Source organism: Salvelinus sp. IW2-2015, linkage group LG18 (assembly GCF_002910315.2).
Source record: "Salvelinus sp. IW2-2015 linkage group LG18, ASM291031v2, whole genome shotgun sequence".
Classification (NCBI taxonomy): Eukaryota; Metazoa; Chordata; class Actinopteri; order Salmoniformes; family Salmonidae; genus Salvelinus; species Salvelinus sp. IW2-2015.
In genome coordinates, this window is record NC_036858.1 from 50,698,514 (window position 1) to 50,842,692 (window position 144,179).

The 144,179-nt window shown below is 42.6% G+C and overlaps 2 protein-coding genes across 2 annotated transcripts in view; both read left to right on the top strand.

Annotated features, from left to right (window-relative positions):
- Positions 1-9,249: 9,249 nt before the first annotated feature.
- On the top strand, positions 9,250-73,476 carry loxl4 (lysyl oxidase-like 4). Its single transcript, XM_024008701.2, is given in 16 exon segments — positions 9,250-9,335; positions 10,653-11,000; positions 12,539-12,846; positions 13,340-13,554; positions 45,997-46,035; positions 46,314-46,527; positions 46,829-47,006; positions 53,982-54,136; positions 54,768-54,935; positions 57,244-57,406; positions 57,726-57,969; positions 62,678-62,793; positions 63,015-63,071; positions 63,074-63,144; positions 71,504-71,615; positions 71,756-73,476. Coding segments are annotated over 15 exon segments (2,439 nt in total). The 5' UTR covers positions 9,250-9,335; positions 10,653-10,672; the 3' UTR covers positions 71,827-73,476.
- A 53,237-nt stretch (positions 73,477-126,713) lies between these two features.
- Positions 126,714-144,179, top strand: part of crtac1b (cartilage acidic protein 1b) — a 62,210-nt gene continuing 44,744 nt past the window's right edge. Inside the window, 5 exon segments of the mRNA XM_024007072.2 lie at positions 126,714-126,826; positions 136,301-136,491; positions 142,289-142,485; positions 142,956-143,051; positions 143,054-143,091. Of these exon segments, the coding sequence (XP_023862840.1) occupies positions 136,304-136,491; positions 142,289-142,485; positions 142,956-143,051; positions 143,054-143,091 (519 nt within the window). The 5' untranslated portion in view covers positions 126,714-126,826; positions 136,301-136,303.

A 144,179-nucleotide genomic window follows, 5' to 3' on the forward strand; every position in this document is an offset into this window, starting at 1 on the left:
ACAAGATTGGAGATGTTGGTTAGAGCTGTCCTGCCCTATAAAAAAAAATGTGTTTGCTATTTACAAGAATCATTGCCTGATGTGAACCATGCCTCGGACAAAAAAGATCTCAGAAGACCTACGATTAAGAATTGTTGACTTGCATAAAGCTGGAAAGGGTTACAAAAATATCTCTAAAAGCCTTGATGTTCATCAGTCCACGGTAAGACAAATTGTCTATAAATGAGAAAGTTCAGCACTGTTGCTACTATCAATAAGAGTGGCCGTCCTGCAAAAGCGATTGCAAGAGCTCAGTGCAGAATGCTCAATGAGGTTAAGAAGAATCCTAGAGTGTCAGCTAAAGACTTACAGAAATCTCTGGAACATGCTAACATCTCTGTTGACGAGTCTACAATATGTAAAACCCTAAACAAGAATGGTGTTCATGGGAGGACACAACGGAAGAAGCCATTGCTGTCAAAAAAAAACATTGCTGCACATCTGAAGTTTGCAAAAGAACACCTGGATGTTCCAGAGCGCTACTGGCAAAATATTCTGTGGACAGATGAAACTAACACTATTTGGAGAAAAAAAGACACAGCACACCAACATCAAAACCTCATCCCAACTGTAAAGTATGGTGGAGGAAGCATCATGGTTCCTCCAAGATGGCGTAGCAGTAGGACGTGTGTATTTTGTCTTTGTCTTGTCCCTTGTAAATAGCCGGCCTTTTTCGTATATATCTTAATCTCACTTTCTATTTACGAACTAAATATACTTTCCTGCAACACGCCTCACCCAATGTAGTACGGATCTGCTATTTTATTCCTTATCACTGGAACTTCCATCAGAACTTCCATCAGGAGCTAGCTAGCTAGCCAGCTAACTAGCTACTAGTCTTTGTTAGCCACGGCTAGCGGTCTTCACCTTTTTCTCGGTCACCAGCCAGCCTTAGCTCGGACAACACCCGCCAGTCTGCACAGCGCGATATCAAACCAGAGCATATCGGACTGCTTCTCTCTACCATATCACTGGATTCCTGCCACTCTGGATTATTACATCGGATCATCACAGATAGCTAGTTACAAACAAGTGGCTACTGTTAGCTAACGCCTCTGTCCCGAAGCAAGCACCAGCTAGCCTCAAGCTAGGCCCATATACCAGCTAATTCTAGGGCTACAATTCCTCCTTTGCCAATTGGCCTGGACCCTTTATTGTCGACATGGAGTCCCGCCGATCCATCACGACTGGACTGCCGACGTGATCGACCGATGTGGTCTCAACAGTCTATTCTGTTACGATGTCGTCGAAGAACCATCTACAAGCCCCGGCCTGCTAGCTTTTCTGAACGCTGTATCCCCTGCTCGACTAGCATAGTAGTGACTACCGAACGGCACCCTGACTCACGTATTGCTGCTCTTTTGACCCTATGATCACTCGGCTACACAGCTGATGCCCCCTGGACTGTTTCAATAACACGGCCCCTCATTTTGTTTACCTGTCGGCCCCAGCCTCGAACTCAGGTCCTGTATGTACCTAACTGGCCCGCTCTGCCCATTCATCGCCATTTACCCGTTGATGTCTTATTTCCTCTGATCAACACCTGTGATTGCTTTATGCCTCTCTCTAATGTCAATATCTCTGTCGGCGCCGGAAGTATGTAATGTCATGACAGAGATGGCCGCGTCGCTTCGCGTTTTTAGGAAACTATGCAGTATTTCGTTTTTTTATGTATTATTTCTTACACTGTTACCCCAGAAAATCTTAAGTCTCATTACATACAGCCGGGAGGAACTATTGGATATAAGAGCAACGTCAACATACCAACATTACGACTAGGAGTATGACTTTCTTGAAGCGAATCCTCTGTTTGGTCCACCACCCAGGACAATGGATCGGATCCCAGCAGGTAACCCAAAACAACGGCGCCGCAGAAGGGGCAGATGGAGCGGTCTTCTGGTCAGGCTCCGTAGACGGGCACATCGCCCACCGCTCCCGAGTATACTACTAGCTAACTTCCAGTCTCTTCACAACAAGGTAGACGAAATCCGAGCAAGGGTTGCCTTCCAGAGAGACAGAAATTGTAACATTCTCTATTTCACGGAAACATGGCTCACTCGGGATACGTTATCAGAGTCGGTACAGCCACCTGGTTTCTTCATGCATCGCGCCGACAAATCTCTATCAACATCTCTCTGGTAAGAAGAAGGGCAGGGGTGTATGCCTTATGATTAACAAGTTGTGGTGTAATCATAACAGCATACAGGAACTCAAGTCCCTTTGTTCACCTGACCTAGAATTCCTTACAATCAAATGCCGACTGCATTATCTACCAAGAGAATTCTCTTCGATTATAATCACAGTCGTGTACACCCCCCCCCCAAGCAGACACTTTGATGGCCCTGAAAGAACCTCATTAGGCTCTATATAAACTGGAAACCACATATCTTGAGACTGCATTTATTGTAGCTGGGGATTTTAACAAGGCTAATCTGAAAACAAGGCTCCCTAAATTCTGTATCATTGTTACTCTAACTTCCGCGACGCATACAAAGTCACCCCTCGCCTTCCTTTCGGCAAATCTGACCCAGCCTGCTCCCAGCCTATAGAAAGAAACTAAAACAGGAAACGCCCGTGCTCAGGTTTGTTCAACGCTGGTCCGACCAATCTGATTCCACGCTTCAAGATTGCTTCGATCACGTGGACTGGGATATGTTCCGGATAGCGTCGAACAACAACATTCGGTGAGCGAGTTTATTAGCAAATGCATCGGTGATGCTGTACCAACAGYGACTATTAAAACCTTCCCCAACCAGAAACCGTGGATTGATGGCAGCATTCGCACAAAACTGAAAGCGCGAACCACTGCTTTTAATCAGGGCAATCCCCTCCGCAAGGCAATCAAACAAGCTAAGCGTCAGTATAGAGACAAAGTAGAGTCACAATTCAATGGCTCAGACACGAGAGGAATGTGGCAGGGTCTACAGTCAATCACGGACTACAAAAAGAAAACCAGCCCTGTCGCGGACCCCGGTGTCTTGCTCCCAGACAAACGAAATAACTTCTTCGCTTGCTTTGAGGACAACACAGTGCCACCGATGCGGCCCGCTACCAAAACCTGCGGACTCTCCTTCACCACAGCCAACCTGAGTAAAACATTTAAACGTGTTAACCCTCGCAAGGCTGCCGGCCCAGACGGCATCCCTAGCCGCGTCCTTAGAGCATGCGCAGACCAGCTGGCTGGTGTGTTTACAGACATTTTCAATCAATCCCTATCCCAGTCTGCTGTTCCCACATGCTTTAAGATGGCCACCATTGTTCCTGTTCCCAAGAAAGCTAAGGTAACTGAGCTAAACACTATTGCCCCGTAGCACTCACTTCCGTCATCTTGAAGTGCTTTGAGAGACTAGTCAAGGATCATATCACCTCCACCCTACCTGACACCCTAGACCCACTCCAATTTGCTTACCGCCCCAATAGGTCCACAGAAGACGCAATCACACTGCACACTGCCCTAACCCATCTGGACAAGAGGAATACCTATGTAAGAATGCTGTTCATTGACTACAGCTCAGCATTTAACACCATAGTACCCTCCAAACTCGTCATTAAGCTCGACACCCTGGGTCTCGATCCCGCCCTGTGTAACTGGGGTCCTGGACTTTCTGACGGGCCACCCCCAGGTGGTGAGGGTAGGAAACAACATCTCCACCCCGCTGATTCTCAACACTGGGGCCCCACAAGGGTGCATTCTCAGCCCTCTCCTGTACTCCCTGTTCACCCATGACTGCGTGGCCATGCACGCCTCTAACTCAATCATCAAGTTTGCAGACGACACTACAGTGGTAGGCTTGATTACCAACAACAACAAGACGGCCTACAGGGAGGATGTGAGGGCCCTCGGAGTGTGGTGTCAGGAAAACAACCTCACACTCAATGACAACAAAACAAAGGAGAGGATCGTGGACTTCAGGAAACAGCAGAGGGAGCACTCCCCTATCCACATCGACGGGACAGTAGTAGAGAAGTTGGAAAGTTTTAAGTTCCTCGGCGTACACATCACAGACGAACTGAAATGGTCCACCCACACAGACAGCGTGGTGAAGAAGGCGCAACAGCGCCTCTTCAACCTCAGGAGGCAGAAGAAATTTGGTTTGTCACCAAAAACACTTTTACAGATGCACAATCGAGAGCTGTATCACCGCCTGGTACGGCAACTGCTCCGCCCACAACCGCAAGGCTCTCCAGAGGGTAGTGAGGTCTGCACAACGCATCACCCGGGGCATACTACCTGCCCTCCAAGACACCTACACCCCCCGATGTCACAGGAAGACCAAAAAGATCATCAAGGACAACAACCACCCGAGCCACTGCCTGTTCACCCCGCTATCATCCAGAAGGCGAGGCCAGTACAGGTGCATCAAAGCTGKGACCGAGAGACTGAAAAACAGCTTCTTTCTCAAGGCCATCAGACTGTTAAACAGTTGTCCCTAACATTGAGTGGCTGCTGCCAACATACTGAYTCAAATCTCTAGCAACTTTAATAATTAAAAATGGGATGTAATAAATGTATCACTAGTCAATTTAAACAATGCCACATGATATAATGTTTACATACCCTACATTATTCATATCATATGTATACACTGTACACTATACAATCTACTGCATCTTGCCTATGCCGTTCGGCTATCGCTCATCCATATATTTATATGTACATATTCTTATTCATTCATTTACACATTAACATCTGCTAACCATGTGTATGTGACCAATACAATTTGATTTGATTTGATATGCCTTATCTACTGATGTCTTGGCTAGTTCTTATTGTTTTATTTCACAGTAGAGCCCTCATTCCCGCTCAAAATGCCTTAGATAATTATTTTGTCCCACCCCACACACATGCGGAGACCTCACCTGGCTTAAATTGTGCCTCCAGAGATGAAACCTCTCTCATCGTCACTCAATGCCTAGGTTTACCTCCACTATACTCACATCCTACCATACCATTGTCTGTACATTATGCTCTGAATCTATTCTACCACGCCCAGAAATCTGCTCCTTTGATTCTCTGTCCCCAATGCACAAGATGACCAGTTCTTATAGCCTTTAGCCGGACCCTTATCCAACTCCTCCTCTGTTCCTCTGGTGATGTAGAGGTTAACCCAGGCCCTGTAGCCCCCACTTCCACTCCTATTCCCCAGGCGCTATCATTTGTTGACTTCTGTAACCGTAAAAAGCCTTGGTTTCATGCATGTTAACATCAGAATCCTCCTCCCTAAGTTTGTTTTATTCACTGCTTTAGCACACTCCAACAACCCTGATGTCCTAGCCATGTCTGAATCCTGGCTTAAGAAGGCCACCAAAAATTCTGAAATGTCCATCCCCCAAATACAACATTTTCCACCAAGATAGAACTGCCAAAGGGGGTTGCAATCTACTGCAGAGATAGCCTGCAGAGCTGTGTCATGCAATCCAGGTCTGTGCACAAACAGTTCGAGCTTCTACTTAAAAAAATCCATCTTTCCTGAAATGTCTCTCACCGTTGCCACTTGTTATAGACCCCCCTCAGCCCCCAACTGTGCCCTGGACACCATATGTGAATTAATTGCCACCCATCTATCTTCAGAGTTTGTACTGTTAGGTGACCTAAACTGGGATATGCTTAATGCCCAGGCCGTCTTACAATCTAAGCTAGATGCCCGCAATCTCACACAAATTATCAAGGAACCTACCAGGTACAACCCTAAATCCGTAAACACGGGCAACCTCATAGATATCGTCTTGACCAAACTGCCCTCTAAATACACCTCTGCTGTCTTCAACCAGGTTCTCAGTGATCACTGCATCATTGCCTGCATCCGTAATGGGTCCACGGTCAAACGAACACCCCTCATCACTGTCAAATGCTCCCTAAAACACTTCAGCGAGCAGGCCTTTCTAATTGACCTGGCCCGGGTATTCTGGAAGGATATTGACCTCATTCCGTCAGTGGAGGATGCCTGGTAATTCTTTAAAAGTGCTTTCCTCACCATCTTAAATAAGCATGCCTCATTCAAAAATGTAGAACTAAGAACAGATATAGCCCTTGGTTCACTCCAGACTTGACTGCCCTTGACCAGCACAAAAGCATCCTGTGGCATACTGCGTTAGCAGCAAATGCTTTTCATGGAAGTTAGGAACCAATATACACAGGCAGTTAGGAAAGCAAAGGCTAGCTTTTTCAAACAGAAATTTGCACCTTGTAGCACAAACTCCAAAAGGTTCTGGGACACTGTAAAGTCCATGGAGAATAAGAGCACATCCTCCCAGCTGCTCACTGCACTGAGGCTAGGAAACACTGTCACCACCGATAAATCTACGATAATCGAGAATTTCAATAAGCAGTTTTCTAAGGCTGGCCATGCTTTCCACCTGGCTACCCTTACCCCGGTCAACAGCTCTGCACCCCCCACATCAACTTGCCCAAGCCTCCCCCATTTCTCCTTCACCCAAATCCAGATAGCTGATGTTCTGAAAGAGCTGCAAAATCTGGACCCCTGCAAATCAGCTGGGCTAGCCAATCTGGACCCTCTCTTTATATAATTATCCACTGCAATTGTTGCAACCCCAAATACTAGCCTGTTCAATCTTTCATATTGTCTGAGATCCCTAAAGATTGGAAAGCTGCCGCAGTCATCCCCCTCTTCAAAGGGGGTGATACTCTAGACCCAACCTGTTACAGACCTATATCCATCCTGCCCTGCCCTGCCTTTCTAAAGTCTTCGAAAGCCAAGTTAACAAACAGATCACCGACCATTTCGAATCCCATCTCCGCTGTGCAATCTGGTTTCCGAGCTGGTCATGGTTGCACCTCAGCCACGCTCAAGGTCCTAAAAAATATCATAACCACCATCGATAAAAGACAATACTGAGCAGCCGTCTTCATCAACCTGGCCAAGGCTTTCGACTCTGTCAATCACTGCATTCTTATCGGCAGACTCAACAGCCTTGGTTTCTCAAATGACTGCCTCGCCTGGTTCACCAACTACTTCTCAGATAGAGTTCAGTGTGTCAAATCGGAGGGCCTGTTGTCGGGACCTCTGGCAGTCTCTATGGGGGTGCCACAGGGTTCAATTCTCGGGCCGACTCTTTTCTCTGTATACGTCAATGATGTCGCTCTCGCTGCTGGTGATTCTTTGATCCACCTCTACGCAGACGACACCATTCTGTATTCTTCTTTGGACACTTTGTTAACAAACCTCTAGATGAGCTTCAATGCCATACAACACTCCTTCCATGGCCTCCAACTGCTCTTAAATGCAAGTAAAACTAAATGCATGCTCTTCAACCGATCGCTGCCTGCACCCGCCTGCCCGTCTAGCATCACTACTCTGGACGGTTCTGACTTAGAATATGTGGACAACTACAAACACCTAGGTGTCTGGTTAGACTGTAAACTCTTCTTCCAGACTCACAATAAGCATCTCCAATCCAAAATTAAATCTAGAATAGGCTTCCTATTTCGCAACAAAGCATCCTTCACTCATGCTGCCAAACATACCCTCGTAAAATTGACTATCCTACCGATCCTTGACTTTGGCGAGGTCATTTACAAAATAGCCTCCAACACTCGACTTAGCAAATTGGATGTAGTCTATCACAGTGCCATCCGTTTTGTCACCAAAGCCCCATATACTACCCACCACTGCGACCTGTATGCTCTCGTTGGCCGGCACTCGCTTCATATTCGTCGCCAAACCCACTGGCTCCAGGTTATCTACAGTTGAAGTCAGAAGTTTACATACACTTATGTTGGAGTCATTAAAAATTGCTTTTCAACCGCTCCACAAATTTCTTGTTAGCAAACTATAGCTTTGGAAAGTCGGTTAGGACCCCTACTTTGTGCATGACACAAGTCATTTTTCCAACAATTGTTTACAGACAGATTATTTCACTTATAATTCACTGTATCACTTCTGATCCACTGGGAATGTGATGAAATAAATAAAATCTGAAAGAAATAATTCTCTCTACAATTTTTCTGACATTTCACATTCTTAAAATAAAGTGGTGATCCTAACTGACCTAAAACAGGGAATTTTTATTACGATTAAATGTCAGGAATTGTGAAAAACTGAGTTTAAATGTATTTGGCTAAGATGTATGTAAACTTCCGACTTCAACTGTATATGTACATATTCTTATTCATCCCTTTACATATGTGTGTATTTGTGTGTATAAGGTAGTTGTTGTGAATTTGTTAGATTACTTCTTAGATTTTACTACAAAGTCGGAACTAGAAGCACAAGCATTTCACTACACTCACATTAACATCTGCTAACCATGTGTATGTGATCAATACCGTTTGATTTGATTTGAGTTGCTGTGGCATGACCTCGAGAGCGGTTCACCAGACATCCCAAGAATATTGCTGAACTGGAACAGTTTTGTAAAGAGGAATGGTCCAAAATTCCTCCCGACCGTTGTGCAGGTCTGATCCGCAACTACAGAAAATGTTTGGTTGAGGTTATTGCTGCCAAAGAAGGGTCAACCAGTTATTTAATCCAAGGGTTCACATACTTTTCCCACCCAGGACTGTGAATGTTTACACGGTGTGTTCAATAAAGACATGAAAATGTATACTTGTTTGTGTGTTATTAGTTTAAGCAGACTGTGTTTGTCTATTGTTGTGACCTAGATTTTTTTGACCAATGTATGTAGAAATCCAGGTAATTCCAAAGGGTTCACATACTTTTTCTTGACACTGTATTTATATATACAGGGGCACAACTTTCACTGGGGACGGGGGGGACATGTCCYCTTCACATTCTGAAATTGCATTTTTGTCCCCCCCAGTTTTATCATTAGAATGTGATATAAAATGAGGCAATGTTGTGCTTTAGGACCATGCCGACGCCTCCGAGTGGTCGTTTAGGCTGTTTAGAGTGAAGGATTCAAACTGAACTGTTCCATCACTTCACCCTTTTAACTGTTGAAATTTGGCTCCCTGTGAGTGTATAGGATATATAGTGGGTTGTGAGAAGAGACTTTCTTTGTTACGTGTGACTACACTTCAGCTCTAATCGTACAGATATTTGTGGGACTATGTACAACAGTGAAATTATATACAAATGAGAGAGAGAGACACAGAAAGAGAGAGACACAGAGATAGAGAGGTACACGGAGAGAGAGACAGAGAAATGTGGGAGGGAAGGAAAGTGATGAATGGAGGAAGGGAATGAGAGGAAGGGAGGGAGGAGCAGAGGGATTGACCAGGGACCCCATCTAGTAGGCACACTCATTCACTCAGTCACTCTCTTCTCTCCCAGTCTGGGACGTCTAGGACTGCTGTGCATGTAGCTTTCTAACAGGTTAGTCCACTTTACTCTTATTTTAGGCTGGTTTTATTTAATGACTTTTTATTAACCTTATTGCAGTGCTTTGGTTTTGATTTATAATACGAATTGTAATTGAAGTATATTAGTCTACGTAATTTTTGTTAAGTTTACATGTTGGCTCTTGGCTGATTATTTTGCCTACTCATACAAGGATTATCTCAGATGGTTCAACATGAGTGGTTGCTTCATTCTAGATTAGTTAGGCAAGGATTAAAACATGTGATTTGATGAACATCAACCATGTCTGTGACTCAACCTTTTTAAATTAAGATTTAACATAGTCCAGGTATCATTTAGGTTATGCCTATGAAGCCACATTGATTAATACCTGCAAATACCCACCTGACAAAATGGAATCCAGGAGTAGGATGTATCTGGGTCTGTGAAACTGACATCATTGATGTTGGATGTTACAGGTGTTTCATTAAAATGTGGAATTGTTATGCCAAACTCACCAATTTCTGATAATGGTTGTATTCTGATTCAAATAACTTTCTGGGTTATTTACATGTAATTACAGTAAGAAAGTGAAATTATTATAATGTCTTCTGTGCAACTCAATGTAAAATGTGATCAAAGTGTATACTCGTGTTTCAGTGGATACAGTGAATGTCTATTTAGTAAGGTTATAGTGTTGTGCAATGTTAAGTATGACATTTATATAACATGCATGTCTGTCTGATTGTCTGTGTCTGTCTGGGGTGAAATTTGTTTCAGTAGCCCCAAGGTGATAGTTTGTACATATGGGAGGTTAGATTTTGAAAACTGAAATATTTATAGACTAATTATACCTCTAAGTTTGTGTGAAATTAAATTATAGTTCTGTGGTTGAACAGAATGTGTGAAATGTAGTGTTGGAAATATAATAGTTTATTCATATTCTGCCCATATTAGACTGGTTTCTATCAAGTCCTCTTCATTGTATCTCTAAACTCTGTCCAGATGATGTCAGTGTTTGCCTATTTGAGGATAGCCATGGCTTTCTCTCTCTTCTCATTAACAATTCCATGCTGGCTGAGCCCATATAGGGCCTCTTATTTTTCAAGTGACTATCAGTGCAGCATTATGGAGCTAAATATCTAATTGGAAATAATCACCTCTGAATACAATACTATTGAACACTATAAAATCCAATCGAGTAATACAATTATTATTACTTACAGTCAATAACCCAATATTCAAAACAAAATTATGTTGATGACTCTCTCTCTCTCTTCTCTCTCTCTCTTCTCTCCTCTCTCTCCTTCTCTACTCTCTCTCTTCTCTCTCTCTCTCTCTCCCCCCTCCCAGACGCTTCTCCTTACTCAGACATGATGCCTCGCATCTTCCCTACCTGCTTGAGTTCTTTGCTCCTCCTCTTCCTCTCCTCCCCAACGCATTCGGAACCCCGCCGACCGTCGTCATCATCACCACGCAGCAGGACCGCGCGCGCTCAGGCTCCCGCGGGCAAGGTGCGCCTGGCGGGAAACTATGCCCAGGGACATAACGAGGGTCGCGTAGAGGTGTTCTATAACGGGGCGTGGGGGACGGTGTGTGATGACGAAGTGGACATCAAACTGGCCAATGTCGTCTGCCGGGAGCTGGGCTTCCAGACCGGCATGACATGGGCACACAGTGCCAAATATGGAGAGGGTGATGGTAAATGTTCCAGAACAGGTGTTGCATTTTGCAACGATCAAATGTAATCTTTATTTCTATAACATAAGACAGATAATATACTCTTTACAATTGAAAGGTAAATTAAACAAACACAGTCACCTGTTGATTTCCAATATTTTCCATCTGTCAAATGACAATGCATATGCCTATCTTTCTGTAAAGAGTGCATCTGCTTTCTAACTTAAATAACTTTCTTCAAACCCTCCATTTCCTAAATACCTTGCACTTGACTTTTACTGCCGGGCCTGATGTACCATATTGCATTGGCTGCACATTAAGTAATTTCACAACAGCAGTAGCCTATCCCAGGCTGCAACCTGGTCTCAGAGCATTTTGTATTATTCTGTACATAAATCCAAGACACTCTATTTACTACGATATGTTACACATTGCAAAACGTACTATATGTAACGAATTTGCAAAAACGTATGATATGTTATGAATTCTAGCTAGGTGGCTAACTATAGCTAGCTGGCTAACGTATGCTAGGCTAGTGGTTAGGGATTAGCGTTAAGTTTAGGAGTTAGGATAAAGGGTTAGGGGAAGGGTTATCTAAAAGGGTTAAGGAAGGGGATTGGTTTGCTAAAAGGGTCAAGGTTAAAGGGTTAGCTAACATGCAAGTAGTTGAAAAGTAGCTAAAAAGTAATATGTCGTAGAAAAGTTGCTAAAATGCTAAAGTTGTCCACGATGAGATTCGAACTCGCAGCCTTTGGGTTGATAGACGTTTGCGTTATACGCCAACCAATCCACTCCGACCAACCACCCTATTTTCATTTTTGCCATAAGTAACCATCATTCTTATGTAACAATACCCAGGTAGCATATCCTATTAATTTCAGTGTCCCAGGTTTACTATGTTACATCTAGTCTATGAGACCAGGCTGCAGGATAAGGTGGTGGTGCTAGACAGCCTAGCCTAGCTACTGCTCTGTCGGTTCACTCGCTCTTCCATTTTAATTGGAATTTAAAGGGGGCAATAAAGAATGTCCATAAACCAAGGCAAGTGTAGCACGTCGCTGGCAGGGCAAGGCTGTCATTACTGTAAAACAAATGCTCCTCTCAGGCCGTATATCGCCAGGCTGCCAGGCAGTGGCTGTAATAAGCAGTGCAGTGAAGTCCCATAAGTTATCTTTGTATCTTTATGACGGTGGCGAACTCGGCTCAGTCACTGCAGGGTTATTTTGATGATATTAATTGGTGGTATTTACTGTGTTTACTCTAAGGGTGTTGGAGGCCTACAGAGGCTGATGAGCCATAGGCTAGCACATCTTTTATAAAAAATATATATATCAGTGAATTAATGAATGAGGGAATGGATAGATGATTCAGTCAGTCATTTAAATTCATCCATCCACGGATCCATCCATCTATCCACCCACCCACTCATAAATCCATCCACCCATCCACCCACAAACCCACCCACCCACCCAGCCATTTATCCCTCCCTGCCTCCTTACTTCCATCAATGACAAGTTGATGTCCATATCCGATAATAACCTTGTTTCCGTCGTCCCCAGGTCCTATCTGGATGGACAACGTGCGTTGTGACGGCACAGAGAAGACTCTGAAAGACTGTAAACATAACGGCTGGGGCGTCAATGATTGTAAGCACTCTGAGGACCTTGGCGTGGTCTGCAGTCCGGAGCGACGACTGGACCAGGTCACAGGTTCGCGTAATGGTCAGTCGGTTGCCCTGCGTCCGGATGTCAGTCCCTCGCCCCAGTGGCAGAGCATTCTGGCCAGCCGCAGTAACCCCCGACAGGCCCATCAGGGAAACGGACACCTCCCGGAGAGCCCCAGGCTGAGACAGCACCTCTACAACCCGGTAGGTAGCATTAGACCTTATACTCTCTATCCCTGCTACCTCTAGTAGTAAAGTAGGTACTGTAGACTACAACAGCATACAACTTGGTAAGCAGCTACAGTGGGCACCACCAACTCCATTATTATTTTTTTTACCTTTATTTAACTAGGCAAGTCAGTTAAGAACAAATTCTTATTTTACAAAAACAGCCTACAGGGGAACAGTGGGTTAACTGCCTTGTTCAGAACTACAGATTTTTACTTTGTCAGCTCGGGGATTTGATCCAGCAACCTTTCGGTTACTGGCCCAACGCTCTAACCACTAGGCTACTTGTTGCCGCTCTATAACTTTGGCACTTGCTGATCAACCACCGATACTGCCAATGCCAATAGTCAATCAATCTCTACTGTCACAGTTGGTAAATTCATTGTGTAGGTCAACTGAATTTGAAAGTGTCCTTGATCAAACTATTCTACAGTGAAGCCTTAAGAAACCCCTCCCCCTTCTCTCTCAGTATTCCAGCAAGGTGCGTATTCAGGAGGTGCGTCTGCGACCCATCCTGATGCACACTAAGAAGCGGGCCCTGATCACTGAGGGTGTAGTGCAAGTGAAGCATGCTGGGAGATGGAGGCAGGTGTGTGACCTGGGCTGGAACCTCAACAGCAGCAAAGTGGTGTGTGGAATGCTGGGGTTCCCTGAGGCAGAACTACACAACGAAAGAACATACAAGTAAGTCAACCCCTCCATTTTGCCCACAGATCTGCAAATAGTTGGAAAGGGTAGTTTTCAGACAGGGCTACGATTTGTTTCCTGATGTACTCATGTCCTCATGTCTCATGTCCTCATGACTTCATATTAAGAAGTCCCTCAGTTGTCAGGCTTAACTTTCTCAGTTGTCAGTCAAAGTGTCCTAGATTGTCAGTTCTCAGTTAAAGGATTAAAAAAAATATGTGATGGACTTTTCTTGTCTAACATCTCCAGGAGTTCCTAATATGGAGGGCTTACATTTGTTAAGTACTGCGCTATTGGAGCTGACTCCTGGACTGTGGCAGCATTGACATTAATCCCATTGTGAAATGATAAAAAAATACATAAATTTAATAAATGCATAGAGAAGAGAATGTAAAAACAGAGACATCAATTTGAATACTCATTTAAGTCACTGGTGTTCAGACTGGAGTGAAAGCCTGTTGTCTGCCTTATCTCCCTCCTCCAGCCTCCAGCCTCCCCTCTCTCTTTTCTCTTTTTCTCATTCTCTCCCCCTTCTTTCCCTCCTCCAAGGCACCCTGCCCAGAATAAGGACAGGGAAGATGATAAAGATAACTTGTCTCCCTCTTTCTCCCTCTTTCTCTCTCTCTACCTCTCTCCACCTCATCTCCCCCCTCTTTCTACCTCATCTCCCTCTCTCCCTCTCTCTCTTCCCCTCCTCTCTCTCTGATGCCATCTCCCTCTCCCTGCCCTCTCAGCCCAGACAAACAGCTCCACTCAAACTTATAGATCCCAGTGATGAGCTCTAATATCTATACTGATTGTTATTTAACTGGCCCATCAATACAGAGGCATATAGGGAACTGGAGAGAGACAGGGCTTTTTGTGGAGGGACTGGTGGTATTGGCAGTTCCCTCATAGGGAGTTTAACTCAACCATTCATCTCCTCACCTTCACCTGATGTTCCCTCTGAGGACACTGCTGATGTTCTGCCAGCCCAGGCATATTGTAGAGAGCAGTGTGTGTGTGTGTGTGTGTGTGTGTGTGTGTGTGTGTGTGTGTGTGTGTGTGTGTGTGTGTGTGTGTGTGTGTGTGTGTGTGTGTGTGTGTGTGTGTGGTGTGCGTGCGTGCGCCGTGCGTGCCGTTGCGTGCGCGTGCGTGCGTGCGTGCGTGCGTGCGTGCGTGCGTGCGTGCGTGGTCCGTGCGTGCGTGCGTGTGTGTGCGAGAGAGAGAGAGAGACTTAGTGTGTGTGTGTGGGTTAGGGTCCTTGGGATGTCCCTACCCCATTGAAGTGTACATTTAAAATGGTTAAAGTAAGGGTTAGGGTTAGTTAAGGATTATGGTTATGGTTAAGGTTAGGGTTAGGGTGAAGGGTAGGGACATCCCAAGGATCCCGGATAGCACTAACCTTGCTCACGCACTCAACTGCACATCCTCTGACCCTGTGGAATACAGTGCTTCCAGGATGGTTTGGTTCATAACCGAGGGAGGACCACACATTAGCATGACTATTTTTGTCCCATTATGAAGGAAAGTCCTCTGTCCAGACCTACTTGGACATCTTACTGTAATTATTTCCTGAAAGTTTTGTCCTGTGTGACTCAAAGTTGAGACATTCATTCTCCGTATGGGCTGCAGCTACTGTGGCGAGCCGTGTGTGTCAGTGTGTGTTCGTGTGTGTGCTTGTGTGTATGTGCGTGTGACTGAGCTGACCATAACATCTGTTCTATACTCCAGGTGTTAGATTCCTGTAACTGTTTATAGAGAGCTACTGTTTTAGCCAGTTCATTTCCTCACTAGACATTTTCCTGTCATGGTACGTGAAAGTGAGGGGAGTTTCAAGACCGGACTGGTCAATTTTCATGTTGTAAAAGACTTGATTGGTCTGTTTGCGTGTCAACCAGTTTTCTTGTGCCAGATGTTTAAATTACATCATTATATCGTTAGCTTGTGTTTGTATAGGGGGTGGGAAAGGGTGGCGTCTAAAAAATTACTACACCAGCTTTTAGAATGAAGGGAGATGCTCATATAAATATAACACTGGCTGTTTTATGACTGCAAAGCCTCACCATGTTACACCTGGTACGGCTCCTCTAACTCATGTGGTAACCTAACCCTATAGGTCCAAGTAGACTACGCCACCTTCTGTTTAATGAGGGGAAGGACATCAACCTTAACGAATGGCCTATTGGTCAACTAAATTGATGTGAGGACAATATTAGCATTACATGTAAGTCAGTTTTTACCATCTCCTCTATGGTCACTGTGAGAGTTCCACATGTTGTATCTGAATGTGCTAACTGGAGAAATGTAATTGCTATTCCTACTTTGTTTTATTTGTTTTTTGAGAGTCTCCTCTCAAAGTAATCTGACTCGTATTGAAACTCCGTGTGATTTTAAATGCAGAAAAGGCTTGACATTTTTACATCTTAACATTCGTAGTTTATTACCTAAAATGGATAATGTCAAGATCTGAGCCTCTCAGGCAAACCCTGATATTTTTTTTTCTTTCTGATATTTGGTTAACTGATAAAACCTGGACTCTGAGGATGCTATGGATGGTTACAATGTGTTTAGGGCTGATAGGAAAGGCAAAGGTGGTGGTGTTACTATTTACACAAATAATCTTTGTCTCTGTTAAAGGCTACCTCTAGTCCTAAACACTTTTAATTGTTGGCTTTAAGTCTTCCGATGGGTTCAAACAAAAAAATACCAGTTATAGGAATCTATCGTCCACCCTCCACCAAGAAGTGTGCACTAAACGAACTCACTGATTGAATTGCCATTTTTACTACCCAAGAGGTGTTGATCGCTGGAGAGTTTAATCTTGCATGGGGAACGCAGGACACAGGATTGTAAAGGATTTTTGATCTAAATTTGTCCCAGCTGATTACAAAGCCTACTCGTCCTTTACTCGTCCAAACTTAAAGGACCCTACGAAATCGACTTTGATTGACCCCATATTTACAAATACTCCAGATAAATATGCTGGGAGTGGGGTTTTTGCTTTGGATATTAGTGACCACTCTCCCACTGTATGTGTCAGGGATATACGGATGCTTAGATCCAACCCTTCTGAGTATAAACTAGTATAAAACTAGTTAAAAAAGCTAAATCTGATGATTATATTAATACACTATGTGAATGTACAGGGAACCCAGGTACATTTTGGACAGCTGTAACGTCACTGAAGGGTTGTGTCTCCTTTTCTCTACCCCAATGCATTCATTTAGATTCTGGCCCTATTAATGACAAAATGTATCATTAATGCATTTAGTCACCGCTTTATCTCTGCGGGCTATACATTCGAATGTATTTCAAGCCAGCTCTTGAAAAGAGTAGTTTGGATGTTGATGGTGAAAATCTATTGAATGATACTGAAAATGCTGGTCAGGAGTTTTCTTTTCGGAAATTCACTGATAAAGATGCGCTGGATGCTTTGCTAACATTAGACAACAACAAAAAACCACAGGGGCTGATCATTTGGAACCTGTTCTGTTTAAGCATGCAGCTCCCTTTATTGCTGGCTCTGTAGCCCACATTTTTTATTTAACATTGTTATCAGGAAGTATTCCAAAAGCATGGAAATCGGCATATGTGCTGCCACTTCATAAGGGTGGGGATACAAATGATCTTGACAACTATCGCCCCATTTCAAGACTACCTTCTTTAGCTAAGATTCTTGAATCATTGGTTAATGTACAACTTTGTTTATTTTTTATTTTATAATTGTATTTTTAATATAAACCAATCAGGGTTTAGGCCTGGGCATAGTACTACCACAGCAAACACGCTAGTTGTTAATGATCTTGTCAATGCCTTGGATGCTAAAAAGAGCTGTTCTGCCTTGTTTATTGACCTGTCAAAGGCATTCAACACTGTTGATCATTCTGTTTTGCTGAAGAAGTTATCAAAAAGAAGCCTGGGATATACAGCCTGTTTATGGTTTCAGAATTATTTTAGTGACAGAACTCAGGCCATGTTAAATCTGAATTTCTTGAGATTCAAAAAGGTGTTCCTCAGGGTTTGATTTTGGGTCCATTATTGTTCACCTTGTATATTAATGACATAGGAAACACTGKTAATACTTGTAACATTTATCTCTATGCAGATGACACAGTTTTGTATTCCTGTGCCAACTCGGTGTAGCAGGCCATTCGTGAACTTCAGCATGACTTTGATTCAATTCAGAAATCACTTACAGTTCTTAAATTTGTGTTAAATACAAGTAAAACCAAGCTCATGCTGTTCTCTAGGTCACAAAATGTTGATCCTGAGGACCTGCATATTTGCGCTACAAATGGAGCCTAAACTGAGCTTGTTTCTCAATATAGGTACCTGGGTGTCTGGATTGATGACAAGTTGTCCTACGTAACGCTGATAGAAAATCTGACTAAGAAACTAAGATTGTTTTTTATATCGAAATAAATCAAGCCTCAATATTGAAAATAGGAGAAAGATTGTTCAAACAACGCTTCTCCCTGTATTGGATTTTGGTGATATTTTTTGACATGCATGCAGCAACCTCTGTTTTGAAACCCTAGGACGCAGTCTACCATTCCACAATACATTTTTATCACAGGTGACAATTTTAGGACCCATTGTAGTCTGTTTAAAAATGTGGGATGGACCTCTCTGTCTGTAAGAAAAGAGCTGCATTCTCTTTTAGTTATTTACAAAGCAGTCTTACAGAAACTGCCTCCATATGTAACTTCATTAATGAAGTTAAGAATCATAAGTTACCTAACCCGTTCTCAGGAATGGATAACACTAGAGATCCCTTCAGTCTCCACAGATTTGGGAAAATCTGTGTTTTGTTTTTTTGCTCCTAATTTGTGGAACAATCTGCAGAGTTCACTGCAGTTACATGTGCTGGTGCCACTCAGGCAGTTTACGTTATTGATTGAGGACCTCGATGTAGTTTAATGTGATTGCTTTTATTAAATATTTTGTTATTGTGTGCTGAATTTTATTGTTTTATGCACATACATGTGTTTGTTTTATTATTCTATTTTTATTGTAATTTATACAGGGCTCTCTTGTAAAATATATTTTTAATCTCAAAGTGACTCCCGGTATAAATAAAGGTTAAATAAATTGTTTTCCCTGCACAGTTCAGTTACAGATCACCAGACGAGACAGTTTAGAAAATGCAAAAATACAATTTTATTACAGAGTTCAATATTTTCACAAAAGTTGGAGAATGAATGACTTGAATGACTGATATTTAAAATACTCCTGTCTAGCCGACCATCAGACACTGTCTCAGAGCCACCAGAAAACGTGTGGTGAGACCGCATTTCCCCCAGTACTTTTAAAGCAGCAGCACTGACCGGGCCAATCAATTCTCAATGTATTTTTGCATTCCAGTTCAACATTTACCTGCTCTGTCGCTGTCTACCATTGAAAACCATTGAAGACTACATGCAAATAAAGTTGTGCCATTTGTATTTGAGCAATATGATTGGCCATTCATTCAAGCACCACTACGCTCCCGCAAGTCACAACTTCTCGAGCGCTCAAGCGGTACAGAAGTTGATAGCTACGTTCACACAGCACACACAAGCTGTCCTGAGGAAAAATAAGCGCCTTTCAATCTACTCACTGAGCACATTTATTTTAAAGTGATTTACAAAAGTAAACCTTCAATAGTAAACATGCTGGCTACTGTTAATAGTGTGCTTAAAGAAAGCTACAAAAAAACACTTTAGCATTTGTCTTGGCTAGCCTACTGTAGCCATGTGATCTCTTTTGGAAAACAATTGTCTTAAAGGGRCAGCATCCTCTTTTGAAATGTGAAAACAAATCTTCTCAAAATGACATACTTTAGGAAAAAATTATAATGCAATTAATACAATGCAATTCTAAAGAATAGAGTAATGACTTACATTGCTGAATTATCTTAAATAACTGCTTAATACATATCATAATAACCTATATAGCCTATTAATAGCTGCATATAGAGAGAACCATGCCAACCTATAGCCCCTGTATGACCTCAATGTGTTTAAAAACTACATAATGTCCGAGCTAGTAGAAATTATGTTCGGGCAAGTAGATTCTTTGCCAACTGGCACGGTTGGGCCGGGTCAGTGAGAAAATAACAACATTGGATCCTGCCCTCCTGTAAGATGGCATCGGAGATGAAGGCAGACGTTTTACGTGCCCCCAAGCGATTGTGTTTTTTGTTTGTTCATTTGAATTGTAACTTATTTTTGTTCAACTTATTTTGTATATAATGTTGCAGCTACCGTCTCTTATGACCGAAAATAACTTCTGGACATCAGGACTGTGATTACTCACCATGGACTGACAGAATCATTTTTTTCCTTTAACTAGTCTGATGAGGCCGACACAAACGATATACTGCTTTCTCGGTAACAGGCCCAGATCCCCGTGATTTGCATGAAGATGAGGCGGAGAAAAAGGGGCCGTAGGGCGGGCTGCCTTCTGAGAATTCTTAGGCGATCGAATAAACCCCCACTTCCTTCCATTCTGCTAGCAAACGTGCAATCTTTGGACAATAAAATAGATGACCTACGCGGTAGATTAAACTACCAACGGGACATCCAAAACTGTAATATCTCATGATTCACGGAAACGTGGCTGAACGACGACACTATAAACATACAGCTGGCTGGTTATACGCTGCACCGGCAGGATAGAACAGTGGCGTCTGGTAAGACAAGGGGCGGCGGACTATGCATTTTTGTAAATAACAGCTCGTGCACGATATCTAAGGAGGTCTCGAACTATTGCTCATCTGAGGTAGAGTATCTCATGATAAACTACAGATCACATTACCTACCTAGAGAGTTTTAATCTGTATTTTTCACAGCTGTTTACATACCAACACAGTCAGAAGCTGGCACTAAGACAGCGTTGAATGAGCTGTATTCTGTCATAGGCAAACAAGAAAACGCTCACCCAGAGGTGGCTCCTCGTAGCCAGGTACTTTAATGCAGGGAAACTTAAATCCGTTTGACCAATTTTCGATCTGGACCACCTTTACTCCACACACAGAGATGCATACAAAGCTCTCCCTCGCCCTCCATTTGGCAAATCTGACCATAATTCCATCCTCCTGGTTCCTGCTTACAAGCAAAAATGTATTAAGCAGGATGCACCAGTGATTCTGTCTATAAAAAAGTGGTCAGATGAAGCAGATGCTAAACTACAGGACTGCTTTGCTAGCACAGACTGGAATACGTTCTGTGATTCTTCCGATGGCATTGAGGAGTACACGACATCAGTCATTGGCTTCATCAATAAGTGCATCGATGACGTCGTCCCCACAGAGACCATGCGTATATACCCCAACCAGAAGCCATGGATTACAGGCAACATCCGCACTGAGCTAAAGGGTAGAGCTGCCGCTTTCAAGGAGCGGGACTCTAACCCGGAAGCTTATAAGAAATCCCGTTATGCCCTCCGACGAACCATCAAACAGGCAAAGCATCAATACAGGACCAAGATCGAATCGTACTACACTGGCTCTAACGCTCGTCGGATGTGGCAGGGCTTGCAAACCATTACAGACTGAAAGGGAAGCACAGCCGAGAGCTGCCCAGTGACACGAGCCTACCAGACGAGCTAAACTACTTCTATGCTCGCTTCGAGGCAAATAACACTGAAACATGCATGAGAGCACCAGCTGTTCTGGAACACTGTGTTATCACGCTCTCCGCAGCCGACGTGAGTAAGACCTTTAAACAGGTCAACATTCACAAGGCCGCAGGGCCAGACGGATTACCAGGACGTGTACTGCGAGCATGCGCTGACCAACTGGCAAGTGTCTTCACTGACATTTGCATTGCCACCCCCTCTTTTACACCGTTGCTACTCTCTGTTGTTGTCATCTATGCATAGTCACTTTAATAACTCTACCTACATGTACATATTACCTCAACTAACCGGTACCCCCCTGTATTTAGCCTCACTATTGTTATTTTACTGCTGCTCTTTAATTACTTGTTACTTTTATTTCTTATTCTTATCCGTATTTTATTTTTTATTTTTTTTATTTGTTTTGTCATAGCCAACGAATATAGGACCCAGAGTTTTACCTGACCAGGTCATGAGATCAGGAAAATCTTCAGGACCCACTGCATCCCCAGGGAGTTGGAATTGACTCCCTAATGCGCCATCCACACCCCCACCACGAGAACCTGCAGTAGAGATAGTGATGTGTAAAGAAAGAGACAAGATAAGCACAGCAAACCACACAGAATACCAAAAATAGGAGGAAGCATGCGAATTCCTGAAACAAACCACTTCAAGCTAGGAATATATATTTTGTGCACATTCTAATATATATATATATATTTAAAAAAAWATATATATATATACATATCTAAAAATATATATATTTTTATATTTTATATATATATATATATATATACAGTGGGGCAAAAAAGTATTTAGTCAGCCACCAATTGTGCAAGTTCTCCCACTTAAAAAGATGAGAGAGGCCTGTAATTTTCATCATAGGTACACTTCAACTATGACAGACAAAATGAGAAAAGAAATCCAGAAAATCACATTGTAGGATTTTAATGAATTTATTAGCAAATTATGGTGGAAAATAAGTTTTGTCCACTTACAAACAAGCAAGATTTCTGGCTCTCACAGACCTGTAACTTCTTCTTTAAGAGGCTCCTCTGTCCTCCACTCAATACCTGTATTAATGGCACCTGTTTGAACTTGTTATCAGTATAAAAGACACCTGTCCACAACCTCAAACAGTCACACTCCAAACTCCACTATGGCCAAGACCAAAGAGCTGTCAAGGACACCAGAAACAAAATTGTAGACCTGCACCAGGCTGGGAAACTGAATCTGCAATAGGTAAGCAGCTTGGGTTTGAAGAAATCAACTGTGGGAGCAATTATTAGGAAATGGAAGACATACAAGACCACTGATAATCTCCCTCGATCTGGGGCTCCACGCAAGATCTCACCCCGTGGGGTCAAAATGATCACAAGAACGGTGAGCAAAATCCCGGAACCACACGGGGGGACTAGTGAAATGACCTGCAGAGAGCTGGGACCAAAGTAACAAAGCCTACCATCAGTAACACACTTACGCCGCCAGGGACTCAAATCCTGCAGTGCCAGACGTGTCCCCCTGCTTAAGCCAGTACATGTCCAGGCCCGTCTGAAGTTTGCTAGAGAGCATTTGGATGATCCAGAAGAAGATTGGGAGAATGTCATATATGGTCAGATGAAACCAAAATAACTTTTTGGTAAAAACTCAACTCGTCGTGTTTGGAGGACAAAGAATGCTGAGTTGCATCCAAAGAACACCATACCTACAGTGAAGCATGGGGGTGGAAACATCATGCTTTGGGGCTGCTTTTCTGCAAAGGGACCAGGACGACTGATCCATGTAAAGGAAAGAATGAATGGGCCATGTATCGTGAGATTTTGAGTGAAAACCTCCTTCACATCAGCAAGGGCATTGAAGGTGAAACGTTGGCTTGGGTCTTTCAGCATGACAATGATCCCAAACACACCCGCTCGGGCAACGAAGGAGTGGCTTCGTAAGAAGCATTTCAAGGTCCTGGAGTGGCCTAGCCAGTCTCCAGATCTCAACCCCATAGAAAATCTTGGAGGGAGTGAAAGTCCGTTGTTGCCACGCAACAGCCCCAAAACATCACTGCTCTAGAGGAGATCTGCATAGAGGAATGGGCCAAAAATACCAGCAACAGTGTTGAAAACCTTGTGAAGACTTATAGAAAACATTTGACCTCTGTCATTGCAACAAAGGGTATATAACAAAGTATTGAGATAAACTTTGTTATTGACCAAATACTTATTTTCCACCATAATTTGCAAATAAATTCATGAAAAATCCTACAATGTGATTTTCTGGATTTTTTTCCCTCATTTTGTCTGTCATAGTTGAAGTGTACTATGATGAAAATTACAAGCCTCTCTCATCTTTTAAGTGAGAGAACTTGCACAATTGGTGGCTGACTAAATACTTTTTTGCCCCACTGTATATATATATATATATATATATATATATATATATATATATATATATATATATATATATAAAATTAAATTAAAAAAAATATATTAGAATGTGCACAAAATTCATTCCAAAAATACCTCGTGAGAAAATCCCCCCCACCAACACACCGAAATGGAAGCTTGCCCACACAGGACACAGTGCACTCCAGATCAACTGCGGCTGGGATGGTGGCCGACTAGAGGGGGAGACACAAAGACACCACCACAAGATCGGAGCGAGAGCTCTGACAGAGGGAATTATTTTGTTGCCGCTCCCTACCCAATCTAGGAAGTGCCGTTAATACTCTTACACAGTATAGGCTACAATAGTATGGAAGCACACCAGGGGTGTCAAGCACCCCAAAAATCTGAGGGGGCATAAAGTATGGATGGTTGGGGAATGTTTATGCATATCTAAGCACTCCCCTTGTCTGGTCTTTATCTTCATGACTGGCGGTAATTTTTTAAAATAAAGTAAATATGCTTCTCTGTATCTCTGCTAAAATCTGGGTAAAAGATTGAAGGTATGTGAGTCTTATTCAGTACATTTAGTAGTTGCTAGATTTTTCAAAGTCTACCAACCTTGCCAGCAGGCCTGCCAGCTAATATAGTTAGACAAGCTAGCTACTCTAACTTGATTGATAGCCTGAAAGAGGTTCTTGGTAGCTAGTTATTTATATATATAATAAATACAAATTACAGGATAAATATGAGGAGGCACAGTGATTGGTATGAGCTTTTTTTAAGCGCTGGCTACATGCGCCTGGACTGGCTCCCTTTTCCCTCCTATCCGGCTTCTGAATTGCAGAGCTCCACTCACAACCCCAGAACAGCAGTGCGTGTTACTTCTCTCGAATACTCCATGCTGCTCAATGACTCACTCACTCCTTCACCCCTATAGGCAATTATGACTGAATGGTCTTGAGAATGTCAGCTGTGTGGGGACTGTAGGTGTTGTCAGCCAGGTCAACACTGCATCAGGCCTGGATACCACACTAAAGTTTCATGTTTTTTTTGTCACCAGTGGTGGAAAAAGTACCCAAATGTCATACTTGAGTAAAATTAAAGACACCTTAATAGAAAAGTGTGAAAGTCACCCAGTAAAATACTACTTGAGTAAAAGTCTAAAAGTATTTTGTTCTAAATATACTTAAGTATCCAAAGTAAATGTAATTGCTCAAATATACTTAAGTATCGAAAGAAAGACCATACCAGACCAGAGCATATGGCTACTGTCCCCTCCTGGCTTCAAATTCCTTATATTAAGCAAACCAGGTGGCACCATTTTCTCGTTTTTTAAATTTACGGATAACCAGTGGCACACTCCAGCACTCAGACATCATTTACAAACGAAGCATGTGCGTTTAGTGAGTCTGTCAGATCAGACGCAGTAGGGGTGACCAGGGATGTTCTCTTGAGAAGTAGGTGAATTAGACAATTTTCCTGTCCTGCTTAGCATTCAAAATATAAAGAATACTTATAGGTGTCAGGGAAAATGTATAGATAAAAAGTACATTATTTATTTTGGAATGTACTGAAGTAAAAGTTATCAAAAATATAAATTGTGAAGTACAGATACAAAAAAAACTACTTAAGTAGTACATTAAAGTATACTGAACAAAAATATAAATGCAACATGCAACATTTTCATTGATTTTACTGAGTTACAGATCATATGAGGAAATCAGTTAATTGAAATAAATTCAATAGTACCTCATCTATAGATTTCACATGACTGGGAATACAGATATGTATTTGTTGGTCACAGATACTGCTCGCCCACACGACACCATACACGTGGTCTGCGGTTGTGAGGCCGGTTGGACGTACTGCCACATTCTCTAAAACGATGTTGGCGGCGGCTTATGCTAAAGAAATTAACATTAAATTCTCTAGTAACAGCTTTGGTCGACATTCTTGTAGTCAGCATGCCAATTGCATGTTCCCTCGAAACTTGAGACATCTGTGGCATTGTGTTGTGTGACAACTGCACATTCTAGAGTGTATTTTTATTATCCCCAGCAGAAGGTGCACCTGTGTAATGATCATGCTAATTAGTCAGCTTCTTGATATGCCACACCTGTCAGGAGAATGGATTATCTTGGAAAATTAGAAATGCTCACTAACAGTGATGTAAACAAATGTGTGCACAAAATTTGAAAGAAATAAGGTTTTTGTGCTTATGGAACATTTCTGGGGTCTTTTATTTCAGCTCATGAAACATGGGACCAACACTTTACATGTTGCGTTTATATTTGTGTTCAGTGTATTTTTACTTAAGTACTTCACACCACGGATTGTCAGGTGCACAAGTACAGTGAAATGCATTTCTTCATTTCTGCATAAACAGAACAGCAGATGAAAGATAGAGAAGAGGATAGATGGGGTAGTTATAGCTTTCACAGTATTCCTTGAATGGAGTTGTGTCTGACTACTCATCAAGGAGAGGGAGGAAGGGGGAGAGGGAGTGGTGAGTGAAGAGGACAAGATTGGTGTAGCCTGAAGGACTTGGCCTGAAGCCTTCACAGGCAGCTGACTTCTGTTGGCATCTTGTTTTATAACCTCTGAGGTCAAGGGAACAGAAACACCAAGGCTATCAAGAAAAGAAAGAGAAAGTAAGGAATAAAGAAGAAAAAGACTAAGAGAGGTGGATATATTCAGGAGCATTTCTTTGTCCGGTTTTGACAAGTGCATGCTAGTCCAATGGCCTTGTCTGAAATCTGTCTTGCCTATTACTTAATAAAACTGCATTCTGTGTATCATAGGCTACTACATACTATTTAGAACATACGGTTTAGTTAAAATGTATGCAGTTAGCAACAAATATTAACATACTAGACTCACCCATAGTGAGAATGCGTCATCTAATGCTTAATTGTGTTGTTTCCCGCCATTCATTCATTAAGGTACAGTGTGTCCCCTTATCTCATTATGAGCTGACAACAGTTGTTGTCAAACACAGGTGGATCTGAAAAGATGACTCTCTTCCTCAATAGTGTGCAGTGAATTCTACCAGAGAGGAAGAGATGAAGCAAGAGGATTTACTCCGCCCAAAATCTGTCAGCGTGAGATAAGCCCTTTTTTGTATGGAGGTCTATGAGAGAGCGTCGAATTATGTGAGGCTTAGTTGATCAAATGTAAGTTCCGTAAGGTTTAAAGTGTTACAAATGATATAAGTACTGATACAAGTGGATGCACATGGCATTCCGGCAACTTTTAGAAAAACGAGTTAGCTATGCCTGTGTATCTGCCCTCTCATTGGCTATAATAGTCCCACCTGATCTCGCCTGCCTTCAATCATTGAGGACATGTATTTCCATTGTTAGAGTGCTCACTCGGCTATCTTATCAATATAATAGATAATCTTTGAATCTACTGCATGAAAAGTCAAAGAGAGTATGACAACCTGGCATTTAAAGCATGCACATTTTTCGAAATGTCACAGTCTACTATAAAACATTTTATTTCGCATACCAAAAATGCCTACTTGTACGGGTATTCGGACACGGCCATTGTCTTTTCAAAATTCAAACCATCGGTTTGTTTTTCCATCAGTAGTCCTCTGTTGCATACTTAGTTTACTAAATTAAATGGCATTTTTGATGGCATTTGGTGGCTTTCTGTTTTGATTCAGTTCTGTCTTTGTGTCCTAGGGTTGACCTGATGTTGTGTTCACAAGGGACAAATGGGAGAAAACTTCTGGAAACTGACAACAAAAAGGGACATTCTCATTGGCAAAACTTCATCTGTTTCAAAGCATTTTCTTTCATTTCGTGCCTACTGAACAGTACCCAAGTGTTTGTATGCCTTCTGGTCCAGCTGATGAAAGCTTTAGACCTGTCATCACATTACTCTGATATGACCTAGAATGGCCAGATCGTTTTCACCTCATTACAGTTATACATGTTTAAAGTCTGTATAGTTATTAAGGCCAGTTTTGCTCTTTTATAGTTTTTTTCTCATGGATTCTATTAGTGTTTTAGTCCTGGTTGGTTGATAATTGTAAGACATAACAGTTTTTTATGAATAGCCCAATATCCCACATCCTAAGATTGTGTGATTGAGTGACTGATGGTTGGTTGACTGAAATGGCTTAAAAGTGCAGTCTGCAACTTTCATTATTTTCTTTCTTCAAACACTGTTGTCCAAGAAGCTAAATAAAAATAGCACTTATTTAACTCGAAATGAAAGTTATAGACTGTACCTTTAATGTAGGCCTGACCGAGTAGAGCCCAGTATGGACTGGCATGACATATATACCAGACAGTCTCTGGTCCATTCTTAGAAAGCCCAGACCAGACCAGAGCATATGGCTCCTGTCCCCTCCTGGCTCCTGTCCCGTCCTGGCTTCTGTCCGTCTGTACTGGTCTGGATGAGACTCTGAAGATGTTGTAATTATAGGTTGGGCAGGAGTAAGGCTCTTCAGGATTTCTGCCTGGCCTGCCGCCAGAGAAAAAACGTCCCAATTATAGCTGTGTGTGTGTCCGTTGATATATGTGTGTGTGTGTGTGTTTGTGTATGTGTGTGTATAGTGTATATACATGCATCCTTTGTGTGTGTGTCCGTTGATATACAGTATGTGTGTGTGTGTTAGTGTATGTGTGCGTATATACATGCATCCTTTGTGTGTGTGTGTGTGTGTGTGTGTGTTTGTGTATGCACAGTATGTATGTGTGCATCATTTGTGTGTCTATGTAAGTATGTTTGCATGCGTGCATCGTAAATGTGTGAGTAAAGAAGAGTGTGTAGGGCAGGTACTGAGCCACTGAGGCTATCCAATTATAGTTTGGGCCCTACTTTGGCCCGCTGTGTCAGCAACGTCTGTTTCTCTCTGTCACCCTGGAGATTTGAGGACCTACAACCACCATTTTGTTTAATTGCACTTCAGCCCAGCTCTCCCTAAGATGGGGGGTATTATTTTCCTTAGGGTGACATTCTGTGTGTCCGATTCAGTCTGGGTTGTGTCTCAGATCTAAGCAATCTGAGTGATCCTAAGTGAGCTTGTCTCTAATTTATATGGACGTCTTTTCATTTATGTAGGCCTATGTATTGCGGCTGTGCTTTATGTGGTTGTGGAGAAGCGATGAACCCTGGTGCTCAGCCCAAGTTGTAACTTAAATAGCTTTTTGTTTTGATGGATATGTCATACTGCATTCGTTGTGTAAGATATCATCCTAGCCAAGGAGGAGCTCATAGGCTATCATCTCTGATTCCATGGGAAAAGTTTATCCTGATATGATAGGAGGACAAAGACTATGCAACTCTGTAACTTCACCTTCGCATCTGAAAACTGTGCTTAGATCGGTGGTTCCCAACAACCACTACCCTGACAAAGCCTTTGGTGGTTAAAGTGGTTGTTGTTAATATTCAGGGTTCAAACAGTACTCCTTCTTTTGGCACTGTATGGTAAGGGAGGGAGATAATGTACAGCTTCCTAGGAGTACGAGGAGAGAGAGAGAGATAAAGAGAGAGGGATGAAGTGAGAGAGAGAAAGAGAGAGAGAGAGAGCGAGAGAGAGAGGGAGAGAGAGAGAGAGAAAGTAGCAAAGCAGTAAGGCAGTCAGGAAAGTAAGGGAGTGTGACGGTGCTGAAAACAGAAACAGCAGGGTGACTGTTGCCATTTAGCAATTTAGCAACAGGGGTAGGTCCCCCTATCGTTAGCCTCTCTCTCTCTCTTGCTCTCCCTCTCCCTGTGGGTTGGTAAATGAGGGGTGGAGGCCTCGAACACACTGATTATTCAGGCAGACTGGGGCTCTTGAGAGGTTAAACACATTTAAACACACACCATTACTGAGTCAGAGGTGTAGTCTAGGAACAGTAAATCTGTTTTCTCAACCTGATTCGACCTGTTCATAATGTGTGTTCATACAAGTGTTCATAATATACACACTAGTTAGCTGGCTAACATCTGTGCAATCATTACAGAGAAAGAGGGATTTGTGCAATCGTTTGTGTACTGTAGAGAGAGCTCACCATAAATACCTACAAAGACAAAAGAAGTTGCATGAATAAAGTTAGAATAGTAGTAATTATACATGGGTTTTATGTAGTGCTTTTTAATGTCCTAAAGCCACTTTAAAGTTAGGTTGAATTTAAGTGAACTTAGGTCAAGTTCAACCAAAGTTCAATGAAATATACCATAATTGAATCAAATGTAGAGTCTAGTATAGGGTCGAAACGTGTTTTTCTTTCCTCAGTGCTCAATTTACTCATTGTCAGTGTGGTTTTCTGGTGAGAGAAAACAGTTGGTTTGATTGTTGTGTGGTGGGGTCACACTTATGTCACAGACAATCTCTTCCCCGGGGAGGGGGGGGTGTGTGTGTGTGTGCTGTGTGTGGTGTGTGTGTGGTGTGTGTGTGTGTGTGTGGTGTGTGTGTGTGTGTGTGTGTGTGGTGTGGTGTGTGTGTGTGTGTGTGTGTGTGTTTGTGTGTGTGTGTGTGTGTTGTGGTGTGCGGGCGTGCCTATGAATATGTGTGTCGATTATCTGGGTTACGAACGTGTAACAACGGAGACACATGGAAGACCTGTCCAAGTTATTTTATGTGTGTAATTTAAGAATAAGTGTTCAATTCGCAGCGTGTGTCTGTTTCAATCAACAACAAGCCCTTTATTATGACCTTACTGCTACAGTATATGTCTGCCTGAACATTACTCACACATTTAATTCAACTTTTGTGGCCTTAATTTAAAGCACGTGTCAAACTCATTCCACGGAGGGCTGAGTGTCTCCGGGTTTTCACTCCTCCCTTGTACTTGACTGATGAACTAAGGCCACTAATTAGTAAAGAACTCCCCTCACCTGGTTGTCTAGGTCTTAATTAAAAGGAAAACCCTGCGGACACTAGGCCTTCCATGGAATGAGTTTGACACCACTGCCTTAAAGGGATAGTTCAACCATTGATGCTTTAAGTTTCATGACAAGCTAGCTATGTTTGTCACAAGTGTCTGAAGGTAAAAAAAAAGATTGTGACTAAGGACAAAAAATATAACTTTTAAGGGATCACAACTAACTGACTAAGTTATTTTGATGCTGATTTATGTATGCTAAATATAAGCATGCCTGGTGTCAGTTTACATCCATTGTTTTTACGTCAAAACATGCTAATGCTAGCATTAGATGACAGTGTATTTGGGTACTTGAAAGCGCTATTTGAAACCCATACATATGTAGCCTATTATAATATTAAACTTAACAGACGTTTAAATAAACATGTTTATTTCAGTCCCTCCTACATGGCTAATAGACAACTTTCATCGTATTGAAACAAGTATTTTTATCATGTAGTTGGTGAGCACTTTACCATAGCATGACTTTACTCTAGCTGCTTTAAAATATCAGGGCTATGACAATGCACTGTCAAAAAAAATCATACAGTTATGAATATAACTACTGTTTCCTGAAGGAGGAAAGGAGGTATAGCATGCTATGGGGAGTCAACGACCAATCATATTTACCTGAAGAAAAGTCACGCCCAACGGGCCAATGGATGCTGAGCCCGCCCTCAGAATCCCCGCCTTCCTGGCTATAATACCAGGGATCACATTAATTTCCTCAATTCGGTACAGCTCTTTTGCGAGCCCAAATCCCCTGACAGTGCGGGGCCAAAATATGTCATATGCCGTTCCCTTAGGAAGTGCCCTACCCCAAGCTGGATTAGTGAAACAGACAAAAAGCTGGTCACGAACGTGGATATTCTTGGTCCTATCCATATACGTGCGTAAAGTGCGCACCGGACACAGGCCATGCAACCTCCATTGTTCACTTCAAGCAAACGGAGGAGGGGACCTGTAAGACATAGCCAGGGACCTGTAAGACATAGGCATAACATTGGGAGCAAAAGCTGCATTAGGACGTACTGTAACATCACTTTGTAGTCACCAGGCGCAAACTCCTAACAGGAATGTGTACTGATAGAGTGTGGAGATCCAAGGCTATGAGCAGGGCAGTCTTGTAGGAAAGGACCTTCAGGTCCTCAGACTCCAATGGTTCAAACGGAGGCTCACACAGAGCGTCCAGGACCAAAGCCAGGTCTCAGGTTGGTGCCATATGCTTTGACACTGGTCTGAGCCGACGTACACCTTTTAGGAACCGCACCACCAGATGATGACACCCCGGGGTAGAGCCGTCAATCCCTACATGACACGCCGAGATTGGCTGCCATATAAACCTTCAATGTGAAAAAATAAAGGCCCTTCACAAAAACCTCTTGAAAGAACATCAAAATGTCCACCAAAGAACTCTGAAAAGGAAAAACTCCTTTAACGTGACACAAACACTCAAACCCCAAGCCGTCAAATCCAACAATTCAGGGTCCAAAACCACAGATTACATATATGTGCTTGTGGGTGCCAAACAATTCCATGCACCTGGGACAATAGATCCCGACGACATGGAACCCTTCACGGGTCCCCGCCGAATAAGCGGATGCTTGTTAATGTTGTCGAACATTAGCAACACAATCTGTCCCGCCAACATCAGAAGGAAATGTTTCAGCGCTAACAAAACAGTCTGTAGCTCTAGCTAATTGATATGCAGTACACTTTGCACTGCCCACACACAGCGCTTCCAGTAAGGATGCGTCTGTAGTGATCACCCTGCGGGACCCTACCCAGCCCATGAGAATCCCCTACAACAGCAGTCTCCGGTCCCACCAAGGAGTCAACACCCTTAGGCACGACGGGGATAACTTGAGCAACCGATGGCAGTGACAAGATTCATCAAGCCGCATAGCAATCACCCAGTGCTGAAACAGACACATCAACAGAAGCCCCAGAGGCACCACAGCTATCATAGAGGCCATCAGACACAATACCCACAGGCACAAGCAAAAAGGCACAGAGTGCCCCAACTGAAACCATGCCAGACAGTGACAGAATGCGACTCTCCTCTGCTGGGACAAAATTGCATGATTCAGGACCAAAATGAGACCCAGAAACTGAATTTTCTGAGCTGGAGTCAAACGGCTTTTCTGATGATTCACTATGAACAGCTGAGACTGAATATGAGAAACCAGTGTGTCATGGTGGAGTTCCACCTGTTCCCGCAACTCTGGACCAGCCAAGCATCCAGATATGCCAATACTCTGATCAGCTAGCACCGCACCAGTGTCAAAGCTGCCTCCACCACCATAGAAACAGTGTGGGGAGATAGAGAGAGCCTGAAAGGCAGGACCAGAAACTCATAGGCCACAACCTCGAAATGAAACCTCAACTTTCTGTGGGGTGAAAATACGCATCCTTCAGATCAATGGACGTGAACCCGCTGGGACGCACCGACTGCAATAACCGACGAAGTGTGAGCATTTTGAACTTGCAAACCTTGAATGTGCTCATTTAAAACATGAAAGTCCATGATGGAACGCAACGTTCCATTGCTTTTGGGAACTAAGAAGTACCGGCTGTACCAACCGCTCTATACTTCTGACACGAGGACCACCCAAATAGCCTGCTTTTGAAGGAGAGAGGAAATCTCCTCTCTCAAGACAGGAGCTAGGAATTCGGGGACCATTGATGCAATGATGCCACGAAAAGGAGGGCGCACATCGAACTACAGACCGTACCCTCTCGTTACCTTCCTCATCACCCATGATGAAATTGCGCATGCACGCTGCCAGTCTCCTATACATTATCTCCTGAAGGGGCAGAGCACCACCCTGAGGACTTGTTTGTTTTCATATCCACCACTCTTGACAACCGTGCGTCTGAATGTGGGAAAGGAACTGTGTTTATTATGCCCACACCTGTATGATACCACACTTTCGATACCCCTGAACAAAATTTTGTGGTACCACCGTTCAGATACCCAACCCAGACTAGGTTTGGGGACTTCAGCATCCAGTAACTTGCCCCTATTGACCCGAGCCACTTGTGAGCCCTATTGTCACAGTAAATACTTGGGGAGTAGGGCCCCACTGAGCCACCACCGTCGCCTTCATACTTTCCCCACAGACAGGATAGTACAGCGGGACAGATGCAGCACAAAATCAGCCGTAGCCTCGGATTTCGTTGAGAAGCTCTGAAACCGGCTTCCCTGCCTCCATGGTCTTATTCAGCTCCTGCAACAAATCAGTATCATACATCAGCAGCATTGTGACCACATTCAATGAACGAGCTGCCACATCCTCAGCCTGGTACACTTTGTCCATCTGATTTGCCAGAGAACCGGCACAGTTTATTCGAAAGCACCGTGCTTGGATTTACCCCCTTGTTAGCCTCTGGAGTAACTCGGCGGTGTGCTTAAGAGGACTGCCTCCTCCATACCCTCTATATTCATGATTTTGTCTGGTAGCACCAGCCTGGCTGAATGAGGGAATCTCAGGTTGCCTTTAGCTTATCTGTAAAATCTTTAAATGGGGGTTAGTGATTCTTCACCACTGCAGGGACAGGAGATAAATACTAGTGATGTTACGTTTGATACCGGAGCTCCGAGGCATGTGTCAAAATCGCTAAGCAGCTAACTTTGAAGCAGCGTGCCGATGCGTGTAACATTTTATCTGAATTACATCATCAATGACATCCAAAGAATCATTTGATTGTGTGCTTTTTCTAAACGTGTGTTGGAAAATGCTAGATTCCACTGATTTCGCTGTGGTTCCGGTGCTTTCTTTGATTCTAAGCTACTTTCAAACACCAACCTCTACTGCACATATCAAAGCTGCAGGCTAAAGTTAAATCGAGACTTGGCTTCCTCTATTGTAATTGCTCCTCTTTCACCCCAGCTGCCAAACTAACCCTGATTCAGATGACCATCCTACCCATGCTAGATTATGGAGACGTAATTTATAGATCGGCAGGTAAGGGTGCTCTTGAGCGGCTAGATGTGCTTTACCTTTACCATGTGCTTTACCAATGCTCCTTATAGGACACATCACTGCACTCTATACTCTTCTGTAAACTGGTCATCTCTGTATACACGTCGCAAGACCCACTGGTTGATGCCTATTTATAAAACCCTCTTAGGCCACACTCCCCCTTATCTGAGATATCTACTGCAGCCCTCATCCTCCACATACAACACCTGTTCTGCCAGTCACATTCTGTTAAAGGTCCCCAAAGCACACACATCCCTGGGTCGCTCGTCTTTTCAGTTCGCTGCAGCTAGCAACTGGAACGAGCTGTAACAAACACTCAAACTGGACAATTATATCTCAGTCTCTTCATTCAAAGACTCAATCATGCACTCTTACTGACAGTTGTGGCTGCTTTGCGTGATGTATTGTTCTCTCTGCCTTCTTGCCATTTGTGCTGTTGTTTGTGCCCAATAATATTTGTACCATGTTTTGTGCTGCTACCGTGTTGTGTTGCTACCATGTTGTTGTCATGTTGTGTTGCTACCATGCTGTGTTGTCATGTGTTGCTGCCATGCTATGTTGTAGTCTTAGGTCTCTCTTTATGTAGTGTTGTGTTGTCTCTGTTGTCGTGATGTGTGTTTTGTCCTATATTTGTACTTAATTTATTAATCCCAGCACCCGCACCGGCAGGAGGCCTTTTGCCTTTTTGGTAGGCCGTCATTGTAAATAATATTTATTTCTTAACTGACTTGCCTAGTTTATTAAAGGTGAAATAAGACAACATGTAAAAAATAAATAAATACTGGACACCTTACTTACAAATATAGTTAGGATTTTGTACAATGTTTTTCACCACTCCGGTAGCTTAGCAGGTAGAGTAGGGAACTATGGAACTTTTAGGGACATGAGGTTATGAGGTCAAATCCTGTTGAAAACATACTATTTGAAAATGTTCTATGTGAAGCCACACTTTCTGCACGGTTGTTCAAATAATGCTTTATTTAGTATAGTACAAGCTTCTGTCTGCCTCTTAAGCTGACAGTCCTTGAAATCAGACAGACTTTTAAAAATATATATCTTTAGATTACTTATTTTAAATGATTTCCCACAGTTTCTAGGTCAGAAGACAACAATCCAGACCTTCCGAGGACCATGTAAACGTCCTCTGTCGAATAAACGTATATTTGCCACCCTCTGGTGGTTGGCTGCATCATTACATCGATTTATATCACATCACTGCAACTTTACATCAGAGGCGTGGTCCTTAGAAAAACATTTATCCAGCTCAACTGCTCCACGGCACATACATGGCAAAGCAATTACTGAATTTGTATTGAGCAGGCGGATCTAAATACATCACTTTCATAGCTCTACGATATAGAATGTGACCTACACACTTCCTTAAACCTAAAATATGTAAAGAAGTAATTTTGCGTGGAAGTCAAACATTTGTTTTACATCAGAGGCAGACACATTGCATATGCTCAGAATGACAATATCAAGACCTTTACTCAGCCCTTCTCCCATTGCCTATAGGGATGAACACTGTTTAAATGAGCCAAATGTTGATTTAGACATTCACAAATGTAACAGATTTTGACTGTCACTAATGTGACTAATGATACTGTATGTTTCGTATAGTAATAAAGAAGGTGAAATATTTTTGCTAACAGATTATAACTATATATGGACATATTATGAAGTATGAAAATACTTATTCATTCACAATTGTATTTTATTTGACTATCATACAGTATTTGGATGTTTTATTACGATTTTATTGTGTACGAGATCTTATGGGTTGAAAAGTCTTTTTTTCTCAGACATAAATAAACAATTAAAGGTGAAAGCCAAAGGTCATAGCTTTCTGGGAGGGAACACTGCTACAAAATATTGATGACTAAAGCCATAGCAAAGCAGTGCAAAATGCCTGTCAGCTCAACTGGTTTTAACACCTCAATCACACTGCATTTTGAGACAAATTAATTTCCAATGGAACACTGTGGTTTTATTTTATTTAACTAGGCAAGTCAGTTAAGAACAAATTCTTATTTACAATGATGGCCAATTATGTGCCACCCTATGGGACTCCCAATCACAGCCAGATGTAGCCTGGATTTGAACCAGGTACTGCAGTGACTCCTCTTGTAGTGTCTTAGACCACTGTGCCACTAGGGAGCATTTGCCTTGCATCATTCCGTTGCTGAGGCAGTTGCAGTGTGTTCTGTGTGGTGCATAAGTTGGATTTATCTATCTATTTATCTATGCGGGGAGGCAAACGCTCCCGAGTGGCACAGTCGTCTAAGACACTGCATCTCAGTGCAAGAGGTGTCACTGCAGTACCTGGTTCGAATCATGGCTGTTATTAAACTGTATGCGTAGACGTCTTGACAGAAAGGGTAGCAGAAGGTGAATGTTCAACTTTTGTTGCACACATATCCAAATGATGCTGCCTACCATTTTGCGCAATGTACTTACTATGAATATGGTATGTTGTTGTCCCACCTAGCTATCTTAAAATGAATGTACTAAGTGTAAGTCGCTCTGATTAAGAGTGTCTGCTAAATGACTAAAATTTAAATCTAATCAAATGCTGCTATTTATTGCCGACCAGCAGATGTCACTAATGTGCATTGTGAACAGATAATGACGCTCCGAGTAATGAACCGTTTTTCTTCGCAATTTGGTGAAAGCGCTGAAGCCCTCAGAGAGCCTCAGTTTCCCATCACGTGTAAATACCTTCCCCCAAACCTGGAGGAACTCCACTGTGGGGGAGAAGACAGCCAATCCACCCCCAGGTGGGCTGCCGCCCTACGACACAGCTCCATCAAAGGCTAATTTAAAAAATATATATATTTCATCTTTATTTAACCAGGTAGGCTAGTTGAGAAAAAGTTGTCATTTACAACTGCGACCTGGCCAAGATAAAGCAAAGCAGTTCGACACATACAACAACAAAGAGTTACACATGGAACAAACAAACATACAATCAATGATACAGTAGAAAAGTCTATATACAGCATGTGCAAATTAGGTAGGATAAGAGAGATAAGGCAATACATAGGCAATGGTGGCAAAGTAATTAAACACTGAAATGGTAGGATGTGCAGAAGATGAATGTGCAAGTTGAGATACTTGGGTGCAAAGGAGCAAGATAAATACAGTATGGGGATAAGGTAGATTGGATGGGCTATTTACAGATGAGCTATGTACAGGTGCAGTGATCTGTGAGCTGCTCTGACAGCTGGTGCTTAAAGCTAGTGAGGGAGGTAAGAGTCTCCAGCTTCAGAGATTTTTGCAGTTCGTTCCAGTCATTGGCAGCAGAGAACTGGAAGGAGAGGCGGCCAAAGGAGGAATTGGCTTTGGGGGTGACCAGTGAGATGTACCTGCTGGAGCGCGTGCTATGGGTGGGTGCTGAGTGAGTGACCAGTGAGCTGAGATAAGGCGGGGCTTTACCTAGCAGAGACTTGTAGATGACCTGGAGCCAGTGGGTTTGGCGACGAGTATGAAGTGAGGGCCAGCCAACGAGATCATACAGGTCGCAGTGGTGGGTAGTATATGGGGCTTTGGTGACAAAACGGATGATAGACTGTGATAGACTGCATCCAATTTGTTGAGTAGAGTGTTGGAGGCTATTTTGTAAATGACGTCGCCGAATTCGAGGATCGGTAGGATGGTCAGTTTTACAAGGGTATGTTTGGCAGCATGAGTGAAGGATGCTTTGTTGCGAAATAGGAAGCCGATTCTAGATTTAATTTTGGATTGGAGATGTTTAATGTGAGTCTGGAAGGAGAGTTTACAGTCTAACCAGACACCTAGGTATTTGTAGTTGTCCACATTATCTAAGTCAGAACTGTCCAGAGTAGTGATGCTGGACGGGCGGGCAGGTGCTGGCAGCGATCGGTTGAAGAGCATGCATTTAGTTTTACTTGCATTTAAGAGCAGTTTGAGGCCACAGAAGGAGAGGTGTATGGCATTGAAGCTCATCTGGAGGTTTGTTAACACAGTGTACAACGAAGGGCCAGAAGTATACAGAATGGTGTCGTCTGCGTAGAGGTGGATCAAAGAATCAATAGCAGCGAGAGCGACATCATTGATGTATACAGAGTAAAGAGTCGGCCCAAGAATTGAACCCTGTGGCACCCCCATAGAGACTGCCAGAGGTCCGGACAACAGGCCCTCCGATTTGACATACTGAACTCTATCGGAGAAGTGAACCAGGCGAGGCAATCATTTGAGAAACCAAGGCTGTTGAGTCTGCCAATAAGAATGTTGTGATTGACAGAGTCAAAAGCCTTAGCCAGGTCGATGAAGACGGCTGCACAGTAATGTCTCTTATCGATGGCGGTTATGATATCATTTAGGACTTTGAGCGTGGCTGAGGTGCACCCATGACCAGCTCTGAAACCAGATTGCATAGCGGAAAAAGTACGGTGAGATTCGAAATGGTTGGTAATCTGTTAGTTAACTTGGCTATCAAAGACCTTAGAAAGGCAGAGTAGAATATGTATAGGTCTGTAGCAGTTTGAGTCTAGATTGTCTCCCCCTTTGAAGAGGGGGATGATCGCGGCAGCTTTCCAATCTATGGGAATCTCAGACGATACGAAAGAGAGGTTGAACAGGCTAGTAATAGGATTTGCAACAATTTCGGCAGATCATTTTAGAAAGAGAGGGTCCAGATTGTCTAGCCCGGCTGATTTGTAGGGGTCCAGATTTTGCAGCTCTTTCAGAACATCAGCTATCTGGATTTGAGTGAAGGAGAAGTGGGGGAGGTTTGGGCGAGTTGCTATAGGGAGCGCAGGGCTGTTGACCGGGGTAGGGGTAGCCAGGTGGAAAGCATGGCCAGCCGTAGAAAAATGCTTATTGAAATTCTCAATTATTGTGGATTCATCGGTAGTGACAGTGTTTCCTAGCCTCAGTGCAGTGGGCAGCTGGGAGGAGGTGCTCTTATTCTCCATGGACTTTACAGTGTCCCAGAAGTTTCTTGAGTTTGTACTACAGGATGCAAATTTCTGTTTGAAAAAGCTAGCCTTAGCTTTCCTAACTGCCTGTGTATATTGGTTCCTAACTTCCCTAATAAGTTGCATATTCGATGCTAATGCAGAACGCCACAGGATGTTTTTGTGCTGATCAAGGGCAGACAGGTCTGGAATGAACCAAGGGCTATATCTATTCCTATTTCATTTTTTTTTGAATGGAGCATGCTTATTTAAGATGGTGAGGAAGGCACTTTTAAAGAATAACCAGGCATCCTCTACTGACGGGATGAAGTCAATGTCATTCCTGGATACCCCGGCCAGGTCAATTAGAAAGGCCTGTTCGCAGAAGTGTTTTAGGGAGCATTTGACAGTGATGAGGGGTGGTCGTTTGACCGCAGATCCAATACGGATGCAGGCAATGAGGCAGTGATCGCTGAGATCTTGGTTTGGAAACAGCAGAGGTGTATTTGGAGGGCAAGTTAGTTAGGATGATATCTATGAGGGTGCCCGTGTTTACGGATTTGGGGTTGTACCTGGTAGGTTCATTAATAATTTGTGTGAGATTGAGGGCATCAAGCTTAGATTGTAGGATGGCCGGGGTGTTAAGCATGTCCCAGTTTAGGTCACCTAGCAGGACGAGCTCAGAAGATAGATTGGGAGCAATCAATTCACATTTGGTTTCCAGGGCACAGCTGGGGGCAGAGGGTGGTCTATTGCAAGCGGCAACGGTGAGAGACATATTTCTGGAAAGGGGAATTTTTTGAAGTAGAAGCTCGAATTGTTTTGGTACAGACCTGGATAGTAAGATAGAACTCTGCAGGCTATCTCTGCAGTAGATTGCAACACCGCCCCCTTTGGCAGTTCTATCTTGGCGGAAAATGTTATAGTTAGGGATGGAAATTTCAGGGTTTTTGGTGGTTTTCCTAAGCCAGGATTCAGACACGGCTAAGACATCCGGGTTGGCAGAATGTGCTAAAGCACTGAATAAAGCAAACTTAGGGAGTAGGCTTCTAATGTTAACATGCATGAACCCAAGGCTTCTACGGTTACAGAAGTCAACAAATGAGAGCACCTGGGGAGTAGGAGTGGAGCTAGGCACCTCAGGTCCTGGATTAACCTCTACATCACCAGAGGAACAGAGGAGAAGTAGGATAAGGGTGCGGCTAAAGGCTATAAGAACTGGCCGTCTTCGGAACAGAGAGTAAAGCACGTTCGGAACAGAGAGTAAAGGGAGCAGGTTTCTGGGCACGATAGCATAGATTCAAGGCACAATGTACAGACAAAGGTATGGTAGGAAGAGAGTACATTGGAGGTAAACCTAGGCATTGAGTAATGAAGAGAGAGATATATCTCTAGAGACGCTTAAACCAGGTGATGTCACCGCATATGTGGGAGGTGGAAATAAATGGTTGGTTAAGGCATATTGAGCAGGGTTAGAGGCTCTACAGTGAAATAAGACAGTAATCACTACCCAGGACAGTAATGGACAAGGCATATTGATATTAGGGAGAGGCATGCGTAGCCGAGTGATCATAGGGGTCCAGTGAGTGGTTGGGCTGACTGGGGACACGGCGATTCAGACAGTTAGCAGGCCGGTGCTAGCAAGCTAGCAGTTAGCAGGCCGGGGCTAGCCAGCTAGCATAAGGGCCTTAGAGGGACGTCGCGATGGGGGAAAAGTCTGTTTTTGCCTCCTCGTGCGGTGACGTCGATAGACCAGTCGTGGAATTAGTAGGGTTCCAAGTAGCAGAGGGGTCCAAGTCCAATTGGCAAAATGGGTATAGTGGTCCAAGAAACTGGCCGATGGAACGGCTAACAGTCCAATATGCTATAGATAGCTAGCAGGCCGCGGTTAGCAGAATGGGCCTTCAGGGGACGTCGCGCCTGAGGGGCCTGTTGGGATCCTCGGGCAGATTATGTCGGTATTCCAGTCGTGAAGGATCGGTGGGGTTCCGTGCCCCGTATCGGCAGTAGAAGGGGTCCGGATATTATAGCCGAGGAGTGTGCTTCAGGAGTAGCCCAGGAGCCCTAGCCGGGAGATGGGTCTAGCATGGGCTAGCTCCAGGCTAGTTGGTGCTTGCTCCGGGACGGAAASGTTAGCCAGGAGTAGTCAACCCGGGTTSCGGTTAGCTAGCTGCCATGATCCAGATGAATGGGTTCAGAGTTTGCGGTAGGAATCCGGGGATATGGAGAGAAAAATAGGTTCGGTATGCTCTGGTTTGAAACGCGTTGTACGAACTGGGGAGAGCTTTCCGAGCTAAAGGTTAGCCGACTGATAGCTGATAGCTGGTAGCTAGTTAGCCACCAATTAACCACCAATGGTTCACTCTCCCCTGCCGAATCCAAAGCCAGGGCTTTAGGCTGCCCCAGACTGATGTCATCTGATTCACACTCTGAAAACCCTCCAGAGCCAACCAGGGATAGTATTTCAACCCTTCTGGACACTGCCAGAGAAACTGGAATGAGAAACTGGAATGAGCCTCAATTGGCTGGGATAACACCCCTATCAACTCCAACCAGCGCTGCTGCTCTGTCCTGACTTCTAGCCTTTTTGTAACTTACTCTTTCTTCCCGCTGGCCATCTTACTCAAGCAAGGAGCACTGGCTACACAAGCAGAGCAGAAAGTAGTCAGCTTCTACAAAATAAAAAAAACAATACCAAGACCCAAATCTCGCAACTTCTAGGACAGGTATCATCAACTAGATTCAGCCACGGGGCGATTTGTTGCTTGAGCAGATGGTCGGGGGGCCGGAACATAATTACAAAGAATTTGTAGACTGAAAATTGATCGCTAGAAGCCCAAACAGATATAATGTTTGACTAAAATAATAATTTCAAACCTTCCTTAAATTTATATATGATCACGTGTATCTGTGTTATGCGTAGGAATACTTGGGAACAAATGTCTTAAATTAAAATCACTTGTAGCTGATTTCCTGGTGTTTTTATAGTCTTTTATGTCCAACAACAAAAAAATGTACTCTATACCAATAAATACTATTTTTTTGCTCAGAAAACTTTGGGGGCCAAATAAAACAACCCACGTGCCGCCAGTTGGGGAACCCTAATCTTGGGTGACGACTTGTCTCTCCCCACTAACAGACACCTAAGTTGGAGCAGAATCTCGTACTCATCGTGTGCTTGAAAAGTTTATGTGACTTTCTATTTTCAGGCAAGCTGAAGAGCGAAGAATTTATGAAAATGAATATGAGCCCTGGTATTATAGCCACGGAGGCGGGGCTTCCGAGGGTAGGCTCGTTATCTATTGGCCCATTGGGCGTGATGTCAGTTTTCTTCAGGTGAATATGATTGGTTGTTGACTCCCAATAGTATGTTATACCGAGTGAACTACTGACAGAGAACTGGCTGTTTCAACTCTTTTTATTAAGTAATTGGTTCCACAGCCTTTTTTTTTGTTTACTCAACTTTTCAGTCGAAGTGTTACCTGAACTAAGAGAAATCAGTTGGCCCAAACTTAGCTCCAAAAATTCTGTCAACTTGTCTCATATGTTTATTCAACTAGAAATTGTTATTTCGGCATTTTACCAACAAAAAAAGGCTGTGAAACTAGTTACACACAGCACTTAAAAAAACAACGTTTTCAACTTACATATTTCACATATATGATTACATTGTGAATGCTCATTTGTACAGTAATTATTTTTCAACATGTCCTCACCTGGGATTTGAACTTACAACCTCTATGTTCATGGCATTCAGATCTTCCTGATACATCTCCATGTCTGTGTCAATTATCATTTAATCTGACTACTCTCCCATCATTATTTGAGTTACTTATTTCAGCAATTTTTGGCTTTTCTGTATAGTTGTCTGATGTTGATGGGGTATATTACTCTGTTTAAATGTTACTCCTTAATCACTATGATAAATAACATAGTTATTTGCTTTGAAGTGCAACAACACAGGTAAAATCAGTCATTGACACAGACATGTTGGCATAGCAGGAAGATTAGAATGCCATGAACCAAGAGGTTGTGAGTTTAAATCCCAGGTGAATACATATTGAATATGAATTACTGTATAAATAAGCATGCACAATATAATCATGTGTGTCAAATATGTTAGTTGAAAACATTTTATGTTAAAAGCACTGTTCTCAAGTTGGAGCTAAGTTTGGAAAACTAAGCTTTTTTTAGTTCAATCAATACTTGGACCAAAAAGTTGACTAAAGTAAACAAACAAATGGCTGAAGAACCACTTACTTAATAACAATTTGAATCTCTTGATTCCAACATCCTTGTTTGTAGCATGTGACTAGAAAGGCAGAAATGTTTTTTAGTTTCATGATGGAAATCCAAATATCCTGTGTTATTTGTAGATGTATTTGTTTCCCTAAGTGCAACTGACTGAGGTGTGTGTGTGGTCTATCTCAACTCCTGTTTGGCACTCCTGTTGCGTGCACTCCTGCTGCTTTGATGCTGATCGACCGTGTGTGTGTTGAGAGAGAGAGAGAATCAACAGGGGATTYCTTTTGGGCAAGTCTTGGCTATGCCTGTGATGGAGTGCCAGGAATGGACTCTGGCCTAAATGTTTTATGAATCAAAGTTCATTCGGGTCTTTCATTTATTTCGTTTCTAGGACGGCCTGACCGGTTCTTTTGGTTAAAGTGTGCCAACACTGAGTGTTTGTGTGCGTTTGGGGGTTTTGTTTCAACATTTTTGTATATAGCCTATGCATGGTTGGTTAGGTTAAAGAGTTGTTTCAAAATGCCCTGTGTTTATTCTTGAATCCATTCCTAGTGATCCAGTTATTTACAAATGTTGTTGTACCAGCAATGTTCTTGTAAGATGCCAAGTAAGAGTGATTTAAGAGTTCTTATTTTGTCATGTTACCAACACCCCAGCAACACCACACCAGGGTCATATTCATTATGGCCAAACGTATACTGTTCGAAAAAAGGGTTCCAAAAGGGTTCTTTGGCTGTCCCCATAGGCGAACCTATTTGGTCCCAGGTAGAACCTTTTTGGTTCCAGGTAGAACCATGTTGGGTTCCATGTAGAACCCTATGTGGAAAGATTGTTCTCCTATGGGGCCAGCCAAAAAAACGTTTTAGGTTCTAGATAGCACCTTTTTTCTAAGAGTCTAGCAACTTTTTAAATGGAAAACGAAAACAGGTAGTCCATCCCTGTCAGTCTGTTTCCTTAGAGTTGTTGCCTAATGAATACAAACCAGTTGTTTGAGCAGACCTATACCCTCACGTTGGCAACAGAGATCATTGTTTTTCCCTTGAAGCCTGGCTTAGCTGACAGTACTTAACATACTGCTGTATGTGGTACATAGGCCTACACTCTGACCACTCATTCTAAACATACACACAGACCTAAACTAGACATTCCTGATGCAAATATCTACACCCCAAAGTAAAGCAGCGAGAGCCAGGACGTGGTGGTCAGAGAGAACAGGGGAAAATGAGTTTGTTCTTATTCTAACTATGCCACTCATGGTCACCAAAATACCACCTACGCACACACATGCACGCACACACAAAGATTTACTGTTTCACAACACAGATGGGCCTTTCTGTAGGCTGACATATTTGTCAATGTAAGTGTATTTATACTTCTTGACATCCGTACGGCCAGTATGTCAGGTACAGATGCTTCTCGGACATAACTGGTACTGTCTGTGTCCATGTACACAAACAGCACATGCCCACCAAGGTGGCTTTTGTTTTTGACAATGTGTTTGGCTGTAATTCTGTGTGGCATGGACCATATTAACCAAATGTTAGGCCAGTTTGTGAGGTGTAGGGAATGCTTCACCCATCTGTGTTCATCAACAACACATGCCCACCGATATGACTAATAAACTGTGTGTGTGTGGGGGTATCATTTTGTGTGGCATGGATCATATTATCCAAACACCAGATATCTACAGTGTGTGGGTATCATTCTGTGTGGCATTAACCAAGCACCAGTGGTGGAAAAAGTACCCAATAGTCATACTTTAGTAAAGTAAAGATACTTTAAAAGAAAATGACTCAAGTAAAAGTGAATGTCGCCCAGTAAAATACTACTTCAGAAAAAGTTTTAAAGTATTTGGTTTTTAATGTACTTAAGTACCAAAAGTAAATGTAATCACTAAAATATACTTAAGTATCAAAAGTAAAAGTATAACTCATTTCAAAGCACGGTTTTCTTGATTTTTAAAAAATGTACGGATAGCCAGGGGCGCACTTCAACACTCGGACATCCTTTACAAACGAAGCATTTGTGTTTAGTGAGTCTGCCAGATCAGAGAGTAGTAGGGATGACCGGGGATGTTCTCTTGATAAGTGGGTGAATTAGACCAGTTTCCTGTCTGGCTTAGCATTCAACATGGAACTAGTACTTTTGGGTGTCACAGAAAATGTAAGGAGTAAAAAGTACATTATTTTCTTTAGGAATGTAGTGGAGTGAAAGTAAAAGTTGTCAAAAATATAAATAGTAAAGTAAAGTACAGATACCCCAAAAAACGAATTAAGTAGTACTTTAAAGTATTTTTACCTAAGTACTTTACACCACTGCCAAACACATGACACAGTTGTCTTCTACAAACGCTGATTCTGTAGGCAAGATTTAGTCATCTCACCTCACAGGAATAACATGTGTTTCATGAAACCTCAACTAGTAAACAGAAGAGATACTAACATCCTTTCTTAATGTTCCTGTTTCTTCACAGGAAAATCTGGGACACCAAGGTTGCTGATCCATCCACAAGGTAAGACCTAGTCAACGTTTGAACATCTCAACTAACTACAAATCATTTTTTTCTCCAGATGTTGATCATTTTGTATTATCATTTTGTATTATAATGCCTTGTGAGTTTTAAATGTGCTTATAATGCATTATGTAGAGTGTTTAAATGAAGTGTTACTGGACAGTTCTTGTCTTGTTCCTCTCCTTCATGGAACTGACATGACAGACGTTAGCTATGCACAGGTTATGTGTTATAAAGCGCTATATGACATTTATGACCTCTTCTCTCCCAATTCCTAGGCTGAGCCTCATGGCTCGTAAAAAGGGTTTCTGGGTAGAGAAGGTTCACTGCCTGGGGTCAGAGACCAGCCTATCAGAGTGTCACGCTCAGCTGTCCATTCCACATAGCCCCACCCCCTGTAAGAGTGGGAGACATGCGGTGGCGAGGTGTGTACCGGGACCGCAGTTTGCACGTATGTCATCTGGAAGACCCCAGGTACCCCACCCAATTGTGGTAAGAGACAGGTACACGCACACATAAAAACATAGACACACACACACATCATGCATCACTGTGCTAAGAGCCAAGTCCTAGACACTTTTCCTGTGTTCTGCACAAACATAAGATACAAAAAACATTCTTAGACAATAATACAGTCTAGTCATACATGATGCTGACACTCTCTGTCTCTCTCTGTCTTTCTGTCTCTCTGTCTCTCTGTGTCTCTCTCTCTCTTTCTCTGTCTTCCGGTCTCTCGCTGTCTCTCTCGCTCATTCTGACTCTCTCTCGCTCTCTCTCTCCTCTCTCCCTCTAGCCGGTGCGTCTGAAGGCTGGCCCCAGGCTGGGTGAGGGCCGGGTGGAGGTGCTGAAGGAGGGGAAGTGGGGGACCATCGTAGACCACGTGTGGAACCGAGTCTCAGCTAGCGTGGTGTGCAGGGAGCTGGGCTTCGGAACCGCCAAAGAGGCCCTCACTGGAGCTTACATGGGACAAGGTAGGGTAGGACTCCCTCTCTATCTGTTATTCTCTGTCTTTTTGTCTCTCTGTCTCTCTCTGTCTGACTCTTTGTCTGTCCTACAGGGGTCAAGGTTTGACTTTTATTCTGACTGGCAAAGGAAAAAGTTCACTCCGGTTGTGCCACGTGAACATGGAAGTTGTGTTTTTACCAGTTTCTCCCATTTCATCCTGCCCTATAGGGTTCAGGGTCTTAGGCACAGGCACCTGAGAAAACACACCCATGTATATGTCTCTGTACTCTGTGTACCTTAGGCTGTTTGAGATTCCATGTGAGTCAGAGGAACTTTTCCAGCCATGCTTAGGACTTATCTTAGGACTCTACGCTCGTCTGCCGCTGAATGGTCTGAGAATGTATTTGTTTGTGAGCCTGAGGGTGCTGATCTGTGGTTCACACACTGTTAGCGGATTTCCCCTCTTCTCCACCATGGTCACTGCAGCTGTATGTGTGTGTGTGTGTGTGTGCGCACGTGTGTGTGCTTGGGCAGCTGGAGGGCTCAGTGTATATGGCTCAGTTCACAGCCGAAAGCTCCTCAAAGGAATGGAGTCAGCAATCTCAGCTCCACCAAGACGTGCACACGCAAACATGCACACACACAGCTGTGCATTTTTTCATATATTTTTTATTTCCTAATATGCGACAGCCACCAGCTGTTCTTATCACCTAGCCACGGGTCTTTCCCTGTTCTAGACGGGAGAAGTCTTGGTGGAGCAAGGAGTGGATTGGTAGGGTTTATAGTTTGTGCTGATAAACCCCATAGCTGAAAAAGGGATATGTAACAGCACCTGATCTCTAAATAAACCTTGGTGGCTTTATATTGAACTAAAGTGTTTTCAGAAAGTAATCATACCCCTTGACTTATTCCACATTTTGTTGTGTTTCAGCCTGAATTCAAAATGGATTAAATATAGATTTTTTTCACCCGTCTGTACACTGAATACCCCATAATGACAAAGTGAAATAATGTTTTTAGAAAATGTAGCAAATTTATTGAAAATGGAATACATAAATATCTAATAAGTATTCACATCCCTTTGCTATGACATTCAAAATTGAGCTCGGGTGCATCCAATTTACCTTGATCATCCTTCAGATGTCACTACAACTTGGTGGAGTCCACCTGTAACCAAGTCAATTGTTTGGACATGATTTAGAAAGAAACACACCTGTCTATATAAGGACCCACAGTTGACAGTGCATGTCAGAGCAGAAACTAGGGTCCAAGGAACTGTCCATAGATCTCCAAGATATAATTGTGATGAGGCATATTATCTGGGAAAGTGTATAAAACAATTTCTAGAGTGTTGAACAATTCCAAAGGCATTTTCATTGGGAAATTGAAAAATATGGAACTACCCAGACTCTGCCTAGAGCTGGCCGTCCAACCAAACTGACCAACCGGGCAAGAATTTATGCAGCAGCGTACAAGACATTTTGAACTCACCTTGTTGTGCTGTGCTCACTTGAACAGGAAGGTGGTGCAACGGTCCTTCTTGTGGGCTCTAGAAGGAGTCCCAAAATCCTGACTTGGATTTCCGAGTTAGATGACCGTTGAAAATAATTTTTCGTATTTTCCCTGTCGGAGCTAGTTTTATCTAAGTTCCCAGTTGTCTTGAACTCACAAGTCTGAGATTTCCCAGTTCCGAGTTTCCAGTTGTTTTAAATGCAGCAGAAGTCATGCTGGATGGACAGCATGGACAATTTATTCAAACTTGTGTGGCCCATGGCGTTACCCCCTTTTTCGTGATATCCAATTGGTAGTTACGATCTTGTCTCATCGCTGCAACTGCTCTACGGACTCAGTGAAGGTCGAGAGTCAAGCCACACTGCTTCTTGACGCACTGCTCGCTTAGCCCGGAAGCTAGTCGCACCAATGTGTTGGAGGAAACACTGATGACCGAAGTCCGCTAGAGCATGATGAGACAAGGAAATCCCGGACGGCCAAACCCTCCCCTAACCTGGACGATGCTGGGCCAATTGTGCGCCGTCTCATGGGTCTCCCGGTCACACATGGCTGTGACACACCTGGCTGCAGTGGCACCTTAGCACTTATTGTTGAATTTGCGATTTCTAACTTGTTGTGTAATGTTTATGTACAATGGTTGATGAGCACCGATACATTTTATCTATAATTTCTCTTCACATGACAAGGATTAAAAAGTATTTGCCAGTAGATTGTCGACTTGACGCATGATGATGACTGCTAGCTAAGATTTTGAAAGTATGATGTTGACATGATCAGTCCAATCAAAGCTACTGTAGATATAATGTGATTTGATGTAATTTTATCTGTGGCCAATGACCTTGAGCCTTCTTGGATGTGCACTTCTAACGTCTATGGCAGCACCCAACGGGCTTGAATTTTATTTAGCTCTATCTGTAGGTTTTGCTGTGACGTAGTCTCCCCATGAGTGTGAGAACACTGAGCCAATCACGGCACAAATAGAGAACATTACCAACCCCTACGCTCTGTATTTTCCACTGGCTGCCCCACCATCATAGAAAGCACTGAGCTAGGCTGAAACACCTGCATTTTGGAGCTGCCTTACTCAAGAAAGCAAAAAGGAGATCATGTACAGTATGTGGCTTTATTAACTCAAAGATGTTTTTGTTTTTTTACATTGTTTGCAAACTGATATGTGACACGTATTAATGCCAAAATAATAACCATTTATTATACTTTTTTTTTTATATGTGTATATATCTTTTAGCTAAACAGGTGCTCCACCTGCCCTGAATGACGCATAGTGGGGAACATTGTAGATCTTAGCATCCTCATCTCTCACTATTCAACAATCTCTGGTATCAATCAGTCTTCTGCACCTATACTGTAGCCTATTATAACCACACCCATCCTAACCTAATCCCCGCCACAGCCACATCAAAGTACCCCTGTCCCAGATCTTATGGCTGCTACATACTGTAACACCCAGCAGTCTGTGCCTGTGTTGTAATAGTCAAGGCGAAGTGAAAAGCTTTTAATTTTCTCCCAAAATAAGTTAATATTTCCTCCTGATCCAACCACTGGGCTGCTGCTTCAGTAACACCCAGTGTGTGGGTGTGAATGCTTACAATGTCTGTGTTAAGTCTGTTCCCAGACCTGCCTGTAGCATTACTATGTTATGTGCAGCTCTAGCCTCATAGGCTGTCATATCAAATGACAGGTTTAATTTAATAGTTTAATCCTCTCGCCCTGCTTTAAATGCAAGTCCCTAGCTATATCCTGATTGGCAGGGCAATGGGTGTGAGACTTTTCAGCTGTACACACACATGCGCGCACACACACACACACATTACACACTTTCGTAACAGCTGCTTAGCTACAGCCATAGCCGGACTAGGGGACATCTGCCAACACTCTCTATAACATGTTGCTTTTTAGACTTTTTACTGTCTTATATAATTTTGACTGAGTTCTGCAGGCCACATAAACGTATACATGTATGGTGTTGGAAAAAGCCTACATTAAGAGTCCAGATGACAGGACAGAGTCTAACGGACACAGACAGATAGACAGATGCAGACACAGACCAACAGACCGACAGACCGACAGACCGACAGACCGACAGACCGACAGACCGACAGACAGACAGACACGAGACAGACAGACAGACAGACAGACAGACAGACAGACAGACAGACAGACAGACAGACAGACAGACAGACAGACAGACAGACAGACAGACAGACAGACAGACAGACAGACAGACAGACAGACAGCAGACAGATCAGACCACAAGACAGACCGACCGACACAGATAGACAGACCGACACAGATGACCGACACAGATAGACAGACCGACCGAGACCGACCGAAAACCCGGAAGAGACAGACGACAGACAAGACCGACAGAGACAGACCGACAGAGGACAGACCGACAGAGACAGACCGACAGAGACAGACCGACAGAGACAGACCGAGAGAGACAGACGACAGCAGACAGACCGACAGAGACAGACCGACAGAGACAGACGACAGAGACAGACCGACAAGAGACCAGACCGACAGAGACAGACGACAGAGACAGACGACAGAGACAGACCGAAGAGACAGACAGACAGAGACAGACAGACAGAGACAGACCGACAGAGACAGACCGACAGAGACAGACCGACAGAGACAGACAGACAGAGACAGACCGACAGAGACAGACCGACAGAGACAGACAGCCCGACACAGACCAACAGAGACTCAGACAACAGGAAATGTACATTGAATAACTGGTGTTTTTATGTACTGTAGCTTGGTAAGCATGACATGTTCTGGTGAATATCTTGTGTTGTTGTCGTGCAATAGTCTCAATAAATGCAGTAAATGCACGTAAAATGTACAGTCACTAAACATTAGTTTAAATATAGTATTTACAATAAAACATTTTAGATAAATAAACTATGCTATAATTAATGTTAGCACATACAGTACATGCCAATCAAGCAGACAGATTCAAATCTTTAAGACTTTAGGGAGCTGGAAGCGGGATGATTGTGGTTACATAGCTAGTGAGAATAGCCCAAATAGTTGGTTAGTGGTTAGGAGGGAACCCTAGTATTTCCCTCTCTCTGAAGTTAAGCGTGGTTTAGGGAACATTAATTGTGTTTTTCTTTCCGTGGGACTGCTTAATGTTCAGCTGTTTAATCCTATTTGAAGTCCTTTGCAATAAAAACCATATAGGTCTGCCTATGTGTCTTTCAGCCATAGGGTTTGTGACATTTCTCAGTCACGTTGCCTGTACTGATCCCAGTAGCTTTTGGGTGGGGCTGTTTGGGGACACAAATATAGCTCTGTGTGAGTGGCTGGGTGTGTGAGAGACGTGTGGTGTTAACAGTGTGTCTGAATGTGTGTGTTTAATGTGAGTATGTTAATGTGTTAATGTGAGACACCAACTATAGAACTAGCCATCCTGATAGCCAGTCATCCATAACCATCTACCACAGATACAGGCCTCTTTCACTACCGCTATCAGAGCTAGGCCTCTTTCATCCTCTTGGGGGTTCTACTACCATACGTCAGCCATGTTTTTTTCCGCTGCACCGTCTGTCAAAGGGATTACCACACATGCAAATCAGCCGCTGTAAGGTCACGCACACGCAGAGCTCTGACTGGATATGAGATATGATAGGGTTCACAGACCAGATCTACTGTACCTCACGGGGAAAGAGGACTAGTCTAAAGATTACACAAAAACATTTCTCCTCTGAAAATGAGACCTTGAAAGGAGATAATTGAATGTATGCACACACAGGTGTGATACAGCAGGAACTGCACAAAGTACACTGCAGTGAATGGGAAATTAGTGGGAGTGAATTTTACATTTGCTGACTGTTTATAGCACTCAACTTTACTTTAATCATTGGTAAAGTTGAGTCAAAAACTGAAACCAATGTCTAAACTCATCAGCTGCCATTTGAACTCTCATCATCATCATCATTGGTTTAAATTACAGGGACAATGCCTCTGTTTCCTATTCTGATGAACACTGGTGTATTTTTACTACCATATGTTATTTACTCTGTGAGGTGGTATACATCAACGTTTGTGTGTGTGGCCGCTCGTTAGTGTGTGCTTGTGTGCAAGATTCCTTGTAATCGGTTTCTCAGGATCTATTTCGTACCCGCCTTTTTTCACGGAACTATTGCCCAAATCAGCTAAAATGTGCTTTTTTAAATGAAGATCCACAATCCACAGAAGCTGTGTTGGTCTTGATAAGTTAAACTGTGGTTGTTCTGATCTACCTACAACTAAGTGGTATTTTACGTGGTTTTCTACACACACATATAGAGACAGTTGGTTCAGGGAGTGGGTTTTCTTTAGTCTATTTAATGTGGGTGGATGTATACCCAGTCATTGTTACCAATATGGATGGAGGCCTACAATCTATAATTTGGAACAGGGATGGGCAACTCCAGTCCTCGGGTGCTGGAGTGGTGTCACACTTTTTGCCCATTCCTTGAAAACCCTGATTAAACTAATTACATTCTAAAGTGAAGATCATGATTAGTTGGGTAAAGTGTGACACCAACCAGGCCACCGAGGACTGGAGTTATGCAATCACCAACCTGCTTTCTCTCAGCTCTCTCGCTCTCTTGCTCTCTGATTTTTTTGGTCAGACCACCTGTGTGTTATTTTTGTGGTCACTCAATATCTTCCCAGCTTACACCTCCTTTTAATTTCTCTAAACATTGTTTAAAAAAAAAACTCTTCTCAATGTACTTCCTCATTATCTCAATGTTACTTTTCACACTTATCAATAAAAGTTAATGTACTTGCCTACTGTCTAAATTTGAGTACTCTCCCACTTTCTTTCCTTCATCACATTGACAGGTTGTTTTACAGTTAGAAGCACCAATCTATGGACTCAAGTGTTACTGTATTTTATCTCCCAATTCAGCTTTGGCTCTGTTCTTGCTTGCACGTGTTCTCTGCTCGCCAGGGGGTTGTAGCGGATGGCTAAGTTACCAATGAGCAGTGACGTTTTCTTTCTGAAAAGTACTGGCTGGGTGGCGGGTGTTTTTTTTTKTTGTTTTTTTAAAGTACAAAATGGTGGTAATGATGTGTGTCGGATCTCTGGAGTACTCGAGGTACAGTCTTGTTATCTCCTCTGGCAGACAGACAGACAGCGAGAGATAGAGATAGGAACCTTTTGTTGCTTAAGTACAGATAGGAACCTTTTGTTGATGGGGTGCTGTTGGGGTTCTGTTGTGGTGGGGAAGACACAATCGGTTCACACAAACAAATGGCTGAGATCGTTATCTGTTTATCGCTCTTTAACCTCAGCTTTCACTACTGTGGGTGTAGGTGGGTGTGTCTATTAGATAAGGGCCGTTTAGGGGGATTGCATTGCAATGCCCTCGGGTCTAGGTTAAGTACCATACAAGATACAGAGAGATGTATGGTTGGTGTGGTGTGTTCATGCTCTCATCTTCCCTCTTCTCCCTCTCCCTCTTTCTCTCTAGGTACTGGTCCTATCCATATGAACAGTGTCCAGTGTTTGGGGACAGAGAAGTCTATCCTAGACTGTTACTTCCAAGATGTCCCTCTCTGGACGTTTAAACACACCCAGGACGCCTCAGTACGCTGTAACATCCCCAATCTTGGCCTGGACAGCACGGTTAGAACACACACACATTCACACACACACACCTTTACATTATATAATTAAGCAATAAGACCATGTTCTGTTATAATCTCCACTCGGCACAGCTAGAAGAGGACTGGCCACCCCTCAGAGCCTGGTTCCACTCTAGGTCCTAGCTTCCGGCCTTTTCAGGGAGGTTTTCCTAGCCACCGTGCTTCTACATCTGCATTGATTGCTGTTTGGGGTTTTAGGCTGGGTTTCTGTACAGTACTTTGATACATCGGCTGATGTAAAAAGGACTTTATAAATACATTTGATTGATTGATTGAGGGGGTGTGGTATATAGCCAATATACCAGTGCCTACCACAAACCCCTGAGGTGCCATATTGCTATCATAAACTGATTACGAGTGTCATCAGAGCAGTAAAAATTAATGTCTTGTCATACCCGTGGTTTACGATCTGATATACCTCGGCTGTCAGCCAATCAGCATTCAGGGCTCGAACCACCCAGTTTATAATACCAATTCAATTATTATAGAGTCATTAGATATTTATAATTATGAACATCTGACTTGCGAAACATACAGGTTGAGAAAATACTGAATTGAAATGTATTTTTCTCCCTCCTTCTCCTCCCTCCTCCTTCCTCATCCTACCCTAGGTGCGATTGGCGGGGGGCAGGGAGCCAGGTGAGGGGCGTGTGGAGGTACTGATGGATGTAGGGGGTCGTAAGAGATGGGGGTCAGTCTGCAGTGAGAACTGGGGGATCAACGAAGCCATGGTGGTCTGTAGACAGCTGGGTCTGGGGTTCGCATCCCGAGCACACCAGGTACGGAAACACACCTATGAATCCCTATTCCCTGTATAGTGCACAACTTCCGGACAGAGCCCATTGTGGGAATATGGTGCCATTTCAGTTTAGAGTACACCCTGACTCCCACAATTCACCCATCAACTCACTGAGTGTCCCTGAGTCCTCAAACCTGAAAAATCACCGGATAGCTGAAATACTCAGTAATACTTTCTGAGGGACATATGTAGGAACTCCTTCAAGACTGTTGGAAAACCATTCCTCATGAGCTGGTTGAGAGAATGCCAAGAGTGCAAAGCTGTCATCAAGGCAAAGGGTGCTATTTTGAAAAATATCCAAAAGATAAAATATATTTTGATTTGTTTAACACTGTTTTGGTTACTACATGATTCCATATGTGTTATTTCATAGTTCTGATGTCTTCACTATTATTCTACAATGTAGAAAATAGTAAAATAAAGAAAAACCCTTGAATGAGTAGGTGTGTCTTTTGACTGGTACTGTGTAAATATATATATATATATATATATATATACAGTTGAAGTCGGAAGTTTACATACATTTACATTGGAGTCATTAAAACTCGTTTTTCAAACACTCCACAAACTTCTTGTTAACAAAATATAGTTTTGGCAAGTTGGTTAGGACATCTACTTTGTTCATGACACAATTCATAAATGTTTTTGTTTTTGTTTACAGATGGATTATTTCACTTATAACTCACTCTATCACAATTCCAGTGGGTCAGAAGTTTACATACACGAAGTTGACATTGCCTTTAAACAGCTTGGAAAATTCCAGAAAATTATGTAATAGCTTTAGAAGCTTCTGATAGGTTAATTGACATCATTTGAGTCAATTGGAGGTGTACCTGTGGATGTATTTCAAGGCCTACCTTCAAACTCAGTGCCTCTTTGCTTGACATCATGGGAAAATCAAAAGAAATCAGCCAAGACATCAGAAAACCAATTGTAGACTTCCACAAGTCTGGTTCATCCTTGGGTTCAATTTCCAAACGCCAAACAAAAATAGAACTGTTTGGCTATAATGACCATCATTATGTTTGGAGGATAAAAGGGGAGGCTTGCAAGCCGAAGAACACCATCCCAACCGTGAAGCACGGGGGTGGCAGCATCATGTTGTGGGGGTGCTTTGCTGCAGGAGGGACTGGTGCACTTCACAAATTAGATGGCATCATGAGGTAGGAAAATGATGTGGTTATATTGAAGCAACATCTCAAGACATCAGTCAGGAAGTTAAAGCTTGGTCGCAAATGGGTCTTCCAAATGGACAATGACACCAAGCATACTTCCAAAGTTGTGGCAAAATGGCTTAAGGACAACAAAGTCAAGGTATTGGAGTGGCCATCACAAAGCAAAGAGGCACAGAGTTTGAAGGTAGGCCTTGAAATACATCCACAGGTACACCTCCAATTGACTCAAATTATGTCAATTAGCATATCAAAAGCTTCTAACACCATGACATCATTTAATGGAGCTGTTTAAAGGCACAGTCAACTTAGTGTATGTTAACTTCTGGTCCACTGGAATTGTGATACAGTGAAATATAGTGAAATAAAGTCTGTAAACAATTGTTGGAAAAAATGAATTGTGTCATGAACAAAGTAAATGTCCTAACCAACTTGCCAAAACTATAGTTTGTTAACAAGAAATTTGTGGAGTGGTTGAAAAACAAGTTTTAATGACTCCAACCTAAGTGTATGTAAACTTCCGACTTCAACTGTATGTATATATATTTATTTATATATATATATAATATATATAATATATATATATATATATATATATATATATTTATATGAATGCATTATGATCGAGTGTATAATGCATGTACAGTATAATGCCTTACAATACAACATAATGCCTTACAATAATCCTTTAACACTTGCTATAATTTGTCATAACGTAACTGACTTGCAGACCTACCGCCATTTCCACAGCTGACCGTCACCTGACCATTCAGCAGCTAAATACTGTACAGTGCTAAATGACTGTATCTACCTGTATCTGCTTGTGTGTGTGTCAATCTGCATTATGTTTATAGAAAAGCTAGTCTGTGAGTGGATGGGTGGTGCAGGAAAAATCTCAGCTATCCATAAATAGATGATTTTGAATAGGAATATAAATATACACATCTATAGTACATCTACAGTACAGAGGGTATTTATGAAAGGGATGTTTGCCAATAGTAGAAATACCCATGAAGTAAAACAAAAAAACTCTCAAAAAGCATGTTTCTTTCAATTCACAGGATGACTGAGGAAAGAAAAGCAATGTACAAAAGTCAAACATCTCTCTCTCTCTAGGAGACGTGGTATTGGGCTGGGGATCGTAACGCAGCAGAATTGGTGTTGAGTGGAACCCACTGTGTTGGAACTGAGCTGTCAATCCAACAGTGTCGCCGTAACAACCACGTACACTGTCCCCGAGGGGGCGGGACTAATGCTGCAGGGGTCACCTGTTCAGAGAGTGAGTCATTATCAAAGCACACCTGTCCACCTGGCTAGCTCTCTACAACTGTGTAATCTTAACAGATCCTGCCAAGGGTTCTGTTCAAATGTCAAGAAATGGGAGAAAACGGTTTGAAACTGAAGTACCTGAACTCCAATATTAGCACTTAGCTTTAACCTACCCCTCCCCACTTAGCTTTAACCTACCCCTCCCCTTCCCGTATTGGCCCTTGACCTATTGTTTCCTGTAATACCTGATTTATCTTTCACCCCTGACCCCCATCCATGCCTAAATTACCCCCAAACCAAACCACTCACCCCTCTCCTCTGCCCCCTAGCTGCCCCTGACCTGGTACTAGATGCCCAACTGGTTCAGGAGACAGTCTACCTAGAGGACCGACCCCTACACCTGCTGACCTGTGCCAACGAGGAGAACTGTCTGTCATCCTCCGCTGCCAGAATGAACTGGCCCTACGGACACCGCCGCCTGCTACGATTCTCCTCTAGGATTATGAACATGGGACGGGCCGACTTCAGACCTAGGGCTACCAGGGAGTCTTGGACATGGCACGCATGTCATAGGTAAGAGGTGTTGTGTGAGTTGTAGTTTTATGATGTCTAAATGATTTGTGGTAGTTGCAGCCTTTGGCATAAGGAACATGATATAGGCTGACTATAGACCGAGGGCTACCAGGGAGTCTTGGACATGGCACCAGTGTCACAGGTATTTTTTGGGGGTCAGGGGCTTTGTACTTCTACAATTTTTTGTTTTAGGTATTGTACTTGTTGTCCTGTTTCACTTCATGTAGGGATTGTGGTAGTTGTAGTTTTACAATGCCTTGACATATACTTAGTAGTAGCTGGAATATTCTATTGCCATACTTGTGATGAGCTGTATTACTATATCACTGTACTCTATGAAGAGGATGTGGTAGACCTCTATGAAGAGGATGTGGTAGACCTCTATGAAGAGGATGTGGTAGACCTCTATGAAGAGGATGTGGTAGACCTCTATTGATGTGATGTGGTAGACCTCTATGGATGTGATGTGGTTGACCTCTATGACGGGGATGTGGTTGACCTCTATGGATGTGATGTGGTAGACCTCTATGAAGAGGATGTGGTAGACCTCTATGAAGAGGATGTGGTAGATGGTTAGACCTCTATGAAGAGGGATGTGATAGACCTCTATTGATGTGATGTGGTAGACCTCTATGGATGTGATGTGGTGACCTCTATGGATGTGATGTGGTTGACCTCTATGACGGGGATGTGGTTGAGCTCTACGGATGGGATGTGATTTATCTCTACGGATGGAATGTGGTTGACCTCTACGGATGGGATGTGGTTGACCTCTACGGATGGGATGTGGTTGACCTCTACGGATGGGATGTGGGTGCCTCTATGAAGGGGATGTGGTTGACCTCTACGGATGGGATGTGGTTGACCTCTACGGATGGGATGTGGTTGACCTCTACGGATGGGATGTGGGTGATCTCTATGACGGGGGTGTGGGTGACCTTTATGAAGGGAATGTGGTGACCTCTATGAGGGATGTGGGTGACCTTTATGAAGGGGATGTGGGTGACCTCTATGAAGGGGATGTGGTTGACCTTTATGAAGGGGATGTGGTTGACCTTTATGAAGGGATGTGGTTGACCTTTATGAAGGGGATGTGGTTGACCTTTATGAAAGGGATGTGGTTGACCTCTATGAATGGGGATGTGGGTGACCTTTATGAATGGGGATGTGGGTGACCTTTATGAAGGGGATGTGGGTGATCTCTATGAAGGGGTGTGGGTGACCTCTATGAAGGGATGTGGGTGACCTCTATGAAGGGGATGTGGTTGACCTTTATGAAGGGGATGTGGTTGACCTTTATGAAGGGGATGTGGTTGACCTTTATGAAGGGGATGTGGTTGACCTTTATGAAGGGGATGTGGTTGACCTCTATGGAGGGGATGTGGTTGATACAGTTACATATGGGGATATAATTTTTTATTATATATTGTATCGTATTGTTTCACAAAAGCCTTAGTATTATTTTTGCACTAGTTTTCTGTACCTGCACCAAAACTCCACTATTTTTCCTTCATAGCTCCTTCATAATTTGTTTTCAGCACTTGTATTTTCTCATGTCTCTCTCTTGTCCCTCTGCAGCAGACATATGGTGAGCAATATGTTTGGAACATTTAATCGCAATAAATCACAGTATCGAATCGCAATACATATAGAATTGTGAGAATCGCAATACATATCGTATTGGAACGAAGTATAGTGATAAAATCGTATCGTGAGGTCTCTGGCAATTCCCAGCTGTATATGATATGTAGGAGTTAGTGAGATTTCACATATCCCCTTTATGATCTGGATTCTGGGGCATTAAGTAGCCTGATCCATATGCTATAACCCTGGCTGAAATGAATCCTGTACCTGCGTGAGTAGTGGGTCCAAGATCCAGGACCAGAGTACCAGGTAGCGCGAGTCGTGTGGAACTTTTTTCCCGTTGTCAACAAGCTGGCTTGCTAATGTCATGTAGAATGTACGTCTCGCAAATCACATTCAGAAACAGCTATTTTCAGGTTTAGTGAAAGCAAAATATATTTAGTAAAATTCTCACAAACGCTCCAGGAAACCGAACCCAGGAAAACGAGCCTTAGTTACAGTCCAAGGGAGGCTGTGGGAGTCCTAGTCCAAGGGAGGCTGTGGGAGTCCTAGTCCAAGGGAGGCTGTGGGAGTCCTAGTCCAAGGGAGGCTGTGGGAGTCCTAGTCCAAGGGAGGCTGTGGGAGTCCTAGTCCAAGGGAGGCTGTGGGAGTCCTAGTCCAAGGGAGGCTGTGGGAGTCCTAGTAGGGAGGCTGTGGGAGTCCTAGTCCAAGGGAGGCTGTGGGAGTCCTAGTCCAAGGGAGGCTGTGGGAGTCCTAGTCCAAGGGAGGCTGTGGGAGTCCTAGTCCAAGGGAGGCTGGGAGTCCTAGTCCAAGGGAGGCTGTGGGAGTCCTAGTCCAAGGGAGGCTGTGGGAGTCCTAGTCCAAGGAGGCTGTGGGAGTCCTAGTCCAAGGGAGGCTGTGGGAGTCCTAGTCCAGGGAGCTGTGGGAGTCCTAGTCCAAGGGAGGCTGTGGGAGTCCTAGTCCAAGGGAGGCTGTGGGAGTCCTAGTCCAAGGGAGGCTGTGGGAGTCCTAGTCCAAGATCCACACAGCCAGCTTGTTGTGGGTAGCTGTGGTTGTCAGTCATTATAAGTAGTTGGTAGTGGAAGTTGTCGCTCTGGCTGACCATGCTTCAGGTAAATGTTTCTAGTTGCATTATTATGGAAACCATCACCACATACTTGCACTGTACAGCTGTAATGGGATAATTGGCACTTGTGGAACATAATTGGTCTGTGTGGGATGAATAAGGTCTTATTGACTTGAATTGAATGAGTTAGTGACAGGTTAGAGGTCTGTGTGGGATGAATAAGGTCTTATTGACTTGAATTGAATTGAGTTAGTGACAGGTTAGAGGTCTGGTGTGGATGAATAAGGTCTTATTGACTTAATTGAATTGAGTTACTGACAGGTTAGAGGTCTGTGTGGGATGAATAAGGTCTTATTGGACTTGAATTGAATTGAGTTAGTGACAGGTTAGAGGTCTGTGGGGGATGAATAAGGTCTTATTGACTTGAATTGAATTGAGTTAGTGACAGGTTAGAGGTCTGTGTGGGAGAAATAATGTCTTATTGACTTGAATTGAATTGAGTTAGTGACTGGTTAGAGGGTCTGTGTGGGATGAATAAGTTCTTAATTGACTGAATGAATTGAATGTTAGTGACGGTTAGAGGTCTGTGTGGGGCGATGAATAAGGTCTTATTGACTTGAATTGAATTGAGTTATGACAGGTTAGAGGTCTGTGTGGATGAATAAGGTCTTATTGACTTGAATCTGAATTGAGTTATGACAGGTTAGAGGTCTGTGTGGGATGAATAAGGTTCTTATTGACTTGAATTGGAATTTGAGTTACTGACAGGTTAGAGGTCTGTGTGGGAATGAAAAGGTCTTATTGACTTGAATTTGAAATTGAGTTACGTGACAGGTTAGAGGTCTGTGTGGGATGAAATAAGGTCTTATTGAGAATTGAGTTAGTGACAGGTTAGAGGTCTGTGTGGGATGAATAAGGTCTTATTGACTTGAATTGAATTGAGTTAGTGACAGGTTAGAAAACATGTGAAGGTATGACCTCATTGCCATTAAGTACAATAACTGCTGTTTGTACAGAACCTTACTCACGGAAACGTATGGCCCACATAAAGCTTTGCTTTGATAATGTTATGAATACACATTTTGCTGTTCTGTTGTACTTGTCTCTTAGTGGGTGTCATTGTTCAGAACGTTGCAAGCGAATGACGCCTCACTTTCGTAGCATCACTTTTCATACTGCTGACACTAACAAAATATTCAACCTATTGTGACCTCAACGTAGTTAGTAGATGGCGTTTGTATAAAAACTGGCTCATAGGGTCACATAGAAACCAGTATTTGTTGAATGGCCTTAGTGGCAGTTAGTCGTTGGTCAGCTACTTTGATATAAATTACATCATTTCCCCACCTATACATGTGACACATTCCTCTATCCTGGTCTTCTATCAAGTCAGGAACTTTTGCCCCCAATTAATGCCATTTCTTGTCAGATGACGAGAGTGTGTTCTGACTGTCGTCATCAGAGAAGGAGTCATTTAATCCTCCTCAGTGTGTTCTCTGTAGAGTTCTGTGTATGTGTGTATTCTGTTCCAGTAGGTTGCGGGTGGCCTGGCGGCATGTTGTCATCTACCCAGATTCATTAGCTGTCCACTGAATGTGTGTGTGTAATGACTGTGTGTGTCTTAATGAGATACATTGAGATATGACTGAGCCACTCTGTGTTACACAGTCTGGGGGTTGTACAGGGCTGCCCCACCTTTCTTAATCTGTTCCAATAACACAGGAGTGGTGTGTTTGTGTCTGCACATGTTCGTGCATGTCTTAGTTCATGCATGTGTGCGTGTGTGCTTGCATGCATACGTTCCTCTGTGTGTGCATGTGAATGCATGAATGTGTGTGTGGGTGAGTTTCAATGCCCCCCATTCACTGTGAGTGTGTAAACAGCTCTGTGTGTGAGCGGTGCTACCTATCAAGTTCTAAAACAAGCTTCTATGAGAGGTGTCACTCTGACACCCTGCCCCATGTTTTAGTGGTGAGGTCACTAGGCTACCAGACATGAGGACCTACTGCTGTCATTCTGAAACACACACACACACACACTATTATTCTGTGTTACCAGGCACTACCACAGCATTGAGGTGTTCACCCACTATGACCTGTTGACTCTGAATGGGACCAGAATAGCTGAGGGACACAAGGCCAGCTTCTGTCTGGAGGATACATACTGCCCTGAAGGTAATAACACCATGTTATTAACATGGATGCCACAGCAATGTCACATGCTGTTAACATTTATAACAACGATTTATTTTAAATAACTTGGCTTCATATGCTGTCCATGACCTGAATTATTCCTGGACCATGGTTAATCTGTTTTTATTTTGTTTGATTCACTGAAACTGGCTCCAAAAACCTCAAGTTGAAGAGTAAAGTCACTGTTCTTGTCCGTGTGTCAGGTCTGCATAAGCGTTTCTCCTGCTACAACATGCGACCAGGCATCTCAGTGGGTTGCTGGATACGTATCGCCACGACATCGACTGTCAGTGGATTGACATCACCGTCAAGCCTGGAGACTACATCTTCCAGGTACAGGCCCACACACACCACACACACAACACACACACACACACACACACCACCACACACAAACACACACACACACACACACACACACACACACACACACACACCACACACACACACACACACACACACACACACACCACACACACACACACACACACACACACACACACACACGCTCTTGATTAAGCTTTGAGTTTCACTTTTGAGACTATCTCATTGGTCCTTGTACCACGCACATTTTTTAAAAGTATGTTGAAGTATTGACATGTTTGTGACTGAGGTCTGCAGACCCCCTCTGTATATTGTATAACATGAGAGACAGCTATGTTGTTACCCCCCCCCCCCACAACACACACACACACACTCCCTTTCTGTCATGACCCTGTCTCATGTTCATCAGCAGTGTCCTTGTGGGCGTCACATCAGGATACATCAAATACTCCAACTCCCATCAGCCACCACTTCTGTCTCAGGCTACTAATCCCAGTATGCCGTCCCAGGGGCCAATTAGGCTCTCGATTCTTTTTATATCTCAGCCATGAGAAAGCCATGGGTAACAGTAAACGTTGCTACAGTGAAACACGCTATCTGTTAATGAGGGTTATGGTGAGACTAGCTCCCCCAGTAAAACTCACTGATATCTGTTAGCTAATGAGAGGGGGGTTACAGGGAAACTAGCACCCCCGTAATTACTGGTACTACCTAATTACTCCCTGCTAATGAGAGGGGGGTTGTGGTAAAATTTGTTCCCTAAAGACTGTGCTACCTAAGCCATGGAAGTCAGTTGAGAGGTTACAGTGAAGACGGTTCCCTGTTTCATCACACACTCTCTAAGTGTCACAGCCTGTTTTATTTAACCACCCTGCATGCCTCTGTGATAGACGTACACACACACATGTTCACGGACACACACACACACAGACATATGTATTTTAGGCATGTAGAGAAGGGCTTAATTACAGGTGGTGGCCCTGCCACAGCTATGGGGAGAAAAGGAGGAGAATAAGAGAGGATAGAATAAGAGAGGATAGAATAAGAGAGGATTGGAGTAGAGAGGATAGGAGTAGAGAGGATAGGAAAGTAGAGAGGATAGGAGAAGTAGAGAGGATAGGAGAAGTAGAGAGGATAGGAGAGGTAGAGAGGATGAGAAGAAGAGAGGATGAGGAGAGTGCTTGGGAGACTAGGAGGAAGATGAGGACAGGGTGAGTGATAGAGATGGGCAATTGCACAGTAGCACTGTGACTCCGATTTTTCACTTTAAAATGTATGTCAAACAAAAACCAATAATTGTACAGTTAAACAAACCATACAACTTTCTCCACAGAAAATTTTACAAAAACGAATTTACTTGAAGAACAGTGTAGATGCAAAGTTGGATAACAGAATGATGGCATAAACAGCACAAACTTGTTCTTCAAGTACATTTATTTTTGTAAAATGATAGTGGAAATTGTTAAAAGTAGTCTTTGTGCAGTTGTATGGTTTGTTTAACTTTGCAATCATTGGTTGTGGCTTGACATACATTTGAAAAATCTGAGTCTCAGTGCCACTCTGTTGCCTTACCGTGAAATTGCCCAGATGCATGTAACTAGTGTAGAAGTTATAGTTTTGTTGTACAATCTACAGTTATTCAAACTTCCGGGCCTATTCAGTGGGGTGCACCATTCAGGGCTTGTATTCACAAAGTGTCTCGGAGTACGAAAAAATTAATGAAAATGCTTGTACTCACTACTGCAAGTCACTCTGGATAAGAGTGTTTGCTAAATTACAAAAAATTTAGGAGTTAGGATCTAGGATCAGTTAAATAAGACAAGGAGTGCCTGATCCTAGATCGAGGAACTTTGTGAACACAGACCCAGAACATTACATCATTTTTTTTACTATCTATCTATCTATCTTTCTATATATATTCACAAAGACAACAAAAATAGCGGTGCCATACAAAATATATCAAATTAAATGTTATTTGTCACATGCGCCGAATACAACAGGTATAGATAGACCTTACAGTGAAATGCTTACTTACAAGCCCTTAACACATTGCAGTTTTAAGAAAATGCCTGAAAAAAAGTAAGAGATAAGAATAACAAATAATTAAAGAGCAGCAGTAAATAACAATAGCTGGGCTATATACAGGGGGTACCGGTACAGAGTCAATGTCAATGTGCGGGTCCACCAGTCTGAACGTCAACAGTGAAGAGGCGACTCCGGGATGCTGGCCTTCTAGGCAGAGTTCCTCTGTCCAGCGTATGTGTTATTTTGCCCATTTGAATTTTTTCTTTTTATTGGTCTGAGATGTGGCTTTTTCTTTGCAACTCTGCCTAGAAGGCCAGCATCCCAGAGTCGCCCCTTCACTGTTGACGTTGAGACTGGTGTTTTGTGGGTACTATTTAATGAAGCTGCCAGTTGAGGACTTGTGAGGCGTCTGTTTCTCTTTTTTTAAATATATATTTTTTTACCCCTTTTAACTCCTCAATTTCGTGGTATCCAATTGGTAGTAGTTACAGTCTTGTCTCATCGCTGCAATTCCCGTACGGACTCGGGAGAGGCGAAGGTCGAGAGCCATGCATCCTTCGAAACACAACCCAAACAAGCCGCACTGCTTCTTGACATGATGCGCATCCAACCCGGAAGCCAGCCGCACCAATGTGTAGGAGGAAACACCATACACCTGGCGACCTGGTCAGCGTGCACTGCGCACGGCCCGTCATATGGGGTCGCTAGTGCGCGATGAGACAAGGATATCCCTGCCGGCCAAACCCTCCCTAACCCGGACGACGCTGGGCCAATTGTGCGCCGCCCCATGGGCCTCCCGGTTGCGGCCGGCTGTGACAGAGCCTGGGCTCGAACMCAGAATTTCTGGTGGCACAGCTAGCACTGCGATGCAGTGCCTTAGACCACTGCGCCACCCGGGAGGCCGAGGCGTCTGTTTCTCAAACTAGACACTCTAATGTACTTGTCCTCTTGCTCAGTTGTGCACCGGGGCCTCCCACTCCTATTGCTATTTTGGTTAGAGCCAGTTTGCACTGTTCTGTGAAGGGGGTACTACACAGCGTTATACGAGATCTTCAGTTTCTTGGCAATTTATCGCATGGAATAGCCTTCATTTCTCTGAACAAGAATAGACTGACGAGTTTCAGAAGAAAATTCTTTGTTTCTAGCCATTTTGAGACAGTAATTGAACCCACAAATGCTGATTCTTCAGATATTCAACTAGTCTAGCCAGTTTTATTGCTTCTTTAATCAGCAGAAAAGATTTCAGCTGTGCTAACATACAGTTGAAGTCGGAAGTTTACATTCACCAAGGTTGGAGTCATTAAAACTCGTTTTTCAACCACTCCACAAATTTCTTATTAACAAACTGTAGTTTTGGCAAGTCGGTTAGGACATCTACTTTGTGCATGACACAAGTAATTTTTCCAACAACTGTTTATAGACAGATTATTTCACTTATAACTCACTGTATCACAATTCCAGTGGGTCAGACGTTTACATACACTAAGTTGACTGTGCTTTTAAACAGCTTGGAAAATTCCAGAAAATTATGTCATGGCTTTAGAAGCTTCTGATAGGCTAATTGACATCATTTGGAGGTGGAGGTGTACCTGTGGATGTATTTCAAGGCCTACCTTCAAACTCAGTGCCTCTTGGCTTGACATCATGGGAAAATCAAAAGACATCAGCCAAGACCTCAGAAAACATATTGTAGACCTCCACAAGTCTGGTTCATCCTTGGGAGCAATTTCCAAATGCCTGAAGGTACCACGTTCATCTGTACAAACAATAGTGCGCAAGTATAAACACCATGGGACCACGCAGCCGTCATACCGCTTAGGAAGGAGACACGTTCTGTCTCCTAGAGATGAACGTACTTTGGTGCGAAAAGTGCAAATCAATCCCAGAACAACAGCAAAGGACCTTGTGAAGATGTTGGAGGAAACAGGTACAAAAGTATCTATATCCACAGTAAAACGAGTCCTATATCGACATAACCTGAAAGGCTGCTCAGCAAGGAAGAAGCCACTGCTCCAAAATTGCCATAAAAAACTGCACATGGGACAAAGATTGTACTTTTTGGAGAAATGTCCCCTGGTCTGATGAAACAAAAATAGAACTGTTTGGCCATAATGACCATCGTTATGTTTGGAGGAAAAAGGGGGAAGCTTTCATGCCGAACAACACTCGCAGTCTGTGGATTCTATTTGATAGATTAAAATTCTATTTTAAACATCACAGCATATTTGAAGGACATTTGGCATGTAGAAATCCGAAGAGGGTGGCCAGAAGAGATAAGTGGGATGGGCTGAGGGAAACTGAGTGTTGGGATGTAGAACTGGAGACAAGTGGGAGTGAAGTTGCTCGGTGGGGGATAGAATGATGGTCACAGATAAAAAATTAAATTAAAAAATAGTTTAACTGACACTTAAAAGGAATGTTGTTACATCCAATGCCTGTTTGCCTGAGGCTGATGCCACGCAAGCGCTTGTATGTGCGTAAACATGCATACACATACTCGCATTCAAATGCACACACACACACGGACACACACATGTAAATAGTGCCAAACATGCACACAAACGCATACAGTTGGCCTTGCAGTTTTGATTTTTGTTGTTCTTGATGTTTTTTATTTTTGTATTGTTTTCTGTTGTTTTTGTTTGTTTTTCATTTTCTCTTTTGTTATTTTTGTTGGTTGTTGGTGCATTGGGTGGGTGGTGGTTTTGGTTGGGTTGGAGGGGGATGGTGGCTTGTGGGATGGAAGGGGAGTTTTTTGGGGGGGACTTGTGGGTGTGATCTTGGATGGTTGGTGGCCTGGTGGTCGGGAGCTTGGTCCAGTGGCTAAGAGGTGGCTGGTTTGGGTCCCTGATTCGACCGGGTGGGGGATCTGTCCTTGTGCCCTTGGGTGGGGTGCTTGACCATGGTTGCTTCTTTAACCAAGTGTCCATGCTGAAACACTGAGGTTTACACACTTTCCAATTCAGAAGCATTGTCCGTTTGACTAAAAAGTGGGCCAGAGCAATGCGTTGTGTGATTCTAATTTGGCTATTACCCAGCCTACTCCCTAGTAAGCACACTAGAGGACACAGTGGGATACACACATTCACTATTTCAGACATTCTTTTTTTTTTTTTTTACCTCAGTCCAGAATCTTTTGATGGCTGGACATTATTCAAATGAAGATCAATCACAGGGCATACATACCACAGAGGTTGAAAAAGCTGGATACCACATCAATAACCTTTGAGGAAATACACTTCAGAATTGATTTCAGCTGTAAATAGCGTAGAAATGCTATATTATTTAGGCCAAACTCTGATATCAGCTCTTGGAATGGTATGATCTCTCTGTCCCTTACGACCTGCCCCACCTGACGGATGTTTTGGCGTAGCCAGGTAATATTAGCCAGTGTCTTTCCCACCTGCGGTAAACAAGGGATCGTTCCATGTTGTAGATGAAAGGAAGGATGCTCCATTGATATATAACCTTTTATGAAGTATCTTTGCTACTTCACAAGATAACTCAAGTAGTGGATTATCTCTCTTGCTTTGGAACTTAATAGCATAATAGCATAGGGGTAATAGCATAGTGATGATAAGGAGATCGACTTATGTTCTGTCACAATTTCTTCCTCTAGCCGCTCCCAGTAGCCTGCTATTCCCCCATTTTTATAGCCTCATGCCAGTGGGTATCTTGCATTATGACAAGTAGTACAAATACACATCAGGAACACCTAATCCACCCTTGTTTCTTGACATGGACAGTTTTTTGTGGTTCATTTTAGTTTTATTTTCTTTCCACAAGAAACTTGAAAATAAACTGTTAATCTCTTTAAACCAGTGCTGAGGGAACTGAAATGGTATAGCTGACATAAGGAACGATAGATAGTCTAGGGAGTTTGTTCATCTTTATCACCTCTGCTCTATCCCATAGTGATAAAGGTAGAAATGTCCATCTCTTAATGTCGGCCCCAATGGTTTTAAGGAGACCTGGTCCATTTTAGATCAAATATTTTATTAACTGGTGACTTGATACTTAACCCAAGATATGTCATGCCTTGTGGTTTCCAAAGGAAAGAACCAGTACCCAGGTGGGCCAGAAATACGTGATGGTTCAGAGGAATACTCTTACTCCAATTCACCTTATATCCAGAAAATTGGACAAATGCTTTAATAAGCTGTAACACACCAGGTATCAAACTGCTGGGATTTGACTGTAACCAAATTTAGAGAGTGCATAGAACAAGTACGACCTTTTCTATTCTATCAAAAGCTTTCTCTGCATCCAGCGATACTGCTACCTACATTTCTACATTGGAGAGAGACGGACATTAAATAAAGATCTAGAAGCTCTGTCCTTGAATCACGCAGGGTTAGAAATAGTTCCACTAGAATCCCCCCACCATTAGAAACAGTTAATTTCCCCCCATAAAACTCCTTTGCTGTTCTTACAGGCCTTTTCTCACTCTGTTACACATTCCGATGGCCCAAGCCAACCGGCTACAGATGAAAGTCCAACACTAATTTCAACAGAGGCTAGGCTTTGTGTATTCACAAACTTGAAAAAGTTGTTCTGGTGTTTTTTTGTTGGTGCAGTTTAGAGTTGCTTTCCTGTGTAACTGGCTGCAGCCTGTATTTAAAGTGGGTGTAGTAGGTTTACATAGTGGCTATAAGGGAAAATGGGCCCTCAGTATTATCACTGTGTGTATGTGTGTTTTAGCCTGCCTGTGTTTTCCTGCATTCGCACGCATGTGTGTGTGTGCGCGCGGTGTGTGTGGGCTTACAGAAGAGAATGGCTATGTCAGCAGCTGTGAAAGTAGACTGTTAGACTGGTGAATAACAGCCTATTAGAACATGGTAAAGCTCAGAATAGCACCTATTACAGAAACGTATACAGTCATGGTAATGCACTCTGTAACTACTGTACCTTTTTAACCTCCAACTAAATGACTCCTTTAATTCAGCTTAAGTCCTCAACTCAAAAGGTGTTCTTGACATTATACATCTTTACAACTCTATAAATTGATTGTTACTCAAAGAGCAAATGGGGATCTCATCCATCCGTACCTCTATATGGAGAGAAAAGTACTGTATTTATTTCTCCTATTGAAATATGGAAAAGCCATCCCACTTTTTTATGGAAACGAATAAGACTGACTATAAAAAACAATACCAACCATGACTGACTTTTAATGACAGAGACCATCTAACAATTTTACATCCAACTAATCTTTATTTCAGATGTCTCTTTCAGTCCGGTGGATGCTAGCGCACTCTGCACATATTATTACTCTATGGGTGTGTCCCAAATGATACCCTAGTTGCCATATCGTGCACTACTTTTGACCAGAGCCCTATGGGCCCTGGTCAAAAGTACTGCACTACATAGGGAATACGGTGCTATTTGGGACGCAGGCTATTACTCCGCTCTCTTCCACGCCACGGGTCTGGTACGGCGGGGAGACTTGAGGGGTAAGAATGAAATTGTAACACCTGCCAACTATGGTTACCTTAAATGGCAGTTTCTGTTAAATGAGAGGGGGACACATCAACCTTATGAAGACACACAGGTTTGTGACAGGCCACCTATTGAGCTGGGTCATGAGCAATACAATGGACCAGGCAACACTTGATCAATAATATATATTTTTATTACAATATTCTTCAGTTACAAGATTACAAACCAACTGGCAATTTCTTTCTGTTTACCAATATAGATAGCAATCAATACATACCTGGATGGTGGCTTGCACACCACTCAAAACAATTAGAATACCTAGGACTACAATCGCGCTACTGACACTTTAAGAGCAAATCAATTACATTGTAAATAATTTCATCATCATAACAAATCTACCTGGTGTAGATACCATCACCGCAAGCATATGGGAGCACGGGGAGTGGCACTTGGATTGAGAACGTCAAAAAACAAACGATAAGCGACAACCTTGAACGCAGGGCAGACTATGTTAGGACGGACGCCACTAGGAGCTAGCTCCAACCAGAGCCCTGCAGCTTAGACCTTTGTAGTTTGCACTGACAGCTTGCATCTTGTACTCCAAGTGCACCGCAGGTTATAAAGGAGGCAGAGGGCGTGAACTACAGTAGTTTAGGGGAAGCCACAATCACAGGAGGAGGGTGGTTAAAAAACTTCATACAATTAAGCACAGCTGATCTCCAAGTCACAGCAAGTGCATGCACTCAATTAAGGGCAATCAGCAATACGTTTTGATCAATCATTGGTGAAACCACACATAGATCACTGAAAATGTTGTTAAATAGGAAAGCTAAAGTCCACCCTCTGACAAAATGATAAACTCCTCCCTCTGTTTTCTAATAAAGCTGTCTTTGTCATATTGCAGGTGGAAGTTAACCCTTCGTTAGACATGGCGGAGTCGGACTTCCAGAACAACGTGATGAGATGTCGATGCAAATACGACGGACACAGAGCATACATGTATGGATGTCACGCAGGTATGGGAAGTTATTTCACTCTTGTTAACACACATTCACACTCTTGTTTTCTATCCCTGTCTTTCTCTCTCTCTGTCTCTCTCCTCAATCTCTCTCTCTTTCTCGTTCGCTCTCTAACTGTATGTTGTTTCTTCTACCAGGTGATGCGTACAGTGCAGAGATTGAGGACCTGTTCGAGCACCAACGGCAGATCTCCAATAACTTTGTCTAGGCCCATTCAGGGCCCAGCGTTGGCCCAGTCTGGTGCCCAGCGAAGAGGGCTCAGAGCTGGGAACAGACTTCTCAGGGTGGCCTGGGGTCTGGTGGGTCCAGGGACTCCTGCCCCACAACACTAGAGGACTCACGGAATTACACCTGTCCACCGCCCTGACCTGCTGTTGACTACACTACCCAAAATACACCACAACCAGGAGAAGACCATCACCCTTACCACACCCAACAGTCAATAGCAACTGAGAGCAGGACAGGTGTTACCAAGGCAACCAACTTAGTTCAGTTAACAATGGATAATTAAAATGGTATGGATACAATCAACTGTTAGGTCATTTGTTAGTTTATGAATGTGGATTACTAGTAATTTATCTACTCAAAGTTTGTATGAATTAATTCTGATTAAGATTACATTATTATTGTCTGTCAATGATTTAAAATGACTAACATATCAAATTTATTTATATAGCCCTTATTACATCAGCTGATATCTCAAAGTGCTGTACAGAAACCCAGCCTAAAACCCCAACATATGCTTGGTCCGGTAATGCCCGCGTCCCAGGAAAGGGGAAAGAATGACTGAAAAGAGTTCTGCGTTATCTGTTTGACTGTTGGTCTGTCTGGACAAATGTCTCCTACATCTATATTATCACAATATTGGTACTGTTTGACCAAATCACAACCTTCCTGTAGACTTTGAGGTCCGTAGCTCTACAGTGGACCTCAAGGCCCAGGTTTGAATACATAGTTGTGTATGAACGTTTATCTTAGTTTTTACAATTTAATTAGCTGTTTTATTATTGTGCAGGTAGTCATATCCTGATGTGTTAACCATTTTTTTTCTCAATATACTGTCACTACAGTAGAACTGATACACAAAACTAAATACAGTTGAGTTAGTTAACATTTCTCTCTTCTGTTTTTAAATTTACTATTATATGAAGGCCTTCAAGTTGGCTTTTGTAATTTTATCTTGATACCAGCCAAGAAAATGTAACTTGATGCAGTTTACTTTATTCTTTACTGTGTTAACTGAATTGCAATGCTTTTGGTGCAAATCTTTTCATAATATGTAATGCTGCAGGTTAATTTATTTAAGGCTAACGCTTGCATACTTTTTTATATTGATTAAACATATAAAACAAACACATTTTCACCCAATAAGTCACTATCTAGGCTATACACTAGAAAAAAGGGTCTACCTAGAACCGATGGTTCTTTGACTATCCCTGTAGCTCGGAGAATTGTTTTTGGTTCTAGATAGAACTCTTTTTGGTTCCAGAAAAAAAAAAATTGGGTTCCAGGTAGAAAATATTTTCTTAGAGTTGTGTCATCTTAACTTTTCGTATTCCTTTCACCAAATGTCAAACTGAGAGATAGCTTTGTGCCATCCATCCCAGTGCACTTCTCCTTTTCCTTTTCCTGGCCTTCCCAGTGTGAGTGAAAGCAGGTTCGGTGGTAAACCCACAGTTCTGCGGCAGCCAGGTAGGCAGTGTATAAAAAGCATTTAATTAGCTGTATTTGGGTTAGAGTTAGGGTAAGCATGGGGCGTACACAGAGAAACACTGCAACTGTGAACTCTGCTGTCACCAGCTATAGGCCTGGGTAGGATAGACAGACAAGAGAGGGAGAGAGGGGGAAGGGAAGGGGAAGAGGGAGGGTGGGGGTAGAGAGGTAACAGAAAAAGTTTGACAGAGAGGACCAGAGAGAAACAGACTGATAGAGATAGAGAACACTGCCTTTGAATGGGCAGAAAGCACAGGAGGTTGGTGGCACCTTAATTGGGGAGAACGGGCTCGTGGTAATGACTGGAGCGGAATCTGTGGTGTATAAAATACATCAAACACATGGTTTCCAGGTGTTTGATGCCATTCCATTTGCTCCGTTCCGGCCATTATTGTGAGCTGTTCTCCCCTCAGCAGCCTCCACTAACAGAGAGAGGTCAAAGAGAAAGAAAGAAAAGGAAAGAGGAGAAGCCTTGACGTGGGCAACACAACAGATTTTACTACCAGTGAAAATCCACCATGGCCACTACAGAGACCGCATAACTGACATACTGAGCTCCTAAAGAGAACAACATGTTTGTCTGAGAGCAAAATAAACTGCTGGATTCAAACAGTCAACAGCTGCTGCTGGTGCTGCTGTTGGGAACTGCTAAAAGCTAAAAGCAGATGCTAAAAGCAGATGCTAAAAGCAGATTAGAAGTTGATCCCTGTAGTGTTTCAAATATACTGTATCTGTCCATTTCCCAGTTGAATCAGTATCGGTGGAATATTCGATTTTCTATGCAATGTCTCCATTTTGAGTCATCCATGTTTGTGGCATGTATGCCATAGCTGACTGGTAGATCGATCTGTTTGTGTTTTATCCTTATCTTTTATCTTTTGCATGAGTTGGCTAAAATGGAAACAAATCTGGCGCAAAGCTTGTATGCAGACCTTCCCCTGTGCTCTTAAAAGATTGACAGGACACTATAATGTGGCGTGGTCGGCTGTAAACACTAGAGTTCCTTAAAACCCCCTAGAGTCTATTGACGCACCAATCTATATAAAAATCTGTCAGTTTAAGCTAGATTTATCAGTTTTTTTGCATGGGCTGCATCTCAATCCGCATATGTTGCACGTTCCGCATCTGCGGTGGAAAGTGACAGAGCTACAGTGCTGTTTGTCAGACCACGAGACATCCCGAAAATCTGTCTTCTCACGAAAACCTCTGTAGCATCCGAACGGTTTGGCCTAAAAAACTCTATAGAAAGTGGAGACTCACAAAGATGATTGTGTTCTCTGTTTTGTTCTACGATCCCCACAAGAGTCACAGGACTTATCTAAAGGCAACCCATACAAATTAATGGAAGTATGGAGGTAGTTTAAAACCAACAAAAATAAGGTGTTAAATATGTGTCAAATAAATACAAATATTTCCTGAGGTTTCATATCTCCTTTTCCTTATGATTTATTGATTGACTGTTTCTTGCCATTTTTGAATGTGTTAGTCAATGCGTTTCTATGGGCTATGGTAGTAAAATTCAATATTTTTGATACCTAAATGGGTCCTAAAATTCTAAATCAAATAGCTAACTGATCCATGGTATGACCTTCTTAAAACAATTCCATATGTCAGCTTAGAACCACCCCCCCAACAACTTAGACTTTTAAAAGATTTTTATGAATATCTTTAGCAGATCCCTTTGGGTTCCGTGCCCACTCAATTCACATTTCATGGGCTTTAGTTATTGCATTCTTGTCTTCATCAACTTTTATATCACAAAACACCTACATGTTATTATGAAACAGTGTTAAGTTAACCCCACATTTCTTCACACACACACACACACACACACACACAACACAACAAACACACACACACAACACACACACACACACACACACACACACACACACACACACACACACACACACACACACACACACACACACCACACACACACACACACACACACACTTTTTAATCAATAAAAGCTGTAGATTAAATCAGAACCATCCCACCCAACAGCTTAGACTTTTAAGAGTTTTTTTATGAATATCTTTTGCAGATCCCTTTGGGTTCCTGTCCACTCAATTAACATTTCATGGGCTTTAGTTATTGTCGTCTTGTCTTCATCAACTTTTATATCACAAAACACCTACATGTTATTATGAAACATTGTTAAGTTAACCACATCTCTCTTACACACACACACACACACACACACACACACACACACACACACACACACACACACACACACACACACACACACACACACACACACACACACACACACACACACACACACACACACACACACACACACACACACACACACACCACTTTTTTAATCAATAACAGCTGTAGATTAAATCATAGTAAATACAGCTTAGAGGTGTCTCTACAGGGGTATTTAATCATGTCAAAAAACATTTTATAGCTTAATATTTGTGTTTTTTAATTGTATTGTGCTTGTGTACAGTTGCTATTGACATAATAACATAGTCTATTCTATGTGTTGTTATTTAATTTGTGTATTATGACCCATAACTTTAATAATACTGTTTTTGATTCGTATCCATCACATTCACTACATCTACATCATATATTTTACTGTATGTACGCATATCCATGCTGTTAGAATATCTAGCATTGGGATATCTATAATGCTACATGGCCAGTTTGCCAACCGGTTGTCATATGCGATAATGTTTGAAACGGTATGCAGTGTAAGCTGAATGTGTGAGCTAGGGTGCTTATTTAATATTCATATAGAAAGCTTGTGCTCTCAGAGACTCAAAAAACTCCCAAAACCAAATCTTTGATTAATGTGTGACCAAAGTATTCTTTCATTAAATAAATGATCAATTCTTATGTCAAATGGTTTCACATTTAAGATTTGTTTCATGTTAATCCCTTTGCTAAAGTTATTTATTTTGAGAATTTGATGATGTTGATATGCATAATTGGTGTATGGAAAACCAGAATTGGACTTTGTGACATTTTGCCGATGGAATAGTTGGGATAGCTGTGGTTAAGTACTGGCTGGATGGCTTGGCTGCATAGATGAGTTACAGCACAAATATCACTACATTCATTACTGTGAATCAATAAAAACCATCATGATACAAGTTGTCTCCCCTATCTGTTTCTTTCTCCTCATATTACTTCTCTTGACTGTATTCTCAGGTCAGGACTATTTCCTGACCCTGTGACATGACTTGGAAAAACTCGGGGCTCTTTTTCCCTCTTCAGATCACATGATTGAGAAAAACTCAAGAGCATTGAACTTTAACAGCATTTGCCACAATGCTGTTAAAGTACTTTTTATTTTGGAGAATTGGCCACAGTGAGTGCCGGCATCTGTCCCATCCCAGCTCAAAAAATTATTCGAATAGCCAATTAAGGCCACCATTAGTGGAATCAGGTATGTCAGAGCTGGGCTGAAACAAAAACCTGCACACACTACAACCCTTCATGACTGGAGCTGCCTATCCCTGTCCTACACGCTCCGTAACAAAATTATAACGAGTACCGTTTATACTTTTATAAGTGTTTGAGTAATGGTAAAAACTATTTCAAGAGTCTGCTGAAAAGTAGAAGTTGTAGAAAAAAACTAGTTTTAATGTTAGCTTTTCTGTTACTGAAATTTATTTATAAATGTTTTTATTTCACCTTTATTTAACGAGCTAGGACAGCAGCAAAAGAGCAAGAGGGTAAGTAATAATATGGGGACGAGGTAGTCGGATGTGCTATTTACAGATTGGCTGTGCACAGGTACAGTGATCGGTAAGCTGTTCAGACAGCTGATACTTAAAGTTAGAGAGGGAGATAAGACTCCAGCTTCAGAGATTTTTGCAATTCGTTCCAGTCATTGGCAGCAGAGAACTGGAAAGAAAGGCAGCCAAAGGAAGTGTTGGCTTTGGGGATGACCAGCGCAATATACTTGCGGGAGCGCGTCCTACAGGTGGGTGCTGCTATGGTGACCAGTGAGCTGAGATAAGGCGGGGCCTTACCTAGCAAAGACTATAGATTATCTAGAGCCAGTGGGTTTGGCGACGGATATGTAGTGAGGGCCAGCCAACGAGAGCATACAGGTTGCAGTGGTGGGTAGTATATGGTGCTTTCGTGATAAAACGGATGGCACTGTGATAGACTACATCCAGTTTACTGAGTAGAGTGTTGGGGGCTATTTTGTAAATTACATCGCCGAAGTCAAGGATCGGTTGGATAGGCAGTTTTACAAGGGTATGTTTGGCGGCATGAGTGAAGGAGGCTTTGTTGCGAAATAGGAAGCCGATTCTAGATTTAATTTTGGATTGGATAAGCTTAATGTGAGTCTGGAAGGAGAGTTTACAGTCTAACCAGACACCTAGGTATTTGTAGTTGTCCACAAAGTTGTCCACTAAGTCAGAACCGTCCAGAGTAGTGATGCTAGTCGGGCGAGAGGGTGCTGGCAGCAATCGGTTGAAGAGCATGCATTTAGTTTTACTAGCATTTCTGCGTAGAGGTGGATCAGAGAATCACCAGCAGCAAGAGCAACATCATTGATATATACAGAGAAAAGAGTCGGCCTGAGAATTGAACCCTGTGGCACCCCCATAGAGACTGCAGGCCCTCCGATTTGACACACTGAACTCTATCTGAGAAGTAGTTGGTAAACCAGGCGAGGCAGTCATTTGAGAAGCCAAGCCTATTAAGTCTGCCGATAAGAATGTTGTGATTGACAGAGTCGAAAGCCTTGGCCAGGTCGATGAAGACGGCTGCACAGTACTTTCTTTTATCGATGGCGGTTATGATATTGTTTAGGACCTTGAGCATGGCTGAGGTGCACCCATGACCAGGTCGGAAACCAGATTGCATAGTGGAGAAGGTACGGTGGGATTCGAAATGGTCGGTGATCTGTTTATTAACTTGCTTTCAAAGATTTTAGAAAGGCAGGGCAGGATTGATATACAGTTGAAGTTGGAAGAATTCCAGAAAATGATGTCATGGCTTTAGAAGCTTCTGATAGGCTAATTGACATCATTTGAGTCAATTGGAGGTGTACCTCTGGATGTATTTTAAGGCCTACTGACATACTCAGGCCTCTTTGCTTGACATCGGAGAAATCAGGCAAGACCTCAGAAAAAAATTGTAGACCTCCACAAGTCTGGTTCATCCTTGGGAACAATTTCCAAATGCCGGAAGGTAACATGTGTATCTGTACAAACAATTGTACGCATGTATAAACACCATTGGACCACGCAGCTGTCATAACGCTCAGGAAGGAGACACGTTCTGTCTCCTAGAGATGAACGTACTTTGGTGCGAAAAGTGCAAATCAATTCCAGAACAACAAGGACCTTGTGAAGATGCTGGAGGAAACATGTACAGAAGTATCTATACACACAGTAAAATGAGTCCTATATCGACATAACCTGAACAGACRCTCAGCAAGGAAGAAGCCACTGCTCCAAAATTGCCATTTAAAAAAGCCAGACTACGGTTTGCAACTGCACATGGGGACAAAGATTGTTATTTTTGGAGAAATGTCCTCTGGTCTGATGAAACAAAAATAGAACTGTTTGGCCATAATGACCATTGTTATGTTTGGAGGGACTGGTGCACTTCACAAATTAGATGGCATCATGAAGGAGAAACATTATGTGGATATATTGAAGCAACATCTCAAGACATCAGTCAGGAAGTTAAAGCTTGGTCACAAATGGGTCTTCCAAATGGACAATGACCCCAAGCATACTTCCAAAGTTGTGGTAAAATGGCTTAAGGACAACAAAGTCAAGGTATTGGAGTGGCCATCACAAAGCCCTGACCTCAAAAAAAATATTTGTGGACAGAACTGAGAAAGCGTGTGCGATCAAGGAGGCCTACAAACCTGACTCAGTTACACCAGCTCTGTCAGGAGGAATGGGCCAAAATTCACCAAAATTATTGTGGGAAGCTTGTGGAAGGCTATCCGAAACATTTGACCCAAGTTAAACAATTTAAAGGCAATGCTACCAAATACTAATGTGTATGTGTATGTAAACCTGTGTATGTAAACTTCTAACTCACTGGGAACGTGATGAAAGAAATAAAAACTAAAATAAATCATTCGCTCTACTATTATTCTGACATTTCACATTCTTATAATAAAGTGGTGATCCTAACTGACCCAAGACAGGACATTTTTACTAGGGATAAATGTCAGTCATTGTGAAAAATGTATTTGGCTAAGGTGTATGTAAACTTCCGACTTCAACTATAGGTCTATAACAGTTTGGGTCTAAAGTGTCTCCACCTTTGAAGAGGGGGATGACCACGGCAGCATTCCAATCTTTGGGGATCTCAGACAATACTAAAGAGAGGTTGAATAGGCTAGTAATGGGGCTGCAACAATTTCGGCTGATAATTTTAGAAATAGAGGGTCTAGATTGTCTAGCCCAGCTGATTTGTAGGAATCCAGATGTTGCAGTTCTTTCAGGGTTTGGGCAAGTTGCTGTAGGGGGTGCTGAGATGTTGGCCGGTATAGGGGTAGCCAGGTGGAAAACATGGCCAGCCGTGGAAAAATGCTTATTGAAGGTACAAATTTCAGTTTGAATAAGCTAGCCTTAGCTCTCCTAACTGACTGAGTGTATTGGTTCTTGACTTCCCTGATAAGTTGCATATCGCGGGGTTATTCGATGCTAATGTAGAATGCCACAGGATGTTTTTGTGCTGGTCAAGGGCAGTCAAGTCTGGGGTGAACCAAGAGCTATATCCGTTGTTAGTTCTACAGTTTTTTGAATGGTGCATGCTTATTTAAGATGGAGAGGAAAGCACTTTTGAAGAGCCACCAGGCATCCTCTACTGACAGGATGAGGTCAATATCCTTCCAATATCCTTCCAAAATAGAACTGTTTGGCCACAATGACCATTGTTATGTTTGGAGGAAAAAGGGGGAGGCTTGCAAGCCGAAGAACACCATCCCAACCGTGAAGCACGGGGGTGGCAGCATCATGTTGTGGGGGTGCTTTGCTGAAGTGTCTGGGCCAGGTCGATTAGAAAGGCCTGCTTGCTGAAGTGTCTTAGGGAGTGTTTGACAGTGATGAGGGGTGGTCGTTTGACCGCGGACCCATTAAGAACGCAGGCAACAAGGCAGTGATCGCTGAGATCCTGGTTGAAGACAGCAAAGGTGTATTTAGTGGGCAGGTTGGTCAGGATGATATCTATGAGGGTGCCCATGTTTACGGATTTAGGGTTGTACCTGGTAGGTTGCTTGATAATTTGTGTGAGATTGAAGGCATCTAGCTTAGATTGTAGGACGACCGGGGTGCTAAGCATATTCCAGTTAAGGTCACATAACAGTATAAACTCTGAAGACAAATGGGGGGGCAATTAATTCACATAGGGCACAGCTGGGGGCTGAGGGGGGTCTATGACAAGAGGCAACAGTGAGGGACATTTCTGGAAAGGTGGATTTTTAAAAGTAGAAGCTCGAACTGTTTGGGTACAGACCTGGATAGCATGACACAAGTCTGCAGGCTATCTCTGCAGTAGATTGCAACTCCACTCCTTTTGGCAGTTCTATCTTGGCGGAAAATGTTGTAGTTGGGGGATGGACATTTCTGAATTTTTGGTGGCCTCCTGACCTTAAGCCAGGATTCAGACACAGCTAGGACATCAGGGTTGGTGGAGTGTGCTAAAGCAGTGAATAAAACAAACTTAGGGAGGAGGCTTCTGATGTTAACATGCATGAAACCAAGGCTTTTACGGTTACAGAAGTCAACAAATGAGAGCGCCTGGGGAATGGGAGTGATGCTGGGGGCTGCAAGGCCTGGGTTAACCTCTACATCACCAGAGGAACAAAGGAGGTGTAGGGTAAGTGTACGGCTAAAGGCTAAAATAACTGGTCTTCTAGTGCATTCGGAACAGAGAGTAAAAGGAGCAGATTTCTGGGCGCGGAAGAAAAGATTCAAGGCATAATGTACAGACAGGGGTATGGTCAGATGTGAGTACAGTGGAGGTAAGCCTAGTTGTTACTTGAGTGACGATGAGAGAGGTTTTGTCTCTAAAGGCACCATTTAAGCCAGGTGCGGTCACCACATGTGTGGGGGATGGAACATAAGGGATAGCTAAGCCATATTGAGCAGGGCTGGAGGCTCTACAGTGAAATAAGACAAAAATTACTAACCAAAACAGCAATAGACAAGGCATATTGACATTAGGGAGAGGCATGTGTAGCCGAGTGATCATAGGTGCCAGTGAGTAGTTAGGCGAGCTGGAGGGACGGCGATTCAGACAGCTAGTAGGTCGGGGCTAGCAGCAGGCTAGCAGATGGGCCTCAGGGGGATGTCGCAATGGGAGAGCCTGTTGAAACCTCCTCGGACGGTTATGTCGGAAGACCAGTCGTGATGGATTGGCGGGGCTCCGTGTCAGCAGCAAAGGGTCCAGGCCAATTGGCAGAAGAGGTATTGAAGCCCAGGAATTATCTGATGGATTTCTTCGGCTAGCCGGGAGAAGGGATTAGCTCAAGGCTAGCTCCAGGCTAACTGGTGCTTGCTTCAGGACAGAGATGTTAGACAGGAGTAGCCACTCGGATAGCAGCTAGCTAGCTGAGATGATCCGGAGTGAAGGTTCAGAGCTTGCTGTAGGAATCCGGAGATGTGGTAGAGAAAAGCAGTCCGATATGCTCTGGGTATATATCGCACTGTGCAGACTGGCAGGAGTTGCCTGGGCTGAGGCTGCCAGTCCGAGTTAACGGTGATGAACGCTAGCAGTGGCTAACTGACTACTAGCTAGTAGCTAGTTAGCTGGCTAGCTTCTGAAGGGGGTTCCGGTTCAAAAGTGTAAAAATATCCATACCACGTTGTGTGAGGCGGGTTGCAGGAGAGTATGTTCAGTCCGTAGATGGAAAATGAGATTAAAAATAATGAAAATATATACAAAGAAAAACGATATATACAAGGGAAGGGACAAGACAATCAAAACAGACAACCCACTGCTACTCCGTCTTGGATCCGAAATCATATGCAAATACTCAGCACAGATCATTCCTGTGGGGAAGTGAGAAAACCCCAAAATATTTCTGTAACTAAAGTACACACGGCCCTTTTGAAACTAATGGTTGAATTCAAGAATTTCAAACTGTGGTATGGGAGTGGTGGGTTGAAAGCACCCAAATGTTACAAAATGTTTTATTAAAAATGAAAGTTTGATTTGATAACCAAACCAAACACCTGACACACACAAAACATTTCCTGGCTGGTTTCTTTCACATACATACACACGCGCACGCGCACACGCACACGCACGCGCACGCGCACGCACACACACACCAAACTCAATACAGACTTAAAACAGATGCTTAGGATGGACAAAAGACTTGAAAGAGACGCACCTGGGATAGTGTACATACCTTACATACATGCATGCACGAACACGAACACACACACACACACACACAGACACACACTCATTTACATTTACATTTAAGTCATTTAGCAGACGCTCTTATCCAGAGCGACTTACAAATTGGAAAGTTCATACATATTCATCCTGGTCCCCCCATGGGGAATGAACCCACAACCCTGGCGTTGCAAGCGCCATGCTCTACCAACTGAGCCACACGGGACCGTTTCAAAGACACACATTTCAAAGATGCCTGCTTATCGTGAGAGATCGGAACATGAGAGAGCGAGCGCCAGAGAGCGATGGAGAGAGGGAGACAGAGAGAGTGGGAGCTTAAAGAGAGAGGGAGGTGAGTTGATAAACACCCCGCCAGCCGCCCTGTTCTTGTTTTATCCTGACTGAACTAGTCTGCTTTCTGTTAGCAACACGTGTTGTTGTTATGAGAACCAGCGGTAGTACCAGACCCAGCCAGCCTGCCCCCTCAGGGGATCTCAGGGCTGGCTACAATGGGGACTGTGTTCACCTCTCAATGACAGACCTGTCTCTGTATACGACCCACACCCTGTCACTGATATCTATAGACATTCATCTTTTCATTGACATAGAGCTGGAATGGATAGAACTGTCATTCACCCTACATAGAACTGGACTGATAGTTCTATGTCACCTACATAGAACCATATTGATACAGTATAACTGTCATTCACCCTTTCACTGACATAGAGCTAGTGTGGATAGAACTGTCATTCACACTATCATCTTCATAGAACTGGAATGGATAGAAATCTGTCATATACAATGGATGGGTGTCTTCTTCCTGAATGGCCTAGGCGCTATGATAATCTGATCCTAGATCTGTGGTTAAGGGTGACTTCTACCTTGCGTTTACAGGAACTGTGACTGGTAGAAACATCATAGGCCTACATGTCTATGGTCCCCACTGCCAGGTCGGCAGGCCTGTTGAACGCGGAACGAGGGAGAGCTCAATTTATTGTTTTTGAAAGTTTTGAAAGTCTGGAAAAAGTGTTTTATTGAAAATGTTTGGTTACTAGCTAGCTACCTTTTGAGTTTGGATCCTGTGACGCGGTTGGCATCTGTTACTGGGACCGTTGCTATCTGTCCAGGGATCCTGCCGGCCAAGGTGCTGAGGAGTTGCTTGGCGTAGCAGCTAGCCTAGCTGCCTACCAACCTAGCAGGGTTTCCTTGAGTGTTTGAACGCAGGGACCGCGGACTGCGAGGAGTAACAGCGTAGCCTACATTGCCATGACAAAGACCAAAGCCGGTGGGAGTACCATTGAGGATAGTGGTGTCGCTCTATCAAAGGTGAAGGATCTTTTAAACAAACAAAAATTGTTTTACAGGCAGTTGTTACAACAACTGGGGTGTTTTAGGCCACAAAGTGCTAACAGTCAGTATCTAAATAATGTTTGTGAAATGCTTGGTAGTGTATGTGATGTAAACGGAAGGTCTACTTTCTCGGGGACCTGAATATTGACTAGTTTTCATCAAGCTGTCTGCTCAAGAAGAAGTTTCTCACTGTAACCAGTGCCTGTAATCTGGTTCAGGTTATTAAACGACCCACCAGGGTGTTTACAAACACTACAGGAACAAGATCATCCACATGTATTGTTCACATTTTTACTAACACTGTAGAACATGTTCTAAATCTGTATCCTATTGGATGCAGCGATGGAAATATAGTGGCTATATCTAGGAGAACCAAAGTTCCAAAAGCTGTGTATAATAGTGTATAAGATCGTACAAAATATTTTGTTGTGACTCTTTATGTGGATAATGTAAAAAATATGTGTTGATCTGATGTGATTAATTGTCACGTGTGCTCCCTCTCCGGCCTCAAGGTCACCAGGCTGCTCGTTATGGCTCAAACCTGTCACCATTGTTACATGCACCTGCGCATCATCAGACTCACCTGGACTCCGTCACCTCCTTGATTACCTGCCCTATATATGTCACTCCCTTTGATTCCTTCCCCAGGTGGCATTGTTTCTGTTTCAGTTTCCTGTCTGTGCGTTGTTCGTGTTTCTTGTTTTGTTCATTTGTTTATTAAATTATGCACTCCCTGAACTTCCTAAATTATGCACTCCCAGCGCACACGTTACAGAATGACACCTCACCAAAGGGAAGCATCAGGTGGTGTTTTTATTTGTTTTGTGTTGGAAGTGATGTCGAGTCCGGGTGTCCGAACCGGAGCTACCTTGTAGGCCTCAGCCGGTTTGTCGGGTTCCCCTGCCTCAGCTGGCTCGAGGGGTTTCCATATCTCAGCGGGATCGATAGGCTCCCATGCCTCAGCTGGCTCGAGGGGTTTCCATATCTCAGCGGGATTGATAGGCTCCCATGCCTCAGCTGGTGAACAGGTTCCCTGTGCCTCGACCGAGGCAACCGGGGAGGTCTCAGCTGGCTCATCAGGCTCTCACACCTCAGCCGGTTTGTCAGGTTTCTGCGCCTCAGCGGAAGCGACCGGTCCGCTCCGGATCCCCGGGATCGTCCCTTTGGTTGGCGTCCTGCGGCTGGAGCCAAATGTGCTGGGGAGGGGGTACCGTCACATATGCTCTCTCTCCGGCGCCCTAGGTCGCCATGTTCTCGCGTCTCAGCCGGACTGACAGGTTTCCCGTGCCTCAGCAGAGGTGTCCGCTCCTGATCCCCGGGATCGTCATTTTGGTCGGCGTACTGCTGCTGGAGCCGTGTGTCGGGGAGGGGGTACTGTCACGTGTGCTCCCTCTCCGGCCTCTAGGTCACCAGGCTGCTCGTTATGGCACACACCTGTCACCATTGTTACGCGCACCTGCGCGTCAGATTCACCTGGACTCCATCACCTCGTTGATTACCTGCCCTATAGATCACTCCCTTTGGTTCCTTCCCCAGGCATCATTGTTTCAGTTTCCTGTCTGTGCGTTGTTCGTGTTTCTTGATTTTTTCATTTGTTTATTAAACTATGCACTCCCTGAACTTGCTTCCCGACTCTCAACATTACATTAATAAGGAACATCCAGACACTAAACTTGATGAATTTATGAAAAGGCTTCTTCCAATTATTGATAAACATGCACCTGTTAAGAAACTGACTGTTAGAACTGTTAAGGCTCCATGGATTGATGAGGAATTGAAAAACTGTATGGTTGAAAGAGATGGGGCAAAAGGAGAGGCTAATAAGTCTGACTGTACATCTGACTGGCTGACTTACTGCAAATTGAGAAATGATGTGACTAAACTCAACAAAAGAAGAAGAAACCATATCATGAAGCCAAGATGAATGATATAAAGAATGATGGAAAATGATGGAGTGCTTAAAATTTAACTATGGGCAGAAAGACAAAATTCAACTTCATCATTCATCGAATCAGATGGCATATTCATCACAAAACCATTTGGTGTTGCCAATCATTTTAATAATTACTTCATTGGCAAAGTGGTCAAACTTAGGGCAAAAATGCCAACAACAAACACTGTGACATCGTATTCATGCAACAAATATAAATAATGAAAGAAAAGAACTGCAAGTTTGAATTTTGTAAAGTTAGTGTGGGAGAGGTCGAAACATTGTTATCGATCAATAATGACAAATCTCCTGGCATTGACAACTTAGACGGAAAGCTACTGAGGATGGTATCTGACTCTATGGCCACTCCTATCTGTCACATCTTTAATCTGAATGTAGAGGAAGGTGTTTGTCCTCAGGCCTGGAGGGAAGCTACCCAAGAGTCGTATCAGCTTGCTGCCAGCTCTTAGTTGGAAAAAATGGTGTTTGACCAAATACAATGCTTTTTCTCTGTAAACAAATTGACAACAGACGCTCATCATACTTATAAAGAAGGACACTCAACATGTACTGATGATTGGTAGAAAGAAATTGATAATACCATTGTGGGAGCTGTACTGTTAGACTTTCAGTGCAGCCTTCAATATTATTGACAATAACCTGTTGTGGAGAAAAATTATGTTTTATGGCTTTTCAACCTCTGCCATATTGTGGATTCAGAGCTATCTATCTAATAGAACTCAGAGGATTTTCTTTAATGGAAGCTTCTCTAATGTTATACATGTAGAGTGTGGTGTACCGCAAGGCAGCTCTCTAGGCCGTATTTTTATTTTGTGAATGACCTGCCACTAGCATTAAATAAAGCCTGTGTGTCACTGTATGCTGATTATTCAACCATATACGTGTCAGCAACCACAACTAATGAAATCACTGAAAGCCTTAACAAGGAGTTGCAATCAGTTTTGGAATGGGTGGCCAGTAAAACTGGTCCTGAACATCTCTAAAACTAAGAACATTTTATTTGGTACAAATCATTCCCTAAACTCTAGACCTCAGCTGAATCTGGTAATGAATGGTTTGGCTGTTGATGAGGCTAAATTACTTGGTGTTACCTTAGATTGTAAACTATCATGGTCAAAACATATAGATTCAATGGTTGTAATGATGGGGAGTGGTCTGTCCATAATAAAGAGATGCCCTGCTTTGTTGACAGCACACTCCAAAAAGCAAGTCCTGCAGGCTCTAGTTTTGTCTTATCTTGATTATTGTCCAGTCATCTGGTCAAGTGCTGCAAAGAAGGACCTAGTTAAGATGCAGCTGGCCCAGAACAGAGTGGCACGTCTTGCTCTTCATTGTAATCAGAGGGATAATATAAAGACTATACATTCCAGTCTCTCTTGGCTAAGAGTTGAGGAGAGACTGACTGCATCACTTCTTCTTTTTCTAAGAAACATCAATGTGTTGATAAGTCAACTTACACACAGCTCTGACACACACACTTATCCCACCAGACATGCCACCAGGGGTCTTTTCACAGTCTCCAAATCCAGAACAAATTCAAGAAAGTGTACAGTATTATACAGAGACGTTTTTGCATGGAACTCCCTTCCATCTCATATTGCTCAAATGAACAGAAAACCTGGCTTCATGTTTTGAGTGGACCCCAGGAAGAGTAGCTGCTGCTTTATCAACAGCTAATGGGGATCCTAGTAAAATACCAACTAGGGAGGTGTTGTGCTGTGGGTTGTCTTCCCAGCACCCAGGTTAGGCCTAGAGTTGTAGAATCTTAAGTTAATCACCCTGCGCAGAAGGGAATGCAAACTGGTATTGTATTTGAGGTTTTAATAGACTTCTAAAGTTAGTAAATTCCACTAAAATGTCAGACTTGATTTGCACTAACCTGAAATGTATCAACCACAAGAATGTCCATTCATTTTAATCCACTCAAGAATTCACATTTCCTGTTGCTGCAGGATAATTTTCCTGTCCTGAGAAACTGGTCAAATGAAGATCCTACATCTGTATATTGTATGGCCTGCTGTTGCCTGGCCAACCCCCTGTCCCTCTGAAGGACATCCAGACCATTCTGACTGTCACAGCATGTAAAGCATTATACAGCTCAAACCACTGAGCCGGACATTACTGGTTTAAACACACAGCTAATGATATGGCGCAGGCTTCTCTCATATAAAGTCAGGAGTGACACGTGGAAGATGGATGATACATGTGTGTGGGTGCACGAGTGCACAAATGTATGAGAGGTCATGCTTGTGTGCAAGTGTGTGTGTGTGCGTGCGTGCATGCTTGTGTGCATGCTTTGGTATCTGCATATGTGTGTGTGTTTGAATCCTCATCCCTATCCTCTCTAAAGTTGTTATTTGTGTATACGGTGAGTGTACAAAACATTAGGAACTCTTTCCATGACATAGACTGACCAGGTGAATGCAGGTGAAACGTACAATCCCTTATTGATGTCATCTGTTAAATCCACTTCAATCAGTGTAGATGAAGGGGAGGAGACAGGTTAAAGAATGATTTTGAAGCCTTGAGACAATTTAGACATGGATCGTGTATGCCTGCCCTTCAGAGGGTGAATGGGCAAGACAAAAGATTTAAGTGCCTTTGAACGGGGTATGGTAGAAGGTGCCAGGTGCACCGGTTTGTGTGTCAAGAAATGCAACGCTGCTGGGTTTTTCACGCTCAACAGTTTCCCGTGTGTATCAAGAATGGTCCCCCACCCAAAGGACATCCAACCAACTTGAAACAACTGTGGGAAGCATTGGAGGCAACATGGGCCAGCATCCCTGTGGAACGCTTTCGACACCTTGTAAAGTTCATGCCCCGATGAATTAAGGCTGGTGTAACTGAATATTAGGAAGCTGTTCTTAATGTTTTGTGCAGTCAGTATATTGAATAGAAACAGAGAGACAGACATCCTGATTGCGACACACATAACATACTCATCATCTAGAATGGCTCCTATATGCTAATGACTAGGGACTCAATTCAATAAAAACCCTATTTGCATAATTCTCCCATCATTTTGAGAGGATAACACATTTGACCGGACATATTCAATTTTCATCTGAGTAAACATAGGGTTATTAAATCATTCTTAATTTTACATTTTTCTTATAACCATGTGGGAGTGTACAGTAGATTAGACTCCAGAGAGTTTGTGTGACAGAAGAGTATGTTTAATATTTGTGTGTGTGTATGCATTAGTGTATGTGTGTGTGTCTGTCTGTGTGTTGTCGGTGTGCCCTTGAGCAAGGCACTTAACCGTGGTTTGCTACAGGGGCACCGTACTACCATGACTGACCCTGTAAAACGACACATTTCACTGCACCTATGTGATGTATGTGACAATAACACATCTGTGTTCGTGAATGCTCGCCGCATGCATGTGTGTGAGCTCTGTGAGAGTACACATGCTATGGCCAGTCTCAGCCCAACTCCCTGACAATTATTGCTATATATACCTCTCTATATACCACTCCAAATGGCTACCACTAACCAGCCTGATTATAGGCTGGAGCAAGGAGAGAGGGTTGCAGAGGGAGAAGAGAGAGAGAGAAAGGAGGCAGAGTGAGATTAAGATTAAATTAAACGAGGGTGAGGGAGAGAGAAATGAAAGATCTCAGTGTCTAACGCGGTTTCTTTTCCTTTTTCCTCCTGCTTTATCTCTTCTCCACCTGCACTTGATTAATAAAAACTTGACAGGCAAAAACAATTTTTCAAATTTCTTATTTCTCCAATTCCCAATCCCCATATTGTTTTCACCTAGCCTTCACCATCAAATCATGAAGAAGAATTGTCAAGATGCTTTTAGACTAGGTTATAGTGTAACGTTCTTCAATGACCACAGTTCTATACTGGCAGGATGATGGCAGTCCTATATTGCATTCTATCTTCTGAATATCACATACTTTCTGCTGTATACACTAGAAAATAAAACAAATGTAAAAAATCACAGCGCCTCGCTACAGAACATTACTAGAGTAGTGCCGCCCTCTACTGGTAGGTTATGAAACTACGTTGAGCGCTCAATGGTCGACTAGGAGAGATTAAAGAAGGAAGAAAGAAAAATACATTCTTAACATTTGAGGGATATTTGAGGGCTAAAGGTAGAATTTAATTTCACTACAAGAAGTTATCCGTAATTGTACTAAGGCTACCACTTCATCCACAGAAGAAAGGAAAAGAGGCCTGAAGATGGAGTGATGAGAGAGAGGACAGGCGAGGGACAGAGAGAGAGACAGATGAGGTTGGGTCAGTCTAGGACAGAGAGAGTTGAAGGTCCTGACACAGACACAGACATTGAGAAGGAGAGTTATGACCGATAGCTACATCACGCACTCACGCCTGGCCACATTCCTCGTCATACTGAAGACATTCCTGAGACCTAGAGGCTTATATAGAGGTATCTCTCTCTCTCTTTCTCTCTCTCTTCCTCTCTCTATCTCTTTCTCCCCCCACTCTCTCTCTCTCTCTCTCTCTCTTTCTCTCTCTCTCCCTTCTGTCTCCCATCCCCCATTATTTTCCTCGTTCCCCATGTCACCACTTACAGCCAGTTACAGTAGCTGAGTCACAGTGTCTTTATTTAGACTGTTGTCCTTTGTGTCTTGCCATTGTCACTTTGGCTTGCTCTATGAGGGTAAAGGGGCTGGTTCACTCTTACTGTTCAGCATTCTGTGACAAGTGTATCTGTCTAGACACCCTATAGAGATAACATGTCACATATCAGTGACCCTCGTGGGTCCATTCTGCGAAATGGTTTAAACTGTGCTCTCTGGGGCACTGGAAAGAGTAGTCTACACACTGCAATACATAATGATACGTCAAGGCTGAGTTAAGAGTTAGCCCACTGCATGAGCTAAAGCCTAGGCAATAGCTCTGGGAGCTAACATGAGCCACCGGGTCCCACTGGAAACACAGTACAGAGTGTTGATAATAAGTAAAGTGGTGAAGAGCAGAACCAAAGAGTTAGAATTAATCAAAGCAATGTTCCATGGTTGTTACACTGGCGGCTAGAATAATGATATAAATTCTGAATTCTTGAACCAAGACTTGCGGCCATATTTGGTGTACACATTTGAATGGCTGATAAATTTAGAGTTAGAATTAGAAAAACTTTATTGTCCACACAATGTGGAAAAATGCCTTCGGGTTCACAATAATTTATGTTTATTATAACAATTTGCATTGTTACGCCATGTTGGGTGTACTGGCCAAGAAACCAGACACTGAGGGGTTTTGTCCTTTCTACTAATCCGAATTCTCGGCCCCCTCATGTGTGGAAGCCATACCATCCCTGTATCTGAAACCAGCATGATCATATTCTCTCTCCTCCCATCTCCATCTCCCTCCTCCTTCCTCCCTTTGTCTCTCTCTCTCCTCCCATCTCCATCTCCCTCCTCCTTCCACCACTGCCTACATCACTAGTTTATCCGTTTGAATAAAATGCAAAATAGTAGCTAGCAAGATGAAGATGAGTGCATTTCACAAGTGGCTAGTATGCATCAACTACTTTAACTGAAACCACTGAAAAGGTTTTTCCTGCACACTTTGGTTTTCAATTGCGTCTTTTTGTCGTGTCTGCCTCGTGATTTGTTGGGAGAGTCCCGGGATCCCCCCCGTCCCGCCCCGTCGACATAGGCAGTGACATAGTTCCTCTATGCCAAAAGAGTACACAATTGATTGAAACGAGACCCTAGTCTCTGTGTGACCTAGGGAAGGGTTTTAGAAGACTATCCCGCTCCCCCCATCCCTCTCCCCCCTCTCTCTCACACTCTCTTCATCCCTTTAGGTAAAAGCAGAAAAGCAGCGGGATCGAATTAGAACTACGGGACGGTTTTTAACAGAAACGCTCGTTGGCCCGCCTCACTCCAATGACGCGCATAATTGGAAGCATCTTGGCATGAAGATATAGCCGAAATGGCATATCAATAGGGTCTGCATCCCAAATGACACCCTATTCCCTACATAGAGCACTACTATTGACCATAGCCCTATGGGCCCTAGTCAAAAGTAATGTACTATATAGGGAATAGGGTGCAGTTTGGGACGTAATCAGGCTCTCACTGCAAGGGCATGGAGATAAGGAGAGGCTGCCTGTCTTTAACAGGTCTTGTCCAAGATAAGGTCAAGGGTCTCCTGCCTAATAATGAGGAAGGATGCGCCCCACATGGCACCCTATTCCCTATATACTGTAGTGCGTTACTTTTGACCAGGTCCCATAGGGTAGTGCACTATATAGGACATAGGATGCCCTTTGGGACACATTCAAAGAGAATGTACATTGAGGGTAGTCTTACATACAAATAACTGTGAAACGTGTGAAGCACTGGTGTGAACAGCTATGCAGTATCTTTCTGAAATAACACAGAGAGTGATGATTGTATTGTAGTCATCCGAAGCTGGGACAAGCAAACAGTTTCTGTTGTCACGGCTCACGGTGGGTTCATTCTGTATCCATGTGTAGTAGCTAGTTCTCTCCACCGTGTCCTCCTAGCTTCCTCATTGATATAAGAAACATGATGCAGCACAATAGTTGTATAGCACTGTACCTTCCAGTGTCTCAGCTTGATGTGACGGTTACAATCTCATTCTTTTGGGGAGTAACTCTAGTTTTAAAGGCCCAAAATCACCTTTCTTTTTCATGTTCTCTCTCTACTGTTCTCTCTCTAGTTCTCTCTCCTTTACGGCAGGTGTAAATGTGCAGTGAAATATTTACCTGCAAGTTCTCCTCCCACAGTGCAGTAAAAATATAAATAATAAAATGTCAAATCTGAAATGTGAGCAGGCATGTGTATGTTTGTGTGTGTATGTGTGTGTGCCAGGATGTGTGTGCCAGGATGTGTGTGCCAGGATGTGTGTCAGGATGTGTGTGTCAGGATGTGTGTGTCAGGGTGTGTGTGCCAGCGATGTGTGTGTCAGGGTGTGTGTGTCAGGGTGTGTGTGCCAGGATGTGTGTGTCAGGGTGTGTGTGCATGTGGCCAGGAGGTGTAGGTGTGTGTCAGGATGTGTGTGTCAGGATGTGTGTGTCAGGATGTGTGTGTCAGGATTGTGTGTGTTGCCAGGATGTGTGTCAGGATGTGTGTGTCAGGATGTGTGTGTCAGGGTGTGTTGTGTCAGGTGTGCTGTGTGTCAGGTGTGTGTGCCAGGATGTTGTGTCAGGATGTGTGTGCCAGGATGTGTGTGCCAGGATGTGTGTGCCAGGATGTGTGTGTCAGGGTGTGTGTGTCAGGGTGTGTGTGCCAGGATGTGTGTGTCAGGGTGTGTGTGTCAGGGTGTGTGTGCCAGGATGTGTGTGTCAGGATGTGTGTGCCAGGATGTGTGTGTCAGGATGTGTGTGCCAGGATGTGTGTGCCAGGATGTGTGTGTTCAGGATGTGGTGGGGGGAGGATGTGTGTGCCAGGATGTGTGTGCCAGGATGTGGTGCCAGGATGTGTGTGCCAGGATGTGTTGTGCCAGGATGTGTGGTGTCAGGGTGTGTTGTCAGGGTGTGTGGTCAGGGTGTGTTGCCGGGGTGTGTGTGCCAGATGTGTGTGTCAGGGTGTGTTGTGCCAGGATGTGTGTGCCAGGATGTGTGTGCCGGGGTGTGTGTGCCAGGATGTGTGTGTCAGGGTGTGTGTGTCAGGGTGTGTGTGCCAGGATGTGTGCCAGGATGTGTGTGTCAGGGTGTGTGTGTCAGGGTGTGTGTGCCGGAGTGTGTGTGCCGGGGTGTGTGTGCCGGGGTGTGTGTGGGGGATGTGTGTTAGGATGTGTGCCAGGATGTGTGTGTCAGGGTGTGTGTGGGGGGATTGTGTGTCAGGATGTGTGTGCCAGGATGTGTGTGCCAGGATGTGTGTGCCAGATGTGTGTGCCAGGATGTGTGTGCCAGGATGTGTGTGCCAGGATGTGTGTGCCAGAGTGTGTGTGCCAGGATGTGTTGCCAGAGGGTGTGCCAGGATGTGTGTGCCAGAGTTGTGTGCCAGGATGTGGTGGGGATGTTGTGCCAGGATGTGTGTGTCAGGATGTGTGTGCCAGGATGTGTGTGCCAGGATGGTGTGCCGGGAGGTGTGTGCCGGGATGTGTGTGGGGGATGTGTGTGCCAGGATGTGTGTGCCAGGATGTGTGTGTCAGGATGTGTGTGCCAGGATGTGTGTGCCAGGATGTGTGTGCCAGGATGTGTGTGCCAGGATGTGTGTGCCAGAGTGTGTGTGCCAGGATGTGTGTGGCCAGAGTGTGTGTGCCAGGATGTGTGTGCCAGGATGTGTGTGCCAGGATGTGTGTGCCAGATGTGTGTGCCAGGATGTGTGTGTCAGGGTGTGTGTGGCAGGGTGTGTGTGTCAGGGTAGTTCTCTCCAATGCAACGCAGACCTCTCCTCCCCCTCACAAATAAAAGCGTGTGCAATGCCGCATTAACCCTGCATCAGTATCACCCTTTTGACTTGAGACATTTTATTAGCGGCAGCCCTCACTCCTCCTCACCCTCCTCAACCCTCCTCATGTCTATTCTTCTCTACTGTAGTCTTGGCTGATGTAAAACATAGTTTATGTTGAGAGGGGGTAGAAGGGTGTGAGACAAGGGTTGGGTGACTGGCCACTATTCTTTGACCGCTATGGGTCTTCGTCAGGCTTCGAGCCAAGGTGTGTGTGCTTGCATGATTGTGTGCATGTCTGTGTGTGTATGTGTGTGTTTGTGTGTGCGTGATTGCTTATATGCATGATTGTGTGTGTGTGTTGTTTCTTGACTGCCCAGTGCCCACAGTAACCCCAGGGTATGTTTACCGCTAACCCCTTAGCGTCTGCCAGTTCATCCACTGAACAGAACCCGTTTCTGCCAGGCTGTAAGGTGGAAATAGTCCTGAGTGTTTACACTCACTGTGGAAAACGAAATACCATACACTCCAATCCAGCTATGTGGCTTTGAATATCTCCACAAATACCCAATAAAACGACTCAAATAGAGCAAACATGTCCATGTATCAAATGTCAAAGACTCAATGGGATGTCATGCTACTAGGCTGTAAATTGTGTTTATAAATATTATTATCCAGGGCCCTCTATATCTATCATAGAATGGACCATACAGGTTGAATCTGTTTATTCTGGCCTTGGGGAGCCATATAGTTTAGAAAGCCTTGGACAGACTTCAACTAACTACACAAAGGTGATAAATAAAACCCATGTATTATTATTGTTATTTGTACCCCCACAGACCCTGTTAAACACGTGTAGCTGCTTTGTATAGTAGGAAAACATGCACTAGATGTGTTAGACTCCCCACACAACCAGATTACATCTTTGCAATTAATAAAAGGGCAACACACGCCATAATCTCTTTTGCTTGCAGTTCTGACAAATGTCTCCACTTGCCTTAGAGGGTGCATTGTCATAACAACCTGTTTTGTTCAGTTTTGCTAGCATGGCAAATTCTCAAGTAGTTTAAACCCCCTAGAGTCGATTGACGCACCAACATAATTGGCATCATAAAACAATCCCAATCAAAACCCCTCTGTTTAAAGGGTGACTGCACTTCCTGATTTGGCCTTATTTTAGATTTGGTTCATTAAGAAATGCTAGCGGCCATGAAAGTTGGTTTCGGTGTGTGGTTTGATGTGGGTGTTTCTTGTGTGTGTTCATAGGTGGGAAGAGTTAGACACATTCTTTTGCCAATTAGCTTCAGCTGGCTGGTGTGCAACTGTGGCAAAGTTGTTTTGACTTAGGATAGCCTATCTCCGGGGCTAGTTAAGGACGTCCATAAATGACACATGGTAAATGAGACAATATTTTTATGTTGCACACCTAATTTTCTCATTAAATGCTTATAATATTTGTTGGCCTATATGAATTTGTACAATGTATAGTTTGTTTGAAGTTTTTAACATTTTGTGCTAATGCAATTTGTATATATTGTTACCGATTGTCCCTAACTATCTCCATAGGGATATCCAAAGTAAATTCAAATTGACCACAGCCATTACGACCGGGTCGCGTGCAGCTGTACTGTGCTGCCAGCGGTGGACATGTGGGCAGGATGGAAACAAACCCAACCTTCATTTATGTTGTGATGCAGTCACAACCACAAGTCTCAGAAAATTCTGTTTTGGACAAGACTAACTTTATGCCTGTCTTTAGCCTCTTCTTCCACATGACTGTTAAAATAGATACCTTATCATGCTTCTCTACTTCAATTTCCATACTCAATAATGACCAGTAACATAAAATGTATTATGAAATTATTGAATAAAACATAAATTGCTCTGCAAGCTAGCATGGCAGCAGTAACTCTGCTCTGCTAATCGTCATAATTACATCAACTACAGTAGCCTTTTCTAATTACTGTGACCTAGCGGGTCCAATCCTTTAAACACCAGCTTAAACAAACAGATTTCAGCTGCGTTGGGAAAATAAAAAGTAATTTATGGTTATTGAAGTGAGATCAATTAGATGATTGTGGTGGTGGTGATTTGGTTTGTGTGTGTGTGCGGGCGTGTGTGTGTGTAAGCGCATGCATATATGTGTGTGTGTGTGTGTGTGTGTGTGTGTGTGTGTGTGTGTGTGTGTGTGTGTGTGTGTGTGTGTGTGTGTGTGTGTGTGTGTGTGTGTGTGTGTGTGTGTGTGTGTGTGTGTGTGTGTGTGTGTGTGTTGTGTGTGTGTGTGTGTGTGTGTGTGTGTGTGTGTGTGTGTGTGTGCGTGCGTGCGTACAGTAATTAATACAGAGAACTGTAAGAGATGGAACTGGGCTCTCCCTCCCTCCCTCCCTCCATCCAGCTCTCCTGTTATTTATCACTCCTGTCATAGTGTTGTTGTGATTATGGATGTCATACAGCCATAAAGCGCCTTTCGATCAATAACCCTGAAATTAAACAAAAAAATGCATTTCCGCAGCGACTGAGCGCCGACCGGCTCCGGCGGCACGGCCACACTCACACACAAACTCCAGAGGGAATTACCTGGTTGGAACATTTCTGATGAGACAGAGATGGAGAGACAGACTGAGGTGGGCAGAGGGATTGGGATGGTGTTCAGGTAATTTGTTGTGATAATTTAATGAAGCCTACCTGTATGACTGTTGGCGTTAGGTTGTGTCCTAAATGGTATCATATTCCCTATGTAGTGCACTACTTTTGACCAAGGCCCATTGGGAATACTCCCCAGCAGGCAGGAATTACCTGGTTGGAACTTGTAACACAGCTGAGCTGATTATCCCGCTGAAGAGAAAGAGATGGAGTGACAGGCTGGGGGACAGAGGTGGGGTGAATGTGGGGAATGTGGTGTAGTCCTGTGTGGCTCAGTTTATAGAGCATGGCACTTGCAAAGCTAGGGTCATAAGTTTGATACTCACTGGGGCCACTCATAAATTCACCTGCTAAATGCATTTACATTTTAGTTATTTAGCAGAAAGGCAAGAGTGTTATTTGATTTTTTTTATTTAACTGGCATGCATACAATATACATTGGGGGTCTGAAATTATTGACACCCTTGATAAAGATGAGAAAAAAATGACTGTATATAGTAAATAATTCAAATACTGAGCTCCAAAAAAATGGAGTATTATACTTAAACATTTGCTCAGAGCAAGATATTTTGTTTAACAAGTAATAAATGTTTTACTCAAAAATGTAGGGGTCACAATTCATGACACCCCTTTTTCAAAAAAGTTCAATACCTCACCTTGCAAGATAACGGCATTGAGCCTATTTCTAAAATGTTTTATGAGTTGGAGAACACATTGAGAGGGATCTTCTACCTAGTAGCCTACTTAATCATTGCTGTTTGAACTGTCAGATTGCTCAGTACTTGTGACTATTGCTGTGGACTTAGTTTCAGGCCTATTTGTGTAAACGTCTTGCTAATTCGTAGGTGTGTTGTGTTGTAGGTGGTGTTCTCTTCACCTCTGTCAGGCAATCCACAATTCGTGTTAGGACTTCAGTCTCCCCTGTTTATTCAGCGGCAGCTGTAAGTGCCAAAATGGAGACTGTCGCCGAAACAAAGACATTCTGCGGAGTTGTTCGAGGAAAACTTCAGACCACTCTCTCACTTGAGTATCTTATCTTCTGATGATCTCATTTTGCTCCTTTGTAGCTTTGTCAAGTAAATGTATTCCTATCCCTGTTTGCTCCTCTCGCTGAAGGTTTTACAGAAGCTCCCCACACCTTTGCTGCAACCCTTCTAATTTAGTGTACCCTGCTCGCACAACCCATGTTGAACTTCTAGTCTCCGGCAGCATTTAGAACTGCCAATCAGTCCTTGCACTTTATGGCCCTGACAGAGACATGGATTACCCCAGTTAACACTGCTACTGCAGCTGCTTTCTCATCATCTGACTATATGTTCTCTCATAATACAAGAGTATCCGGCTGTTAAGGTGGTGGCACAGGGCTACTTATTTCTTCTAAGTGAAGATTTTTCTCTGTTCCCCTCCTTATTTGAATGACACACTGTCACTCATCCACTCAAGCTTAACATTGTTGTTATCTATTGCTCACCAGGTACCCTTGGAGAGTTTCTCAATGAGCTTGACTCCATGATAAGCTCATTTCCCAGTGATGGTTCACCATTCATTGTACTGGGTGACTTCAACCCCCTGACACCGATTAATTTCTTTCCACCTCTTTCTTTCCACTCCTTTTCTCTTTTGACCTCATCCTTCCCCAGTCCCCTCTCACTCACAAGGCAGGTAATATACTTGACCTCGTCTTTACTAGAGGCTGTTCCCCTACTAATCTTACTGCAACTGCCCTCCATGTCTCTGATCACTGCTTTGCTTCTTTTTTCTCCATCTCTCCTCCAAACCTACCCACTCAGCCCCTACCCAGATGGTCATGCGCCATCGCAATCTCCGCTCTCTCTCTCCCACTACTCTCGCCTCTTTAATCCTATAATCTCTCCCTTTTGCTAAATCCTTCTCTCTTCTGTCTCTTGACTCTGCCTCTTCGACACTACTAACCTCCCTTTTCACATCCTTTGACTCTCACTGTCCCCTTTCCTCCAGGACAGCTCGGCACTCCCCACCCGCTCCATGACTCACTGTGTTGTGTTGTGTTCAGCACTGATTGTTTAGTATAGCATCCATGATTTGTATCATCGATTGTGCGGTCTGTTTTGTTGATATGTTTTTATCGGAAATCACTAGGTGATTTGGTTTTTCTATTTCCGTTGTATGTGAGATGCTACTTGTTTAGATAAACGTCAGCCTCAACTGAGAACGTGTTTGTTTGGTTCTTTTCAAATATAACACTGCGTACTCACAGAACAGGGCTGGCGGGCAGCTGTGCGGAAATGGAGGAAACCAATATTTCTATCTGGAGACCTTCTCCCATTCATCACTTCCCTCATCAACTCATCCCTAACTACTGGCTGACCAGTATCCTTTCTTTTTTTTCTTTCCTTAACATTTGAGCGTGCTGTCTATGACCAACTCTCTCATTATCTCTCAGAACAATCTTGTTGACCCTAACCAGTCAGGTTTCAAGCAGCTCACTCAACTGAGACCGCTCTCCTCTGTGTCACAGAGGCTTTCAGCTCTGCCAAAGTTGACTCTCTCCTCTGTTCCTCCTAGATCGATCTTCTGCCTTCGACACCATGAATCATTAGATCCTCCTCTCTACCCTCTCAGGGCTGTGTGTCTCAGGCTCTGCACACTTCTGGATTACATCCTACCTGACAGATCACTCCTACCAGGTGGTATGGAGAGGATGTGTGTCTGCACCAGGTGTTTGGAGCTAATTTCAGTTCAAAAGAATTGGCCCAAAATTTAAAAAATGATGCAAATAAAATATTTTAAGGAAAAGTGAGGTAATGCATGTTGAAACATGTAAAGAAAAAATGATGTAAACTAAAAACATTGAATTGTATGAACAATTCAAACTTATTGAACATTATTTTCAAAGCATTCAGTTGATGTTTGCATCCAATCTTAGTTTCGTTGGTCAAATAACTAATTTTCACTCTTGGGTCTTGTCCTTGACAATTTCTTTCCACCTTTTTCATGTCATCTTTTCTCTCCACCAAGTTTTGGTACTCTATTGAGGTGGAGGCGGGGTTAGGGGGATAGGTGTGTCCAACAATCCACAAAGGACAGCAAAACCAATAGGTTACTTACAAGCGTCATAAAACAACTAACTGGTAATAAAGGTCATGGCAATCTGCTTCCAGCGAACTACTTCCTGTTTTTAACCGTTGGTCACCTGTACTAGCTTGCAATTTTTCTCTGGTCCTTCTCATACTGGTATAGTGTGTATAAACTGTATACACTGAGTGTACAAAACATGCTCTTTCCATGACATAGACTGACCAAATGAGTCCAGGTGTAAGCTATGATCCCTTATTGATGACACCTGTTAAATCCATTTCAATCAGTGGAGATGAAGGGGAGGAGACAGGTTAAAGAAGGATTTTTAAGGCTTGAGACAATTGACACATGGATTGTGTATGTGTGCCATTCAGAGGGTGAATGGGCAAACAAAATATTTCAGTGCCTTTGAACAGGGCATGGTAGTAAGGACCAGGCACACTGGTTTGTGTCAAGAACTGCAACGCTGCTGAGTTTTTCACACTCAACAGTTTACCATGTGTATCAAGAATTGCCCACCACCCAAAGGACATTGAGCCAGCTTGACATAACTGTGGGAAGCATTGGAGTCAACATGGGCCAGCATCCCTGTGGAAAGCTTTCGACACCTTGTAGAGTCCTTGCCCCCTGACAAATTGAGAATGTTCTGAGGGCAAAAGGAAGGGGGGTGTTGTTGCTTTTGTTTACAGAGACAAGCGTTGCAGCCAGTGGATGAACTATTCCTCTTCCTTACATATCTACCTCTGGGGTTGAAGGACATAGGATCATCATCACGTGGGCCAACTTCCTGTAAACACTGCTCAGAGAAGGGACCATCTTGATGTTACAAGAGGAAGTGAAGGCCAACTTGCTGGAGGAATTTAAAAGCTTTCCCCTGACACGCAGGTCATTGTTGACTGCACCGAGTTTATGTGTCAGACACCATCCTCACTTCTGCTGCAGAATGAGATGTTCTCCAACTACAAATCCCACTGCACAATGAAGGAATTAGTGGGAATAGCTCCTCATGGACCGATGACCTTTGTGTCCTCGCTGTACACAGGCTCCATCAGTGATAAAGACATTTCAGTCAGGCATCCAACACCTTCTCACAGAGGACATGGTAGTAATGTTCGACAAGGGGTTCCTCGTCGATGACCTTGTACCAAAGAAGGTTTACCATCCCCCATTCCACTCAAAACAGAGCCAAATGCTATCAGCAGAAATTCATCAGACACAAGAGACCACGTGGAGCGTGTGATTCAGAGGGTGAAGGAGAATAAGTTGTTCGACACCAATATTCCCCTAGCTACTGCAGGAAGCATCCACCAGCTTTTCACTGTGGCATGCCTGCTCTTGTCAAGAAATGGGCCAAGGAGGTGTGAGATGCAGACCACGAATGGTGTGAAGATACCGTTTTCTTCAGCGTAGAGGGAGATCTGACTACTCATAATTTATATTGATTCATTTATATGTGATATTTGTATTTACATGCCAATTTGATACTTGAATAATTTGTGATACTGACATTGACATGCTATTTTAAACCTTGATTATCAGTTGATTACCATTTACCAGTTGTGATCAAATATGCCGCCTTAAGTTTTTCTATTTTAAAAGTTTGTTTCCAGTCTCATTAATCATCCTAGAGCAAACCAATCCTGATTAAGAGTATCCTAGCCCAGTATTTTAGTAATTTTACATTTTGTGTTCTCTACACATTGAAGTGACATTTATATTCTAAACACACACACACACACACACACACACACACACACACACACACACACACACACACACACACACACACACACACACACACACACACACACACACACACACACACACACACACACACACCTGTCTCTTATACACATCTAGATGTGTATAAGAGACAGCTGTTATACATGGTGGTAACCAGCGGTTTGTCTAGCATGTGGAAATCCCTGTAGGTCTCTTCCACCTTCAGCACAGAGAGATCCAGCAACAGTCCAACCATTCCTTTGTAGAGTGTACTTCCATATAAATTATGAGATCTTAAACAATAAAATACAGTAACTTTATAGCTTACCTCACTTTTCCTTCTGCCATATGGTTTGGTGTAGGCTTGGATGTAAACATCTTGCTGATGGGCCCAGGTTTCACGCCCTGTAAGACAGTGGTTTCCAACTCACGGTCCTCGAGTACTCGCAACAGTACACATTTTTATTGTAGCCCCGGACAAGCACACCTGATTCAACTTGTCAACGAATCACCAGGCCCTCAATGCGTTGAATCAGGAATGGTTGTCCTGGGCTACCACAAAAATGTGTGCTTTTGGGTGTACTCGAGGACTGGAGTCGGGAACCACTGCTGTAAGACAAATACAGAACTATGTTTGCAACCTCTGAGAAGGAGAACCAATCATAGATTAGGAAAGTACTGTTTTTGTAAACACCGAATGTGGACCACTAACAGTAAACCCTAATCAATGAATGTGAGTGTTAAGCTCCTGTGGGTAAATCTAGACATTGTAAATGCACCTAAAATGTATTGTTAAAACACTTAGTTGTTCTAGGTTTGTGCCATCGTTGTTTTGCCTCTGTACAGCTATGAACAGGAGGCACAACTGGAAAACTGAGCTGGCCTTCTGGAAGAGCAGTAAAACTGCATGGTTGCAGAAAGCAGTGCCTGCTACCCAAGCAATTGTGATGGGTGACGATGACAGGGTCAGAATCCCAAAGCACAATCTATTCTAAACAGATCCCAGAACAAAAAAGTATGGGTAGCACTTTGTAATAACTTCACGCAATAAAGCATTTATAATGGATTAGTAAATCATTTATTCACTATTTATTAATCATTACTCTCACATTTGTTAATGTTAGTAACCTAGTTTTTCACACATTTATTAACAACATTTAAAGTGTTTAGCATTTATGAGAGCACCAACTGTTCCGGACGCTCTCCATAGCCGATGTGAGTAAGACCTTTAAACAGGTCAACATTCACAAGGCCAACTGGCAAATGTCTTCACTGACATTTTCAACCTCTCACTGACCGAGTCTGTAATACCTACATGTTTTAATCAGACCACCATAGTCCCTGTGCCCAAGAAAGCGAAGGTAACCTGTCTAAATGACTACCGCCCCGAAGCACTCATCTCGGTAGCCATGAAGTGCATTGAAAGGCTGGTCATGGCTAACATCAACACCATCATCCGGGAAACACTAGACCCACTCCAATTAGCATACCGTCCCAACAGATCCACAGATGACGCAATCTCAACCGCACTCCACACTGCGCTTTCCCACCTGGACAAAAGGAACAGCTATGTGAGAATGCTGTTCATTGACTACAGCTCAGTGTTCAACATTATAGTGCCACAAAGCTCAACACTAAGCTAAGGACCCTGGGACTAAACACTGCAACTGGATCCTGGACTTCCTGACAGGCTGCCCCCAGGTGGTAAGGGTAGGCAACAACACATCTGCTAYGGTGATCATCAACATCAGGGGTGCGTGCTTAGTCCCAGAGACAACAACCTCTCCCTCCATGTGAGCAAGACAAAGGAGATTATTATGGACTACAGGAAAAGGAAGACCGAACACGCCCCCATTCACATCAACGGGGCTGTAGTAGAGCGGTTCAAGAGTTTCAAGTTCCTTGGTGTCCACATCACCAAGAAACTATCATTGTCCAAACATACCAAGAAAGTTGTGAAGAGGGCACTACAATGCCTTTTCCCCCTCATGAGACTGAAAAGATTTGGCATGGGTGCCCATATTCTCAAAAATGTCTACAGCTGCACCATCGAGAGCATCCTGACCGGTTGCATCCCCGCCTGGTATGGAAACTGCTTGGCATCCCACTGTAAGGCACTACAGAGGGTGGTGCGTACAGCCCAGTACATCACTGGGGCCAAGCCATCCAGGACTTACAGTGGCAAGAAAAAGTATGTGAACCCTTTGTACTTATCTGGATTTATGCCTAAATTGGTCATACAATTTGATCTGATCTTCATCTAAGTCACAACAATAGACAAACATAGTGTGCTTCAACTAATAACACACAAACAACTATATGTTTTCATGTCTTTATTGAACAAACCGTGTAAACATTCACAGTGCAGGGTGGAAAAAGTATGTGAACCTTTGGATTTAATAACTGGTTGACCGTCCTTTGGCATCAAATTAAAATATTGTAATTTGGTCAGATGTGTGACTAAATTCTAGGTCCACGTGTTAGAAATTGGAATTTCCGGTTTGCGAAGTCTACACCCTCGCAAAATATACTCTCAGCCGAAGTTAAGCACTGCCTTCGCCCAATCCTGGTAAGTCCAAATATTCAGTGGTGAAAACCCAAACACTGGAACTACTGCTGCTAGTTATCTTACACATTCCATTCTGCCGCGACAGATTCTTTGGTTTATGCTGAGAGATTAAGAGCAGTCCGTAGACTGCTTACAACATAAGGAAACAAATTATGTTGCTAAACTATCCCATTACGTTTAGAGTTACTACCTTTAGAGGCCCAGTAAAAGTTAAAATAGTCGCCGATTAAAAAACTTCTTGTCAATATGGGGGCGTTGTTTCCACTTTGTAAAAAATCGTGCCCAAATTAAACTGCCTCGTACTCTATTCTAGATCGTACAATATGCATATTATTATTACTATTGGATAGAAAACACTCTCAAGTTTCTAAAACTGTTTGAATTATATCTGTGAGTAAAACAGAACTCATTTTGCAGCAAACTTCCAGACAGGAAGTGAAAAATCTGAAAACGATGCTCTGTTCCAGGGCCTGCCTATTCAATTGCCTTATATTTATGGATTTGCATGCACTGCATACGCCTTCCACTAGATGTCAACAGGCAGTGGAAGGTGGAATGGGGTGTCTAGCTTGATCTGAGGTCGAACAAGAGCTCTTGGAATGACGTGACCAGAATTTCCTTTCTCTACCTAGGCGCGGGAAGGACATCAACATTGGCTTCTGAAAAGCGTTCGGTATACACGGTGGATATCTCCGGCTCTGATTTTATTTGATAGATGTGATAAAAACATCATAAAGTAGTTTTTTTCAACCGAGTTGTATCAGTTTATTCAACGTTTGTTGCGACTTTTGGAATTTTCCTTTCTTTGCGTCAGGAGAAGATGGGCATGTTCGCGCCACATGGCTAGCTAAGGTTGCTAATTCGACAGGAGAAAAGGACATTCTAAAACCAAACAACGATTTATTCTGGACAAAGGACTCCTTGTACAAGATTCTGATGGAAGCTCAGCAAAAGTAAGAACAATTTATGATGTTATTTCGTATTTCTGTGGAAAATGTTGAGTCCTATTTTCCGCCCTTTTTGCGGGCGCTGTCTCGCTATAACGTAAGCTGTTTGTTATGGTAAAGTTATTTTTAAAAATCTAACACGGCGGTTGCATTAAGAACTAGTGTATCTTTCATTTGCTGTCCAACATGTATTTTTTAGTAAAGTTTATGATGAGTTCTTTGGTCAGATTAGGTGAGTGTCCAAACTAGCTCCGGACAATTTGGTGAATCGATGCTACATATTCACAATGTATAACCACGGTTTGCAGCTCAAAATATGCACATTTTCGTACAAAACATAAGTGTATTGTATAACCTGATGTTATAATACTGTCATCTGATGAAGTTGGTCAAGGTTAGTGATTAATTTTATATCTTTTGCTGTTTTTTTCGATCGCTACCTTTTGCTGCTGATAAATGCATTTGTGTGTTTGGCTATTGTGGTAAGCTAATTTAATGCTATATTGTGTTTTCGCTGTAAAACACTTAAAGAATCTGAAATATTGGCTGGATTCACAAGATGTTTATCTTTCATTTGCTGTACACCATGTATTTTTCATAAATGTTTTATGATGAGTATTTAGGTATTTCACGTTGCTCTCTGTAATTATTCTGGCTGCTTTGGTGATATTTTTGATGGTAGCTGCAATGTAAAACTATGATTTATACCTGAAATATGCACATTTTTCGAACATAACATAGATTTATTGTATAACATGTTATAAGACTGTCATCTGATGAAGTTGTTTCTTGGTTAGTGACTAATTATATCTCTATTTGGTCAGTTTTGTGATAGCTACCTATGCGGTAGAAAAATGGTGAAAATATGCAGTTGAGTCTTTTGCTATTGTGGTTAGCTAATAGAAATACATATTGTGTTTTCGCTGTAAAACATTTTAAAAATCGGAAATGATGGCTGGATTCACAAGATGTTTATCTTTCATTTGCTGTATTGGACTTGTGATTTCATGAAAATTATATTATATGATATCCCTGTCGCGTTAGGCTAGGCTATGCTAGTCAGCTTTTTTGATGAGGATGCTCCCGGATCCGGGATGGGTAGCAATGAAAGGTTAAAAGACTGAAGCACTGGAAGCATTTAAAGGTTATACATGTAAAGAAATGTACCTGCAAATCGTACAGTGATTTTAGAAAGTATTCACACCCCTTTACTTTTTCCACATTTTGTTGTGTTACAATGTGTGATTAAAATTGATTTAATTGTTATTTTTTGTCAACGATCTACACAAAACACTTTGTAATGTCAAAATTCTAACATTTGTAAAAAAAAATATATATTTGAAAAAGCAAACACTAATATATCTTGATTCAACTGTTTGAGTCAACAGCTCTACTCCGTTTATTTTTATCCTAACAAATCTCCCTATTCCTTGCCGATGACAAGCATACCCTTAACATGATGCAGCCACCACCATGCTTGAAAATACAAAGAGTGGTACTCAGTGATGTGTTGTGTTAGATTTGCCCCAAACATTACATTTTGTATTCAGGACATAAAGTTTTGCTGTTTTACTTTAGTGCCTTATTGCAAACAGAATGCATGTTTTGGAATATGTTTTTACTCTGTATGGGCTTCCTTCTTTTCATGCAATCATTTAGGTTAGTATTACAATGATTTTGATCCATCTTCAGTTTTGTCCTATCAAAGCCATACAATTCTGTAACTGTTTTAAAGTCACTATTTACATCATGGTGAAATCCCTGAGTGGTTTCCTTCCTCTCCGGCAACTGACTTAGGAAGAACGCCTGTAATTTGTAGTGACTGGGTGTAATTAATAACTTCACCATAGTCAAAGGTATATTCAATGTCTGCTTTTTTTTAACGATCTACCAATAGGTGCCYTTCATTGCAATGCACTGGAAAACCTCCCTGGTCTTTGGGGTTGAATCTGTGTTTGAAATTCACTGCTCGACTGAGGGACCGTACAGATAATTGTATGTGTGGGGTACAGAGATGAGGTAGTCATTCCAAAATCATGTTAAACACTAGTGATGCACACAAATAAGATGCCGTACTGCAAACCACTGTGGTACTGATCCGTTATTTGCCTGTTTGTAGCCCACCTGTTAGCTTGCATGATTCATTGCATTCTCCTTCAACCTCTCAGCAAGTAGCTGTTTTCACTGACTGGATGTTTTTTGTTTGTCGCACCATTCTCTGTAAAATGCATACACTGTGTGTGAATAGCCCAGGAGGCCGACCATTTCCTATATACTGGCACCAGCATGCTTGGCACTGACAGTCATACCACGCTCAAAGTCACTTAGGTCACTCATTTTGCCCGCTCTAATGTTACAGTAACTGAATGCCTCGATGCCTGTCTGCCTGCTTTATATAGCAAGCCACGGCCACGTGACTCACTGTCTGTAGGAGCGAACCATGTTCGGTAACTGGCCACTGAGTGTACAGTCGTGGCCAAATGTTTTGAGAATGACTCAAATATAAATTTTCTGCTGCCTCAGTGTCTTTAGATATTTTTGTCAGATGTTACTATGAAATAGTAAAGTATAATTACAAGCATTTCATAAGTTTCAAAGACTTTTGTTGACAATTACATGAAGTTGATGCAAATAGTCAATATTTGCAGTGTTGACCCTTCTTTTTCAAGACCTCTGCAATCCGCCCTGGCATGCTGTCAATTAACTTCTGGGCCACATCCTGACTGATGGCAGCCCATTCTTGCATAATCAATGCTTGGAGTTTGTCTGAATTTGTGGGTTTTTGTTTGTCCACCCACCTCTTGAGAATTGACCACAAGTTCTCAATGGGATGAAGGTCTGGGGAGTTTCCTGGCCATGGACCCAAAATATCGATGTTTTGTTCCCCGAGCCACTTAGTTATCACGTTTGCCTTATGGCAAGGTGCTCCATCATGCTGGAAAAGGCATTGTTCGTCACCAAACTGTCCCTGGATGGTTGGGAGAAGTTGCTCTCGGAGGATGTGTTGGTACCATTCTTTATTCATGGCTGTGTTCTTAGGCAAAATTGTGAGTGAGCCCACTCCCTTGGCTGAGAAGCAACCCCACACATGAATAGTCTCAGGATGCTTTACTATTGGCATGACACAGGACTGATGGTAGCGCTCACCGTGTCTTCTCCAGGCAAGCTTTTTTCCGGATGCCCCAAACAATCGGAAAGGGGATTCATCAGAGAAAATTACTTTACCCCAGTCCTCAGCAGTCCAATCCCTGTACCTTTTGCAGAGTATCAGACTGTCCCTGATGTTTTTCCTGGAGAGAAGTGGCTTCTTTGCTGCCCTTCTTGATACCAGGCCATCCTCCAAAAGTTTTCGCCTCACTGTGCGTGCAGATGCACTCACACCTGCCTGCTGCCATTCCTTAGCAAGCTCTGTACTGGTGGTGCCCCGATCTCGCAGCTGAATAAACTTTAGGAGATGGTCCTGGCGCTTGCTGGACTTTCTTCGGTGCCTGAAGCCTTGAAGTTCTTGATGATCCGATAAATGGTTGATTTAGGTGCAATCTTACTGGCAGCAATATCCTTGCCTGTGAAGCCATTTTTGTGCAAAGCAATGATGACGTCACGTGTTTCTTTGCAGGTAACCATGAATGACAGAGGAAGAACAATGATTCCAAGCACCACCCTCCTTTTGAAGCTTCCAGTCTGTTATTCAAACTCAATCAGCATGACAGAGTGATCTCCAGCCTTGTCCTCGTCAACACTCATACCTGTGTTAACAAGAGAATCACTGACATGATGTCAGCTGGTCCTTTTGTGGCAGGGCTGAAATGCAGTGGAAATGTTTTGGGGGGATTCAGTTCATTTGCATGGCAAAGAGGGACTTTGCAATTAATTGCAATTCATCTGATCACTCTTCATAACATTCTGGAGTATATGCAAATTGCCATCATACACACTGAGGCAGCAGAATTTGTGAAAATTAATATTTGTGTAATTCTCAAAACTTTTGGCCACGACTGTATTTCCTGTAACATATTTTGTTGTTTCCTTATTCTTTTACCATTGATATGTTCTACGTCAGGGATCATCAACTAGATTCAGCCATGTGATTATTTTTTTGTGAGTGAACGGTCGGGGTTCCGGAACATAATTACAAATCATTTATAACACTGCAATTTGACCGCTAGAAATCCAGACAGATATATTTGACAAAAACATGATCATTTCAAACCTTGCTTACATTTGTATATACGATCACGTGTCTCTCTGTTATGCGTAGGATTATTTTGGAACAGATTTCCTAAATTAAAATAACTGGTGTTTTTACAGTCTTTTATATGAAACAATAAAAATTCAACAAACATTTATTTACAAAATATATTTGCTTAGAAAACTGTGTGTGGGGGGTGGGGGAGCAACTAAAACCACCAGCGCTCTAGTTTATTTTGAGACCTTAAGGTGGTCACACCATGGATCATTTTGCCTTTACTACTGTAGCCCATAGAAACGCGTTGATAGTGAGGTCTCTTCAGAATCTCGAAGTCCAGAACAGACTGGGAGGAGCACAGTACTACATAGAGCCATGGCTACATGGAACTCTATTCAACATCAGGTAACTGATGCAAGCAGTAAAATCAGATTTAAAAAACAGATAAAAATACACCTTATAACAGCGTGGACTGTGAAGAGACACACACACAGGCACAGACACACACTTACACATACAAATGATAAACTCGCACTCTACACACACGTACACATGGATTTTGTATTGTAGATACGTGGTAATAGAGTAGTGGCATACACTTAATGTGTTGTGAAAAGTGTTATGAAATRTAATGTAATGTAATATTTTAAATTGCATATAACTGCCTTAATGTTGCTGGACACCAGGAAGAGTAGCTGCTGCATTGGCAGCAATTAATGGGTATCCTTAATTAATACAAATACAAATTGAAAACACATTCATAGTTGGCAAAAAAAGGTTAAAAAAAAAATCATAAAGAATCAGGTTATGAAGTGTCTATCCTACATATAGGAGATATAAGAAAGTTCAGGATTTTTGTTGTTGTTGGGGGGACACATATTTAACTCTTTAACAACTTTTAGTTGGCACAAAACTATCTCCATACTTCCATTATGTGTACGGGCTACCTTCAGACGAGTTCCGTGACACTTGTGGGGGCAATATGGATAATACCTTTGTCTTCATGCGAGTCTCCCCTTTCCACAGTGGGTTCATATTATACTGAACAAAAATATAAATGCAACATTTAAAGTGTTGGTCCCATGTTTCATGAGTTAAAATAAAAAATCCCAAATGTTGTCCATATGCACAAAATGCTAATTTCTCATTTTTTTTTGCACAAGTTTGTTTACATCTCTGTTAGCGAGCATTTCTCCATTGCCAAGATAATCCACCCACCTGATAGGTGTGGCATACCAAGAAACTGATTAAACAGCATGATCATTACACAGGTGCAAGTTGTGCTGGGGACAATAAAACAGCACTCTAAAATGTGCAGTTTTGTCACACAACACAATGCCACAGATGTCTCCCTGGAAGCTGAAAATGTCCCAGTTCTTCCATGGCCTACATGCTCACCAGATATGTCACCCATTGAGCATGTTTGGGATGCTCTGAATCGATACCGTGTTCCAGTTCCCACCAATATCCAGCAACCTCTCACAGCCATTGAAGAGAAGTGGGACAACATTCCACAGACCACAATCAACAGCCTGAACAACTCTATGAGAAAGGAGATATGTCACACAGCACTATGATGTCAATTAATAAATGGTAATCAAAATAATAAGAAAGCTCATAATTGTGCATGTGTAATTGTGCAGCACTATGATGTCAACTATGATGTCAATTAATAAATGGTAATCAAAATAATAAGAAAGCTCATAATTGTGCATGTGACTTGATGGTGAGAGCCCAGTAATAGATTAACATGCAATCCCTTTAATTATAGGCTATTGTAACTTGGTGTCTCTAAGATCACGATCACATTTACATTTACATTCGTCATTTAGCAGATGCCCATTCCATTTCTATAATAATAGCCTATTCTTTTTTCCCGACGTCAGCCTTTTACCAGATCCGAATATTTTCGCATGAACTGTATAACTGATACAACTTCTGTAGGCTATACATACAATATTCTGCCCATATGAACAAATATATTTTTGGCCCAAAAACAGCTGTACATGATTTAAAGCTGTAATATGTAACTTTTTGGGTGACCCGACCAATTTTAGGAACCAGGAAATGACGGAGTGATTTCTGCATAGTGCATAGTTAATGAAAAGCAGCAAACATACATTCGGAAAGTATTCAGACCCCTTAACTTTTTCCACATTTTGTTATGTTACAGCCTTATTCTAAAATGGATTAAATAAATATAAAGTCCTCACCAATCTACACAGAATACCCCATAATAACAAAGCGAAAACAGGATTTTTGAAGTATTGTCTGGGGCTGTTTTTCTTTGTTCAGGTTAGGCCCCTTAGCTCCAGTGAAGGGAAATCTTAATACTACATCATACAATGACATTCTGGACAATTCTGTGCTTCCAACTTTGTGGCAACAGTTTGGGGAAGGCCCTTTCCTGTTTCAGCATGACACCCGTGGACAAAGCGAGATCCATGCAGAAATGATTTGTCGATTTTGTTGTGGAAGAAAAAAACTGGCCTGCACAGAGCCCTAACCTCAACCCCATCAGACATCTTTGGGATAAATTGGAATGCTGACTGCGAGCCAGGCCTAATCGCCCAACATCAGTGCCCGACTTCACTAATGCTCTTGTGGCTGAATGTAAGCAAGTCCCTGCAGCAATGTTCTAACATCTAGTGGAAAGCCTTCCCAGCAGAGTGGAGGCTGTTATAGCAGCAAATGGGGGACCAACTCCATCTTAATGCCCATGATTTTGGAATGAGATGTATATACTGCATACTGTTTGCAACATACAAATAGGAGAAGATATGTAACTTCAAAATACAGAAATCATCCCTGTATGATGCTGAAAAATGCATCATAGGGGGATAATTTCTATATTTTGAAAGTTAAATATCTTGAAAACTTGAGTGTTGACAAGAAAAACTATTTGGGACTATGTTAACAATGGACTAATGAAACAAATACCAAAATATAGTTTTTGGTGGAGTTTTCCTTTAAATTCAGATGTTTAAGTTCAAGTGTCAAGATTAAATGCTGGAAGTGTTTGGCATAGGGTTACAAAATCTGTATATCCACTGCCTAAAATGTTTGGTATGCTGTGCTCCTAATTTTCTTATACTAACTAACACACAGACCTAAATATATTTGGCATTTGGTTTAGTAGGATATAATTATTTCACACTGTCATCAATGTTTTTACTAATATCTCTAATCACATACTTTGGTRGCACTTTACAATAAGTCCACGTAATAAAGCATTTATAATGGATCAGTAAATAGTTTATTCATCATTTATTAATCATTACTCCATAGATAATATGTTTAATATAGGTCCTTATGAACCATTTACTAATCATTAGTTTCGTTTTTTTGCACGGCCTCATTTAAAGTGTGAGCTATTTATACTTTATAAATATTTAATACATTTTTTGAATGACCAGTGAAATTTCTCACAAAATGATAGACATGCCATTGGTAGACATTCCAGCAGTACTGTCACGTTTGTCATAAGGAGTAGACCAAGATGAAGCGTGGTATGTTTCCATCCTTTATTTTGGAATAGAAAACTTCAAAGAACAAAACAACAAAACGAACAAACGAAACGTGAAGCTAGAATAATGCTCACAGGCAACTATACATAGACAAGATCCCACAAAGCACAAAGCGGAAATGGCTGCCTAAATATAATCCCCAATCAGAGACAACGATAAACAGCTGCCTCTGATTGGGAATCATACCAGGCCAACATAGATATATAATTACCTAGATGACCCACCTTAGTCACACCCCAACCTAACCAACATAGAGAATAACAGGCTCTCTATGGTCAGGGCGTGACAGGTACCTAATTCTCCTTAACTTCTTGACGCTAGGGGTCAGATTATTTTTAATTTTTAAAATAACGTTCCCAAGGTAAACTGACTATTTCTCAGGTCCAGATCGTAGAATATGCATATAATTTACAGATTAGGATAGAAAACACTCCAAAGTTTCCAAAACCGTCAAAATATTGTCTGTGAGTATAACTGATTCTGCAGGCGAAAACCTGAGAAAATCTAACCCGGAAGTGATATATTTTTTTAAAATCTGTGTTTCCTGGCCAGTCTTTCTTCCATTTAAAACATTTCCATATGTTAGCTTAGTTTCCCAGTTCCATTGAATGTTTAAAATCATAGTGTAAGAACACTTTTAAAGCCTCAAAGGATAAGATGATCCAACTTTCAAAACAAGTCATTTTTAGCTAGCCAAGGCAGTCAACTAGTTGTTTAGCTTTCTAGCACATTCACTCATTTGCTGGTAAACAACTAACAAACAAGTTAATTAGCTACTATATATTCTTGTCAAACTGTCAACAGAGTAGTTAGCAAGAAACAAGACATTGATTTATTTTATTTAACTAGGCAAGTCTGTTAAGAACACATTCTTACTTACAATGATGCCCTAGGAACAACAGATGTTTACCTTGTCAGCTCAGGGATTTGATCTAGCAACCTTTCAGTTACTGGCCCAACACTATAGGCTACCTGCCGCCAACTGGGAAACTAAGCTAACATATGGAATTGTTTTAAGGTGGTCATACCGTGGATGATTTAACTATTTGATAAGGAATTTAAGGACCTCTTTAGGTATAAAAAAAATATATACAAAATTATTTGATAAAATATGGAATTTCGCCTTTACTACTGTAGCCCATAGAAACGCATTGATAGTGAGGTCTCTTCACAATCTCAAAGTCCAGAACAGACTCAATATGCCAAATAACAGTCAAACAAATAAGATTTGAAGATTCAGACACATGGCCAGGAATCCAATTTGTATCTGACTACAAACCATCTAAAGTGGTTTGAAATGTGGCTTAAAAAATCTGCTTCCATGTGCTTCTTGGCTGTTCAGACTGCAGGAAAAATATGAGATTCGAATTGTATATGCAAAAAAAATGGATTTCACTCACTTCAAACTCCCAATGTGTACACGGCTCAATTGAACCGGTGATGGCCCATCAGGTGTTGATTAGGACTCTTAAATTATTCAGATGATTGATTAGAAATGAATCTTTCAGAATCTTCACACCTAGCCTACCGGTCAATCAGCACACAGTTATCTGGACACTTTCCTACCCTTGCAGGTCAGTTACATTCTGTCTTTTTTTAATATYGAAAAAAATTACATTGTAGCCTATCTACAGTCAGACTGTACATATTGGTGCCAATCACCTGCGGGTGGTTTTATTTGCACCCCCCCCATGTTTTCTGATCCAAAATCTGTTAAAACACTTATTTATTTTATTTTATGTTCATTGTTGGACATCAAAGACTGTGAAAACACCATTTATTTTAATATTGGAAATCTATTCCCAAGTATTCCCAGGCATAATAGAGAGAAACGTGATTGTACACAAATGTAAGCAAGGTTTGAAATGATCATGTTTTTGTCAAATATTATATTATAATAAAAATCGTCCCGTGGCTGAATCTAGTTGATGATTGCTGCTCTAGTGGATCGGCTAGAACAAGCCGCTGTGCAGAATCTCTGATAAAGGCAATTCCTATCCAACATATGCTGTTTGATTCTACTTTTCAAGGAAATATTGTATGCCTAGTTGTCCCCCACGATGAAATCGGGGAGGGGACTGCAGGATCGGTCTCCATCCGTCCGTCCATTCATATGTTAGTCACATGTGATATCTCAGAAAGCACTGGCCCAATTTTGACGAAACTTGGGGGAATGATTAATCTTGCCGTAAAGATCCGGCATTTACAAAATGTCACTGATAGGCCCAAGGTGGGAGCTATAGTTATTAACTGAAATGTGTGAGTCACACCAGAGATGAAGAGGCAAAGCAAGAGGGATAACTGGGCCTAAAATCTGTCTTCTCCAGCAGGTGGTGTATTTCTTTGGCACATGACATGGAGTAGGCCTACAGGGGGTGGATTATCTATAGAGACTGGTACTCAGGCTAACTGCCTACCATTTTTAACACATTTATTTTCATTGTTAGAGTGGCCACTTGAGTATGTCGACAAKATAATGGATAATCTGTGGTCACACACGATAACTGAAATTTGTATGTCATACGATATCTCAATTGGCCCAAGGGGGCCGCTGCATCATTTGTGGGGGACGACATGTTTACTGTTGCCTTGTTTTATTATTAATACATTGAAAGAAAATAAATTATAACCAGGTTAAAATCACTTTTATTTCAGTTTCTTTGTTTCTTCTAGGCTATTGAATAAGTCTATGTGCATGTTTTGACAATATATTAATACATGTATTTGTAGGGTTACGGATTAGGCTAGTACATTTTTAAGTAATCCACCCAACCCTGTTTTATTCTGTCTACAAGGAAGGCACAAAAGGAGAGCATGCTTCCTGTGACTTGTTCAGTCGCATGCAGCTCAGATTATTTGTTTTTATAGACAAAGATATAGTATAGTCTGTTTTCAGACAGGTTTAAACAGCCAGCTGTGTGTGTGGGCGGACGTAAGAGTCGCCTATGAAGGAGTTCACGTTTTCTGCAGCATTCGCTGTAAAATATAATGCTCTGCTGCGGTGCTTCGATCATGTGCATACTTATATTACGGTATATAAGGAATGGTACATTGCAGTCATTTAGCAGACAGTCTCATAAAAAGCCTTTTACAGTCCACAAATGTGGCCTTGGCTGAACCAGCATTACACCAAATCACCCAAAATGACGAGTCCAGATTCAAACCCATTACCTCTATATTTCTGTGCCCTTGCCTGGCAGACAGTATAGAAAATCCCACAGTATCTGAGCAGTGTTAGCCTTGTGTATCTCAGCCCTAGCATGGCAGGTGTACATAGTATAGAAAACCCCACAGTAACTGAGTGTTACTAGACCGGTGTATCTCTCAGCCCTAGCCGACCCCCGGCTGATGATATTGACAGCTAATGTTAACGCTTCTCGCCTGATAGAGTGGCGGAGACTAGCGTGAGATTGCCAAGATCCGTCAACGTCTGCGAAACGCACACCTCCCTGCATCCCCACCTCAACCCCCCCAGCCCCTCCTCCCTCAGCATCCCCCTCAGCCTCCGGCCTCCAGCCTCCACATCTTCCTGCCTTAGTCTTAACATCCGGATTGTGTCACCGTTTGATCTGACCCACGTCCACCACACCTCCCTTCACCGGAGATGGACACATCCCTTCATTTTCTTCTCGTTTCCCATTCTCTCGTATTCAGGATCGATCGACTGTTAATGTGGTAGCGCCACAGAGGGAGGGTGGGAGGGTGGAGGAGGGAGGGTGGCAGGGGGGAGAGGTAGCTACAGCAGCGACAGTAGGGTGACAGCCTGCTCTGTCTTAGGGAAATGGGGATGGGAAGTTCTGTTTGTTTTTGCCAGGGGCGTGAGCATTCTTTGAGAGACATGACGAGTAATTGTCCTGATTTATTGTGTGTTCCCCTCCCTACTTTTAGGTGTGTTTGTGTGTGTGTGTGTGTGTGTGTGTGTGTGTGTGTGTGTGTGTGTGTGTGGTGTGTGTGTGTATGTGTGTGCGTGTGTGCGTGTGCATGTGCTTGTGAGTGTCTGTGTAAGTGTGTAGATACGTGTGTGTAGAATGAAGTCGCCCCTAGACTGATCTAAGGTCAGTTTTGCACTTTCCCCCCAAATGATTACAACACTTGAATAGGGAGAATAAACTGATCCTACAGCTGTACCTAAGGCCACTTCTAAGTGCTGTGTGGAAAGGAGCAGTGAAATATGAAATGTAGGCCTTGTGCCTTACACACAAGGGCAATTTTAAATCATTGTTACATAAGCTAATGCAATTAATATTCCCTGTTTTATCTATTCCGGATAATTTCAGGTCAACACATTAACTAAAGACTATCACTTGTAGTTCTCAGGGTTTCCTTATTTCATTTATTTAACATGACACACCACAGTACATCTCAAAGAAAGCTCTCTTAACTTTTCTCTTCTCTTACTAACTGACTGTCAAGACAACTTTCATTTGTTACAATTCTTCTGAAAAGCACAGACACTGAGCAATAACAATGGCTAGATTTTCTCATTGATTTGACAAATTCACCGGGAATAGAAATAACTCTGAGAATAAGAATCTGAGCGATCTGATTTGTACTTGATTTAGACCTTGGGTTGGAGACCGTGTATGTGTTTGTGTGTGTGTGTGTGTGTGTGTGTGTGGGCACGCCTATGGGTCCAAATTGGACACGGTGTGTCCTTAAGCATACAATAATACACTGAGCTGTCAATCAAATGTTAAAATCAAATGTTCTTCAAACGCAAAAATATATAGGAGCAGATCAGGCCAAAAATGTAGGTCAGTCCAGTCCTCATAGCACTGGCAGAAAATTCTAGATGCCATCTCTTGCTATTGTGCCCTTGAGCAAGGCACTTAACATACACAATCTGCTCTAGGGGTGCTGAGCCATGGCTCACCCTGGCTTCGCACCCCTCGAGCTGTTGCTCATGTCTTGTCCTATAGCAGTGTGCATCAGCAAAGTGCTCAATCACTGAACAGACTACATCCTCCATACAAGACGCTCTTTCTCTCTCTCTCTCTCTCTCTCTCGCTCTCGCTTTCTCTCTCTTTCCCTTCCTCCCTCTCCTTGCCTTGTTGCATATCTGTCCTCCCTCTCTGTCTCCCTCCCTCCATACTACTGATCATCATTGTGAGTGAGCTCAATCTGAACTATTTATTTGCTTTATTTGCCAGGATCAGCGATAAACAACAAACACTATTAAGACGGTCAATCAATACAGGAACATCAGCGCTCTCCACACAATAGATTTATACTATCTGCCCCAGCTACATAAATCACATATTCATACATTAAATTAAAAACCTGATTGATAGAGGTGCAAGAGAGAGTGTGTACAAAACCGCATGATGTAAAAAATATTAAATATTATTTTGAGGGGACATTTTGTTCAGAGAGACAGAATGGCAAACAAATATTTTTTATTCGATAGGATATRTGTCCTGGTTCTTGTACTTTTCCTTGTTGGTCGGATGTTTAGAAGTTGTTGTCTATATACACTGAGTGTACAAAACGTTAGGAACACCTGCTCTTTCCATGATATAAACTGACCAGGTGAATCCCTTATTGATGTCGCTTGTTAAATCCACTTCAATCAGTGTAGATGGAGGAAACAGATTAAAGAAGGATTTTTAAGGCGTAAGACAATGGAGACATGGATTGTGTATGTGTGCCATGGAGGGCCACATTAGAATATATTTTTGCCATAGCAGGCCAGAATCATATTACAGGATTGTACATCATGTGTATGACTGTGTTGACAAATATATCTACTGTAAATCACGTCCAGAAATGCTACTTATTTTACTTTTTTAACATGCACAGAAATAAACCACATCCATGTTCTCCTTTTGGTAGGTATTTTCATTATTAAACATGCAATGAACTACACAGAGGGAAAAGTACACTGTGCATTTAGCAACACAGACAGAACTCTTGTTAACGGGTATGCACAAAAACACAAGAGAGAGAGAGCTCAACATTACATGTAAACTACTCAATTCAACATTCTTTAATGAATTCGACCTCAACGGATGGCTTGCTATGTTTAGCAATTTTGTGGGACAGTACACAGCTAGGTCTCGCAATTCCGTTGTTTGCTGAATGCAGTTTTGTGAAAAGTCCTTACTGCTTTTGCAACTGAGAAAGAAACTCTTTTGATGAACTTGCCCTCTGCTCACTAGAAATATTCCTATATTTCTCTGCATGCTTAGTCTGGAAGTGTCGGGACAAGTTGCAGTCTTTCAAGACAGCGAAGCTCTCTTTGCACACTAAGCACACAGCTTTCCCTGATAGTTCAATATAGAAATATTTTAATGTCCACTCTTGCTGGCACACCCTACATTCATTGTCTACTTTCCTTTTCTTTGAAAATCTTTGAAAAACTAATTTTGCGCAATTTCTAGCTAGCTACTATTTGTAACTGTGACGTGTGTTTCAGCTTGTCAGTCACTGTCTGTCCTTGTGCAGTTGTTATTTATATGTGCCTTCAAAATAAATGTCCCACAAGCAGTGGGAGTTAAATCATTACACAAAGGCGAGAATTCATTGGGCTTTTAATTTGAATAACAAATACGTTTTTCAGAACTTTACTATCGCAAATACTTTATGTGATCTGAGCATGATTCCGCGGGCAGTATTGAATCAGGTCGCGGGCCGGCCATTGCCCAGACCTGGTATAATGTGACATCGCACCGGTTTGAGTGTGCCAAGAACGTTTCAAATCAAATCAAATGTTATTTGTCACATGCGCCGAATAAAACAGGTGTAGACCTTACAGTGAAATGCTTACTTATAAGCCCTTAACCAACAATGCAGTTTTAAGAAAATACAGAGAAGAAAGTATGAGATAAGAATAACAAATAATTAAAGAGCAGCAGTAATATATAGTATATGCAGTATATACAGGGGGTACCGGTACAACTCCAGCGCTGTTGTGTTTTTCACGCTCAACATTTTCGCATGTGTATCAAGAATGGTCCACCACTCAAAGGACATCCAGCCAACATGACACAACTGTGGGAAGCACTGATGTCAACATGGGCCAGCATCCCTGTGGAATGCTTTCGACACCTTGTAGAGTCCATGCCCCTACAAATTGAGGCTGCTCTGAGGGCAAAAGGGGGTGCAACTCAATATTAGGAAGGTGCATCTACACCTACAGTATTCCAAATTGTTGTATTACTTTACTGATAAGAATATAGGCATTGCACAGGAGGAATTTCAAGGATAAAGAGAGAGAGCGAGAGCGAGAGAGGTATAAAGGGGTGAAGAGAGAGTGCAGAAAGAGTGGGAGAGAGAAAGAGAGAAATATGGCAGCATCCAGACTGGGCCGGATGGAGGGAAGAAAGGATGGAGGGAGGGAAGAGGTGAATGGAGGGAGAGAGGGTGGGGGAGGGGGGGTCTGCCAAGGACATTTAAGAGAGCTGTCAGAGAAAGGTGATCTACTGAGCTCCCTGTCGGTGGCTAAACCTACACACCAAGCAAGCAGCATGTCTCTGTCCCAAACGGCAGCCTAATACCCTACAGTACGTAGCCTTATGGGTCCTGCACAAAAGTAATAAACTATAAAGTGAATATGCATGGTGCTATTTGGAAGGCAGCCCATGCGTATGAAGCGTGATCTCAGCACTCAGCCCAGGGCTCTGGAACCCTGGTTCACAAACGCGCGAGCATGTAAGCACACACACACACACGCACATGCACACATGCATTCCACACAAACACACACGCTCACACACCCACGTACAGTACCAGTCAAAAGTTTGGACACACCTACTCATTCAATGGTTTTAATTAATTTTTACTATTTTCTACATTGTAGAATAATAGTGAATACATCAACAATATGAAATAACACATATGGAATCATGTAGTAACCAAAAAGGTGTTTTGGTTACTACAACAAATCAAAATATTTTTTATATTTGAGATTCTTCAAAGTAGCCACCATTTGCCTTGATGACAGCTTTACAAACTCTTGGCATTCTCTCAACCAGCTTCACCTGGAATGCTTTTCCAACAGTCCCACATAAGGACTTTCCACATATGCTGAGCACTTGTTGGCTGCTTTTCCTTCACCCTGTGGTCCAACTCATCCCAAACTATATCAATTGGGTTGAGGTTGGGGGATTGTGCAGGCCAGGTCATCTGATGCAGCACTGCATCGCTCTCCTTCTTGGGCAAATAGCCCTTACACAGCCTGGATGTATGTTGGGTCATTGTCCTGTTGAATACCAAATTATAGTCCCACTAAGCGCAAACCAGATGGGTTGGCGTATCGCTGCAGAATGCTGTGGTAGCCATGACGGTTAAGTGTGCCTTGAATTCTAAATAAATCACTGACAGTGTCACCAGCAAAGCACCCCCACACCATAACACCTCTACCTCCATGCTTCATGGTGGGAACCACTCATGCGGAGATCATCCGTTCACCTACTCTGCGTCTCACAAAGACACTGCAGTTGGAACCAGAAATCTCAAATTTGGACTCATCAGACCAAAGGACAGATTTCCACTGGTCTAATGTCCATTGCTCTTGTTTCTTGGCCCAAACAAGTCTCTTCTTATTATTGGCGTCCTATAGTAGTGGTTTCTTTGCAGCAATTTGACCATGAAGGCCTGATTCATTCAGTTTCTTCAGAACTGTTGATGTTGAGATGTGTCTTTTACTTGAACTCTGTCAAGCATATATTTGGGTTGCAATTTCTGAGAATGGTAACTCTAATGAACTTATCCTCTGCAGCAGAGGTAACTCTGGGTCTTCCTTTCCTGTGGCGGTCCTCATGAAAGCCAGTTTCATCATAGCGCTTGATGGTTTTTGTGACTGCACTTGAAGAAACTATCAACGTTCTTAAAATGTTCAGAATTGACTGACCTTCATGTCGTAAAGTAATGATAGACTGTCGTTTCTCTTTGCTTATTTGAGCTGTTATTCCCATAATATGGACTTGGTCTTTTACCAAATAGGGCTATCTTCTGTATACCACCACTACCTTAACACAACACAACTGATTGTCTCAAACGCGTTAAGAAGGAAATAAATTCCACAAATGAACTTTTAACAAGGCACACCTGTCAATTGAAATGCATTCCAGGTGATTACCTCATGAAGCTGGTTGAGAGAATGCCAAGAGTGTGTAAAGCTGTCATCAAGGCAAATGGTGGCTACATTGAAGAATCGCAAATATAAAATATATTTAGATTTGTTTAACAAATGTAAAAATAGTAAAAATAATGAAAAACCCTTGAATGAGTAGGTGTTTCCAAACTTTTGACCGGTACTGTATGCACATACTGATCTAAAAATACATACACACGGGGTGACAATTTAGTTGTCTTGTGGTGCAACAGCGTGGGACTATATATTAATGTATGCACTCATCCAGAGCAGTTTGCAGGGCAAGAACGTCTTAGAATTCAGCCTGGTGAACTGCACTGTGCTTCCAGTAAATAGAGTGTGCAGTTAATAGTCAATTGTATGACCATTTATGTCCCTTCCGACCTAGCCATCTAGTGCCTGCACTCTCCATCCCTCCCCAGCCCATAGCAGGCTAGTTAGCCAGCAGAGTGAGAGTCACCGTGCCAGAGGGTTCACTGCATGGGGACCATTACTAAAGCTTAATGATATGAGAAGTGTTCTCCCTTTCACCGCCCAGCACAGAGGAGATTCATCACAGCATGAGCACAGTGTGTGTGTCTAGATGGGGGTTGTGTGTGTGTGTTTGTGTGTCTTTGTGTTTGCAGTCATACAGTCGTTGATAACGGAGCTCAGAAGAGATTAATCAAAATGCTGTAGCACTAGACAGCCTACCACTATGAGAGGGACATTTCTTCTCACCGTAGTAAAACTCCTGAAAAAGGACTTCTGCTATTTTAAGATCAGGATAATTCCAACAGGGGAAGGGGCATGCACGGTCTTAGAACGGTGTCTATGAGTGTGGGTGATAGATGCAGGGGTTTATTAGCTGAGTAAGGCGAAGATCGGGAATTGATGGAGAGGAAGTGGAATTTACGACACACACACATGTTTCCCATGACTCAACTCACGCAGGACCCTGATTCTGCGACAGAGTCAGGAAGTCCTACTATCATTGAGCGATAGATTTAGAATGGCGTGTGTGTGGGCRATACATTGTTTCCAGGGTTTTTCCAGTCTGACGTTTGTCACTATGTCTCCCTGAGGAAAAGTCACTCTCTAACTGAAAGACGCCTCAATCACTCAACCATAGATATACAGTACCTTCAGAAAGTATTCATACCCCTTGACTTATTCCACCTTTGTTATGTTACAGCCTGAATTAAAAATAATAATAGCAACAACAATTATCACACATATACACACACAATACCCCGTAATGACAAAGGGAAAACATGTTTTTAGAATTTTTTTCAAATATATTTAAAATTAAATACATAAATATATATTTACATAAGTATTCACACCCCTTTGCTACGACACTCCAAATTGAGCTCAGGTGTATCTAATTTCCTTTGATCATCCTTGAGATGTCACTACAACATGAATGGAGTCCACCTGTGGCAAATTAAATTGTTTTGTTATGATTTAGAAAGAACCCCACCTGTCTATATAAGTCCCACATTTGACAGTGCATGTCAGAGCAGAAACTATACTATGAAGTCCAAGGAACTGTCCATAGATCGCTGAGATAGAATTGTGATGAGTCATATCTGGGGAAGGGTAAAAACCTTTTCTAGAGTGTTGAATGTTTCCAAGAGCACAGTGGTCTCCATCATTAGGAATTGGGAAAAATATGGAACTTCCCAGACTCTGCCTAGAGCTGGCCGCCCGACCAAACTGACCAACCGGGCAAGAAGGACCTTGGTCAGGGAGGTGACCATGAACCCAATGACCACTCTGACAGATCTACAGAGTTCCTTGGCTGAGATGGGAGAACCTGACAGAACAACAACAGTCTCTACAGCACTTCATCAATCTGGGCTTTATGGGTGAGTGGCCAGAGAGAAGCCACTCCAGAGAAAAAGGCAATTGACAGCACTCCTGGTGTTTGCAAAAAGGCATGTGAAAGACTTTGAGATCATAAAATCATGAGATTTTGTGGTTTGGTGAGACAAATTTAACTCTTTGGCTTGGATGCAAAGTGCTATGTCTGGAGAAAACCAGGCACAGCTCATCACCAATCTAACACCATCCCCAACAATCCTAGACTGGGGGTGAAGATTTACATTCCAACAGGACAACGACCCCAAGCATACACCTAAAGCAACACTGGAATGGTTTCAGAACAAGAATGTGAAAGTCCTTGAATGGCCCAGCCAAAGCCCAGACCTGAATCCCATTGAAAATCTGTGGAAACACTTGAAGATTGCTGTTCACTGCCACCCCCCATTTATCAAAATGTGGAATAAATCAACGTGTATGAGTACTTTCTGAAAGCACTGTATCCCAGTGTCCCACATAAATAACATTGTAACCAGCCACATGGGAATAGCACACAGAGTAAACCTGAACTGCAGGTAAGTTCCAACACATTTTGCTTACATTCTTTAATGTCGGCTTGTACTTCTACCCTACAAGGTATTTTGAACTTTGCTGTGCAGATAAAAACAATATGAATGAACTTCCATCTGGAGATGTTATATTTTTTGCTTACATAATTTTACAGGAATTTCCTGTTTTCAAATGATAAATTAAACTACTTTTAAAAGTCTGTAAGAATAGTGTGGAAAGATCAAAATTCTCTATATACTATTTATGTTCCAAATCATTTTCTTTATTTGATGGATAATTGACAAGACATAGGGATTTACACGGTATGTTAAAGACAATAACAGTACACACACATACACAGACACACACACAGTGTATAACAGTATATTACAGAGGTACACTGCATGACCAAAAGTATGTGGACACCTGCTCGTCAAACTTCCCATTCCAAAATCATGGGAATTAATATGGAGTTGGTCCCCCATTTGCTGCTATAACATCTTCCACTCTTCTGGGAAAGCTTTCCACTAGATGTTGGTGTTGGGGATCTTACACTTGTGTGCGGCTGCTCAGCCATGGAAACCAATTTCATGAAGCTCCTGACGAACAGTTCTTGTGCTGACGTTGCTTCCAGAGGCAGTTTGGAACTCGGTAGTGAGTGTTGCAACTGAGGGCAGAAAATATTTACGCTTCAGCACTTGGTGGTCCCGTTCTGTGAGATTGTGTGGCCTACCGCTTCGCGGCCGAGCCGTTGATGCTCCTAGACGTTTCCACTTCACAATAACAGCACTTACAGTTGACCGGGGCAGCTCTAGCAGGGTAGAAATTTGACAAACTGACTTGTTGGAAAGGTCCCATCCTATGACGGTGTCACGTTGAAAGTCACTGAGCTCTTCAGTAAGGCCATTCTACTGCCAATGTTTGTCTATGGAGATTGCATGGCTGGGTGCCCGATTTTATACACCAGTCAGCAATGGGTGTGGCTGAAATAGCCAAATCCACTAATTTGAATGGGTGTCCATATACTTTTGTATACAGTATATAGTGTATATAGGTTTACTAAGTTTATGACCTCAGTAGTTTGTGTGTTTTAAGCATCCCAACCTCACTGGCATTAAATTATAGTGGGAGACGTCCTTGAAGAAGTGAACGTCTCATTTCAGTGGGGAGTGCATACAACACAAGCGCGCGAACACACACACACACACATTCAGCACACACACAACACACACACACACACCACCACCACAAACACCACACCACACACACACACACACACACACACACACACACACACACACACACACACACACACACACACACACACAGAGAAGAGAGAGAGAACACACACACCACACATCATCATTTCGCTGGGGGTCGCAGGGAGGCTAGGTCATCAGAGCATGACCAGGGAATTATACAACTGCAGACCAGCAGCAACACACACACGTGTGCGTGTTAGTCTGATCAGTGTCTGAGCAGCACCAACTCAATTCCAATCTCCTCACTTAGCTCTCTGTAGATACATTGTGACTGCAGAGAGAGCAGGATTGCTCAGTGTTATAACACTGTTTGATGTAACATTACTTAGTTCACTGGAGGGTACTGCCATTCTGAAGTACAAGCCTATGCCTTGTGCAAATGTTGTGTTTCTATTATTCTACCCACAGTCTGTGATATGTTCCTTGCAAATTGAGAGCAGAGAGATTCTCTTATCTATAAAAATGACCCTGCGGTAGGATTGCTACTGCAGGTAACATATCATAAAATGCTACCATAATTTAAATGGTGGCAAACTAGACAGACCAATAGCACCTGAGCTGCAAAAAGTTAAGCCTATTTTTGAGTGGAATTCATTTTCACATGGATGTGTTTTTTTTCTGCGTTTGGATTATTGCCATTACATATGAGGGGTAGACAACATGCTTTGATTGGTGAAAACGGTTATCCTACAGCCTATATTAGGATATATAAGATGTAAAGAGTATAAAAGTTTCACAGATTCTGTACGCAAGTATGAATCATGATGTTGATGAAATGTAAAGGCATTGAAGCATCCTCTTAGCCGAATAACCATCTCCCAGTCCCCGGTCCCCGCTGCAACTCACTTCATATTTTAATGAGCACCTGAGAAAATATACACTCCACCCGCCCACGTCTCCCTTTCCGCACTATCCATTGGCTGCCTCCTAAAACCTCACGCACGTGTCTGCCGATTGGTTTAAATCTGACACAAATGATTTCATAAAGCTTTTATTTTCTAACTAGTGTAAATGGTTGAAGAAGTCTGGTACCCAAGAGACGTGAAGTGGCTTGTCTCTACAGAATTCGCTGACTCGTCCCCTCTTACTCTTTCTGGCGCTGGAGGAATAGTTGCGTCGGTGTGTCCATGTGATTGCGAGTGAGTACCCTGGGTCTTTTGATAGTTCTGCGGCGGTAGGCTACTGTACTTAACTGGACGGCGCGCGGATAGGATGCTCTGAGCGCGTCTGTGGAAAGTTTAGCTCGTCATCATTCAACACAGTGATATTATGTTATATTTTATCATACGAGCGCATGGCCAATGATGTGTTGATATGGGTTCTATTCTAAGCTTGTACAATATGTTTGTGGTAGGTAGGTAGGTAGGTAGGCAACTAGACTACAGTATAAAGTTGATACCCAAGTCAAAGGTTTGCGGGATTGGGTAGCCTATATACAATATGCTGTAATGTTCAGTGATGCTGAATAGTCGCTGCAAAACTTTTAATTTGTGTGTTATATATATTTGATATAGGATAATAGTTGTTCCAAAGCTATTTGCAAGATAATATATTATGGATTTGAAAGTAATGTCTGTGCAGGCTAAGTCATTTGTATCTAGGCTAGAATGGATTTATTTATTGTAATAATTACATTAATTCATTAATGAATTAATGGTTGATGAAAATAACATATTATAACCCCTATCCTAACCCTCAAGTTAACCCTTACCCTTGTCCTAGCCCTAACCTTTACTCTAACCCTCATTCCAAACCTAACCCTAACATTAGCAAACAGTTGCATATCAACAGATGTTATGACCATCTGTAGAGCATCTACAATGGACTATCCAAATAAAGTGTGACTCATTATTATTTTTTTTATTTTTTTATGAGCTAATCAGTTATTAATTATTTTTCAGAGCTAATCAGATGTGATTGAATTGCAGTGAAATATTTAAGTACATTCGTAGTTTGTACTGAGTGTCAAGTTGGACCTATTTGAGAGCAGTAAGTGTTGTAATTGGCCATTAGTATGATTGTATAAGTGCCTTGGCTCTGATTTGAAGATGGTGTGTGTTTGTGTGTGTGATGAGGGCTCTTGCTGCTTTTCACTTTTTCGGGAAAATCTCCTGATGAAGTAGCATTCCTCTAAACTGTTGATTGGTCAGAATGATTATGACTAAGCTCAACTCAGTGTGTCTGGAACAGTTTTAATTCACTGATGGTGGTTCTCTCTGTGTGTGTGTGTGTGTGTGTGTGTGTGTGTGTGTGTGTGTGTGTGTGTTCATGCACGTGTGTGTGTGTGTGCGTGCGTTCCCCATAAGTGTGTGTGTTTGAGGGGTGCAGTGATGGTGTCCTTCACAGAGAGGAGCCTCCATACAGCGTGTTGTGAAAGTGAAGATGCTGGTGCTGCATGGTGCTCTTTGTCGCAGTCTTATCAAGATTTGAGCACGACGTGAACACTTGCTGATGTTTGCATACTGTACTGTAATGGCCTCTTTATGGCCCCATAAATAAAGTCCAAAACATCTCACCATTTCAAACGACAGTGTTCCAATCTGTCAAATCATTTTATTTCGTAATTGAGAGTGATATTCTATTGTATTGAAGGAGAGCATTTGGTTATTTTCCATAAAGAAAGCAGGTTTTGGACTATATTTCTGTATTGTTCACTGATGTACGAGTTGTTGGTTGTGTGAGAGTGGGTTTTGATTTAGTTGGCATATCAGTAACTGAGTTTACTCACAGCTCAAATACAACTAGATATATCATATATGACAAACATATTTCATATGAGTCATAGCTACATACTTCTGAACTTCCTAAACTCTTGTAGGGAGGGGTGTGAAGAGCAATGTGATAAGGGACGTCCCAGAGAGTGTAATGTGTTTTACTGCAGTGCGAGGTAGTTGAGAAACAGGCAGGAGCCGCTCAGATCTGTCCTTGAGGTAAAGTAGTACCGTAGAAGCCTAATGTACTAGCAGGGTTCCGTCCTGTCCTCTCTGCTCCTCTCCTGTTGTGAAAGAGCTGGACTGGTGAAAGCAAAAATACTTGGTAGACGTTTTGTTGTCCGATCAGTGCAGAGGAAGGAGAAATGAGAAGAAAGATACTTTTTTAGACTATTGAGATTAACACAGTTCCAACTCTTGGATAAGTGCAAATTAAGAAAGGAGGGGAAGAGAGGATGCCACGTTAGACCATTGAGATGCAGCTGCTGTCTCATTGCAGCAGTAGAGCTTGTGTAATACCKCTGTCTTGGTTTGGCACCAAGCTAGCTTAACAAAGGATCTAATAATAAATCAAATCAAATTTTATTGGTCACATACACATGGTTAGCGGATGTCATTGCGAGTGTAGCGAAATGCTTGTGCTTCTAGTTCCGACAGTGCAGCAATATCTAACAAGTAATATCTAACAATTCCACAACAAATACCTAATACACACAAATCTAAGTAAAGGAATGGAATACGAATATATAAATATACAAATATATGGATGAGCAATGACAGAGCGGCATAGGCTAAGATGCAATAGATAGTATAGAATACAGTATATACATATAGGTAGGTAGGAAACACTTATCTCCCTCACTAGCTTTAAGCACCAGCTGTCAGTGCAGCTCATAGATTACTGCACCTGTACATAGCCCATCTATAATTTAGCCCAAACAACTACCTCTTTACCTACTGTATTTATTTATTTATTTTGCTCCTTTGCACCCCATTATTTCTATCTCTACTTTTTCTATCTCTACTATCTCTACTCTACTTTATTTTTTTTACTTGCTATATTGTATTTACTTCGTTGTATTTACTTCGCCACCATGGCCTTTTTATATTTTTATTTATTTATATATATATTTTGTTTGCCTTCACCTCCCTTATCCTGTCTCTTATACACATCTAGATGTGTATAAGAGACAGGTATTATTGACTGTATGTTTGTTTTACTCCATGTGTAACTATGTGTTGTTGTATGTGTCGAACTGCTTTGCTTTATCTTGGCCAGGTCGCAATTGTAAATGAGAACGTGTTCTCAATTTGCCTACCTGGTTAAATAAAGGTGAAAAAAATAAAAATGAAAATGAGATGAGTAATGCAAGATATGTAAACATTATTAAAGTGGCAATATTAAAGTGACTACTGTTCCATTTATTAAAGTGGACAATGATTTCAAGTCTGTATGTAGGCAGCAGCCTCTCTGTGCTAGTGATGGCTGTTTAACAGTCTGATGTCCTTGAGATAGAAGCGGTTTTTCAGTCTCTCGGTCCCAGCTTTGATGCACCTGTATTGACCTCGCCTTCTGGATGGTAGCGGGGTGAACAGGCAGTGGCTCGCGTGGTTTTGTCCTTGATTATCTTTTTGGCCTTCCTGTGACATTGTGTGCTGTAGGTGTCCTGGAGTGCAGGTAGTTTGCCCCCGGTGATGCGTTGTGCAGACCACACCACCCTCTGGAGAGCCCTGTGGTTGTGGGAGGTTCAGTTGCCATACCAGGCGGTGATACAGCTCACAGGATGCTCATAATTGTACATCTGTAAAAGTTTGTGAGGGTTTTAGGTGACAAGCTACATTTCTTCAGCCTCCTGAGGTTGAAGAGGCGCTGTTGCGCCTTCTTCACCACACTGTCTGTGTGGGTGGACCATTTCAGTTTGTCCATTTCAGTTTGTCCCTCACCTCCTCCCTGTAGGCTGTCTCGTCATTGTTGGTAATCAAGCCTGCTACTGTTGTGTCGTCTGCAATCTTGATGATTGAGTTGGAGGCGTGCATGGCCACGCAGTCATGGGTGAACAGGGAGTACAGGAGGGGCCTGAGCACACACCCTTGTGGGGCCCCAGTTTTGAGGTTCAGCTAAGTGGAGATGTTTCCTACTATTCACCACCTGGGGGCGGCCCGTCAGGAAGTTCAGGACTATACAAGAGCTATTCCTCTTGTCCAGATGGGATAGGACAGTGTGCGGTGTGATGGCGATTGCATCATCTGTTGACCTATTTGAGCGGTAAGCAAATTGAAGTGGGTCTAGGGTGACRGTTAAGGTGAAGGTGATATGATCCTTGACTAGTCTCTCAAAGCACTTCATGTTGACAGAAGTGAGTGCTACGGGGCGATAGTCATTAAGTTCAGTCACCTTTGCATTCTTGGGTACAGGAACAATGGTGGCCATCTTGAAGCATGTGGGGACAGCAGACAGGGATAGGGAGAGATTGAATATGTCTATAAACACACCAGCCAGCGGGTCTGCGCATGCTCTGTGGAACGCGGCTAGGGATCCTTGCGAGGGTTAACGCGTTTAAATGTCTTGCTCACATCGGCCACGGGGAAGGATAACCCACTGTCCTTGGTAGCGTGCCGCATTGGTGGCACTRTATTATCCTCAAAGTGGGCAAAAAAGGTGTTTTAGTTTGTCTGCTCAGACACGAGACGTATATGGCAGGGTCTACAGACGATCTTGGACTTCAAAACGAAAACCAGCCATGTCACGGACACCACCGGAGGGAATAACTACACTGTTTGTATTCGGCCATATTCTCAGTCACCTTTCCATGGTTAAATGTGGTGGTTCACACTTTCAGTTTTGCCCAAATGCCACCATCTATCCACGGTTTCTGGTTAGGGTAGGTTTTAATAGTCACAGTGGGTACAACATCCCCTATACACTTCCTTAAAAACTCACTCACCAAATCAGCGCATACGTTGATATTATTCTCTGAGGCCACCCGGAACATATCCCAGTCCGCGTGTTCAAAACAATCTTGAAGCGTGGATTCCGATTTGTCAGACCAGCGTTGAATAGTCCTTTGCACGGGTACTTCCTGTTTGAGTTTCTGCCTATAGGAAGGGAGGAGCAAAATGGAGTCGTGGTCAGATTTGCCGAAAGGAGGGCGCGGGAGGGAATTGTATGCGTCACGGAAGTTATGGTAACAGTGGTCCTGTGTTTTTCCAGCGTGATTGTTGCAATCAATATGCGGATAGAATTTAGGTAGCCTTGTTCTCAAATATGCTTTGTTAAAATCCCCAGCTACAATAAATGCACCCTCAGTATATATAGTTTCCAGTTTGCATAAAGTCCAGTGAGGTTCCTTGAGGGCCGTCGTGGTATCGTCTTGAGGGGGGATATACACGGCTGTGACAATAATCGATGAGAATTCTCTTGGGAGATAATACGGTTGCATTTGATTGTGAGGAATTCTAGATCAGGTGAACAAAAGGACTTGAGGTCCGGTATGTTGTTACAATTACACCATGAGTCGTTAATCATGAAACATACACCCCAGCCCTTCTTCCTGGAGATGTTTATTCCTGTCAGCGCAACGCACTGAGAATCCAGGTGGCTGTACCGACTCAGACAGCATATCCTGAGAGAGCCATGTTTCTGTGAAACAGAGTATGGTACAATCCCTGATGTCTCTCTGGAAAGCAACCCTTGCCCTGATTTCATCGACCTTGTTATCTAGGGACTGGACATTAGCGAGTAATATACTTGGAAGCGGTGGGTGGTGTGCGCGCCGCTGCCTCTCCCTCTTCTACGGCGGCGTTGTATTGGGTAGGCCTCTGGAATCAGTTAAAATGCCCTSGGTGGGAAAGTCTTATTCCTGGTCATTGTGCTGGTAAGTAGACGTCGCTCTGATATCCAGTAATTCTTCCCGGCTGTATGTATTAAAACGTAAGATTTTCTGGGCTAACAATATAAGAAATAATACATAAAAAAACTAAATACTGCAAAGTTTCTTAAGGACTAGAAGCGAGACAGCCCTCTGTCGGTGCCATCTTGCCACGGATCCCCCCGGTACTGCTGCTCATTCCGTTCACCAGCTCCGGAGGTCTACGTCACTGGCCTTCTAGGCGTCACTGAATTGGATTCATTACCACCGTACTGTCTTGTCTCATTACGCACACCTGGTTCCCTGCCTCCTATCATTATACAACGTGACACATCTTTAATCTTTGTAGTAGGGTAGGAGTGTGCAGCGTCGGTAATTATTAATTGATCAATACATGTATTTTGTTAGTTTGTTTCTATTTAAGTGGTATACCCTTAAACTTTCTCACCAACCACTGGCCAACATTGCACCTATAAAACATAACACATTTTCCTTCATATTTTGTGAAGTTATAGTTTCAGTCAAAGTTCCATTACTCATCTATCCCTTCCTGTCCTCCCCTTTTATAATGTATGTCCTGCCCTCTTATCTATTACAGAGCATTAGCAGGCCTGTAAAACGGCCTGTATTTCCCAGACTCATCAGTCATTATGGTCGCTTCTAATGGGTAGAAACGGCCACATCTCTTCCCTTCTCTACCATTCATTAACCCAGAAGCGATGAACGCAAGACTGTCTTTGCTGAACGCTACCCTCTTATCACTGTGCTGCCCACACACACACACACACACACACACGGCCAAGGAGGCTGGTGGGAGGAGCTATAGGAGGATGGGCTCATTGTAATGGCTGGAATGGAATGAATGGAACTGTATCAAACATATGGAAAGCTCATGTTTGACTCCGTTCCATTTATTTCATTCCAGCCATTACAATGAGCCCGTCCACTTATAGCCCCTCCTACCAGCCTCCTCTGACACACGGATGTACACATGGACGTGCACACACACACACAGACATACACATAGATGCAAGCACAAACTTACACATGCATGCCGCACGCACACACAAACACACACACACACAAACACACACACACAGCTTGCTATTACCCTACCCCGATTACTGGGACAATGATGCCGTTTTATCTCAAATTGAATTGTTGAGGAGGATGTTAAAGAGTCATATATCACCCAGACAGAGGCAAAGCAGAACGGTGTGTGTAAGCACTAAGCAGTGAGTGAATCCACAGCACTAGGGAGCTGAGATGAGAATGGTTCTGTTGTATTACATTAGAACTGAGGGACTGTGATGATGGCTTATGGTGTTTATACAGTCAGTTGGTAAATCAAGTTGTCAGCTTTTATAAGGCCATCAGGTTCAGTGTGTGTATGTGTGTGWGTGCTTGACATTTACAATGGGAATGACCTTCCCCAGCGGTCAAAACTGGTTGCCATTTCCTCATTATGACGTCATGATCAGGTTGTATACTGGTTGTAGAAGACTGTTTTGTTATTGTCTTTTTAGTGGTCAGAATGATTTTTTATGAAGACATGACGAGAGCCTTGCAACCAACGGGCATAATGTAGTACTGTGCTACGCATTACAGCCCACAAGAATAAACTAGCCGATCTGTGTCAAGTGATTATGATACCAGACAGCTGCTTCTAGGTTCTCTACTCCCACCCGCAATGAAATATCGAGCATCAGGAGCATCAAAAACCGTAAGGCTGTAAAAKATATTTGAGTATAAGAATATAGAAGAAGGAGGCCTATATTTCATTCAAAAGYTTCATCTTAAATGGCAAAATAATACTGTATAATATATGCCAATTGAAATAACTTTATTAGCCTAAATGTTATTTTGACAACAAAAAAAATATGAATCACGAAATTTAGTTCCACATTTCAAATATGGACAGTCCAGGAATATTTTACTCCAGATCTTTATAAGAAATGGCCATACCAGACAATAAAAAAAGACAGTGGTATTTAATGGACTGCATGGATTGGAAACTGATCAAATAGTAAGAGTAGGGTAACATAAGTTTTCCATGCATACAAAAATTGCCACAGTAGAGATTATTTCAGTTGTACGGAATGAWTGTTAAATAGTCTGGTCAAAATGTAGGACTAAGTTTTTCTGATGATAATACCCACCAGAGGGCGAATATACAGTACCAGTCAAAAAGTTTGGACACACCTACTCATTCAAGGGTTTTTCTTTATTTTCACTATTTTCTACATTGTAGAATAATAGTGAAGACACCTAAACAAATGAAAATATATTTTAGATTTTAGATTCTTCAAAGTAGCCACCCTTTCCCTTGATGACAGCTTTGCACACTCTTGGCATTCTCTCAACCAGCTTCATGAGGTAGTCACCTGGAATGCATTTCAATTAACAGGTGTGCCATGTTAAAAGTACATTTTGAAAATGTCTTTCCTTCTTAATGCRTTTGAGCCAATCAGTTGTGTTGTGGCAAGTAGGGTAGGTATACATAAGATAGTCCTATTTGGTAAAAGACCATGTCCATATTATGGCAAGAACAGCTCAAATAAGCAAAGAGAAATGACAGTCCAGCATTACTTTAAGGCATGAAGGTCAGTCAATTCGGAAAATTTCAAGACTTTTGAAAATTTCTTTAAGTGCAGTCACAAAAACCATGAAGTGCTATGATGAAACTGACTCTCATGAGGACCGCCACAGGAAAAAGACGCAGAGTTACCTCTGTCGCAGAGGATAAGTTCATTAGAGTTACCAGCCTCAGAAATTGCAGCCCAAATAAATGCTTCACAGAGTTCAAGAAACAGACACATCTCAACATCCACTGTTCAGAGGAGACTGCGTGAATCAGGCCTTCGTGGTCGATTGATTGACTCCGTTCCATTTATTTCATTCCACTACTAAAGGACATCAATAATAAGAAGAGACTTGCTTGGGCCAAGAAACACGAGCAATAGACCTGTCTCTTATACACATCTAGATGTGTATAAGAGACAGGTGTGATGGTGAGGGGGTGCTTTGCTGGTGACACTGTCTGTGATTTATTTAGAATTCAAGGCACACTTAATCAGCATGGCTACCACAGCATTCTGCAGCGATACGCCATCCAGTTTTTCAACAGGACAATGACCCAAAACACACCTCCAGGCTGTGTAAGGACTATTTGACCAAGAAGGAGAGTGATGTTGTGTTGCATCAGATGACCTGGCCTCCACAGTCACCCGACCTCAACCCAATTGAGATGGTTTGGGATGAGTTGGACCACAGAGTGAAGGAAAAGCAGCCAGCAAGTGCTCAGACTGTTGGAAAAGGCACACCTGTTAATTGAAATGCATTCCAGGTGATTTCTTCATGAAGCTGGTTGTGTTATTTCATAGTTTTGATGTCTTCACTATTATTCTACAATGTAGAAAATAGTAAAAATAAAGAAAAACCCTTGAATGAGTAGGTGTTTCCAAACTTTTGACTGGTACTGTATATTCAAAGACTTTGGTAGCAAGCAGGACTAAGGTGTCATCGACATCAGCTTTTAGGGTRCGGTTATGAGGTGACCAATAATGGTTGCAAATGAGATCAGCTGTGTTGGTGAATTATTGATGGTTTAATGCGAGATCAACTGGTGATAATCTGGTGGCCATCGACGGTTACAATATGCCCGACACCTTTTCCATTACATTTTGTTATGAAAAAACAAGTATTTACCTGGTTGTAATAGTGACTATTTGGTTTGTTTCTGGTTATAATCTTCTCAACCAGAAAGACAGTTTTCATCCAGAATATGATGTCAATGTGATGTCATATTTTCACCTCCACTGCCCAGCTGTTCTGAGGGTGTGGAGGGTTGCAAAATTATGCTAATTTGACCAACATATCAAGGTTATCCAGAAATCCTGCTTAGGAGATTTCCTGAATCGTAAGGGAATATGCAGAAAATGTAGAATTTTTCAACCAGGATTTCCAGAAAACTTTGGAATTTTGGGAAAGATGCTCAAATTTTGCATCCCTAAGGTTGTGATTCTGTCTACAGGTGATGATGTCCCTGTGGGTGTGTATATTCCTCCCTGTCCTCTCTGCGGCCCAACGGTCAGAGCCCATGTTCTCAGCGGTCACAGAGACCATGCTTCCTCCGGACTATGACAACAATCCCACCCAGCTCAACTACGGAGTGGCTGTCACCGACGTAGACAACGATGGAGACCTTGAGATGTTTGTAGCCGGGTGAGTGAGTGACATGGTCATTAGAACTAATCAGAACTAGTCAGAATTGGTCAGAACCAGTCAGAATGTGTCAGATCCAGAATATGTTAGACATAGGAAGCAGTGGATGATCTGGAGATGTTCATAGCCAGGTGAGTAAGTTAGAAGGTCTCAGAACCAGTCAAAAGAACTTAGAAGAACCTGTCAAAACCAGTCAGTGGAATATAACACATTAGATCTAGTAAAAGATAATACAAACAAAATAACATGCTTTTTCCAAAAACATGTTTCTTCCATCATTTTTGAAATGCAAGAGAAAGGCCATAATATAATATTGCAGTTTAGGCGTAATTTAGATTTTGGCCACTAGATGGMATCAGTGTGTGTGCCAAGTTTCAGATTAATCCAGTGGAGCATTGCAATACTGCATAGTATCAAGTCTGCCCAAATGTACCGAATTGGTCAATTGATACATGTTCAAGTACATAACTATAGAGAACATACAACAATGATATGGTAATACAATATTTAACTTTACAAAACGCCCAGGAATGTCTTACATGATGTATCATTAGCTTGTACACTTTCACACATGTAGATTGCCAGGTGGTGTGGGTGTGGAGCCAGAGACAGCAGGGGTTCAAACTGTAGAACCCAGTTCCTACATTTGAATATAACAATTGATTTCATCAAACAAAACTATGCTACATTTTATCTCTGGGACCCTCAGGATGACAAATCAGAGCAAGATTACTGAATGTAAGTACATTATTTACCTTCAAAGGTGAATGTAGCAAACCAGTTGCCGTGATACATTTTTTTGGTTGTTGTACACTCTCCTCAAACAATAGCATGGCATTTTTTCACTGTAATAGCTACTGTAAATTGGACAGTGCAGTTAGATTAACACAAATTTAAGATTTCTGCCCATATAAGACATGTCTATGTCCAGGAAAGTTTGCTGTTACTTACAACGTAATGCTAATCACATTAGCGCACTTTAGCTGAACAGTCCCGGTATAGGGACACCGATCCCGTAGAGGTTTGTGTTTCCAAGTCTATACTGTTGTTGTGTAAACAAATTGCATATATGCTTTCACTGGACATCTTCATTGGTTTTGAAAACTATTATAAATAAATTAACAGCACAACGCGGAAGCGTCAATTATTGAGAAAGTGGCACACATTTTTGCTCATTTATAAAAAATAAAAAACTGAAATATCACATTTACGTAAGTATTCAGACCCAAAACTCAGTACTTTGTTAAAGCACCTTTGGCAGCGATAAAAGCCTTGAGGCTTCTTGGGAATGACACTACAAGCTTGGCACACCTGTATTTGGGGAATTTCTCCCATTCTTCTCTGCAGATCCTCTCAAGCTCTGTCAGGTTGAAAAGGGAGCGTTGCTGCAAAGCTATATTCAGGTCTATCCAGAGATGTTTGATCCGGTTCAAGTCGGGGCTCTGGCTGGGCCACTCAAGGACATYCAGAAACTTTTCCCGAAGTCACCCTTGCGTGGTCTTGGCTGTGTGCTTAGGGTCGTTGTTCTGTTGGAAGGTGAACCTTCACCCCAGTCTCAGGTCCTGAGCACTCTGGAGCAGGTTTTCATCAAGGATGTCTCTGTACTTTGCTTCGTTCATCTTTGCCTCGATCCTGGCTAGTCTCCCAGTCCCTGCCATTGAAAAACATCCCCACAACATTATGCTGCCACCACCATGCTTCACCGTAGGGATGGTACCAGGTTTCCTCCAGACGTCATGAGAGTTCCCTTAGTTCAATCTTGGTTTCATCATACCAGAGAATCTTGTTTCTTGAGGTCTGAGAGTCTTTAGGTTCCTTTTGACAAACTCCAAGCAGGCTGTCATATGCCTTTTACTGAGGAGTGGCTTCCGTCTGGCCACTCTACCATAAAGGCCTGATTGGTAGAGTGCTGCAGAGATGGTTGTCCTTCTGGATGCTTCTCCCATCTCCACAGAGGAACTCTAGAGCTCTGTCAGAGTGACCATTGGCTTCTTGGTCACCTCCCTGACCAAGGCCCTTCTCCTCYGATTGCTCAGTTTGGCCGGGCGGCCAGCTCTAGGAAGAGTCTTTGTGGTTTCTAACTTCTTCCATTTAAGAATGCCACTGTGCTCGTGGAGACCTTCAATGCTGCAGAAATGTTTTGGTACCCTTCCCTAGATCTGTGCCTCGACACAATCCTGTCTCGGATCTCGGATCTCTACGGACAATTCCTTTGACCTCATGGCTTGGTTTTTGCTCTAACATGCACTGTCAACTGTGGGTTCTTATATAGATAGGTGTGTGCCTTTCCAAGTCATGTCCAATCAATTGAATTTACCACAGGTCGACTCCAATCAAGTTGTAGGAACATCTCAAGGATGATCAATGGAAACAGAATGCACCTGAGCTCAATTTTGAGTCTCATAGCAAAGGGTCTGAATACATATGTAAATAAGGAATATTCTTTTTTTAATCAATTTGCAACATTTTCTAAAAACCTGTTTTCGCTTTGTCTTTATGGGGTATTGTGTGTAGATTGCTGAGGATTTGTTTTTATTTAGTCCATTTTAGAATAAAGCTGTAACATAATGTGGAAAAAGTCAAGGGGTCTGAATACTTTCCAAACGCACTGTATATGACTGRTCAAAACTGTTATAAAACAGCCTATTCAAAATACTCTCAATTATGTTTGACCTTGTTACATTTATTCCTGCTTCAAGAAAAGCCACAAGGGCATGTTTTATAGAAAATTCACAGGGTGGCCAAAATGACATCAACCTTAATGTAACATTACAGAAACAAACCTAAAACAACCTCTATCCTGTTTAAATTCACTACTGCCTCAAGAAAATCCACCATGACATGCTTCAACAGTAAGTGAAATACAAGGTGGTACTATCACAAATTATGTCTATTACAGATAATTACATAACAAAATGTCTTCTCTGTTTTATACAATGTGGAATCCCATTCTGTTTCAAGAGGAAAATTGATTCGTTCTCACAGTAACAGGAGAATCAGGGAGTTTATAGCAGTAAAACGCTTTCTTCCATTTATGGACCTAAGAGACAATTACAGCGATTCCAAGACAAGATAGTGATCTCTCCAATAACCCCAACAAGGTGGGAAAAATGGAAAGTGATCTATTGTTTGCTTAACTAAAGTTTAAATAGGTCCTTAGCTCTTGCTCTTATGTTAAGGTATCTTTACTTCACTGAACTAAACATAGATGAAGAGGGGGAAAGGGATCTGTCATTTCTGACCAAGAGGACAAGATTGAGGGTAGGAAGTGTTCTGTCACTCACTTAGCTAAATGTACAAGAAAAGGGGGGWAGAGATCGGTCATTTTCTGAGCTAATGGAAGAGAGAGAAGGGCTGAACAAGGATGACAAAGAAAGTGCTTTACAGGATGAAAGTGTATAAGGGTGTCCTGAGGCTTCGACAAGTGGTGCTCATGGGAATGGATAATGCTCGATGGCGCTACACTGATAGAGGTTTGGCAAGACTGCAGTATACAGGAGAGTGGAGGTAGAGGCAGAGACAGGGATGGTGAAATTAAGCACTGTCATCCCATGATTATGATATAGTTTAGTGAAGTGTGGCATCTAGTTGAAGTTAAGTGATTGGAAGTTCAATAAGAAGTGGCCCTTTATTCTTAAAAACAAGATGTTTTGGCATCAAACCTTTCATCAGAGCAGGCTGGTAACCTTCACATTGTCTGAAGATCCCCTTCTCTTCTCCTTTATTCATTATTCATGACAAATGGCCAGATTTGAACCAGGTGGTAATATTTTCTAAAGGGAACATTGAGGACAAAGATTAAATAATGGTGAGATATATAAAAAAATAAATTGTAAATTAACATAGTTTAATGTTTTAGCTTTTATTTTTTGGTRTTTTAACCTCGCTGAAAAAACCTGGCCCTTTGGAAGTAAACCTGTCCCTCAGACATAAAATACTGGGGCATAGCCTACTGAATAGATGTATATCTTTGAGCAGCATTATTATTCCATAGACATATATTTTGACATAGTTCAGTCTCAAACTCTCTCCCCAGAACCAAATCTCACGCGATATTTGGTTCTGGGTTGCCGAGATGGGACACAGTTTAATGTATGTCTATSTTCCATAGAACACATCTGTAGTCAAAGTATGAGACAAGTTTTCAATGAATTCCTGAGGTCAGATAAGGGTATGTGCTATCCGGGACGTCCCTACCCAATTGAGGTTGACATTTTAAAATGGTTAAAGTAAGGGTCATGGTTATGGTTAAATGTAAGGGGAGGGGTTCATTTTAAGGTTTAAGTTTTAGGGTTGGGACGTCCCAAGGATGATGGATAGCACTGATCGTCAGATAAGTGTCCATAAATGACAGGTTTACTCTGTTTGACCTCCCATCATCTCTCTGCTCCATCTATGGCCTATAGCATCCAGCCTTTGACATCTACAGCCTATAACAAACAGCCTATACCATCTACGGCATATAACATCCAGCCTATGTGTACCGGTGTGTGTATAGCACTTTGTGACATCTGATGTAAAAAGGGCTTTATAAATACATTTGATTGATTGAATCTAAGTAACATAAAGAATCCATCGGTTTAAGCTAGAGATATCCGTGTTTTTGCATGGGCTGTGTCTCAATTCTTCGCATCTGCSTATGTTTCACTGCTGCATCTGCGATGGAAAGTGTCAGAGCTACAGCACTGTTTCAGACCAACAGACATCCGGAAAATCCGTCTTCTCACAAAAACATCTGTAGCATCTGAACGGTTTGGCCTACAAAACTAATACCATTCTATAGAAAGGGGAGACTCTCACAAACATGATGGTGTTTTTCCCCCACAAGCCTCACGGGACTCGTCTGAAATCAGTAACGCTAATTTGCCAACTTTTGTCTGTAGTGTCCGAACCGTTTGGGCTACAAACTAATATGACCTCAGGGGAGACTTTCACGAACACAATGGTGTCATGGGCCTATAAAAATAAGGGGTTAAATGTGTCAAAAACTTCCAAAGCTTTCTTATATTTCCTAGAAAGACACGTCAAAAACGTAATATTATAAATAATTGTTTTAATATTTCTGGGGGATACCTAATAGGGGTCCTAAAATTCAAAATCAAATAGTTAAATGATCCATGGTGTGACCTTCCTAAAACAATTCCATATATCAGCTTAGAACCCCCCCCCCAAACGGCATAGACTTTTAAGAAATAACATCGAAGCCCTATAACATCCAGCCTTTAACGTCTGCGGCATATAACATCCAGCCTTGAACATCTACGACCTTTAACATCCAGCCTATAACGTCCAGCCTATAACATCTACAGGCTATAACATCCAGCCTATAACTACTGTAGTAACTACACGGTTTTAGAAACTGACTTTTCTAAGGGAACTCTCATGAACCTTACCTGGGGCTTGAACATTTTTACATTATTCTAAATACCTGAAGGTTTGAGACATAAACTGGTGTTTGCTAATACCTAAACTTTAGCTCAGAGGGTTAACACGATCTTGAGGCGATTAAATACAAGAAGGCAATTACTCCCTGATTGATGATTTTAGGTGYAGCCCTATGGGCGACATTTAACTCTTCTTAAAACCGATACTATTTGCCCTAACAATACCTCACAAATCTTCAAGTGGGATCTCTCAAAACCTCCGATAGAATAATGTCCATGAAGGCAACGATTATTTATGCAAATATTAAAGTAAACACTGGAACTCTGTGCCCTGTAACTCTGTTGTTGCTATTGCCTAGCTCAAAGGGTTTACATGATGTGCAGCCTTTAACTCTGTTGTTGGTCTCTTACAGGTACAATGGTCCCAACCTGGTTCTGAAGTACGACAAGCAGAAGAAGAGACTGGTCAACATTGCTGTCGACAACCGTAGCTCCCCTTTCTATGCTCTGAGAGATCGCCAAGGCAATGCCATCGGAGTGACAGCCTGCGACATTGATGGAGACGGAAGAGAGGAGATCTATGTGCTCAATACCAACAATGCCTTCTCAGGTAGACACACACACACACACACACACATACACACACACACAGAGAGATGCATGCACACGTTTAAGCATACATACATACACTCGCACATGCACTAAAACGCACACACGATTACACACACACACATACACACGGATCACGTCCTCTCATCTCTCTGCAGACACAAACACAGAAGGGAGGATCAATATAGCAGAGATAAACATTTCTAATCACAGACTTCATCAGGTAACAGATAAGGACTTTGTGTCGCTATTAATCTTCTGAGAGTTTATAGGACTGACTGCCAAAACTACAATATCACAGCTTTATCATTTTCTCTTTACTTTATTTACCCCAAAATGGTTGTATAGGATTCTAGATGTTTTATCTTCATTTAAATCTAAAATATTCTCTGTTCTTTTCTCTTTTCTTTCTCCCTCCCCTCTTCTTTCCTCTCCTCTCCTCTCCTCTCCTATACTCCTCCTCTCCTGAAGGTCGTGCCACCTACTCTGATAAGCTCTTTAAGTTCCGTAATGGCCGGTTTGAAGATCTGTTAAACGACGACATTTACGAACACCGTGATGTAGCCAACCGCTTGCTGGACGATCTGTAGCCTGCGTAGACCGAAAGGTACAGGAGCTACACACACACACAACACACACACACACACACACAACAACACACACACACACACACACACACACACACACACACACACACACCACACACACACACACACACACACACACACACACACACACACACACACACACACACACACACACACACCACACTGACAGACTGGGAAACAGACGCACACGCACAGACTGAGAAAAACACTCACACTGCAGAACTCACTATACACAGCTCTCTAAACAGATCTGTCTTTCTATGTCAGTTTCTGTCCTTTACACCCCATTACTAACCTCTTTCTCATTTGAGCATATCAACAATAACTCAGGCTTTCTGTTTAGTGTCTCTTCTCCCAGCCCATATTATGATGTGGGTTTTATGTTTGTGTGTCTGTGTGTGTGTGTTTGTGTGACTGTAGGTGCGTAGTCATAATTCATGCTTGCTGTGTTTCCCGCCCTCCTCAGTGTGTGTTTATGACAGTTCATTAGAAGAGAGATGTGGTGTTCCGTCTCTTCTTTTTCTCAGTGCACCGCTGTAATTACAAAACAATGGGCTCGTTCATTCTACAGACAGACATACAAGGGGAGAAATTATGTCTACACACATTTATACACACAGACATGCATACACACAAAATACAAGACACAAACACACACATTTAAACAAACTTACACGCACACACACACACACACACACACACACACACACACACACACACACACACACACACACACACACACACACACACACACACACACACACACACACACACACACACACACACACACACACACACACACACACACACACACACACACACACAGTAAAATAATGTGACAATGGTTGTCCAGTGTATGGGCCAAATGGAGATAGGCAGAACAGCATATTTCTGTAATCATGACTGCAGTCCTCTCTACCCCACCCCAGGTTGAGGGATAAAGCTGTTACCCAGTGAGGTACAGTACGGACGGTATTAGAATCGATTTTCTGACTGCAGTCTCATCTGACTGGGCATGGGAGAGGAGCCAAGCCCATAGGAAAGAGATCTCCTTTTAATATGACAATACCTTTAGAATGGTCCAAAC